The sequence below is a fragment of the Nannobrachium achirus genome, assembly GCF_963921795.1.
Source record: "Nannobrachium achirus genome assembly, chromosome: 20".
NCBI classification, from domain to species: Eukaryota; Metazoa; Chordata; class Actinopteri; order Myctophiformes; family Myctophidae; genus Nannobrachium; species Nannobrachium achirus.
This window is the reverse complement of record NC_137827.1, coordinates 3,384,440-3,528,618: the sequence shown is the minus strand read 5'-3', so window position 1 is coordinate 3,528,618 and position 144,179 is coordinate 3,384,440. Positions and strand designations below refer to the sequence as shown.

At 46.1% G+C, this 144,179-nt stretch overlaps 12 protein-coding genes across 12 annotated transcripts; 4 read left to right on the top strand and 8 right to left on the bottom strand.

Moving 5' to 3' along the window:
- Window positions 1-49,554: 49,554 nt before the first annotated feature.
- LOC308305501 (arginase, non-hepatic 1-like) lies at window positions 49,555-50,595 on the bottom strand (the record flags this gene model as incomplete). The annotated part of the gene is made up of 1 exon (XM_080750298.1): window positions 49,555-50,595. The coding sequence occupies one exon, from the start codon at window positions 50,593-50,595 to the stop codon at window positions 49,555-49,557; it is 1,041 nt and encodes a 346-aa protein (XP_080606424.1).
- Window positions 50,596-57,231: 6,636 nt separating this feature from the next.
- Window positions 57,232-63,280, bottom strand: LOC308305312 (E3 ubiquitin-protein ligase TRIM21-like; the record flags this gene model as incomplete). The annotated part of the gene is made up of 2 exons (XM_080750088.1): window positions 57,232-58,401; window positions 62,780-63,280. The coding sequence occupies 2 exons, from the start codon at window positions 63,278-63,280 to the stop codon at window positions 57,232-57,234; spliced, it is 1,671 nt and encodes a 556-aa protein (XP_080606214.1).
- Window positions 63,281-71,397: 8,117 nt separating this feature from the next.
- Window positions 71,398-72,513, bottom strand: LOC308305499 (kelch domain-containing protein 3-like; the record flags this gene model as incomplete). Its single annotated transcript, XM_080750295.1, has 1 exon — window positions 71,398-72,513. One exon carries the CDS (start codon window positions 72,511-72,513, stop codon window positions 71,398-71,400), a length of 1,116 nt encoding a protein of 371 aa, XP_080606421.1.
- Window positions 72,514-80,630: 8,117 nt separating this feature from the next.
- LOC308305498 (proteasome assembly chaperone 3-like) lies at window positions 80,631-81,014 on the top strand (the record flags this gene model as incomplete). The annotated part of the gene is made up of 1 exon (XM_080750294.1): window positions 80,631-81,014. The coding sequence occupies one exon, from the start codon at window positions 80,631-80,633 to the stop codon at window positions 81,012-81,014; it is 384 nt and encodes a 127-aa protein (XP_080606420.1).
- An 18,600-nt stretch (window positions 81,015-99,614) lies between these two features.
- LOC308305497 (IST1 homolog) lies at window positions 99,615-100,655 on the bottom strand (the record flags this gene model as incomplete). Its single annotated transcript, XM_080750293.1, has 1 exon — window positions 99,615-100,655. One exon carries the CDS (start codon window positions 100,653-100,655, stop codon window positions 99,615-99,617), a length of 1,041 nt encoding a protein of 346 aa, XP_080606419.1.
- Window positions 100,656-104,859: 4,204 nt separating this feature from the next.
- On the bottom strand, window positions 104,860-105,510 carry LOC308305496 (SOSS complex subunit B2-like; the record flags this gene model as incomplete). Its single annotated transcript, XM_080750292.1, has 1 exon — window positions 104,860-105,510. One exon carries the CDS (start codon window positions 105,508-105,510, stop codon window positions 104,860-104,862), a length of 651 nt encoding a protein of 216 aa, XP_080606418.1.
- A 522-nt stretch (window positions 105,511-106,032) lies between these two features.
- Window positions 106,033-106,344, top strand: LOC308305495 (SH3 domain-binding glutamic acid-rich-like protein 3; the record flags this gene model as incomplete). Its single annotated transcript, XM_080750291.1, has 1 exon — window positions 106,033-106,344. One exon carries the CDS (start codon window positions 106,033-106,035, stop codon window positions 106,342-106,344), a length of 312 nt encoding a protein of 103 aa, XP_080606417.1.
- Window positions 106,345-112,415: 6,071 nt separating this feature from the next.
- On the bottom strand, window positions 112,416-112,850 carry LOC308305494 (large ribosomal subunit protein mL54-like; the record flags this gene model as incomplete). The annotated part of the gene is made up of 1 exon (XM_080750290.1): window positions 112,416-112,850. The coding sequence occupies one exon, from the start codon at window positions 112,848-112,850 to the stop codon at window positions 112,416-112,418; it is 435 nt and encodes a 144-aa protein (XP_080606416.1).
- A 309-nt stretch (window positions 112,851-113,159) lies between these two features.
- On the top strand, window positions 113,160-114,500 carry LOC308305688 (dihydrolipoyllysine-residue succinyltransferase component of 2-oxoglutarate dehydrogenase complex, mitochondrial-like; the record flags this gene model as incomplete). Its single annotated transcript, XM_080750529.1, has 1 exon — window positions 113,160-114,500. The coding sequence occupies one exon, from the start codon at window positions 113,160-113,162 to the stop codon at window positions 114,498-114,500; it is 1,341 nt and encodes a 446-aa protein (XP_080606655.1).
- Window positions 114,501-121,167: 6,667 nt separating this feature from the next.
- Window positions 121,168-123,297, top strand: LOC308305493 (ATP-dependent RNA helicase DDX3Y-like; the record flags this gene model as incomplete). The annotated part of the gene is made up of 1 exon (XM_080750289.1): window positions 121,168-123,297. The coding sequence occupies one exon, from the start codon at window positions 121,168-121,170 to the stop codon at window positions 123,295-123,297; it is 2,130 nt and encodes a 709-aa protein (XP_080606415.1).
- Window positions 123,298-130,870: 7,573 nt separating this feature from the next.
- On the bottom strand, window positions 130,871-132,172 carry LOC308305492 (choline/ethanolaminephosphotransferase 1-like; the record flags this gene model as incomplete). Its single annotated transcript, XM_080750288.1, has 1 exon — window positions 130,871-132,172. One exon carries the CDS (start codon window positions 132,170-132,172, stop codon window positions 130,871-130,873), a length of 1,302 nt encoding a protein of 433 aa, XP_080606414.1.
- Window positions 132,173-134,898: 2,726 nt separating this feature from the next.
- On the bottom strand, window positions 134,899-136,212 carry LOC308305586 (BRO1 domain-containing protein BROX-like; the record flags this gene model as incomplete). The annotated part of the gene is made up of 1 exon (XM_080750403.1): window positions 134,899-136,212. The coding sequence occupies one exon, from the start codon at window positions 136,210-136,212 to the stop codon at window positions 134,899-134,901; it is 1,314 nt and encodes a 437-aa protein (XP_080606529.1).
- Window positions 136,213-144,179: the final 7,967 nt, after the last annotated feature.

The window sequence follows — 144,179 nt, the reverse complement described above, 5'->3', positions numbered from 1 at the left end:
CAAAGAGGTTTGGTGTAGAGGGGGAAAAGAGCAGACTAAGTACAGAGTGAAAGGTCAAGTTTATTAAGTATTGACGGTTCAAGTGGTTAAATATCTGAAAACACAAATTGACATGAATCCAAAATACACTGATGATTGTGATACTATATGGAATCTATGAACAGGTTGTGGGGGTCCCTGCTTCATCTCTCTCTCAACTAGGGGGTCCTTGGCCAGAAAACGTTGAAGACCCCTGCTGTAAATGGAATGCATGAAGGAATGCAGGAGGGTTGAAATCCTTCCGCCATGCCTCTGCACACGCACGCACGCACGCACGCACACACACACACACACACACACACACACACACACACACACACACACACACACACACACACACACACACACACACACACACACAGAGGCTGCGTCGTGACACCAGATCAAAGGGTTGGTCTTGAAACGTCTGCGGCGTTGGGAGACATTTTAATCAATATTTCCTTTTCATCTGAGTGCACGTGCACTTTGAGACGCTGAGCGTGTGTGTGTGTGTGTGTGTGTGTGTGTGCGTGCCCTGATCTGCTGTTCACTTGACAAATCCTTAGTTTCCTCAACCAATTCCTTTCTTTCTGTTCCTCTTTCATTTCATTTATTTTCCTCTCTCTCTCTCTCTCTCTCTCTCTCTAACTCTCTCTCTGTCAGACGCGCGCGTGCGCACACACACACACACACACACACACACACACACACACACACACACACACACACATATGTGTACACACACATTCACTGAGTGCCGTGCTATTAGCTTGTAGATCTGAATAATCTTTGAATATATATTATTCTTCTGGACAAAGTTGATATGTTAAATGGGACAGATCCATGTTGATGACATGACTCTAGACATACTATGTACCGCTTTGTGTGATTTTAGGGCAAAATCTGTAGGAGCAGAAAATGCACAATTTTTCAAAAATAGCAGATCTACAAGCTCACAGCGTGGCACTCAGCCTGTATATCTGCTATTGTTTTAATAGTTAAAGCATGAAATAATGGTTAAAGTGGTTCAAATCTAAAGTGACACAGATTAGTGTTCAGATCTAAATGGATTAACAGTTGCTCTCTCATCCACAGTGACTTACAGTATGACGGAGGAGGAGCAGAGAAGACACCAGTAAGACTCTCTAATCGGGAGATAGCGACCGTTAGGTGGCATACACAAACTTTAGAAGGCAATGGTAGCCAATCAGGAGGGAATATGGGAAATGGGACAGATCCATGTTGATGACATGACTTTAGACATACTGTGTACCGCTTTGCGTGATTTTAGGGCAAAATCTGTAGGAGCAGTGTCCAAAAATGTGTTTTGCAAGAATGGGCCTGATGGTGGCGCTAGAAGGGGGCCATGTGAGAAATGATGGAGGGTGGGGGTTGTGGTTTGGCAGCCAAGGAGTGTGTGTGTGCAAAGTTTGGCATGGATCGGGGCAACAGTGGCGGAGATATGAGTAGGGGAAAAGTGTGATGTGACTGACTGACTGACAGCCGGTGGACGTTTTGATAGTAACTGCGACCTAACAGTAAATATTGTTACTGTCAGAGACCCTGTATTGCATGTATCAGCTTTATGTTAGCATCTTTTTCTCCCTGTAAATGTGATACTACAGCAACACACAGCAAACGTAGCCGATCTGCAAGCAAAGCCACATGTGCGCTGTTCGGCAAGTTTGAGCTTAAATGTTTCGGCCAAGACATGGTTATAAAGAGAAAACAGGTAAATAAAAATGAAGGGGAACCTTTCCCAACATTGTTGGATGAAATGGTTACTGGTTTTGACAATCCTTCCTGGCTGTGAATGAAGAATACATGAATGAATTCTCAAACAATACTAGGTGAAGATTCAAGGTCGCTGCGCTCCACTGAATAACCATAGCAGAGAGAGCCTTCTAAATACATATCGATAGCCGACTAGTAAAGATAATAGCTTTCAACACTTGACAATTGCTCTCTCTCTCTCTCTCTCTCTCTCTCTCTCTCTCTCTCTCTCTCTCTCTCTCTCTCTCTCTCTCTGTGTATGTAGCCACTTTTCCTCAGCGTTTTGCCATAGCAATGTTTATTTATTTATTTATTTGTTTATTTGACAGGGACAGTACTCATTGATCGACATGTCAGTTTTCACTTCTATGTAAATGAGCCAGAGATAGCCATAGGCTAATTTTCATCTGTAGTCCCTGAGCAGGCTGTACAAAAGTAGTAAAAGGCTATCTATACAAAACATACAATACATACAATACAGTACAATACAAAACAATACAGTAAAACATTTAGGGGACATAACCATGGCAAGTTGAGTGACTCCAGTGACTGATGGAGCAGATAATAATAATAATAATTACAGCAGGATGAGTGACTCCAATGACAGATGGAGCAGATAGCCACTCATGATCGCAAGCTTGACCCGCTTCAAGCCACCTCCCACGGTTGAAGCCGACAATAGTAAAATAGCAGTAAATAGTAATAGAAAATAGTAATTAGTAAATAGTAAGTATGTGTGTGAGTGTAGCCTGTATTACATCACCAATTACATCGTAGACTTATATCCTAGTCTGAAGACGTTATGCAAGCACGACCACTGCTCACTTCACATTGGGTGTGATTTTTTTCACCCATTGCCAGTTGCCAAAGCTGTAATCCTGGGCTCTGCTCTCCCTCTGCCAACCTGGGGAGAGCCCCGAGCTGCATGCGCTCACTGAGCCCCGTCCCGGACCCCCTGTCGAAGACCCCTGGTCTGGCTGTTCTCGAGGTACGCTAGAGATACAGTATATACCTACTCTTCATTCATAGATACATTTATAATAGAAGGGCACCAGGCCACTTAGGAACGATGCCGAAAGTCATGAATTATTTTGAAACTTTATTGTAAATTATTTGAAAACTTTGGTTACTTTGTAGATTTTGATTATTATTATTATTATTAATTTTTATCCCACGATTTTGCAACCCAATTTCACCCAGTGCCAATTGCCTATGTAATCCTGGGCTCTGCTCTCCCTCTGCCGCACCTGGGGAGACAACGGACTGACCTCATGCTTCCTTCAATGCATGAGTAGTCCAAGTTGTTTCTTTTCACCTGACAGGGGGGATTTCCCCGGGATGGACTTAACGCGTGGAAGGAACACGTTATTCCAACCAGTTCCTTTCCCCTCCATCAGGCGCCCCGGCTGGCCAGGGGGAGGCATTATTGAGACCAGGATTACTGCATGTTTTTGTGAGGGTATCTACCCTAGGAGACACAGGGAGAACATGCAAACTCCACACAGAAAGGCCCTATCGCCGACCCCACCTAGGGTATGGGCACTGATGGCGCGGAGGGAGAAACACGCCCCCAGCACCCACAGCGTCCCCCGGCGGGAATCGAACCCAGGACCTTCTAGCTGTGAGGCGAAGCGCTAACCACTGCGCCACCGATTTTGATTATTATTACAAAACCTAATAACCACTCCATCCTCATATACTGTAAATACTTTGGCTCTTCTGTTTCCATACAGCAGACTATGTTAACACATCTAGAATGGGACTTTAACCATTATTTTATCCCTTAACTATTGAAAAATAGCAGATTTACAAGCTCACAGCGCGGCACCGGGTGCCGCACTGCAATCTTTATCGTGGAATCCTTCACACATTTTCTTGAAAATATATTTTTCAATATTTTTGTAACTCAAATAATTTGCTTCTGGGTGGTCCCTGGAACAACATCATTTCAGATGGTTTGAGAACTGATCCAGAAGAAGGACTCAGAAGACATTTATCTAATTGGGTCAAAAATATTCAAAGACTTGCAAAAAATGTTTAAGATTTAAAATAAATAGCAGATCTACAAGCTCGCTCTGCTATTTTCCAATCGTTATAGCATAAAATAATGGTTAAAGTGGTTAAAAAATTGAAAGCGACAAAGGCACATTCCTGGCCTTAATGTGTTAATGGTGTCTTGACTTACAGTAATTGTCTTGTTGCAGCGTTCACATCCCATATTAACCTCTCTCACCCCTCTCCCCATGCCATCCATTCACCATTAATCATTTCACTGATTATGTGTTATAGACCGACACACTGTACATCTAATGACGTTCTATGGAGCCAACACACACTGGCTACGCATGTTGAGGAGCGACAACCTTTTTAAACCAGCTTATCTTCTCCTCATTAATGCTCATTTATTACAAGATGCTCCCATTCCGGTCCTCTCACTCTGTGGGCGCTTTTTGACCGGCAAAAAACGGGTTCTGTTTCTTTCTCCCGCCTATGGGATGAACCAGAGGTTATTTCTCCTGCCGATGGGATGAACCAGAGGTGAGCTTTTCCACAAGAACAGAAGTTGGTTTGGAACGGGAACCACAAAATCCTTGGTTCCTCTGGTTCAGTCTGGTTCAATCTGGTGGAAACACAAGCCGGTTCACAAGAACAAACCAATGTTCCAAGAAAGTTGGTTGGCACTGGTTCTTGAACCAAGGTTTTTTTTTTTAATGGAAAAGTTCCCTGAGTGTCTCAGAGGAGGGCTGTGGACAGTTCAAAAACCTGTCTACTCACTCTGTGTCTCAGAGGAGGGCTGTGGACAGTTCAGAAACCTGTCTACTCACTCTGTGTCTCAGAGGAGGGCTGTGGACAGTTCAGAAACCTGTCCACTCACTCTGTGTCTCAGAGGAGGACTGTGGACAGTTCAGAAACCTGTCTACTCACTCTGTGTCTCAGAGGAAGGTTGTGGACAGTTCAGAAACCTGTCTACTCACTCTGTGTCTCAGAGGAAGGTTGTGGACAGTTCAGAAACCTGTCCACTCACTCTGTGTCTCAGAGGAGGACTGTGGACAGTTCAGAAACCTGTCTACTCACTCTGTGTCTCAGAGGAAGGTTGTGGACAGTTCAGAAACCTGTCTACTCACTCTGTGTCTCAGAGGAGGGCTGTGGACAGTTCAGAAACCTGTCTACTCACTCTGTGTCTCAGAGGAGGGCTGTGGACAGTTCAAAAACCTGTCTACTCACTCTGTGTCTCAGAGGAGGGCTGTGGACAGTTCAGAAACCTGTCCACTCACTCTGTGTCTCAGAGGAGGACTGTGGACAGTTCAGAAACCTGTCTACTCACTCTGTGTCTCAGAGGAAGGTTGTGGACAGTTCAGAAACCTGTCCACTCACTCTGTGTCTCAGAGGAGGGCTGTGGACAGTTCAGAAACCTGTCCACTCACTCTGTGTCTCAGAGGAGGACTGTGGACAGTTCAGAAACCTGTCTACTCACTCTGTGTCTCAGAGGAGGTCTGTGGACAGTTCAGAAACCTGTCTACTCACTCTGTGTCTCAGAGGAGGACTGTGGACAGTTCAGAAACCTGTCTACTCACTCTGTGGACAGTTCAGAAACCTGTCCACTCACTCTGTGTCTCAGAGGAGGACTGTGGACAGTTCAGAAACCTGTCTACTCACTCTGTGGACAGTTCAGAAACCTGTCTACTCACTCTGTGTCTCAGAGGAGGGCTGTGGACAGTTCAGAAACCTGTCCACTCACTCTGTGTCTCAGAGGAGGACTGTGGACAGTTCAGAAACCTGTCTACTCACTCTGTGTCTCAGAGGAGGTCTGTGGACAGTTCAGAAACCTGTCTACTCACTCTGTGTCTCAGAGGAGGGCTGTGGACAGTTCAGAAACCTGTCTACTCACTCTGTGGACAGTTCAGAAACCGGTCTACTCACTCTGTGGACAGTTCAGAAACCTGTCTACTCACTCTGTGTCTCAGAGGAAGGTTGTGGACAGTTCAGAAACCTGTCCACTCACTCTGTGTCTCAGAGGAGGGCTGTGGACAGTTCAGAAACCTGTCTACTCACTCTGTGTCTCAGAGGAGGGCTGTGGACAGTTCAGAAACCTGTCTACTCACTCTGTGGACAGTTCAGAAACCTGTCTACTCACTCTGTGGACAGTTCAGAAACCTGTCTACTCACTCTGTGTCTCAGAGGAAGGTTGTGGACAGTTCAGAAACCTGTCCACTCACTCTGTGTCTCAGAGGAGGGCTGTGGACAGTTCAGAAACCTGTCTACTCACTCTGTGTCTCAGAGGAGGGCTGTGGACAGTTCAGAAACCTGTCTACTCACTCTGTGTCTCAGAGGAGGGCTGTGGACAGTTCAGAAACCTGTCCACTCACTCTGTGTCTCAGAGGAGGGCTGTGGACAGTTCAGAAACCTGTCCACTCACTCTGTGTCTCAGAGGAGGGCTGTGGACAGTTCAGAAACCTGTCTACTCACTCTGTGTCTCAGAGGAGGGCTGTGGACAGTTCAGAAACCTGTCCACTCACTCTGTGTCTCAGAGGAGGGCTGTGGACAGTTCAGAAACCTGTCTACTCACTCTGTGTCTCAGAGGAGGGCTGTGGACAGTTCAGAAACCTGTCTACTCACTCTGTGTCTCAGAGGAGGGCCGTGGACAGTTCAGAAACCTGTCTCCTCACTCTGTGTCTCAGAGGAGGGCCGTGGACAGTTCAGAAACCTGTCTACTCTGTACAGTGTCTTCAAAGATGTTCTCTTTAAAGACATTAATACAATGGAAAAACACTTGTAAAACTTGTAAACACATGGAAATACACAGTCACATATTGAATTAAAAAAATCACACACAGTGTGAAGTGAGCGGTGCTTTTTGGCCAATGTGACCCTGAGCGTACAACACACTTTGAGTGCTTTGTGCCAAGATGTAGGCCAGATGTAGGCCAGATGTAGGACTGATGTAGGCCAGATGTAGGCCAGATGTAGTACAGATGTAGGCCAGATGTAGGCCAGATGTAGGACTGATGTAGGCCAGATGTAGTACAGATGTAGGCCAGATGTAGGCCAGATGTAGGACTGATGTAGGACAGATGTAGGACTGATGTAGGCCAGATGTAGGACAGATGTGTAGACCAGATGTAGGCCAGATGTAGGACTGATGTAGGCCATGATTTGTGTCCCGGACAAAGCCAGATGTTGGAGCTTAGCTTCTACCAGGAGGTCCGTGGTCTAATGCAGTTGTTCTCAACCTGTGGCTCGGGACCCCCAGGGTGGTCCCCACATGATTATAAGAGTTAGGTGACAATTTAAGGATTTTTAAATACCTCAAGAAAGAAAGAAAGAAAGAAAGAAAGATTACTATTAATTAGGGCTGGGATGCGATTAAAATTTTTAATCTAATTAATTACAGAATCTGTGATTAATTAATCGCAATTAATCGCATTTTAATCGCACATCAATATTTGACCTGAGAAGCATTTTTTTTCAAGTAAAACACATTTTGTTGTACGAGTGAATCAACAAGTGAGTTTTTTAAATCTAAATTTCGCATCCACTGGGCCAAGCAAAGCGCTCTGATGGGCTACTACTCCCTTTGCGTTTGTTTTCTCTTCTTGGTTGGTGCATCGCTATGATCGGTATGCCCGAAACTGAAGGTTATGTGGTGCAAAAACTAAGTGCGATTAAAATGCGTTAATTTTTTTTATCGCGTTAATTTTCTGTAATTAATTAATCGCAATTAATCAGTTAAAGTCCCAGCCTTACTATTAATGCATCAACAGTAATCAACACACTACATTATAAAGACATTCATTGTCAAATAATCTATACGTCCCAAATTTTGAAAATAGCAAATCCACAAGCTCACGTGCGATCTTGTTGATCTGCTATTTACACCATATTAAACTACTGTAAATGTAATGCCTCAACTCCCACAATTCTCAGTACTTGTCAAGGTCGGTTGGGTCCCAGAACAATAGAAAAATGTGCAATGCTACAGATAAAATACTGTGCGAAAAAAACAACAACAAATAAGTCTTTAATCTGATTTAAAAAATGGCCAGGGAAGATGCAGTCTTCACACTCATGGGCAGGGTGTTCCAAAGGTTCGGTGCGGCGACCGAGAAAGCACGATGGGAGCGTTTCGCTGTTACTACTTGTCATCTGTTCGACACCCAACTCTAACCCTAACCCTAAACCTAACCTCCGTGTGGTGAGTCGCTAACCCTCCCGACGCTCCTTTGTCGAAATGACGGTCTTTCGAAAGAGCGAGATTTCCCCTAGCACGATCATCCTTTTAGCTTTAGGTTTGTGCGTGGGACCTTTAAAAGCACCTGGTCAGCTGATCCGAGTCGCCTGGTGGAATCAGGGGGAACCAAACGGAACCCGTCGGTCCTTCTACGGGACGGCCGGGTGCAGGCGGGTCCAGATCCACAGCATGTCGTCGGGGGAAACCCCGTGGGAGGTGACCAGGCGGCGGTACCCGTCCGGGGACCAGGGCACCAGCTGTTTGTTGAACTGGCGCGCCAGGGACGCCAGGCACATGCCCACGTAGACGTCCTCGAAGCGGAAGTGCGGCACGCTCCCAGAGGCGCCGTAGATCGCCGCCAGCTCTCCGGAGAACACGTAGTCGCCGGAGACGTAGTCGGGGTACGCGCGGCCCGGGTACTCCTCTCTGGACACGGACCACTTGCTGTTGTATCGTTTGGGCACGGGGCCCCTCTCCACGTGGCCCGTGATGTAGTTCTTGCTCTGCGCGGGCGGCAGCCGCAGCAGCTTGTCGACGAGGCGCTCAGTGTTGACGAACACGTCGCTGTCGGTCTTCATGACGAAGCGGGCGCGCGGGCAGCGCCGCGCCGCCCAGTTCAGGCCCATCAGCGTCTTCAGGGTGAGGTTGTTGTAAGTGTCCACGAAGTCCTGCTGGACGATGTCGCCGTGGACCCGGCTCTCCAGCGCCAGGCTCCTCTGCTGCTGCGCGCGGCCCGGCTCGCCCTTCCTCGTCGTGCCCAGCAGGAACAAGTGGACGATACTCTGCCCGGCCGGCAGCCGCGGGTTGCTCTCGTGCGCCCACGTGCGCCGTATGGCGTCACGTCGGTCCACCTGGTGGGCCTCCACGGTTATGAGCAGCACCAGGAATGGCGGCGCCGCTTCCCCCCCCGACGGGCATTTGTCCGTCGGGTCGATGATGTAAGGGAACGGCCCGGGGGGCGGCCCGCCGCCCGAGTGGCCCTCCTCTCCTCCTTGGTTGACTTTGTCTTCACCATCTTCTGTTTGGTTGACTTTGTTTTCACCTTCTCTTCCTTGGTTGACTTTGTCTACATCTTCTACATCTTTGTCTCTACTCTCCACTCCTTGGATAACTTTGTCTCTACTCTCTACTCCTTGGATAACTTTGTCTCCACCCTCTTCTCTTTGGCTGCCGCCAGCTGCAGCCAGAGAGTTCTCCGGACCTGCCGCCCCCATCACCCCGCTTCGGCCTCCGCGGTCCACGGGATGCTCTTCTCTCGGGAGGCCGAGTGGCGACGACGCCCCCCGCCAGACTTCGTAGGCCACGACGACGGCGAGCACCGCCAGGAGCGAGAGGAGAAGCGTCAGTGCGGCGGCGAGCGTACGGGGGCGAGGCGGTCTTCTCCAGCGCATGGCGGCTGGACCGCAGATCATGCTGTCGCGGATTGATTCCCTGACCCCATTCCTCAAAAAGTGGCTTGTCTTCAAGCAGCTGCAGCTTACTGAGCGATCTATCGAGATACGTTTTAAAAAGATGCTCAGAATCTCTGAGATTCTTAACAAGGGTGTCTTGTCATCTTGATGATGTCACTATCAGTCGACCATATTTGGGCTGCAACTAGTTATTATATTGATAATTAGTTAGTGTGGTTGCTCATTTCAATTCAATTCAATTCAATTCAATTTTATTAGTGTCAAATCATAACAAGTTATCTCAAGACACTTTACAAAGGCTAAAGAGCCGTGAGAGAGAGAGAGAGGGGGGGGGGGGGGGGGGGGGGAGGCATAAAGGGGGGAGGGAGGGAGAGACAAGGGAAAGGTAGGGAGGGGTGGGGGGCAGGAGGGGGGGTAATAATACATTTCATTTGTAGCACACTTTCTATTTGTGACAAATCTCAAAGTGCTACATTCAAAGGGTCAGAAAAACAAAGCTAAAAACATTGAAACGGACCAAAGAAACCTGTATAAGGTAACCTTAGAACAGTGCACAGTTTCACACCTTTATTAAATACAAATCAGAAAGACATTAAAAGGACACAGTGATCACCCATTTAAAACTTTAGATCAGTGCGCAGTTGCATGTTACATATAAATCAGAGAAGCATTATGAGAAGAAGCTATAGGCAACCAGACTATTGTTCCAGTCTGGTTGGAAGTTTCCTGTAAACTTTTATTTCACAGAGAGTAAACCTGTTTCCAGTTAACTGTTCTGTAACCCCGAAAGTCCATTGAGTTCAATTGTCTTTTTCTGTCCTTTTTCTGATTGGCCAATAATACCCAATCAGACAGTGTTGGCTAGCGATAATATTTTCTCGTCTTTGACATATACGTCATGTAGTTTAGTCATAATCACCACTGTTGCTGCATGGGAAACAGAGCATGAATAATCTACACCAGGGGTCTTCAACAGGGGGTCCGGGACCCCTAGGGGGTCCTCAGAGACAGGGTTCCTCCAAATCTTTCTGTGATAGAAACTCTCCATTTTTATATTAACCACTTGAACCAAAAATAGCAGATCTACAAGCTCACAACATCTCGCGCTGTGAGACGTTGTGAGCTTGTAGATCGGCTATTTTCGGCAAAAAGCTTTGGTGTAGAGGGGAAAAAGAGCAGACTAAGTACGGAGTGAAAGGTCAAGTTTATTAAGTATTGATGGTTCAAGTGGTTAAATATCTGAAAACACAAATTGACATGAATCCAAAATACACTGATGATTGTGCTGTCAAACAATGAAACTACAGTATGTGGAATCTATGAAAAGGTTTGAGCCTGCTTCATCTCTCTCTCAACTAAGGGGTCCCTGCTTCATCTCTCTCTCAACTAAGGGGTCCCTGCTTCATCTCTCTCTCAACTAAGGGGTCCCTGCTTCATCTCTCTCTCAACTAAGGGGTCCTTGGCCTGAAAACGTTGAAGACCCCTGGTCTACACAGTGAAGCAGCTGTTTCCACCCACACAGCACCGTGTTTGACCCGGAGCGGTGAATAACATGAACACAAACAACCTGGCATTGTTGAAGTAACCTCAGCTAACAGGTCAAGGATATAGAGTGGCCAGCAATCCCCATGTGCTCACGTGTGTGTGTGTGTGTGTGTGTGTGTGTGTGTGTGTGTGTGTGTGTGTGTGTGTGTGTGTGTGTGTGTGTGTGTGTGTGTGTGTGTGTGTGTGTGTGTGTGTGTGTGTGTGTGTGTGTGTGTGTGTGTGTGTGTGTGTGTGTGTGTGTGTGTGCGCGTGCGTGCGTGCGTGCGTGCCTTCGTATGTGAGAGTGGATATGCACTGCTTTAAAGGACAATTTAGTTTTTTCACAACAAGGGTTCATATTTTAGATTGTAATTAGAGAAAAGAAAAAGTGAGCGTTAAAATGTTTTCATTTGCTTCGTTCTATTGTTTTATCGCGTTTACCATGCTAAAATGTGGGGCATGCTTACGCATGGGGGCATGCGTACGCGTACAAGTGGCTAAATATTTATTTTTAGACCCAATAAGCCAGCCAGTTTCTTTATTGCTATTTACAGTAACACTTCTCGTCCCCATAAGTCACATCCAACCATGAAAGGTTGCGTTGTATCTTGGGAATGGGCTTATTCTGTGTAAAATGACATATTTAACCACTTGTACGCATGCCCCCAGCCACTGAAATCTCTAAAGCAATAGAAAGAAGTAAATGAAATAATTTTAACACATCTTTTATATTCTTTAATTACAATCTAAAATATGAACCCTTTTTGTAAAAAAGTAAAGTTGTCCTTTAATGGGATAGGTCTACATACTGTACATCTGCTACTGTAACTGTAGAAATGTCTTGTTAGGGTTCATAGGCTACGAACAGGAACAGCAGAGGATGAAAACTTTAATTTCCTCTTTCAAATTTTCATTCATAACATTTTGAATAGTGAAAATGGCTAGTCTACAAGCTCACAACGCATCGCAATGTGACACATTGTGAGCAATCTTGTACTTGTTGTAATATACGTCTCAAAATCAAATATTGCACGTTTTCCCCCGCTACGTTTAATGTTAACTCTTTTACTGCTTTGGACGTTCCCGTTCGCCCCAATTTTTAATGCGGCACGTTGCCAATACGGCTCGTTCTTTTTACCTCGTCTGATCACTGTAAGCTGATGTGGGGTCGCGCCGCCGTGTACAGTAAAAACTTCTCCCGTAACGCTGCTCTCAAAAATCCACCGCACGTTAGCAATAATGGAGTCCCAAATCACTTCCTGGCCCTTTTCTGTGGATCTGTTCTAGAAAATGCATTTCTATGCTCTCATAAGGCTGCCTTCTGCCGCCAGTTTGGCTAAAGTACACGCTGCAAGCTTGCATATCTGCTGTTTTTGAAAAATTATCATTTTGATACACAAAATAGTTTAAGAACTACAGATTTAGAAAGCATTGTTAGAACCAACCTCAGGTCTTAAGGGTTAAGCTGCTACACTTCGGCTATTTGAAAACAGTGCAGATCTACAAGTCACAAAAGGTGCCACAGCAATGCATTGCGTGCATGGAGATCTGCTATTGTTTTGACAGATTGGGTTTTGAAAACTTCAGAAAAAACATACAGTAAAGTATGAAATACAACATTCTTTCAGCATCATACATGGGTTTACTTTTGTTAATTTAAAGGAGCTATAGTCAACTTTTTCTTGAAAAACGGATGCTAAAATAAAAATAATGTTTCGAAAATATTTTATAAAAAAATAAGTTTCATATGTGTTTCTATTCAAAAATTACCACAAAAAGCGTAAAATAATGATAAAATAATCATTTTGGCCATTGTCAGACCGACACTAGTCTAATTGTTAGACTAGAATGTAAACAAATTGTCGGCCCGACAATGGCCAAAATGATTATTTTATCATTATTTTCAAGAAAAAGTTGACTAATAGCTCCTTTAAGTATGTAGGCCTACAAGTTTAAGTAGGCCTATGTGATATGTGAACATTTTGTACTTTTAGGTAAGCACAACTTGTCTGTGGTATTGTTACTTTTACTCAAGTAAAAAATTTAATAAAATGAAATAAAAATCTTCTTCCACAACTTTGATTGATTGAAGACTTTATTAGAAGTTTGCATAGGAAAAGGTACAGTTTCATGACGGTACAGTTCACTGGTACAAGGTCTACTAAAAGGAGATCCATGAAAAGACTAAGCTTATTTCCACTGGAAACCATTGAAGTATCTCATATAACATTGAATGACAAACAAATAGAACACAGTACTATGCAGTAGATATTTTAGAAAAACAAAAAAGAAGACAGTAAGTCTAAAACAAACAGTATATACAAGGAAGGGGCAGGGGAGGGTAGGGTTGGGCTAGGTTCATTTTTTACCAGTTGCGAACGGCTGCTGCCTGTAAGTGGTTTTTCAGGGCAATTTTAAAGGATGCTAGTGATCCACACTCCTGTATGGTCTTCGGTAAGGCTTTCCACATTTTGGTGGTAGGCTATAGCAGAAAAAAGAGTTTGACCCTTTGTTGGTTTTGACTCTGGGTTGAAAGTGATCTGTGGCGCTGCCTCTGGTGTTGTAATTATGGACATCCTTAATGTTTATAAAGTATTTTGACAGGTACTTGGGTATCATACCCTGACATGTCCTCGGCCGCGCGGATCCTTACCTCAACCTCTTCTTCCATTCTCACCGCCGAAACTTTGCTGAAAGTTCTGTGAGTTCGGACACACTAAGGATAGATTTTTATTTTTTTTGGTATCAGAATAGAATGACGTCGGGACGTGGCCAGGGGCCCTTGGTTTTCAGACTCCACCTAAACCCTTAGCACTACAGAAAAAAACAATGACCATACATGAAGCTAGTTAGCATTTATTTTTGTTTTTAGGTTTTTAGAACTTTGATTATATTGTGTTTTTTCTAGATAGATATCCATTTGCATTTGTTATATTGTTGATGATGTTCTGACATATTATCTTGTTATTATAGTAATGTATTATCTGCTTATTGTAAGTCGCTTTGGATTAAAAGCGTCTGCTAAATGCCTAAACTGTAAACTGTTCTCAGGGGCCCCTGGGGGAACTGGGCCGCGTGGTCATTGACAATTTACTCAAATTAAATGTTTAAGTTAATTAAATATCAAATGTGTGGGCCCCTCCTCTGTTGTCTACAGGTGCTTTCTTGGCCCACAGTTGACGATCAGGGCTTCAAATCCGAGCTGGGTAGTGCGCGTCGGGAGGGAGGGCCTAAAAAATAGGCTACCATCAGCTCCCAGCACTTTCAATTAAAATTAAAATTAAAATGAAATCACCTCACAACTATCAGTACGACCTTAAACCCAGAACCTCGTGGTAGAAAGACTGAAGCCCCTTCTCCACTACAGGGCCGAATCAGACCTAGAACCAGAACTTTCCACAACCAAGAAAGTTCATATATATATATATATATATACATATATATATATCAGAGATTCCGTTAGCCGGTATTTACCGGCCATTGGCCGGTTAAATGTTTCATTGGCCGGTAATTATAAAGTCCACCGGCCACCGTGGCCGGCTGGGAAAATGCCTCTTAGGCTATTTTATCATTTAATCTTATTATTCACATAATTATTTGTCTAAAGTAGTAAAGCTACAACCATTAAAACCTATCATAATTTTAAATTTGTATCATGTTCTGTCTTCTGTGAGTCTGACGACAGCGGAGCTGCTGCTTCATGCTGCGCTGAGACGTGGGACTTTCGCGAACGAATCAAGTCTTTTGAACGGCTCTTTGAAATGAACGGTTCACAGTAGGGAGCCGTTCCTGAACAGTGGTGGGAAAAGCACGCTAGTCTTTTGAACGGCTCTTTGAAAGGAACGGATCCCAGACATCCGGCTCACTTCAAATAGCCATAAATCCCATCTCTATGTTACGTGCATTGGAAATATAGGAGCTTCAAGCTCACAACAAGTCAAAACGCGCATCGCTGTGAGCTTGTATGTCTGCTATTTTAGACACGCACACGGCCTTACGGAGAAGCACACATCACGTTTCACAGCTCCGTCAAGTTGATAGCCTTACATTAATGCGCTAGTGTTATAATCAGAACAGAACTGGGGTTCTAGACCAAGCTGGACCCAGAGTAGACGATAATGAAAAAGGGACCCGAACTCTGTGGAATCGTGGATATTATAATGACTTTCTGATTGCATGGATGTGAACCCATCGTGGTCAAAGCAACAGAGGCAAGTTAGTAGGCTAACCTTCCTTGCACCAACATAACATTAACAAAACAAAACAAATGTTGTGTGTTTGCATATAAAGGTTTCATGAGACGGTGAAGCCAAAATCATATAGAATACAATTAACTTATTAATTTGTAGGCCACGTAGTCTACTGTGTGGCAGGGCGCGCAAACGGTTCGCTTGTGTTGCGCGCCCACTTTAACCTATTCACTTCTTTATACTACTACATAACATAAGTAGTAAGGATATTATTTTGTTAACTCAGGAACAGATTGCAATTGCATCTGTGATAAAGAGCAATTAAGGAAGCCCAGCGCTAACATAAAATGGGGTAATTATTATGTGCACCATGCACATACAGTATCTCATCTGCAAACACGTGTGACGTTCAATATAATATGGCCGATAAATTAATTGATTGGCCGGTAAACTATAATCCTGCCGGCCACGGTGGCCGGCCCCAAAAATGCCTAGCGGAAACCCTGATATATATATATATACATATATATATATATATATATATATATATATATATATATATATATATATATATACATATATGTATATATATATATATATATATATATATATGTTACAGTACGTTTGGGTAACTCAGTAAGACTGTGGTAAGAGCGCTCGTTTTGTAGTTCACCACACCCCCCTACCACATGATCAATTCACTTTGATAGTGACTAATAATCAACACACCTGTGTAGTTCTGCATAATCACCACTGGATGGCGACAACACAGCCATTCACTGTGGAGTCGGTGACGTCACTCGTCTGCGACCCGCAACAGTGTAGACGGTGACGTCATTCGTTTGCGACTCTTTCTTTATTTACTAGCCTAGCCTAGCCTAGCCTAGCCTAGCCTAGCTTAGCCATTAGCTCCATTGTAGTCACTTGGACAGGGCGTTTATCGTGGGCTTGCCCAGGCCTTACGGCCTGGGCATAATTATAACGATTGCATTCACCACGGCTTCGTAACTCGCGCGGCGCTCCGCCGGCCGCGCGGCCCTGGGCCGCTCTTCGCGGCCACTCGCGCCTGCGGCGCTCGGGGGCGAAGAGCAGGACCAAGGTCCGCTGGCCTTCGCGCCGCTTGCAATGTCGTGGACAATAATAATTACAGTCGGACGTTGGACAACTGGGATTTTCCCTTGTTTACCTACTAGCCTAGCTCGGCTGTGTTTAGCCATTAGCTTTAACGTGTAGAATCTCGGTGAAGAACATATTTACTATTCTGTACCCCAGTTTATGTAACTTGACGGCGCTGAGTTGGCTCATGCGACCGTCACAACGACTCATGGTCGCCTGAGACACCGCGCCATGACTAATAAACACCGAGGCTTATTGAAGGCCGGATACTCGGCCGGGTAGCCGCTGACATAAGTCTCACGTCAATGTATTCCCCCCTATGATTCCCCCCCACCCCACACACACGAATGGAAAGATCACAACATAACATTATATTTCAAATTACGTTTGAAATCCATTTCAACCACTTTGAACTGAGAATAGGCAGTTACTTCTAGTTAGCGTAGCTACATATATTTTGTTAGCAGTAGAGATTTTCCCCACATATGAATTTATTGTAACCTATAATATAATAATTGAACAGTTTCATGAAATTTGAAAATATTTATTTCTGCGAATAGCTTTGTTATGGTGCTTGACCATTTTTTCACATAAACAATGAACACAATTCTCCTTTTTTATAGATAAACTGAAAATGTCTTGAGCCCATAACACCACTGGGAGGAGACAGGTGAAAGAAAACAAAGGGAACCCCATATCTTAATTATGACAGACAAATCAGCATAGTACTATAAAGAACTTATATCAAGTTCATGTCAAAGCAGCACGTTTTTTCTGTCAAGTAATTCATACAGGTCATCAACTAACATTCAAATAATTCATTTATTTAATCAAATTCATAAATTCTTGGAGGATATGACCTACTCCATAAATAATAATCCACAATAAATAATCCATATTGTAAACAAAATAAAAAAATAAATATTCATAAATACATTGACAAAGCTGCTATAACAAATAAATAATAATCCATATAGTAAACATAAAAAAATAAATATTCATAAATTCATTGACAATGCTGCTATAACCTACTTATTAGCGCAGGAGGCTGAGTCATGGCATTTACTGTTGCACAGAAGCCCCTTTGACTTGCAGTTGCACCTATTTGTGGTGCAACAATTTGTCTGCCTACAATTGCATCTCTGAAAACCTTGTCCATTGCTACTCGACAGGGCAGTGGCTGCTTGACGTAAAGACACAACTTTGTCTGTGGGCACATCTTCAATGTTTATAAAAGACTCTGTACACGGCTCAAATTGGTTGCGGCTATATAGCTGTTTCAGGACCCCATTTTTTGTGCCCAATCTATAGAAACCATCTTCAGAGACGTTGAGAACAACAGCTAACAGATTGCGTGCATCATTCTTGGCACGGTCCACATCGGGAACTGGGACCCGAACAGACTGACCATGGTCAGCTGGTTTGAAGCGTTTCACCGACATGTTCATCATCCTCTCGGCTTGCTGCTCCTGGCTCCGTTTGGCTGCAGCCCGGTGCTCTTTTTGTTTTTGAGCCACACAACAGAGAGTGCACACAACAGCTCCACAGCCCTCCTCATCATCCCTGGGAACACTGCAGGGCTGAAAATAATAAAATGACAAGGAAAAATAAAACACACCTTTGTGTTATTTCAATGTGCTGTTATGTATGTCTGTGAAAAAGTAATGCACTAAAATAGGTACAATAAAGCAGGATTTCCCAAACGTTTGTCTCAGGGCACCCCATAAATATTTTTTTAATCCGAGGCACCCCTACATTATAATTTTCACTCCCAGCACCTTATATTTATAGCATATCGTTGTTGTCGGGTGGAAACCTTGTATGTCCAGAACCGTTTTGTATTTATCATCTATAAAATGTACTAAACTAGTGAAAACAGCCGATCTACAAACACATAACGCATCGCGAGGCATTGTGTGCTTGTAGATCGGCTGTTTTCACTAGTTTTTTGAGACAGTCTTGTATGATGAAGCAGGGCTTTGCTTTACCAAAAGACGTACACATTTGAAACTTGCCCGACAGTGACAGTATTTTAGTGATTATGTTGCATGGAAAACGTTGAGATAATAGCCATTTTGGTTAGAACTGACTGAAAACAACTTTGTACTTCAAGTTTAAAATTATACTAAATATTTTTTCAAGCGTCCAAATAAATTCCAAATATTATCAAATGGTTTTGCGGCACCCCTGGACTGCCGTCACGGCACCCCAGGGTGCCCCGTCACCCACTTTGAAAACCCCTGCAATAAAGGGTGCCATGGCATTGGTCCGAAGGTTCATTAGTCCGAATTTGTTAAGAATACTATGCCTAACTCTAACCCTAACCTTAACCTCAGTAACCCTAACTAAATTCGGACTAATGAACCTTCCTACTAATGAACCTTCAGACTTATGCGCAGTCCCCCAATAAAGACAGATTACACTGACCTGGCCACAGGTGACACACACGAGTCCCCCAGAGGTCCCCTGCTGACAGCTCACATAGCAGAGAGAGCACACAACAGCTCCACAGCCCTCCTCATCATCCCTGGGAACACTGCAGGGCTGAAAAGCATGACATACCTATAATAAAATGACAAGGAAAAATAAAACACACCTTTGTGTTATTTCGATGTGCTGTTATGTATGTCTGTGAAAAAGTAATGCACTAAAATAGGTACAATAAAGCAGGATTTCCCAAACTTTTTTTTGTCTCAGGGCACCCCATAAATATTTTTTTAATCCGAGGCACCCCTACATTATAATTTTCACAACCAGCACCTTATATTTATAGCATATCGTCGTTGTCAGGTGGAAACCTTGTATGTCCAGAACCGTTTTGTATTTATCATCTATAAAATGTACTTAACTAGTGAAAACAGCCGATCTACAAGCACACAACACCTCGCATGGCGAGGAATTGTGTGCTTGTAGATCGTCTGTTTTCACTACTTTTTTTGAGACAGTCTTGTATGATGAAGCAGGGCTTTGCTTTACCAAAAGACGTACACATTTGAAACTTGCCCGACAGTGACGATATTTTAGTGATTATGTTGCGAGGAAAACGTTGAGATAATAGCCATTTGGTTAGAACTGACTGAAAACAACTTTGTACTTCAAGTTTAAAATGAACCTTCGGACTTATAAGACCGATTACACTGACCTGGCCACAGGTGGCACACACAAGTCCTCCAGAGGTTGCCTGCTGACAGCTCACACATGCCAAGCTAGGGTCTTGATTTTCTTCATCCTCAGCTTTGGCAAAAACCTCCATGAGCTCCTCCTCTGTGGTTAGCCTAGACGTCACCTCTTTAAAACCTCCATGAGCTCCTCCTCTGTGGTTAGCCTAGACGTCACCTCTTTAAAACCTCCATGAGCTCCTCCTCTGTGGTTAGCCTAGACGTCACCTCTTTAAAACCTCCATGAGCTCCTCCTCTGTGGTTAGCCTAGACGTCACCTCTTTAAAACCTCCATGAGCTCCTCCTCTGTGGTTAGCCTAGACGTCACCTCTTTCGGTAGGCCCTCCAGTCCCAATGTATTGGGCCTCCCATACATGGCCTCATATGGACTCCTTCCAATACCTGAGTGGAATATAATAATAATAATACACTTTATTTGTGGTGCCATGGCATTAGTCCAACAATTTATTGTTCCTACATCCCATTAGTCCAAATCTGGTGAATGTTAACCTGGTGAAAATACCATGCCTAAACCTAACCTCAGTAAAACTATGCCTAAACCTGACCCAAACCCTAACCTCAGTAAAACTATGCCTAAACCTGACCCAAACCCCAACCTCAGTAAAACTAACCCTAAACCTAACCCAAACCTCAGTAAAACTGTGCCTAAACCTAACCCAAACCTTAACCTCAGTAAAACTATGCCTAACCCTAACATCAGTAAAACTATGCCTAAACCTAAACCAACCTCAGTAAAACTATGCCTAAACCTAACCAAATTAGGACTAATGATATTTAAGACTATAATGGGATGTAGCACTTATGAAATGCAGCTCAAACTGCTTTACAGAGCAGAAATGAAGCACAAGTGCTTAACAGAAAAAAGTACACGATTAACAAAGCAGAAAAGAAAAGTAAAAACATAAAACATTAAAGCTATACCTGAATGGAACCTTCGGTTCTTCGCATACTGAACGAAGCACAGCCCGTCGACCCGCTTCGGTGTGTTGTTGTCTCGTTGCCACATGAATAAGATGTCTTCGATGTCACGGTTGGCCCGTTCGACAGAGCCCTGGCTCTGTGAGTGCCGTGGCTTTCCATGAACCAACTTGCAGTCGGGCCACATAGCAATAAGCCGTTTAATGACACTGTTTGCAAACTCACGGCCATTGTCACTTTGTAAAATAGCCGGTGCTCCTTTGTCACAGAAGATGTGGAGTAGGTGGTCAGCCACCTCTACTGCCGTCTTGGTTTTTAGAGGTCGGAGACAGACAAACTTTGTTAAGTGATCTTGATAAACCAAGATAAACCTGTACTCCCTGTCGGCTTTGCTCTGCATATCAATTAAATCAACTTGACAGCGCGAGTTCATGTTGTCGGAAATAATAGGTTTGACGACAAGACCCTTTTTCACCTTTTTGTGTTTGAGTTGACATGTCTCACACAGGCGCAGATAGATGCCAATGCTCCTCACTGTGACATTATAAAACGACCGACGCAGCTCCTTGTGCAAGATATCACGACCAGCGTGACCAATTCTGACATGGGCTTCGTGTATAATTTCAAACAATTCCTCTTTTGCCACGAGCACAGTGTCCATTCCTTTCCTGGCAATCTTCTTTACACCTCCAACGTCTCTTAAATAGTACTTGGTTTTCAGACGATAGTCCTTCCGACATGTCATCTTCCCCCCGTCATTTTGTCTCTCGAGCGCTGACACTATTTCCTTGTGCGTTTCGCTAGTCAAAAATACAGCGTTGCTATTAACAGTTTGGCCAACCTCGTCTGTGTCCAGCCTCTGGTAGAAAAGGTCTCTTTTTACGTTAAAATCCATTTTGAATTGAAGCAGACAAGCTGTGCGTTCTATAGCAGCCGCAGCGTTCCATGCACCCCCTGCTAGCTACTAATGGTGTTGTTGTTATCAGGTGCGGGGGGAGGCGGGAGGATGGGCGACATCAAAGCCCTGCTCCGCCCCGCGCCGCAAAACGAGCGCTCCTGTTCTCTGTTTTCCTGAGACGCAAAAAAACCGTGACATATATATATACATATATGTATATATATATATATATATATATATAGTTTTTGCCTAGAAACACAAACTTGCTTTGATTCTTTAATTCCTGCCCTTTCTTAGTCAATTTCCTCCTGGGCCCTTCTTTATTTATCCCTACTAACTACAACACTACATGTTCTTCTTTATTTATCCCTACTAACTACAACACTACATGTTCTTCTTTATTTATCCCTACTAACTACAACACTACATGTTCTTCTTTATTTATCCCTACTAACTACAACACTACATGTTTAGGGCAGTGGTCCTCAAACCATTTCATTGATTGAATATTTTATTAGACAAAATGTAGTACAGTACAAGTACAGTTAAACACCCTGCCTAAAAGGAACATCCCAAATAAGTCCTTTTACGGTCTTGTGTACATCGGAAGTCTTTGGTATTCAATTGATGGACATAACAAATAGCAAACAAAAAAAAAGAAAAGAAAAAAAAAAAGACAAATCATCACAGTTATTATTAAAAACCCTAGGGTAGGGGAAGGACAGATACTTTTTCTTTCTTAATTTTTATCCCACGGTTTTGCAACCCATTTTCACCCAGTGCCAATTGCCTATGTAATCCAGGGCTCTGCTCTCCCTCTGCCGCGCCTGGGGAGACAACGGACTGACCTCATGCTTCCTTCTATGCATGAGTAGTCCAAGTTGTTTCTTTTCACCTGACAGGGGGGATTTCCCCGGGATGGACGTAGCGCGTGGAAGGAACACGTTATTCCAACCAGTTCCTTTCCCCTCCATCAGAGGCTGGCCAGGGGGAGGCATTATTGAGACCAGGATTACTGCAGGACAGATACTGATGTCTGAAGCTAAGTAGCCCTTCCCTCTGACTAGTAGACTACAGCATGTTTCTTAGAAGAATTGACATCAAAAGTCCAGTTCCCATGCTGATATGTTCAAAATTAAAACAGCATAATGACAAATAAACATTGCTTTTCTATTCAATAACAGTTGTACTAATCAATTGGTATTGATGTCATTTAGTTTACAGATGAGCAGGTCACACAAAATATGCCAAATCATTGACCATAACACTAAATATATTCCCATACATTTTCTAGTTTACCTTCCCCCTTTTTTTCTTTTCTCACGTACCCCCTGCAGTACCACAGGGGTACAGTACACGTACCCCCATTTGAGAAACACTGATTTGGGGAATCGTTGTGTTTCACAGCGCGGCACTCTGTGCAGCGCAGTGAGCTTGTATATCTGCTATTTTTTTCAATAGCCTAAAGCAGTGTTTCTCAACCACTGTGCCTGGGGACCTTTGGTGTGCCCCTGAGAAGGGTCAAGTGTGCCCCTTGAAACTGCTTGAAAGCCAGTATTGTATTAATAATTTTAAAGATTATTTAAACTAGTGAAAACAGCCGATCTACAAGCACACAACGCCTCACGGTGCGAGGCGTTCTGTGCTTGTAGATCTGCTGTTTTCACTACTGGTGTGCGACAGCCTTGTATGATGAAGCAGGGCTTTACTTTGCCAAGAAGAAACGTACAAATGTGAAACTTGGAGATACGAGGTTTCTTCCCGACAGTGACGATATTTACACCCCATATTATGTTGGTGTGCCCATGGATTCTTGGGACATGAAAAGTGAGCCCATGCGGAAAAAAGGTTGAGGAACACTGGCCTAAAGTATACAATATTTAAAGAGGTGGTGCCATGATTTTCCCCCCCTCTAAAACATGATTATCTACTATTATGATTATACTAGGAGGAAGATCTTTTCCAAAAAAGTGTACAGAAAGAGTTAAAATTATGTTTTTATGTGGCCACACCCACCAGTTAATTGGTATGCGTGGTTGTCATGGTGGGTGGTGACCCAGCTGAAGTTAGCCACACCCACATATGTTCAGTGAATGGTAATTAGGGGAGGGGTTGATTCTGTGATGTAATAAGTATGTGTGTTTTTGGACCGGCACGTTTGACCCCACAAGGTGGCAGCCTACAGCTAAAACCCAAATAGAAAGGCAATACATAATTGCTCATAACAACCACACCAGGGGGTCTAATGAAGTACTGTCAACCTCCTAGACACATGAAACCCAGAAAAAGTACAAAATTATGGCACCGCCTCTTTAAGGCCCCTCCACCTTGTGTCCCTAATAACTCAGTCCCACTCCCCCCCCCCCCCCCTTGTGACACCCCTGGGCGAGAGGGAACGTAAGGTGTCTAACGGTGGCTCTCCAGGGCGACGCCGATCTTCCCCGGTAGCAGCCTCAGGTGCCCTGGACGGGGGGAGGGAACGTAAGGTGTCTAACGGTGGCTCTCCAGGGTCACCCCGACCTTCCCCGGTAACAGCCTCAGGTGCCCGCGGCGGGCGTCACTGTAGAACAGCGGGTACAGCCTCTGGGTGGAGGTGATGTGGGTGAAGGCGTGCAGCAGAGCGTTGGAGTCACAGTCGTAGAAGGACAGCCTCCCCCCGGCCCGGTCCAGATGCACCCTGACCCTCTGGACCTCCGTCACCGCCAGGTACCGAGACCCCTGCGTGGGGAGGGCAGGGAGGCGGGTTTTAACATGAGGTTTTACACTGTGGTGGGAAAACTACTCACATATTTTATTTAGTAAAAGTATCAATGCTGCAACACTGAAATACTCTGTAAAGCCTCTATCAGAGTCCAGGGTGAAGAGCTATTCACTTCACCGCGGTGTAGTTTTCTAGCTATCACCTAAAAATACATAACAAAGCCTAGGTGATAGCTAGGAAACTACAACGCAGTGATGTGAATAGCTCTTCACCCTGGACTCTGATAGAGGCCAGGGTGAGGTTTTCTTTTGGCAAAAACGCTCCATTCTCATTGAAATGCATTGGCGGATTCCACTCTAGGTATTTTGGTGTGAGGGCACCCTTACAAGTACAATCCTGGAATTCAAAACATACTTGAGTAAAAATGTGAAAGTGTTGGCATCAAAATGTACCTAAAGTACCAAAAGTGAAAAGTACAAAATGTGTGAAAATAGCAGATCTACAAGCTCACAACGCGTTCGCAAACAATGGGCTCAATTTGGGATACCAAAAATCTAAAACTTAGCACAAAGTGCACAAAATGTATGATTTTTGACCAGTTCCTCCCCAGCTATGATGAAAAAACTTTCAACCCCAACATCTTAGAAAGGAATCCTCTTCTAACGGAAGGCACAAGACTGAAGGGGATGGTTGGGGGAGTTTCATCGACGCCCTAAGTAAGTTCTTATGGGAATTTAAAGACCTAAGTAAAGTCAGTGACGGTGTACCTGTGAGGAGGAGTGGGCCATGTACTTCCTGCCGTAGCGCATGATCTCCCAGAAGCCCCCCTCGCTGTCGCCCGTCCTGGCGTAGGACTCGGCCAGGACGCCCAGAACCCAGCGCTCACAGTCCCCGGTGTCCACGTCCCAGCTCTGTGTCCCCGAGGACAGGCCCTCCTCCTCTGTGTCCGCGACGTCCCCTCCGGGTGTCCCCGAAGGCAGGGCCAGGGAGCCCAGCACGTTGGGCCAGTCCCGCTGCCTCCTCCTCGGCCCGTCGCCCGGAGCGGACCGGTACCCCTTAGCTGTGTATCGACAGGAAGAATCAATGGCATCATTTTAGTTCAGCGGTCCTCAACCTTTTCAAGGTTCAAGGTTCAAGGTTGTACTTTATTGTTACATCTTTTGTACAGGTACATAAGAGTAAAACTTATTTTTGTTCGGCTTCCTTCAGACAATGCAGTGGTAGGCCCGCGACCCCCAAATAATCATATTTTAACTTTTGTAGAACACGGTTCGGTTCTATCTGCCCACAATTTCTGCCCTAAATATTTGTCAATTTGGCCAGTGTTTAATTTGTCATTTTAACTCTTTTACTGCCACAGAATTGAACAAAAAGCTCAATCCACTGCCAGCTAAATTGAGAATTGTCGCTCATCTTTGAAGGCCTACTGGAGAAATTTGGTTTCGACTATAAAGACAACAATTATATGGCAACGAAGAATAGAATGTCTACTTTGCAACAGAAAAAGATTTCGAGTTTTTATCTTGTTCTGTTCATTAGCTAGAAGCTGCAGAATGTGGCCTAAAAACAGCTCTTTGAGAACATAAAGCTGAGAAAAATGCATTTTTGTGAAGAATACATTTTCAGGCAGAAATCTCTCTTTAGCCTTTTATTGTTGGCTTCAGTAACATCACACCTATGATCAGTGGTTGTTTACAAACAAATTCAAAAAAATAAAAACAAGAAAAAGTGTCTTTTTACACACTTTTAGTGTGTAAGAGAAGTAAGAGCAGTAGTAAGAGCAGTGCAGAACATTGACACAGTGACATGAGCTTCAGCCTGAATCCTGCTTCAGCTTTCAGGGTTCTCTTTATCTCACTGTGACACTACTGTGACACTACATGTCTACAGTACAGAGTGTATATGTGTGTGTGCGTGCGTGCGTGCGTGTGTGCGTGCGTGCGTGTGTGTCATTCAGCCTGCACAGGGCCTGGGGCTCCATTCTGTTTCACTCCAGCCAGGCTCCTCCGGAAGGGCTCCACCGGGTCTGCTGAACTCGTACACGAGCCCATGGTCGATCTGTAAATTATACAAATACATAATTACTATAAAATACATGAAAAATAGTACACCTTCAAGCTCACAACGCGTCACAGCAGAATGCGTGGAGGTTGGGGGCCTACTATTTTCATCAAAAGGCCGTTTTAGAAATGTCAACCCCTGCCTCTCTAACATTCTATGCACTTCCTGCTTACCACACAAATATATATATATATATATATATATATATATATATATATATATATATATATAGTAATTATGTAAAAACAGCATTCATGGTCTGGAGAGGGCACTTTTTACAGATGGATAAAAGGGCAGGGGCTCAAGCCCCCTTTGATGTCTATGTGAGCATGTGCATGGTGCTAAGTCTGATTTACAGAAAAAAGTTTGTTTTTCCACGATGTGGAAATGAAGAAGTAGGCTCATCATCATCGTCGACTCATCATCTAAAATCATAGCCAGGAAAATATCAAATAGTTTATATCTAAACAAATCAATTTACAATTTTGACATTTAGCAAATGACTTACAATAAGTTCATATATAACATAAAATGCAGTTATAGTAAATAGTTACCATGCATTTACTGTCACAGTGAAATTCCCTTTATACCCTGTATACCTATATAAACTAGACCAGGTCAACCTGGTTGTGCCAGACCCCCTGTCTGTCATCATCATTTATGACATCATGCCTTTTGTAGGCATGTCATCATCATGTCATCATCATATATACCCTTTATATAGAAAACCAGGACAGACAGACAGACCGACATTTGCTTATGTAGGCCTACCCATTTCATGGGTCTGGCAAATGTCACAATGCAACATAGCTCTGTTTACACAAAGCTGTACTCCCTCCAACTGTATATGTTCCCCATTTTCAACAGTTTTTGCCAGACCCATGAAATGGGTAGGCCTACATAAGCAAATGTCGGTCTGTCTGTCCGGGTTTTCTATATAAAGGGTATATATGATGATGACATGATGATGACATGCCTACAAAAGGCATGATGTCATAAATGATGATGACAGACAGGGGGTCTGGCACAACCAGGTTGACCTGGTCTAGTTATTTGTAACACTTGCTTTGGCAATGTAAACGTATGTTTTCTCATGCCAATAAAGCTCCTTTGAATTGAACTGAAAAGCTACATCATCAGCTACTGATGATGATGATGATGACGATAAAAAGAAACCTCTCCCTCTCTCTCACACACACACGCATCGTACGCACGCACACACAAACTAAGCCAATAAATCCTAAATTCCCATCAAATAATCCTAGTAGGCTGTGCAGTGCACGTACACTACACGCGGTACGTGCACGCGCGTGATAGGAACTCCACGTGTGTCCTGAGTAGCGACAAAAACAAACCAAGCACGTGGATCCTAACTGCTTGGATCAAGTTACTGATCCGGTCCGGATACGGAAACATTTCTTGCATGTATGTGTACGTGTAAATAGCCGGATGCAGTAGGCGGGCTCTAGACCGGATCCCAATGTCGGAGTGGCAACACGTCGCAATGGAAAACCGTTACCCTATCTCACTGATCACTGACCATCCCCCCATCCCAGGCTTCCAGTTCCACACGGATGCTCTGTTATCACACAGTATACAACTATATACAGTATACAACTATACAATACATACATGCACTGGATTGGAAGTCTTACTTTGGACAGTAGAATCGTGGCCTCTGTTCTCCGAGGGGTCTCTACGCGGAAGCCATTCTTCATTGGCCAAATCGCCCAGTTCGTCTGTCTCTTCGCGGCGGTGGCGGCGGTACATGGGTCTCTGCTGCTGCGGCGATGTGAGCCCCCGGGCGGGGGGATCCATCCTACACGGGGGTCGAGCTCCGTCGGGATCGGTTTCCACAATATCACGAGGCTCTTGATCCACTTCTGGACCCCGGTTCTTCGCGACTGGCACCATCTTCAATCTTTTTATCTTCAATACCAACGGCTACAGTGATCTTTTTCTCTTCTTCATCATCATCATCATCATGATCATCATCACGACCACCACCACCATTCGTGGGCGCTGCCTGGTCCTGAGTCACCAACGCGGGTAGGTTTGTAATCCTAATTCTAACAAAGTTTGTTTCTATCCGTGGATCTGCTCTGCTGCTGGCTGCTGCTCCGGCCAGGGGGGGAGGGTCGCACTTCGGCGGAATGATACCAGCAAGTTGAGGCTGAGTTGGCCTAATACATCTCAATATTCTAGTACTGCTAAATACTACTACCTACTACAATTACTATACTACTAATACTATAAAACAACTGATTTCCGACAAAATGATCGCTTTTACCAACGTTTCTCTCTCTCTTTCTCTACTAACAGCCCGATGCATAAAACAATATAGTCCCTCAATGCTGCTAGCAGCTAGCAGTGGCGTCAGTTCAGAACAAGCTAAGGTATGGCAACATGACTGGTGTCTGGTGAAGACACCAGTCATGTTGCCATACCTTAGCAACAGGCACGATGAAAAGTACATTTTTATTATTTCCCCCTGTCAACGTATGGCAGCTGCATACCCCTGCCATACCCAATTGACGCCCCTGGCAGTGGCAGCTAGGCAGGCGCAGAGTCGCTCTGGGCAGGCGGAGCCAGGACAGTCTGTTTACTTTTTTTTTTAATGAACGGTTTCCGGCTGTCCTCAAAACGACACCACGACCAATTATGCATTCAAAAGTTGCGCAAGGACGTCTTTTATCATAATCCATAAAAAACATCAAACGAACGAACGGCCGTATTGGCCCTACTCGACCTCAAGAATTGGGGCGAACAGGAACGTTCAAAGCAGTATAAGAGTTAAGAGGTATTTAAATTGTCACTTTAGAAATGTGGTTTGTTTACTGTTGAGTGAGAAAGCAATGTTGCACATTAAGTTAACCATCTGGGGGACCCAGGTGCCATGACAATAGTTAAAGACAAAACATGCTCACATATGTGGCAGTACAGCAGAGTTACACCAATGTCTAACGTTTCAAATGACTATACTGCCCCACAGAGCCAAAAAGCCGTAACTACGTTTTTGGGCACACTAACTTATTTGTGTGTCAAATTTGCCTTTGTGATTTTGGGGGGGGGGGGGGGGGGGGGGGGGAACAACCGTACTTCAAGAACAGATATACAATCAGTGTAATATAACAATCTACGCTGATGTCTCATTTGGCTGACCATTTGGAAATGTTTTCAGTCAAATATGTTTGTAGTTACTGCACCCTGGCTTTGCTCTGATCAGCAAAATCATGTAAATAGGCAGCACAGAGTACAGTAAAGAGCAAGGTACACCAAAGAAAGGGAACGAAGCATATATACATATTGTGTCAAAAAACTGTCAATGCTCATAAGTGAATCAGCCATATAATAACCAGTAAGACTCCCTAATCGGGAGATAAGCGACCACTGGTCGCTTATCTCCACAAATAGGGCTTATTTCCAAAATCTTCCTGATCCATGTTGATGACATGAGTGTAGACATACTGTGTAGTGATTTTCGTGATTTTAGGGCAAAATCTGTAGGAGCAGTGTCCAAAAATGTGTTTTTAAAAATCGGCCTGAAGGTGGCGCTATATGGGACAGATTCATGTTGATGGGATGAGTGTAGACATACTGTGTACCGATTTGTGTGATTTTAGGGCAAAAATTTTAGGAGCAGTGTCCAAAAATGTGTTTTACAAGAATGGGCCTCATGGTGGCGCTACAAGAGGGCCATGTGAGAAATGAGGGGTGGGGTCTCCGCGTTGCCTTGGCGGACGAATAGGTACCGGCCCCGGCTCTCCCGGACGCTCCTAGCCCGAGTTACGGCATTTTATGTGAGCTGCAGTGGAGGGGGTCCTCCACTGGGGGCGTCACCACTTTTGCATCCATTCTGGAGCACCAGGAGTGGGTGGTCCCCAGGAATTCCCTGTGAGCAGCCCCGTTGGGGTGGTCATTTGGTCATTTTTGCACATTTGGTCATTTTTTACACCTGGGGGTCCCCCAGGGACCTGGGGGTCCCTGGAGCTCCGGGGATCCTTGGAGGTTGTAGTTTGGCAGGTAAGGAGTGTGTGTGCAAAATTTGGCATGGATGGGGGCAACGGTTGTGGAGATATGAGCAGGGCAAAAGTGTGACGTGTGACGTGTGACTGACAGACAGACAGACGGACAGCCCGTGGAGGTTTTGGATGTAAATGCGACCTACGGTCGCAATAATAATAAAGCAAATAGCAATACTTAAGCACAACTTATCAATGCAGTGCCAAACAAAAGTGTCCATAACAGTCAATGCTAGTCAGTGCTACAAGTATCTCACCGCCATGTCAAACACAAGCTTGGATATTCTAATTCAAGGATCTTCAACAGGGTGTCCGGGACCCCTAGGGGGTCCTCAGAGTTACTACAGGGGGTCCTCCGAATCTTTGTGTGATAGAAGCTTTGTTTCTCCTTTTTGAGCGGTGGTAAACCGCTCCATAGAGTGGCTGTGCGTGTGTCTGTAGCCTTTTTCCTCAGCGTTTTGCCATAGCAAAATGTGTGTACGTAGCATCATGTTTGTCTAGTGATGTTATATGTCGTGTGTCTGTAGCCTTTTTCCTCAGCGTTTTGCCATAGCAAAACGTGTGTGTGTAGCATAGCCTGTACATCCTAGACTCAAATCCTAGCATGACCACCGCTCACTTCACATTGGGTGTGATTTTTTTATATTAATAACCACTTGAACCCTAGCGTCCATATTCGGAGAACTTTAGCCAAAAATAGCGCTGCGAGGCGTTGTGAGCTTGTAGATCGGCTATGGTGTAGAGGGAAAAAAAGACTAGACCAAGTACAGAGTGAAATTTCAAGTTACGGTTCAAGTGGTTAAATGTCTGAAAACACAAATTGACATGAATCCAAAATACTCTGATGATTGTGCTGTCAAACGATGAAACTATATGGAATCTATGAAAAGGTTGTGGGGGTCCCTGCTTCATCTGTCTCTCAGCTAATATAAGGGGTCCTTGGCCTGAAAACATTGAAGACCCCTATTCTAGGGTTAGAATCCTAAAAGTCCTTTTCTACCACTTTTTGTGGTCACGTGTTCAGATACTGGATTCTGATTGGCTTAAAACAGTGGTAAATCAGTCAACAACCTTGAGTTGGCTCATGGACCCCGTCACCCCGCCCACTGTTGTGTTGCAGTTGTAACATTTCCAAGATCAATGCGCCTCCCAAACAACCTGCACCTTTTCAGGAAGTGTGTCAATAACTGTGAATTTTTTTTTTTTTTTGGCGAGTGAATGTGGCTGCAATCATTGTTGTTTATGGGACTATATGCTGTGGCGGAAGTATATGTGTATTCTGAAACAATGAATGATTGTAACTAAAGATCCTTGCAAGTTACAACTGTGTTTTCTTTCATTTATATGGTAGAAGTGGTAGAAAAGCAATTTAACATTCGAGGGTCGTGGGTTGTTGGCTGATTTACCACTGTTTCAGGGTTGGGGCACCAGGCGAAGACCGACAACCCACAGCCAACAAACAACCCACTCCCTCTCATGGTAAATGGCTTACCATTTACCATTTACATCCTATTCTCTCTGGATCAGGGCCTGCATGCATGCTAGGGGTGGGCAATATAATCGATATGGCAATACATCGCGATAGTTTATTTGCCAATACTGTATCGATACTTCAGGCAGTAGTATCGCGATACTTTGAGGAAAATAAAATATGTTCCCATGCATAGGAAACTGGTAGAAGTCCAGTCCTGACACTCCACTGCCTCTACATGTCACTTAACTATAGTAGCTAAATCCCCTTCCCATGGTTCAGTGAGTGAGGTCTCTCGAGAAAATGGCTGTGAACGACAAAACAACAACATTAGAGCAGCGTCTTCAGCTTTTAAAGCTGATATATCGCAATAGTATCGCAAGAGTATCGTATCGCAAAGATTCGCAATATATCGTGATACTATTGCATCGTGACCCATGGTATCGTGATATGTATTGCATCGCGAAATTCTTGCCAATATCCACCCCTGCATGCTCTGAAAAAGTGTGGAGGTTGAGGTTTTGACTCACCGATCACAGTGAGATCCGGGGACACGAGGACCCCCGGGCCGGCGGTGTTAGGGTCCAGGACCACGGGACTGTAGGTGACCACGCCCTTCATGCCCAGCCACGCGCTGAAGGCCAGGTTGCCCAGGTGAGAGGCCACGTCCAGCAGCGCTGCGGCGGGGGCCGCAAGGGGGTCCTGGGGGTCCTGGGAGTCCTGGGGGTCCTGGGGGTCCTGGGAGTCCTGGGGGTCCTGGGGGTCCTGGGGGGCCACACGCATCAGCACAGTTTACATGTTTTAGCATACACATAATAGCTATTATCATCTTATTTAGCCCTAGAATTATTGAATGCTTTAATTATTGAAAATAGCAGGTATACAAGCATAGTAAAGTGGCTTTTTTCAGTGGCACAAATGAGGAGAAAATCCGTCCGAGAATCTGAGAAAATTTGAGAATCCGAGAAAATCTGAGAAAATCTGTCTACTTTATATGTCCAGTGATACACTCTCGGGGGATCTAATGTAGAAGCAGTAAACGGGACGTTTGCGAGATTTGCCATGAGTCGCCAGTTATCACCAGCACTGGCAGCGCATGCATGCATACGCCACAGCAGCCAGCCACACACAGCACAGTCACACACACACACACACACACACACACACACACACACACACACACACACACACACGCTCAACTGTCAAGTTGTGCAACAGCGCAGCGGTGCAGCCATAGAGTTATGAGCGTGCAGTTTACACAGTCACAGAGACTTCATGATACTGCGCTGCGCTTGCCTACCGGGTTATAAAAGCCCGACCCATAGCCCGTCATATACGTGGACATTTTAGCCCGGCGCAGCCCGCGCCACGCCGACACGTCGGGTCCCGTCGGGTCCCGTCGGGTCCCGTCGGGCTCGTGCTGAATTTCTAAGCTCTAGTCATGGCACCCCAGGGTGCCATGGCAAACACTTTGGGAACCCCTGTTGTTTGTTCTGTACCTGCAGCGTAACAGCGCCCCCCGCAGGCAGCTTGTACTTGCACAGGAAGGAGGCGGGGTCGTCGTCTCTCAGCTGCTCGTCTACGGCTCGGATGGCGTCCGAGAGGGCGGCCATGTCGACGCTAAGCCCCGCCCTCTTCTCCTTCACCCAGCAGAGGGGGAAAAAAAACATTCTTTACTTGAGTAAAAGTAGCAACAGGCTTCTGCAAAGTAGATCTACTCTTACAATACAAGTAGAAGTCACGTATTAAAGAATTGACTTGAGCAAAAGTACAAAAGTATGCAAAATGCATTTAAAGGACAACTTTGTTTTTTTACAACAAGGGTTCATATTTTAGATTGTAATTAGAGAAAAGAAAAAGTGAGTGTTAAAATGTTTTCATTTGCTTCGTTCTATTGTTTTATCGCGTTTACCGTGCTAAAATGTGGGGCATGCGTACGCATGGGGGAATGCGTACAAGTGGCTAAATATGTATTTTAGACACAATAAGCCAGCAGTTTATTTATTGCTATTTACAGTAACACTTCTAGCCCCCATAAGTCACATCCAACCATGAAAGGTTGTGTTGTGTGTTGGGAATGGGCTTATTCTGTGTAAAATGACATATTTAGCCACTTGTACGCATGCCCCCAACCACTGAAATAAGAATCTCTAAAACAATAGAAAGAAGTAAATTAAATCATTTTAACACTCATCTTTTATATTATTTAATTACAATCTAAAATATGAACCCTTGTTGTAAAAAACTAAAGATGTCATTTAAAGTAGCTACCAAAAGTAGAAAGTACTACAGAATGCAGAATGTCCCAATCCAAGTTTTCAAATGTAAAGACATCTTTTGAAAATAGCAGATCCACAAGCACACAATATAAGCACACACATAATGTTGGGACCCCCCTGGGTGTCCCGACCCACAGGTTGAGAACCACTGCTATATAGCATTCGTAACCTGACTCCACCAGATGGTGGCAGTAGTGTGTGTATACTGCATATACCGCCCTACTTTTACCATCTGGGCTTGCTTCGGGCAGACCCCATGTAAGGGGCGTGCCATTTTTTCAAATTCTTTAGCAGGTGATTGGATGGGGCCGTCTGTCTATCACAGTCTGGGAGTGCCAACTCCAACCACTCATATTGGCCTGTCTGCATGACGTTACACCCAGAATCCGCCTCCTGGGTTTCCACGTGGTCTGCAGTCAGACTCTATTGGCTCAGAGCCGCTCAGAGCCCGCCCGTAGCTGCCGCTGATTCGTCCGGTCTGGGACTTTACGAGTGATAGCAACTCTCCCCGAGCAGTCTCAGATGGTAAAGTAGGGCGGTATACGCACTGCTGCCACCATCTGGTGGAGTCAGGTTATAGCATTTGTAGACTGTGGAACAGTTGTCTGGCTACACCAGACCACACCACCATACCTTCATGTCCCGGCTCTTGGTCGCCGCCTCCTCCCTCAGCGCGGCGACCCTCGCCCTCTCCTCCCGACGCAGGAACCCGAAGAGCGCGTCGGTCCTCTGGCGCACGCCGGCCTCCGCCTCCCGCAGCGCGGCGTGGCGTCTCGCCAGCAGCTGGGCGTCGCCCCTGGCCTCGTCGTAAACCTCCGCTCTCCTCCTCAGCGGCTCCAGCGAGTCGCGGAGCTCCTCTCTGAGACGTCGCGCCACTTCCTCCACCGCTCTGAACCTGTTTGGTTTTGGTTTGGTTTGTTTTGTTTGTAGTTTATAAAGGTAGATCATGAGCACATCAGGGATCAACATCCATGAAATAATGATTGGTAATGTCTGTCAGCTAGGGCATAACAATATAGTAACTGCATCAAAATATCGTTTTTAACTTAAAAAATCTAAGTATATCGAAATGAAAACAGCTCAAATCGTACTGTATCTTTGATTTTTGTATCGTATCGAATCGGCAGTGCAAAGAATCGATTGTATCGATACTACCTATACTTGTCCATTATATTTAGCATTTTAAGAAGAAAAGATTAAAAGGAGGGGTTTAATTACTTTTCCTTTCCATATAGCTACACTGGTCTATCGATAAATGTGTGTAATCTCTGGGTTCATGTCAAGGTGCAGGTTTGTCAATATACAATGTCCATGTATTTGGCAGATAATCACTGTGTTTACTTATTTATATCCATAATAATACATGTTTCCCTTAAAAACCTGCACTATCCACACCTTTCACACAGATTTAATTTCTCTGCTAAATACTATATCAATTTTAAATCATTGAATCGAATCGTATCGCCATGAATGAACCAATACTGTCCATGTATCGTATCATCAACCATGTATCGTGATATGTATCGAATCACTATTAAAATGTATCGTTACACCCCTTACTGTCAGCGTATCTTCCCAGTGAAACAGACCTGTGTTCTTTATGTTGGTCAGCGCCACGGCACGCCAAACACGCCATCTGCTGGTGGTCCAGACACGCCACACATGCCATCTGCTGGTGTTCCAGACACGCCACACACGCCATCTGCTGGTGTTCCAGACACGCCACACACGCCATCTGCTGGTGGTCCAGACACGCCAAACACGCCATCTGCTGGTGGTCCAGACACGCCAAACACGCCATCTGCTGGTGGTCCAGACACGCCACACACGCCATCTGCTGGTGGTCCAGACACGCCAAACACGCCATCTCCTGGTGGTCCAGACACGCCACACACGCCATCTGCTGGTGGTCCAGACACGCCACACATGCCATCTCCTGGTGGTCCAGACAGAAGAGGCTGATCTTCTGGCCGTGCAGCGGGCACATCAGGACCTCGGCTCTCGCCGGGGAAGCGGCTGGGGAGTTCTCACACATCGTGGGCTTTGCTGCCCAGCGTTCCTCCTGACAGGCTTTGCAGACGCCGTGGCGACACGAGGAGGACGGCGGGACGGGGGGTGTGGGGAGCTGGCGGCGGCGGCACGCCGGACAGCGGAGCTCCCGTTCCGGGCGGGTCGGACGGGAGGAGGAGGAAGCCATTTTTTGTCTGACCCGGTAGCACCGCCTCTTCCTGGGCTGTTCACTGAGGATGAGAGGAGACTGGGAGTTCAGTGATAGAATTATGAGTACAGTTGCAGTCCATCTGGGTTCATGATCAGTGTAGCAGTAATAGTAGTTGTACTGGTGGTCGTAGCCAGTGGGGGGAGAAGCACTCAGATGTGTTGATTACTGTACAAGTGTAGGCTATACGGTATGTGCGTTGGCTCTCGCCAACGTGCCTGGCACTTTGGCTGACTGGTCAGCGCGCATACCTGGCAAATCGGGGTCCCGGGTTCGCCTCGCGGCCGTGACGCTACATTGGTGGCAGCGGTACAGAGGGGAAGTATTCATCCCCGGCGGCGGTGTAGGCCTGTCCGGCTAGTAGTCGACGACTGTTCCCCCCTGAGTTGCGTTTGAACCCCCCGGTTTCAAAGTCGATCTTAGATCCTGGCCGGCGCGCGTGGTCGCGCTTCCAGGTAGAGGGGACGACTGTAGGCTATACGGTATGTGCGTTGGCTCTCGCCAACGTGCCTGGCACTTTGGCTGACTGGTCAGCGCGCATACCTGGCAAATCGGGGTCCCGGGTTCGCCTCCCGGCCGTGACGCTACACAAGTAGCATTAATTACTACCACAACATACAACTATTGTGTTGTAGTACTCAGGTCAGTGACTCGTCTCCAGTCAGAATTTTCATCTTGTGCAAAATAATAGCAGGAACTGTGAACTGTTCAAGATGTTAAAGAGCAATACATTTAACTTATATTATTATTCAAAGAAAAGGATAAATACCTACGGACCACAAGGTCTCGGTTTAAGGCCAGATTAGATCAGATTCCTGGCCAGATCATTTGCTACATACTGTATGCCACTTCCTTCCCTATACCCTCTCTCAGGGTCGTGCACCAAATTCTGGGCCCTGGGTAGTGCATGGGTACAAGGACTCACTGTGGGGCCCCTGTGCTTTAACTATTGAAAAATAGCAGATATACAAGCTCACAGCTTGTAGATCTGCTATTTTAGGAAGGAATCTTGAAAATCATTGAATATTTCAAATCCTTCTAAGGTTTTTTGAAAAAAATAATATATATATATATATATATATATATATATATATATATATATATATATATATATATATACATATATATATATATATATATACATATATATATATATGTATATATATATGTATATATATGTATATATATATGTTTCTATGTCAGTGGTGCTAAAACCTTTTCATGTGTATTTGGCCACAGACCCCCATCTCAAAATATTTAGTTCCAGGGACCCCCCCCCCAGAAGCAAAATTTGAGTTACAAACATTTGCTTTGAAAACAGTATATTCAAATATATTTGAATACAGTATATTCAAAGATCTGCACACATTTTCACGACGTTTCAAAAATAGCAGATCTACAAGCTCGCAGCGCGGCACTCTGTGCCAGGTTTAGCTTGTTAAGTGACACATTTAGGCATGTATTCATAGACTTGGTTGCTTGTTTCTCTCGCATATAATCTGGCAACACTGGTCCTAGCGGTGTTGCCAGGTCTTGCTTGTTAAGCGATACGTTTGGTTATGTATTCATAGACCTGGTTGCTTGTTTCCCTCACATATAATCTGGCAACACTGGTCTAGAGCAGCAGTGTTCCTGTTCTGTTCCTGAAACACAGAATAACATGTTGAATTTGTTCAAATCAGACATGTTGTAATCTGTAGCCTTGATACCAGACTGTCATATATTGATCATTTTAGCATGGCTTTAATTACAACTGATTAAAAACTCAGGACAATGGATAAACAGTAATCAGGATTATGATGTTGTTTGGACGTGGCTGACTGTTGGGGAGACTGAATCTGATGGTGAGTTTATGACTAATCTTTCATAAACAGTATTTCCTGCCTGGCCGCCGTGCCAATTCATGTTGTTATCATTTAACTCTCCTACTGCCAGATTATTTATTTATTTATTGGGTCTGGTGCCATCAAAAAGCGGCTTACCTTTGCGACGTTATAGCAGATAGACAGACATTTTTTTTTTTTTTTTTTTTTTTATTGTGCAATAGTGCACTTTGGTCTGCCAGGCAGCAGAGGGCGGCGTCATGCAAGAATGAATGTGAATTTGCCTGTTATGTGTTGAAGAAGAAGAAGACCAGTCACTGGCCACAGAGCCTTACAGCCAGAGGAAATCAACAAGGAAGTGAATTGTTCTCCGTTGATCTAACGCATAATGGATTTTTTACACCATCACCGCGGAAAATGTGTTTACAGTAAACGGCCGCGCGACCCCTCATCAGCTTACAGTCATCAGACGAACGAACCGAACGAGCGCCGTATTGGCATCGAGGTTCTGTAAAAAATGGGGCGAACGTTAACGTTCAAAGCGTGGGGAGAGTTAAGATGAGATATGGCTGCCATTGGTTGCTATGATGAGGGTTCAGAATCAGAAGCAAGGCTGGCCTGTGTTGTTTGTTGTGATTTGATTTGATGACATGAGTGGCTATAGCTGTCTGTCTGTCTGTCTGTCTGTCTGTCTGTCTGTCTGTCTGTCTGTCTGTCTGTCTGTCTGTCTGTCTGTCTGTGCATCACCTGTATGTTTTGCTATGATTTCTCAATCATAGCATAGCCGCAAATCGGTTGAATCTAGGGTTGCAATACCTCCCATAGGCAGCCAATGCATCAAAACAGTTTATTTTTTTGCTATCTGATTGTATTAAACGTCAAACTCGCCAATATTGGGGCTGTAGGGAAAGCTTGGAGTATCCTCTTTCTATCTGCAAAGTGTTTGTTTCATAAAAACCCAATGTAGACATGTTATGAGTTATATCTGTCAATAAATCCGAGAAGACATGTTTTTTTTTGTTTGTGTTGAACTTCGGAAGCACTCGTCTTCTATAAAGCCATGTCCCGCTGCCTCCTGCATTAGGCTATGTCTATGTGACATTTAGAACCAGCTGGTACACAGGACCACTGAGTGACTTCCCACGAGCGCTTCCAAACTCCAGCACTTAGAAAAAATAATCACCTGAACTGAATTTCTTGATAGAAAGTAGCTCATAACATATAGGCTAGGTTTTTATGAAACAAACACTTTGCAGACAGAAAGAGGATACTCCAAGCTTTCCATACAGCCCCAATATCTAGAGTGAATGGCAAATTGAGTCAAAGTGATTGGCAAAGTGACTTAAACATCGTTTAATGCAATCAGATAGGACTTTTCTGTTTGGTGTATGGGCTGTCAAGGCAAGAAAGTAGTTTTTTTTTTTTTGCCACTCACTAGGCTATGATGATGATGTCACTCGCATACCCTCTATTGGTGAGTTTGATGCTGTTTAATACAATCAAATAGCAATAGCAATAGCTCCTTTCGTTCCTGTATTTACCTTTTTTTATATTTTTATATTTTATATTGGTAAATACAGTTCCTTGCTTGTAGATTGGGTCTCTCTGATACGCATCGCTACCACTGTCTGGTCTCGGACGAATACAGCGTCGCTCAGATGTTGTTGAGATGCTTTAAAGATACCCAGAACTGCACTAGGAGAGCGCGGAAACGTGTGCGAAGCGCCGCAAATCGGCGATGCCGTTAAGTATCATTAATTTATCTGTGAAAATTTAGTTGCTTTTTCCAAACTGTATCTTGCTTCCTTATTACGTCACATGTCCCGCCTCCCCACGGCGTCTTTTGGCTAGCTGGTAGTGTCAGCCTGTCTCTGATAGATCAGAGGCAGGAACGTAGCCAACCACACCGCGGGGAGGCGGGATATGGAAGCGAGATACAGTTTGGAAAAAAGCTACTAAATTTTCACAGATAAATTAATGATACTTAACGGCATCGCCGATTTGCGGCGCTTCGCACACGTTTCCGCGCTCTGCTAGTGCAGTTCTGGGTATCTTTAAAGAATCTCAACAACATCTGAGCGACGCTGTATTCGTCCGAGACCAGACAGTGGTAGCGATGCGTATCAGAGAGAGTGAACTAAGGAGCAAGGGACCCCATAATCACCGACGTCAAAATATAAAAAGAGGTGATTTTGGGGTCCTCAGAGGGGCTATGGCAGCCTATGGGAGGAATTGCAACCCTAGATTCAAAACGATTTAAACGATGTTGCAATTTGCGGTTAATCATAGCCTATCGATTTCTCATGTACAGTTACAAAGGCAGAGTGCAGTAAACTACGTTCAAGAATTTCACCAAAAAATGGGTTTAAAAGTGTTACAGCTGATCAGCCAAATGAGATAAAGGCATAAAAGTGATATTACACTGATTGTATATCTGTTCTTGAGCTAATTGTTCATCCCCCAATATCATGAAGGCTAATTTGACCTTTGGGCGACACAAATAAGTCGGTGTGTCCGAAAACGTAGTTACTGCACTCTGCCTTTGTAGGGCAGAGTAGCCTATCAATGCTTGTTGGCCCCGCAGTCAACCATGTGGGCGTGTGAATTATTTTTAAAAAGGGTCAGTGGCGACCTCTTAAGGCTCGTCACACTTGCTGTTACAGCAAAGATTGCGAAAGCAATCTGCAATCTGCGTTCAACCGAGTCAGAATCGCGGCAAGACGCCCTACAGCCTGTCTCACCCAGTGGTGTCAGTTCAGCAAAAGCTGGGGTATGGCAAAGATGGGAGTCCTCATGGAAAAGAGGCATTACATTTTGTATAACACGGTTCTATTGTGAAAATAGCAGATCTACTTGCTCACAGCATGTAGATCGGCTATTTTCACGATGTCTGAAAAAAAAATATATAGTTTTGTCAGTTTTTTACACAGGTTTATTTCCCCCCCTACATGCTCACAACGCCTCGCAGCGCGAGGCGTTGTGAGCATGTAGATCTGCTATTTTCACAATAGAACCGTGTTATCCAAAATGTAATGCCTCTTTTCCATGAGGACTCCCATCTTTGCCATACCCTAGCTTTGGCTGAGCTGATGCCACTGCGTTTAACCACTTTAACCCTATCTACAAACTCACAACGTGTCTCATTGCTCGTGAGAAACACTTATTTTTGGAACATGTAAAAACAACACAAATCTCGTACGGGGGTTTCCTGACACAACATGTTTTCTTATGGCGTTCCACAAGAAGAAAATAAACCAGTAAGACTCCCTAATCGGGAGATAAGCGACCGTCAGGCCGCAGTTTTGCTATGATTTCTCAATCATAGCATAGCCGCAAATCGGTTGAATCTAGGGTTGCAATACCTCCCATAGGCAGCCAATCCATCAAAACAGTTTATTTTTTTGCTATCTGATTGTATTAAACGTCAAACTCGCCAATATTGGGGCTGTAGGGAAAGCTTGGAGTATCCTCTTTCTATCTGCAAAGTGTTTGTTTCATAAAAACCCAATGTAGACATGTTATGAGTTATATCTGTCAATAAATCCGAGAAGACATGTTTTTTTTTGTTTGTGTTGAACTTCGGAAGCACTCGTCTTCTATAAAGCCATGTCCCGCTGCCTCCTGCATTAGGCTATGTCTATGTGACATTTAGAACCAGCTGGTACACAGGACCACTGAGTGACTTCCCACGAGCGCTTCCAAACTCCAGCACTTAGAAAAAATAATCACCTGAACTGAATTTCTTGATAGAAAGTAGCTCATAACATATAGGCTAGGTTTTTATGAAACAAACACTTTGCAGACAGAAAGAGGATACTCCAAGCTTTCCATACAGCCCCAATTTCTAGAGTGAATGGCAAATTGAGTCAAAGTGATTGGCAAAGTGACTTAAACATCGTTTAATGCAATCAGATAGGACTTTTCTGTTTGGTGTATGGGCTGTCAAGGCAAGAAAGTAGTTTTTTTTTTTTTTGCCACTCACTAGGCTATGATGATGATGTCACTCGCATACCCTCTATTGGTGAGTTTGATGCTGTTTAATACAATCAAATAGCAATAGCAATAGCTCCTTTCGTTCCTGTATTTACCTTTTTTTATATTTTTATATTTTATATTGGTAAATACAGTTCCTTGCTTGTAGATTGGGTCTCTCTGATACGCAGCGCTACCACTGTCTGGTCTCGGACGAATACAGCGTCGCTCAGATGTTGTTGAGATGCTTTAAAGATACCCAGAACTGCACTAGGAGAGCGCGGAAACGTGTGCGAAGCGCCGCAAATCGGCGATGCCGTTAAGTATCATTAATTTATCTGTGAAAATTTAGTTGCTTTTTCCAAACTGTATCTTGCTTCCTTATTACGTCACATGTCCCGCCTCCCCACGGCGTCTTTTGGCTAGCTGGTGTCAGCCTGTCTCTGATAGATCAGAGGCAGGAACGTAGCCAACCACACCGCGGGGAGGCGGGATATGGAAGCGAGATACAGTTTGGAAAAAAGCTACTAAATTTTCACAGATAAATTAATGATACTTAAAGGAGCTATGGTCAACTTTTTCTTGAAAAACGGATGCTAAAATAAAAATAATGTTTCGAAAGTATTTTATAAAAAAATAAGCTTCATATATGTGTTTCAATTAAAAAATGACCACAAAAAGCGTAAAATAATGGTAAAATAATCATTTTGGCCATTGTCAGACCGACACTTTGTTTACATTCTAGTCTATAGACTAGGATGTAAACAAAGTGTCGGCCCTACAATGAAAAAGTTGACTATAGCTCCTTTAACGGCATCGCCGATTTGCGGCGCTTCGCACACGTTTCCGCGCTCTGCTAGTGCAGTTCTGGGTATCTTTAAAGAATCTCAACAACATCTGAGCGACGCTGTATTCGTCCGAGACCAGACAGTGGTAGCGATGCGTATCAGAGAGAGTGAACTAAGGAGCAAGGGACCCCATAATCACCGACGTCAAAATATAAAAAGAGGTGATTTTGGGGTCCTGAGAGGGGCTATGGCAGCCTATGGGAGGAATTGCAACCCTAGATTCAAAACGATTTAAACGATGTTGCAATTTGCGGTTAATCATAGCCTATCGATTTCTCATGTACAGTTACAAAGGCAGAGTGCAGTAAACTACGTTCAAGAATTTCACCAAAAAATGGGTTTAAAAGTGTTACAGCTGATCAGCCAAATGAGATAAAGGCATAAAAGTGATATTACACTGATTGTATATCTGTTCTTGAGCTAATTGTTCATCCCCCAATATCATGAAGGCTAATTTGACCTTTGGGTGACACAAATAAGTCGGTGTGTCCGAAAACGTAATTACTGCACTCTGCCTTTGTAGGGCAGAGTAGCCTATCAATGCTTGTTGGCCCCGCAGTCAACCATGTGGGCGTGTGAATTATTTTTAAACGGGGTCAGTGGCGACCTCTTAAGGCTCGTCACACTTGCTGTTACAGCAAAGATTGCGAAAGCAATCTGCAATCTGCGTTCAACCGAGTCAGAATCGCGGCAAGACACCCTACAGCCTGTCTCACCCAGTGGCGTCAGTTCAGCAAAAGCTGGGGTATGGCAAAGATGGGAGTCATCATGGAAAAGAGGCATTACATTTTGTATAACACGGTTCTATTGTGAAAATAGCAGGTCTACATGCTCACAGCATGTAGATCGGCTATTTTCACGATGTCTGAAAAAAAAATATATAGTTTTGTCAGTTTTTTACACAGGTTTATTTCCCCCCCTACATGCTCACAACGCCTCGCAGCGCGAGGCGTTGTGAGCATGTAGATCTGCTATTTTCACAATAGAACCGTGTTATCCAAAATGTAATGCCTCTTTTCCATGAGGACTCCCATCTTTGCCATACCCTAGCTTTGGCTGAACTGATGCCACTGCGTTTAACCACTTTAACCCTATCTACAAACTCACAACGTGTCTCATTGCTCGTGAGAAACACTTATTTTTGGAACATGTAAAAACAACACAAATCTCGTACGGGGGTTTCCTGACACAACATGTTTTCTTATGGCGTTCCACAAGAAGAAAATAAACCAGTAAGACTCCCTAATCGGGAGATAAGCGACCGTCAGGCCGCAGCGTGAAAAAAAAAAGTGTTTGTGTTTTGTGGCCTGATGGTGGCGCTATATGGGAGAGATCAATGTTGATGACATGAGTGTAGACATACTGTATACCGATTTGCGTGATTTTAGGGCAAAATCTGTAGGAGTAGTGTCAAACAAATGTGTTTTAAAAAATCAGCATGAAGGTGGCGCTAAATGGGACAGATCCATGTTGATGAGATGAGTGTAGAGCAAGTGTGTACAGATTTGCGTAACTCTAGCGCAAAATCTGTAGGAGCAGTGTCCAAAAATGTGTTTTGCAAGAATCGGCCTCATGGTGGCGCTAGAAGAGGGTCATGTGAGAATTGATGGGTTTGTGGTTTGGCAGGCAAGGAGTGTGTGTGCAAAATTTGGCATGGATCGGGGCAACGGTGGCAGAGATATGAGCAGGGCAAAAGTGTGACGTGTGATGTGTGACTGACTGACTGACTGACTGACTGACGGACTGACTGACGGACAGCTGGTCAATAAACATCGATTTGGGGGTCCTTGACATGTCAAAAGGTTGAGAACCACTGGTTTACTGCAGTGGTTCTCAACCTATTCAGGCCGAGACCCCCACAATAATTTTAACAGGGGACCCCCCACCCTGACGAGCAATAAGAGTTGAGGAATTACGTTTTGTACAGTATAACACAGTAGTTTTATTGTGAAAATAGAAGAGGCATTGTGAGCATGTAGGTATTTTAAAAATACTTGCTTCTAATATTTGACAATTTGGTCAATGTTCAATTTGTCAACTAGGTATTAAAAAGTCCTTAAATTGTCACACAAACTTGGTTGGTTTGTTTACTGTTGAGAGAGAAAACAATGTTGCAAAGGACAACTTTGTTTTTGTTTTTTTACAACAAGGGTTCATATTTCAGATGGTCATTAGAGAAAAGCAAAGATGAATATAAAATATACTAAAATGGCTAAAACAATAGAAAGCAGTAAATGAAAACATTTTAACACTCATCTTTTCTTTTATCCAATTACAATCTAAAATTTGAACCCTTGTAAAACAAAACTATGTTGTCCTTTTAAGTTAATCATCTGGGGACCCTCCAAAATAATCTGGGGACCCCCTGGGGGTCCTCCTCCTGACCCACAGGTTGCTTTAAACCTACCTTTAACTGGGAACAGTGGGGTGGATCCGCGGGCACAGAAGAGCCCGACGCGTTGGGTCTGAGGAGGTTAGATTTCTCTGATCCGACGTGTTGGGTCTGAGAACGTTGGGTTTCTCTGATCCGATGAGTTGGGTCTGAGGATGTTGGGTTTCTCTGATCCGATGAGTTGAGTCTGAGGAGGTTGGGTTTCTCTGATCCGACGTGTTGGGTCTGAGAACGTTGGGTTTCTCTGATCCGATGAGTTGGGTCTGAGGAGGTTGGGTTTCTCTGATCCGACGTGTTGGGTCTGAGAACGTTGGGTTTCTCTGATCCGATGAGTTGGGTCTGAGGAGGTTGGGTTTCTCTGATCCGATGAGTTGGGTCTGAGGACGCTGGGTTTCTCTGAAGCTTGGGTTCTGGTAGAAGTAGTGTGATGATCATAGGCGATTTTAAGGGGTTTCTATGGGTCGCCAGGAGGTGCAAAAAGTGTCTGTTATTTAGCTCTGGTGGCGAATTTGGTGGTGAACTACTCCTAAAGACTCTCTCTTAAATGTATTTTACACACAAGTTGTTGCAAAAATAAGTAAATAAATCATACAGATATATGCTCATGGTGTCTAGAAAAAGCACAGTGTATATTGTATTACAATTTAGGTAAAAAATAAACCTTCCAAACCCATTAAAACAACAGGATAAACCGTACAAAATCAGAAAATGTTTGCACGCGCGCGCAAGTGTGCGTGCGTGCGTGAGGAACCCAGCCTTGCACCCCCTGCTAGAAGAGGCTAGAATCGATGACCTACCTCAGACTGAGACAGACTGACAGGAATGAGTTATTGTAGAAGACAGACAGACAGACAGGCAGGCAGACAGACAGGCAGGCAGGCAGGCAGGCAGGCAGGCAGGCAGGCAGGCAGGCAGACAGACAGACAGACAGACAGACAGACAGACAGACAGACAGACAGACAGAGCTGTTTTGCACATAGAGGTCCGATCAAAGAGACTTTGATTGGCATTTCTGCTGAATGAAGGAGGGGTCAGGGGGGGGGGGGGGGGGGGGGGCTGAGTGGGACTGAGTTACCAGGGCCCAAGGTGGAGGGGCCTTACTTATTCTATAGTTTAGCTGTTGAAAAAATAGCAGATCTAGTAGATCTGCTATTTTTGAAAATCTTTGAATATATATATTTGTTTTACAGTATAAGTTTACACTGCATTGCTGTTGTATAAGGCAGGGACGTGCTGGGCCCCTGATTCAGCCCGGGAAAAAGAGTTGTAGAGGCCCTCATTGCGCGCTATAGAGAGAGATCTCTCTCTATAGCGCTGCTGCTACTCAAAGATCTGCCATTTCAGATCATCACAAGTGACAAGCCTGTGGGCCAATTACTGTACATGAGTTATATTTCGTCGTCGTCGGGTGGAAACCTTGTATGTCCAAAACCGTTTGTTTTGTATTTATCATTTTAAAAATTATTTAGTGAAAACAGCCGATCTACAAGCACACAACGCCTCGCGGGGTGCGAGGCGTTGTGATCTGCTGTTTTCACTACTTTTGTGCGACGGCCTTGTACGATGAAGCAGGGCTTTGCTTTGCGAAAAAATGTACAAATTTGAAACTTGTAGATACGAGGCTTCTGTCCCGCTTTTCCCAATGGCCAGCACGTCCCTGGTATAAGGACACTACTACTCACTATTAAGCCAGACCCTACGTCATTGGCTGACGTGGCAGTCAGCTGATCATTTGCCAACTACTTAACGTATAACATAATTCCAGGTCTTAATGGGTTAATGAATGTTGATATCAGAACCTTTTTTCTATGTTTTCAACAAATCCGTGCACACTAATGACCATCTCTACTATTCACTGTTTTAGGTTGTAACTAAAGTTTTTAATTTTAATACTCTATTTGCTATTTTATAAAGATTTGAATACATTTTATACACATTCTGCATGATGAGCACTTTAATTAAATGTTGATGATACCAATAGGTTTGTACTTTTACTTTCAAGTACATTTTGAATTCCAGACGTTGACTTGAAACAGAGTATTTCTGTATTGATACTTGATACTTGATACTTTGATACTTTTCCCCAGGCCAAAAATCCACTCGTCCGAGACAGTTCGCCCTCCTGGCCCCCAAGCTGTGGAATAAACTCCCTGTCGCACTTAGAACAACAGACTCACTCGCTACCTTTCGCCGTGGACTGAAGACTCACCTTTTCAGACTCCACCTAAACCCTTAGCACTACTGAAACACTCAATGACCATACATGAAGCTAGTTAGCATTTTTTGTAGGTTTTTAGAATCCTTTTCTTTACTGATTATATAGTTTTTTAGATTGATATTCATATGCATTTGCTATATTGTTGTTGATATTCTGACATGTTATCTTGTTTATTATAGTGATGTATTACTCTGCTTTTTTGTAAGTCGCTTTGGATAAAAGCGTCTGCTAAATGCCTAAACTGTTTACTCTAGATCAGGGGTCTTCAACGTTTTCAGGCCAAGGACCCCTTAATTGAGAGAGAGATGAAGCAGGGACCCCCACAACCTTTTCATAGATTCCATAGTTTCATTGTTTTGACAGCACGATCGATCATCTGTGTATTTTGGATTCATGTCAATTTGTGTTTTCAGTGTGTTTTTTAACCACTTGAATCGCCAAGACTTAATAAAGTTGACATTTCATTCTGTACTTAGTCTGCGCTTTTTCCCCCTCTACACCAAAGCTCTTTGCCAAAAATAGACGATTTACAAGCTCACAACGCCTTGTAGATCTGCTATTTTTGGCTAAAGTTCTCAGAATAAGGACACTAGGGTTCAAGTGGTTTATATAAGAAAAAGGAGAAGAAAAAAGTTTCTATCACACAAAGATTTGGAGGACCCCCTGTAGTAAATCTGAGGACCCCCTAGGGGTCCCGGACCCCCTGTTGAAGACCCCTGCTCTAGATAAAACATGTGAGTAGCTTTGACAACAGTGATTAAGTGGATAATGAGGAGGACATTGGTGAGATAAGGTCATCATAGCCGTGTGCCTTAATCAGACCAGTCCTCTGTCCACAGCTGCTGCTGCTGAGTTAATCAGCAACATTGTTGATTTCCACAGCAACTTTGTGTTTTGTTTAGTTCAGGCCAGGGGTCCTCAACGTTTACAGGCCAAGGACGTCGAGGTCCAAATATCGCTGCACAATATGTCGTGTACGGTAATTACCGTAGGAGCTCGCGGGGGCTGTGAGGAGAGCATGGAAAGGTCTTGAAAGATACATAACGTATCTCTCCGGCCAAAATGTCTAGACATCGAATATAATACGACTGCATATTTTGAGGATGTGTTTTATAGAATAGAATATCGTGTTATATTCGGTATAATACGGTATCTTTCAGGACCTTTCCATGCTCTCCTCACAGCCCCCGCGAGCTCCTACGGTAATTACCGTACACGACATATTGCGCAGCAAAATTTGGACCTCGGCTCATTTCACCTCCCGTTTGGCAAAGTCGGATGGCTTTGGCGTTGAACTTATCGGGTGCGTGTGCGTTGTTCCCGCGAACATCGGCATGGATGACGGGCCACATGAGATCTTTAGTGTGGAAGTTTAATCCAAACAGCAACTGAAGCTACAGCTGCCTATGGTTCCTGTTTACAAGTCGCATCTGAATGACGAAACGGGCCGCTGAGCTTGATGGGAAATGTAGTGTTTTTTATACCCCAGCAGTATGCAGTATGGACTGTATTCTATTCTGATACACATTATGAGGAGCTGATTTTATCCCCATAGTATATGAAAAATCCCTTTTATGTCCATATATGGAGATCCTCCTGATGCCAGGGGAACCAAATCCCTTTTATGACCATATATGGAGATATGGAGATCCCTGTTTGGCCAGGGGAAACAAATCCCTTTTATGCCCATATATGGAGATCCCTATGTGTCCATTGGATCTCCCTATATGTGTCCGGTAGTCGGTAGAGCTCTCGCCTTTGTACCGCAAGGTCATGGGTTCGATTCCGGCCACCGCCAACTCGGCGTATGAGTAGCACGGCTTGGCAAGTCGTGCGGCAAGTACTGGGAGCTGATGGTAGGTGTGGCGCTCCACCTCAGCAGTCCATCTCCCAGGGGTCTAGTGCATTGTAACGGGGACAGACTCCCGCGTGTTACCGGCCGATACCGACAATAAGCCACTCCCGACCTACTTTGGATCTCCCTATGTGTGCACTGGATAATAGGGATATGCTTATTCCCCATAATAGCTCAGGGGTAGAGAAGGGGTAGAGAAACCGTTATTAGAGCACGAAGGGTTCCCAGTTCGAATCCGGGCTCCCCCTGAGTTAATGTCGAAGGGTCCTTGAGCAAGACTCTGAACCCCTAATTGCTCCCGGTGAGCAGGTTGGTGCCTTGCATGGTTTCCTCCGCCACCGGTGTATGAATGTGTGCGACGCGAATGGGTGAATGTAATGCACAATCTCTGTAAAGCGCTTTGGATAAAAGCGCTATATAAATGCACCATTTACCATTTACCATTTATAATCAGCTTGTCGCCCTCTCGTTTGTCCAAAGGCGGACGCGATGACGTCCACGGCCAGCTTGGCGGTGGCCTCCCCAGCCCCCCCTCCCCCCAGCGCCGGGTTGACCTCCATCAGGTCCATGACGGCCAGCCGACCCGTCCTGTGGACCTCCTCGGCCACGTAGATCCCCTCCCGGTAGCTCAGGCCGCCGCTCACCGGCGTCCCCGTGGCGGGCGCCACAGACGGGTCGAAGGCGTCGATGTCGAAGCTCAGGTGGATCGACGTACGCCTCTCCCACTTGCTCCCGGACAGCAGGTGATGGAGAGCCCTCTCCATGACGCGTTCCATGCCGAGGAGGTCCACGTCGCGCATGGTGAAGGTCAGCACGTCGAGGCTCTCCAGGAGCCTGCGCTCGGCGGGGTCCACGTCCCGCAGGCCCACGTAGACCAGGTCCCTGGAGGACAGGCAGGGCCACACCGACTGGAAGCCGGGGACGACGGCGGACGTCTGCTCCCGCAGCTCCCGGAGCAGGAACGCCACCGACTGGCCGTGGAGGTTCCCGGAGGGCGACGTCTCCGGCGTGTTCACGTCGGCGTGGGCGTCGACCCAGAGGACGCCCAGGCCGGGGCGGCACAGCGCGTGGCCGCACACCGAGCCCACGGACATGCTGTGGTCGCCGCCGAGCACCACGCAGCGGTATCCGCGGCCGACGGCATTTCGGACGGCGTCCGAGACGCGGCGGTTGGCCTCGGCGACGGCGCGAGGGAAGAGCGCTTTCCTGAAGGGCTCGTCCGTTGTCGTCGGGGGCTTGTCGTTGACGGCGTCGCCGAAGTCGCAGACGCGGTGCCCCAGCGCCGAGAGCCTCTCGATCAGACCCGCGTCTCTGATGGCTTTGGGTCCGCGTTCCACGCCCGCCCTTCCCTGGCCTTTGGAGAACGGAGCGCCGACTATCGACACTCCTTGGCAGACCGACTGCCAACCTCGTTGTTGGCAGTGGCTGTGTTTGAGTGGCGTTCTCAGTAGATGAAGCAGTGATCGTCTCAGAGCCATTCTTCTCGGACAGATCTAAATGGTTGTGGTGGCTGTTCGCGCTAATAGATAGACTGCGACCCCTTTCTATATGGGGCTCTTAAGCTGTGACATCATTTTGTAGTCAGACCCCCAAGCAGATTTATTGTCAATATGGGCAGTGCTGTGTCCCTCGCTATTTCAACAGATCTGAGACAAAAATAACGACTACAGTATAATTCTACCACTTTCCTGTCAACAGCAAAGAGAAGAAAAATGTGTTTATAGTAAAAAGATTCGCGGGCGTTGGTGCCTCTTGGGACCAGAAGTTCACCTACGCCTACAAAATGATGTCAGACTTAAGAGCCCCATAGTGTTTGGCTTGATGCCCGTGTCATTCCACTGATGTCACAATGACTCAGCCATATTCGTACATATATATGGACTGAGTTTCACGTCAACATAATAATTGTGACCATAGGTCACAGTTTAGTATCAGAACCGTCACATCTTGTCCGTGGCAGTGCGGGTAACGCTTGTCTTTTTTTGTTGATTGACTCTCACGCTCTGACATCACTGTGATGCCAGGGGAACCAAATCCCTTTTATGACCATATATGGAGTTCCTTATTGGAGCTGACTCCATCACCTAGATCTCCATAAATGAAATTTAAAAAAAATGCCTCTCGACGTAACACATTTTGGCACATCCAGATGTGCCAATTTCCCCCACAATGCACCTGGATTCTGTTCTTCCGCGTGCTTCAAACCGCCACTGAGCAACTTGCATTGAAATGAATAGCTGGGGACGGGGCAGTCCGTTCTCTATATTAGGGCATTAACGACTATATAAGGGAATTATCGCTTTGCGAGGCGTTGTGAGCATGTAGATCTGCTATTTTCACAATAGAACCATGTTACACCAAATGTAATGTAGCACTGTAATATTGGATCATTCCGTTCTTGACAATAAGCAAGAATATATGTGTTTTTAAAGCGTTTTGTGAGTAAAACGTTGCTTCTGGGTGGTCCCTGGAATGAAATATTTTGAGATGGGGGTCCGTGGCCAAATACATATCATGCTGGGGGTCCTTGACATGAAAAGGTTTGAGCACCACTCACATAGAAACATGAGTATTTCAGAAACCTGTTTAGGATATAGGATCGGGTAAAAAAAAAGTCTTACACAATTTTTCACAATTTAAAATAACATTTGCAGATCTACAGTGAGCTTGTAGATCTGCAATGTTTCACTATGTAAAGCGAAGAATAATGGTTAAAGAGGTGGTGCCATTATTCCCCCCCCCCCCCCCCCCCCTCTAAAACATGATTATCAGGTATTATGATTATACTAGGAGGAAGATTTTTTCCAAAAAAGTATACAGAAAGAGTTAAAATTGGGTTTTCTTGTGGCCACACCCCCAGTTCATTAAGTATGCATGGATGTCATGGTGGGTGGTGACCCAGCTGAAGTTAGCCACACCCCACAGTGTTGGGTGAATGGTAATTAGGGGAGAAGTTGATACACACGTATGTGTGTTTTTTAACTGACACTTTTGACCACAAGGTGGCAGCCTCCAAGAGAAAACAAACAAATACCAAGAGAATACATAATTGCTTATAAAAACCACACCAGGGGGTCTAATGAAGTACTTTCAACCTCCTAGACACATGAAAAACAGAAAAAGTACAAAACTATGGCACCACCTCTTTAAAGTAATACTGTGCAATAATGCCCAGTCTATTTCCCGGTCGCTGTGGGCGCTGAGGGCGTGTTCCTCCCTCCACATCATCAGCGCCCACACCCTAGGTGGGGTTGGCGATAGGGCCTTTCAGTGTGGAGTTTGCATGTTCTCCCCGTGTCTCCTAGGGTAGATACCCTCACAAAAACATGCAGTAATCCTGGTCTCTATACTGCCTCCCCCTGGCCAGCCGGGGCGCCTGATGGAGGGGAAAGGCACTGGTTGGAATAACCTGTTCCTTCCACGCGCTACGTCCAACCCGGGGAATTCCCCACTGTCAGGTGAAAAGAAACAACTTGGACTACTCATGCATTGAAGGAAGCATGAGGTCAGTCCGTTGTCTCCCCAGGCGTGGCAGAGGGAGAGCAGAGCCCAGGATTACATAGGCAATTGGCACTGGGTGAAAAATGGGTTACAAAATCGTGGGATAAAAATTATAAGAATAATTTCCGGTCTAAATGTGATAAACCTCAAGCCACAATAGTTTGGGAACCGCTTATTTTATGAACACGCATTTTGAATAGTGTACACATACGTAAAAAAAAAACTTATTTTATGATCACGCATTTTGAATAGTGTACACACACGTAAAAAACATGAACACGAGAGCAATGTTGTCCACTGCTGCATGTACTCCTGGCCAGAGTATTAATTTAGCCCAGGGGTACAGGGGGTCCAGGTCCATCAACAGGGGGTCCGGGACCCCTAGGGGATACCTGAGGAGAACTTTAGCCAAAAATAGCAGATCTACAAGCTTGTAGATCCTCCCCCTTAGTGGTGCGTGCGTGCGTGCGTGCGTGCGTGCGTGCGTGCGTGCGTGCGTGCGTGCGTGCGAGAGAGAGAGAGAGGGAGAGAGAGAGAGAGAGAGAGAGAGAGAGAGAGAGAGAGAGAACTCGAATGCAGCATCTTAAAGAATTGCCTTCTCTGCCCTCTCTGTGTCAAGCATCAAAAATAGCCCACCTCCAAGCTCACAACGCGTCGCAGCGTTGTGAGCTTGGAGGTCTGCTATTTTCAATATTTTTCACCAAAAGGCCCTTTTAGAAATGTCAGCTCCTGCCTCTGTAACATTCTCTGCACGTCCCACTCACGCACGCAAGCACGCACGAGGGGCGCAGCCAGAACAGAGAAATAGGCTGGCCCTGGCAACTTCAGGGTGGTCACAGGTGGGGACGTGCGCACAAGTGAGATTTCTGGATTATTTCAGTTGCAATCTCTCAAATGTGTACGTTTCTTCGCAAAGTAAAGCCCTGCTTCATCATCCAAGGCTGTCACATAACAATGAAAACAGCTTTTAGGTCAATGGGAAGGCGTTGTGTGCTTGTGAAAACAAGCACACAACCCCTCGCACCGCGAGGCGTTGTGTGCTTGTAGATCGGCTGTTTTCACTAGTTTAAATAATTTTTAATACAATATTGGCTTTCAAGCAGTTTCAAGGGGCACACTTGACCCTTCTCAGGGGCACAACAAAGGTCCCCAGGCACAGTGGTTGAGAAACACTGTTCTAAAGTATGCTACTTTTGAAGCTGTAATGCAGGGGCGGGCAACTTTGATGATTGAGACTAGGGCCACATTTTATGTTGTTACTGTTGAGCAAAAAAAACATCTCCAGTAATTGTAGCAAAAACAGCCAATCCACAAGCTTTGTAGATCGCATTATCTTTTGTCCTTTTCTTTTTTATTGGAATCCTGAAATGTAACATTTTGATTTAATTTCAACTGCATTTAGTTATAGCCTACTTATGTTAACGTTATAAACTTAAATCCACACTGGACTAACATTTTAATACTACTATGGGCTACAAGCAGTGTTGGGCAAATTACTTAAAAAAGGTAATTAGTTATAGTTACTAGTTACTTCTCCAAAAAGGTAACTGAGTTAGTAACAAATTAGTAAGTAAATATAAGTATTTTTTTAAGTAAATTAGAGTAAAAAAAATCGATTCAGACAGATTACAGTATTTTCTGCCTTTCATTCTTTTCAAGGAAAAAAATACCTTATATTGCTTTTTTGATGCCTTCCATTATTATTCTCAAGGGAGAAAAAAATACCTCATGTCATTTTGCTTCACGTGTGGACACAGAGAGGAGGGGAGATCTGTCGCAAATAAAACTAAACTAAACAAAGGTTTAGGCAGTTATACATCGACATTTAATCTCTGCATAAGGATTTAAGGATGCTAGCTAATGATTCCAAGAAGAGCTGTTATCAACAATCACAGAGTATTTTGTTGGGACTGGAAATTACTTAATGAGCTTCTGGTGTGGATTCTTGCAACTCCGTGAGTCATTTATTTATTTATTTTTGCAAGACCGACACACGGGGGCTTTCTCTCTCTCTCTTTCTCTGCACCCTTTCTCTGCACCCTCTCTCTCTCTCTCTCTCTCTCTCTCGACACACGACACGGGGGCTTTCTCTCTCTCTTTCTCTGCACCCTCTCTCTCTCTCTCTCTCTCTATCTCTGCACCCTCTCTCTCTCTCTCTCTCTCTCTCTCTCTCTCTCTCTCTCGACACATGACACGGGGGCTTTCTCTCTCTCTTTCTCTGCACCCTCTCTCTCTCTCTCTCTTTCTCTGCACCCTCTCTCTCTCTCTCTCTCTCTCGACACACGACACGGGGGCTTTCTCTCTCTCTTTCTCTGCACCCTCTCTCTCTCTCTCTCTTTCTCTGCACCCTCTCTCTCTCTCTCTCTCTCTCTCTCTCTCTCTCTCTCTCTCAACCATCGTGACAGCTGGGGACGCTTGTAACGGAGCACATTTCATTGTCAGTAACGGTAGCGGCGTTGTAGCGATGGAAATTGTAATTAATTAGATTACCCGTTACTGAAAAAAATAGCGGCGTTATGTAACGCTGTTTATTTAAACGCCGTTATACCCAACACTGGCTACAAGTAGTCATTCAACTACCACACTAGGCTAACGCGGACCAGTTTGTGTAGGCTGGGCGGGCGCGGCGAGTCTCACCGCAAGTTTCCGACCAATAGCATGTGTTCTCCTCCCCCTCCCCCCTCTGCTGCTCTGCTCAGTGCAGAGAACGCTGCTGCGTCATGACGTCAACACATTCGGTGTGACGTTCTCTGCACTCTGATTGGTTAGGGAAATTCTACACTTCCTCCAACAGTGATCATAACACGATTGCCCAGGCTTCATTTTCTTCCGATCGCCAAATGAAGCCTGGGTTTCCAAGGCTATTCAACTACTAATATAGACTGAAGTAATTAAAGTGGGTCATGTTCGCATGTTTGGAATTGTAACAGCTGAAATCAATAATATATCAGAGTTCTGATATTAACCTGCGGGCCGCATTAACACTGCAAGACCGAAATTAATTTCTACTTGCCAAAACATTTTATTTTATTTTTTTTAAATCTGATGGTGTTGTAGGAGTCCTAATCACAGGAAAATGTAATGTTTTTGTAAGCCCCCCCCCCCCCCCCCTGAGCCGCCGGTTGCCCATGCATGCTGTCGTGTGACGCTGTAGAGCAGTGTTTCTCAACCACTGTGCCTGGGGACCTTTGGTGTGCCCCTGAGAAGGGTCAAGTGTGCCCCTTGAAACTGCTTGAAAGCCAGTATTGTATTTATCATTTTAAAAAATTATTTAAACTAGAGAAAGCAGCCAATGTACAAGCACGGGCGCGGTGCGAGGCGTTGTGTGCTTGTAGATTTGCTGTTTTCACTACTGCTGTGCGACAGCCTTGTATGATGAAGCAGGGCTTTACTTTGAGAAGAAACGTACACATTTGAAACTTGGGAGATACAAGGTTTCTTCCCGACAGTGACGATATTTACACCCCCGTATTATGTTGGTGTGCCCATGGATTCTTGAGACATGAAAAGTGTGCCCATGCAGAAGAAAGGTTGAGAAACACTGCACTAGTTTATGGCTCTACAATTACACAACTGGTGCTACCCACTGATGCAATGTAGCCCAAATGTAACAACAAGTAGTTTAACAAGATATGTATGTGCACACACACATTGACTACATTCTAAGAATTTATTTATTAAAATTCAAGGAGTGCACAGACGTGCAAATTAATTACAATATCACTGAATTCCTTCGGCTGTAATTGATAACATGCAGTTAAGAGTAGCCAACATAATACAAAAACATCAGAATCAGTCTCTCAAACAGAGAATATATACAAACGTAAAACTTGATTCAGTTCAGTTGAAAACTGTGCCATAATATGTGCCTGTTTAAGTTCTTGTGTTTCAATACAATACATTATGTTAGGGCCTCAAACACACATTTAAAGCACATGCTTTATGCTTGCCCTGGGGGGAGGCAGTGACAATTAATTCCCTATGTAAGTCACATGGTTTTGAAGAAGCAAGCTGCTTTAAGCTGCCCTTAGGGCAAGAAGCAGCCATGAAGAAAGTTGCTTCTTCTAAACCATATGACTTCCATAGGGAATGAATTGGAACTGCTTTACCACCCGCCTCCCCCCAGGGCAAGTGTAAAGCATGTGCTTTAAATGTGTGTCTGAGGCCTTAGGGACAACAGTTAATAGAAAGTGAAATTGCTTTTCTTAACCACCATCTTACTTATGGGGTGCCTAATTAACACAGGTCCATTCAATAGTTTCCCCAGACTTTTTATGCCCTTTATTATTGCTGCAATATACTTTTGTTGTTTCATTTCTCTGTTATAGTGTCCATATTGTTTATGACATGTCTATTAATGTTTCATTTGTAATAGATGCATAGAGTCCACATCGACGCCATTTTATTTTCCTTTTCCTGGAGAATGTCACTATTCAAGCACCTGGAGGGATTTCAAGCACTTTTTTACCGATTCTTTGTGTATCATATTCATGCTCAACAAACAAACTGATAATGGCTTGATTTGAGGTGCCAGCTGGCTAAAAAACTAAATCCCCAACATTCTCATTTGTTGTCTTAAAATGACCCGTTTTCATGTCAAGCTGAGGATTCGTCTAATCTGTGTGATTGACAGGAGAGATGATCAGAGGGGTAGAGTTTGCACCATCATAATTAGGATGAGGACTGAAGTATGGGTAGAGTTTCTCAGTGAAGGTGCAGCCAGTGAAAGAGTAGAGATGAACTCTGGCCTCCACATCATAAAAGGAGACCAGACCCTCCTCATAATCCACAAACACTCCCACTTTCTGGAGCTCCTCTCTTACTGGGAGGAGGACATCAGGGCCAGCAGCCGCCCAGTACCCATTCACATTCTTCAACCATATGGACCAGTAACCGTTGTTGGGGCTCAGCGTGACGAATACTTTCCTGTTGATGGACTCTCTGGCCACTCCTAAACTCCAGTCAGTCTTCCCTTTAACCTGAACCTCATAGTAAAACCTTCCTGAAGAGAAGCCTTGTTTTCCCAAGACACAGACACACGAAGAGAATCTCTCTTTGTTTCCTGGTAGATTCCTGTTGATGCCGCCATCCTTCACTTGTTTTCCGTCCTCAGACAGGATGAGTTTGCGCTGTGCTGTGAGAGGGTCCAGAGTCACTTCCACTGCATATTGCTGGACCCTCCTCAGCTCAACATCACGCAGCTTCCTCTCCATCTCTTGACTGATTGTCTTCTTCAGCTGAGCAACCACTTTCCTCAAAGTCCCCACATATGAGTTCCATTGTCCTGTCCAGTCCTGTTTCCAGTCCTTTTTCGAGTCCTTTGACCAGTCCTTGATGGGTGGAGGGGTGTTGATGGATGTGAAGTTCTGTAGGAGGTGGAGGTGGTCTTCAGTGTGTGAGAACTGTTTCAGCTCAGAGCTTTTCTTCTCTAACTGAGTGATTTCCTGATGAAGCTCTTTGATGAAGCCTTCAGCCTGTTTCTCTGTTGTTTTCTGCTTCTCTTCAATTAAACCAATGACTTCAGCCTGGCTTCTCTCAATACAGCTGATCAGAGCAGTGAAGACCTGCACACTCTCTACTATCTCTCTGTCTGCATGCTTCTTACTGAGCTCTACTGAGTGTTGGACCTTCTGAATCTTCACGTGTCTCTTCTGGATCATCTCCTGAACTTCAGCCTCTGTCTTCCCCAGCTCAGCCTTCCTACCTTCACATTCTTCTTTCAGAGATACAATGTGATGTGACCTGTGGTCTGACTCAGTGCAGAACTGACAAACACACACGTGGTCAGTGTGACGGTTCCCTCATTAGGAGGATATACTGTAGGCCTGTAGGCCGTAGGGTTTGATATATTGGTCACTCCTTGGTTATAGTTATTTGCTTTGTATTCATTTGTTGTTTTCCTTCCCATATGACTGGGGAGCAGCATCGTTAAGACTGATTGGTGTGCACCTGGGCCCGGTCCACACCTATAAAAGCCTGCTTCCCCAGTCCTCTCCCAGCTCTCCTCACTCCAGCTCCTCTCCCACCATTCCCCTTATTTGTTATTTCTGTTAGCACATGCAACACTCACACACTACATCTCTCACTCATCCATACATGCATTTCACTACTGACTTGACTGACTTCCACACCTCACTCTTCATTTTGGTATGTTTTCTTAACTTTGATTATTTAAATAAATTGTTTAAACTTTGTTTTGACTGCGTCTCCCCCAGTTTTTGTTATGTTCCATGTAAACCCTAGACCAGGAACATAACAAGTGGGGGCTCTCGCCGGTAATTTTTGACTTTTTATGCAGTGAGTTTGGAGAATCAAGTGATTCTCCCTTCTGCATTTGTTTGGTAGTGCTGCGCCGCAATGGTAGAGTCAATTGGCTAAATTCTGCAATAGTAGAGTCAATTGGCTAATTTGGGCGTCGGTTAATGGCTCGTTGGCGCTGTGGTTTTGTGAAAGCAGTGTCTTCAATTGGGAATCATTCCGGGGGTTCCTTTGTCCTGTTTGATCAACAGTCTGGTGAGTACAGAAAGCGCTGCTATGCTTTTTGGTCTGGACTTTAAGTTTGGGGAGATGCAGTTAACTTTTTGGGTTGAATTTAATTTGAGTTTCATTGGTTAAGTTGCATTAAGTATTTGGTTGAGTTTGGTGGGGAGGTTTTTCCTGGTTTATTGTGCTGCTAAAGTGAAAGTTAAAGAGTTTCCTGGCTGGTTTTAATTCATTTTTCATACAAGTGTCCCTGTGAGGTGCGTTTTTTATTTTTCAGCTACTGGGGTTAAAATAATGCAAGTCGTTTAGGCCCGGGTGGTTTAGGTGCACGGGGCGGCTGGAGATTGCGGGTGCGTACCGGTGTGTGCGTACCCCGTCTCGGGAGCGCAGCCAGGTGGTGTACGCAGGTCGCCAGCTAGTGGTTGCCTTTCCTACCCCTGGGTTAAGCTAGGCCTTTGCGGTGGCCTTCATGTGCATAAATACCCACCGTTAACCAGCACATCCAGTCGGGTGGAGTTAGCGGGGTGGTTTAAATAGTGGGGCACTTGTATTTTGTTTTGTTTGCCAGCGGGGGAATCTGTTAAAGCGCACGTGAGCCAGGATGGTTACAGTAGATGAATTTGTAGATTCTCCTTCTGAGGAACTGTTAAGTCAGTGCACCAAAGACCAATTACTTAAAATAGCAGAAAACTATAACATTGAAATTGGGCCAGTTGACAAGAGATTAAAGGAGACTTTATTTCAAGTGTTGAGAGAGAATTTATTTGAGAAAGATGTTCCTGTTCATGAGGGACTACTGTCTACTCCAACAAAGTCAGTGGTCACAGCGGTGGCGCCGCCGTTTGTGATGCCTGTAGTGTCACCAGGTTTGAATTTCGAACAACAAAAAGAGTTAATTTTGTTGCAAGCTAAATTACAAGCAGATCAGGAAAAGGTGAGGCTAGACACACAGTGTGCTCAAGAAAGAGTGAGACTAGAAACTCAGTATGCAATTGAAAAAATGAAACATGATACTGAACAAGCTAAAATACAGGTTGAGCAGAACAAGTTAGATTTGATAAGGGATGGTAAGATGGAACCTGCTGCACAAGTATCTCCTAGACCTGCAGATCAGTCCGAGGGGTCGTTTGACATAAATGGAAATCTCCGTCTGGTGCCCAAGTTTTCAGAACGGGATCCAGAGAAATTTTTTGTAATGTTTGAGCGGGTGGCTGACCTGCGTAAATGGCCTGATTCGGCGCGCACACTGCTGTTACAGTGCGTCTTAACCGGCAGGGCGCAAGAGGTTTTTTCGGCAATGAGTGTGGCTGACAGTCAAAAATATTCCCGTGTTAAAGCAACGGTGCTTAAAGCCTACGAGCTCGTCCCCGAGGCATACCGCCAGCGGTTCAGGTTTTCTAAGAAACATGACAAGCAGTGTCATTTGGAATTTGCACGTGATTTAACTACGTCTTTTAACCGCTGGTGCAACGCCTCGGAGGTAACAGAGCTTGAAGAGTTGTGTGACTTGATGATTTTGGAGCAGTTTAAAAATTCTGTTCCTGCTCGAGTGGCGACGTATATTAATGAGCAGAAAGCGCGCACTGCTGCAGACGCGGCAGCGCTCGCTGATGATTTTGTCCTGACGCACCGTGAAGAGTTTAATGCGGGAGGTGGCAATCATGCTGCCAATGAGTCACATGGCCGATATGATAAACCTCATCCTGTCGAAGCTAAAAGTAACAGCAGTGGTAATGTGCGTGAGTCGGAAAAGGTCTGCAATCATTGTCATAGGAGGGGCCACTGGAGATCAGATTGTTTTAAGTTGAACGGTTACCCAAAGACTGACAATTTTAATGCAGGTGATCGGCAACCAAAAGGGGCTGGCATGTCCGCTCCAGTTCATCCGGTGTCCACTTGTGTTACACCACATTTCGGTCAAAATAAAGATGCAGTAGTTGCAGCAGTAGATTCTTACCGTCCATTTATCATGAAGGGTTCTGTCTCTTTGGTGCAAGGTGGGGAAGAAGTGCCCGTAACTATTCTGAGAGACACAGGGGCTTTTGACTCATTTATTCAGGCTGGTGTTCTTCCTTTGACTAATGTTTCTGACACTGGTGACAAAGTGCATATCCGGGGCATAGACATGAACATACTGTTGGTTCCCTTGCATAAAGTGATGCTTAAATGTGAATTGTTCCAGGGAGAAGCAAAGCTTGCTGTGCGCCCAGCACTGCCGGTTCCAGGGGTGACGGTCATCCTGGGTAACGACCTGGTTGGTGCTCGGGTGTGGGCAGAGGGTCCACCACCGGCAATGGTGACATCCGTTCCCCTGGTGACGGGGGAAGCGAATAAAAGTGACCGTGACTGTCCAAAGGTCAAAGTATCTGAGAAGTTTCAAAGTATCAAAACTGACAAGCCTAAAGAAAAGTTGGCATTAGTTCAGGATAAGATAAAACCGGTGTCTGGCGTTAAAGCTGAGTGCCGGGTCTTTAGTCCAGGAGACCAGGTCCTGGCTTTACTTCCATTGGTTACTTCACCATTTCATAGAATTTCAAAGTTTTCTGGTCCACACAAGGTGGTGAAAAAGGTCTCAGAGCAAAGTTACATGATCTCAACACCCAATCGTCAGAATTCCACCCAACTGTGCAATGTAAATTTGCTCAAGAAATATTGTCACTAAACCCAGTTATTTTCCACTCTCCAGATTCTCCATTTAGGCTCAGTGGGTCCTTCTTTTGTCCTGTCATCATCCCAAGGTCTTCATTGATCAGTTGCTGGGGTGATGGCCTGCAGGGGGGGTTAGCCATTGGAGGAGCAAGTGGTTGGGTTTGGTAATACAGTGCTGGTGTTCATTTGGGATTCTGTTTTTTATACGTTATTATTACTACTTACCAGTGTCATGTTAAAGATTTAAATGGGGTTATATAGCACCTCTAATTCTAGAGTTTGGAGACCCAAAAATGTTTGCATGACCTGTGTTATTCTTTTACCCTAAGATGTCTCCTGGGTTTTCTCCATTTTAGGCCATCATGTTTGTCATCTCTTAAAAGTGCTCCTGTGTACAAAGGCTGCTGAGGTGGTGGGCAGGATGGTGTGGCGGGGTGGAGTTAAAAGTGGATATAGGGGATAAATAGTACAGGTAGTATGTATACAACATTTAAAGTACAATATTCAAAGTAACAGGGTGTCCGGTGATCCCCTTGGGACCCCGTCTTTATGGGGGGGGGTGTGACGGTTCCCTCATTAGGAGGATATACTGTAGGCCTGTAGGCCGTAGGGTTTGATATATTGGTCACTCCTTGGTTATAGTTATTTGCTTTGTATTCATTTGTTGTTTTCCTTCCCATATGACTGGGGAGCAGCATCGTTAAGACTGATTGGTGTGCACCTGGGCCCGGTCCACACCTATAAAAGCCTGCTTCCCCAGTCCTCTCCCAGCTCTCCTCACTCCAGCTCCTCTCCCACCATTCCCCTTATTTGTTATTTCTGTTAGTACATGCAACACTCACACACTACATCTCTCACTCATCCATACATGCATTTCACTACTGACTTGACTGACTTCCACACCTCACTCTTCATTTTGGTATGTTTTCTTAACTTTGATTATTTAAATAAATTGTTTAAACTTTGTTTTGACTGCGTCTCCCCCAGTTTTTGTTATGTTCCATGTAAACCCTAGACCAGGAACATAACATCAGTCTTACAGAACAGCTCCAGAGGTCGCTCATGTTTCTTACACATAACGTCTTCCAGGTTCTTCACGGGGTCGATTAGTTTGTGTCGCCTTAAAGCCGCGATTCTCTGATGAGGCTCCAGGTGAGTCTGGCAGTAGGAGACCAGACACACCAGGCAGGACTTCAAGGCTTTGAGCTTGGTCTCGGTACAGACGTCACAGGACACTTCATCTGGTGTGGCAGGTTCTTGGTTTGTGTTGGAACTTTGTTTCAGCTGCTTCAACTGCCTGAACTGATCAGCCATCTCAGAGAGGACTTTATTGACGGAGAACTGTGGCCTCGTCTGGAAGGTTTCTTTACACAGTGGACACTGACACGCGTCAGCGCCGTCCCAGTGCTGTGAGATGCAGGTGTTGCAGTAGTTGTGTCCACAGGGAGTGGTGATAGGATCGGTGAACACATCCAGACAGATGGAACACAGGAACTGCACTTCAGACAGCAGACTGCTGGCAGACGCCATTTCTGCACTGAGAATCAAAGTGAACATATTTGATTAGATAGGCCTATATTTAAAAAAAGAAAAACAATCACTTGAAGGATAAAAGACAATTGACAGTAAAATATTATGGGCTCTATTTTGATTGTCTTAAGTACTAGCTCTTGTCTTATGCCTTAACTATACTGTCTCCGACCACCAAACTTTTCATCGGAAAGGTCCAGTTCAACTACAAATTACATCGCTCGCATCCTCTGAAAAGCATTACCCTGAGTTTGGAAAGCTGCACGTCGGAAAGTCGGAACTCTCGAAATTTTTGCATGGACAGACCTTTAAGTTAAGGCATAAGAGCTGGCATTTAAGACAATCAAAATGCAGCCCTTAGGCCCTCTGTCATAAAACTATTGAAACAAATAAAAGTCATGAAAATGAAAAATGAAGTAATACATGCAAATAAAATACAAATACCTTACATCCTTTTGTTCAAATAATAGACAAAAAAAAAAAAAAAAAACTGTAGACACGCCTTACACTAAACAGGACTGTTTATTTTGAGTGATTCATTCACGTTAATCATTAATCATGACATAGCATGTGTGGGTCTGTGTATTAAAAGCATTTGCATTCTTTGATGTCTAATAGTGCACGTGCCGGCACACATAGACATCAGTAAAAGTAAAAAGTGGTGGTATTTAATTATCTCTGGCCTCGCTGGTTTGTTCGAAACACTTCCTCTATTGGCACAAATGTGTCTCCATTTTGGGTTAATGATAAACTTGACATTAATGATTCATCACCAGGTTGGAGGTAGAGAGTGTAGTGGTTCTGACAAAACCTGTCACTTCCGTTTCAAATGGTATCCTTTGATTGGCTGCTGACGTTTGGACTTTGATCAGAAATGTCACGTGCACCGCGCAGGCGCACACTTCTGTTTTCTGTGTGTCTGACCGTGCGACCGGGCATCGTGCTCAGACAGATGGCGTCAGTTCAGCAAAAGCTAGGGTATGGCAAAGATGGGAGTCCTCATGGAAAAGAGGCATTACATTTTGTATAACACGGTTCTATTGTGAAAATAGCAGGTCTACATGCTCACAACGCCTCGCGCTGCGAGGCGTTGTGAGCATGTAGATCGGCTATTTTCACGATGTCTGAAAAAAAAAATATATAGTTTTGTCAGTTTTTTAGCATGTAGATCGGCTATTTTCACGATGTCTGAAAAAAAAAATATATAGTTTTGTCAGTTTTTTACACGGGTTTCTACGGTTTCTTGAGCTGGATATGGCAGCCTGGAACGGTTGTTCACAATTAACAACAAAAAATGCGTTGCACCTGTGCAGCTGACCTTCGGAACCTGGGAATATACCATTCTGTCAAGATGGGGAGGATAAAAGCGTGGAGAATATAATTATAATACCTTGTTAAAGTGACCATTGTTACATTTTGCATTTGTAGTTATTTTGATGTAATTTAACATAACCAGCACAGATAGACAAAGAGACATCCATGGATTTATATTTAAAAGTAACTTTTATTCTCCCCCCCTGGACCCAGGGTATGGCAGCTGCATACCCCTGCCATACCCAATTGACGCCCCTATGCTCAGACACGTGGTGGGAAGTAGGGATGGGACGATAAGCGATATTATCGTTTATCGTGATAAAAAACTGCCACGATAATCGTACCTTGGAGATTTAATTTATCGCCATATTGTCCTCCGTCATGCACTGGGATCAATTCACTTTTTTATTTGCCGAGCTGCATATCCGGTACCACTTAAACCCTCTATTGGTAAAAGGTACTTAGAAATGTCTTTGCCAAAAAATTGCCGATTTACAAGCTCACAGCGCTTCGCTTTGCGACGCGTTGTGAGCTTGTAGATCTGCTATTTTTTGGCAAACGTTCCGCCCCAGGATAATGGATTTTGATTATCGTGATATTATCGTAAATCGCGATTTCTTTTGACACAATAATCGGGATATAACATTTTCATATCGTCCCATCCCTGGTGGGAAGTTCAGAAATCCATAGTCTCGTGACATCATCGCTTGACAGATTTTTTTTAAACAATATTTTTGAAAAAAATATGTTTGATTTATATTTATATTGATTTAGCCTCGCTTTAAAGTTGTAGTTCACCCCCAAAATATTTTTTTTTCTATTGATTACTCACCCCACGGAGACTTGAGTTCAATAATGTCTTTTTTGTATTTGTTGCATTCCTAAGATTATAGTAAATGTACCCCCATTGATTCCGGATGGGGACCCAAATGGATTTGGGTCCCCAACCGGAATCAATGGGGGTACATTTCTTGCAATCACATTTTTGTCTTAGGACTGCAACAAAAAACCCAGAATATTATTGAACTCAAGTCTCCACGGCATGAGTAATCAATTGGAAAAAAAAAGTCATTTTGGGGGTGAACTACTCCTTTAACATTGCAACTTTTCAGGAATAGAAAGCATGCATTTTCTATTAGCTTGGATTCCCCATCGATGATGTCACAAGACTATGGATTTCTGAACTTCCCACAGCTCTCCTAAGAGACTTGGACCCAGTAGATTTTTTTTTTTTTTTGCAATTTTATTATGAACATTAGTGAGGACATATGAAGATAGGTTGAAACGTGGTGAAGTAATCCTTTAAGTAAATGTAAATGTACTTAGTTAGGCCTACTTTACACCACTGCTTTTTTATAAACCCTGCACTGGTGTGAACTCTGCTATCCACGTGACTCAGAGCTGGATTAAAGGAGTAGTTCACCCCAAAATGACTTTTTTTCTATTGATTACTCATGCCATGGAGACTAGAGTTCAATAATATGTTTTATTTTTTGTCACATTCCTAAGACATAAATGTGATAACAATACATTTACCCCCATTCATTTCGGATGGGGACCCGTTTCGAAACGGGTCACCATCCGGAATCAATGGGGGTAAATTTACTAAAATCAAATTTTTGTCTTAAGGTGCCTCCACACCGAAAATACAACAGGAGACTTGTTCAAACTGTTCACAGACTGCAAAGAACTGCAAAGAACTGCAAAAAACTAAGCACATTGAATTTTCCAGCCGACTGTATGCCGACTGTAATTACTGTACAGTTTTGCGCATGCGCACTGTGTTGCCATATCGGCTCGTTACAAGCGACTTTGATCCTGTTTTCCTATAATGTTGCTAGTTGTGGGTTACTTGTTTGGGCATGTTTCTGAATTGTAGTTGCTTATTTGGCCTTGCTTTCAACATTCTTTTCGAAAATAGCTAATGTAATAGAGCTCAATAGGTGAAACTGGACGCTTCTTTAGGCCTTGTTTTCATAGACCTGGTCGCTTGTTTAACTCACAGAATCTGGCAACCGGGGAGCACAAGCGGAGATGCTTCCTGTCCGGTGATTTCTTCTCCTCACAACAAAACAACACACATCACTATTAATAGCGTTGCCTTGGAGTTGATTAGTATAGGAAATTGAGAGTTGAGATTGTGAATATGCTATTTTATGCTATGTGCAACGGGAAAATGTCTCTGGCTTATTTAGGCTTGATTTTGCTGCAGCAGTAGCAAACTAATGGTCCATTACAACTCGCTACAATTCACCGACGTCGAGGGGCGACTCAACAAAACTGAGCAAGTCCAGTCTTCCAGTTTACCGTCGATAGCGTTCCCGACCCGCTGCCGAAAACCTACAGATGAGCTCCCGTTCGGCAACAGACGCTTTCCGCCGCTATCCGCCGCCGATTCGGCCACGAATCTGTTTGGTTAAAAGTGGCCTTAAGGAATGTGACAAAAACCAAAAAACATTATTGAACTCTACTCTCAATGGCATGAGTAATCAATAGAAAAAAAGTCATTTTGGGGTGAACTACTCCTTTAACGCCTCAGAGGGCCCCTGGGCACTGAAGCACCAAGGGGCCCCCGTGTGCGCGCAAAATGTTTTGTAGACATATGTAGGGATGTAGGTCCAATATAAAATCTGCAGCAGCAGTTGGCTCAGCACGGCCCGGTGGAGTTTTAATCAGTTGACTTGACTTTCATGAAATATTGTACAATCAGCACTTTTCAGCAGCATTCTCACAGCATTTGTTTCAGGGGGTGGTGGACATCATTTACTTCATTCTGAAATATATATATTAAAAAAATCAAACCTCGGTTCGAAGTGAAGCGGTGAATCTTAGTATAGAATTGTCTGGAGAGCCGGTATGACAGCCGGTATAATAGGTTTTAAAAAATATATATAAAAAATCCTGCTTGCTGGTCTCTTAGTTGTTTGTCAACTGCATCCTATAATTATTTCAGTTTCTGTTATCTTTGTGGCAATGTGGCCTACTACATTTTTCAACTTCTGCTAGATTTTCAATGTATTTACTCTTGTCTGCCTTAATGCTCCTTTTTACCATTCTGTATATTCTTATCGTGCCTTTGCTTTTGCTCTTATGCGGCTATTTGTCATTGCTGCAATAGGTGAGACCTATTGCATGTACAAGACAGATAAAACCTGAAGGCCAAATTATCATGTGAAGCTTGACCAATCCTCAAAGTATCCATTCATCTGACCGGGAGAGACACCGCACACATATTCTGGACGTACAGGACAGATAAAGCCTATTCATTCTGAACTGAAATGACCATATATGGACATGGGACACACATTTTGCTTTTTGAAAAAGCCTATTCATTCTGGACTGATATTTTGCACGTACGGGACAGGAAAAACCTGTTCATTCTGGCCTGGAGTGACCATATATGGACATGAGGTGACATACATTGTGTTTTTGAAAAACCCTGTTCATTCTGGACTGAGATCACCATATATGGTAATTAAACGGACATTCTGTTTTTGAAAAAGCCTGTTCATTCTGGACTAAAATCACCATATATGGGCGTGATACACACAAAGCCACTCATTGGAAGCGGTTTTCACCGCTTCAAAAAGGGCCCTTGATGCCCAGGGGCCCCTGGGCACTTGCCCAAAGTGGTAGATCCGGGACTGTGACTTACAACCATTTATCAAACTATGTTATTTATCTTTATAGTCATAGTTATGTTACTCGGGGGCAACATAGCTCAGGGGTAGAGAAACCGTTATTAGAGCACGAAGGGTTCCCAGTTCGAATCCGGGCTCCCCCTGAGTTAATGTCGAAGAGTCCTTGGGCAAGACTCTGAACCCCTAGTTGCTCCCGGTGAGCAGGTTGGTGCCTTGCATGGTTTCCTCCGCCACCGGTGTATGAATGTGTGTGAATGGGTGAATGTAATGCACAATCTATGTAAAGCGCCTTGGATAAAAGCGCTATATAAATGCACCAGCCAAGGTTCAAAACGAGCAACGTCGACACCAAATACTTAAAGTGCAGGTGCCATGATTTTCCCCTCTATAACAGTGGTTCTCAACCTGTGGGTCGGGACCCCCAGGGGGGTCCCCAAAATATTTTGGGGGGTCCCCAGATGATTATTAACCTAATGTGCAACATTGTTTTCTCACTCAACAGTAAACAAACGAACATAACGTTTAACTGTATAGAGGGTATCTATCTGCACATTTCTAAAGTGACAATTTAAGGACTTTTTAATACCTATAAAATGACAAATTAAACATTGGCCAAATTGTCAAATATTAGAGGCAGAAAACGCAAGGCGTTGTGAGCATGTAGATCGGCTATTTTCACAACAGAACCGTGTCATACAAAATGTAATGCCTCAACTCTTAGTGCTCGTCAGGGTGGGGGGGGGGGGGTCCCCAGTTAAAATGTGATTATTTGGGGGGTCGTGGCCTGAAAAGGTTGAGAACCACTGCTCTATAAAACATGAGTATCTATTATTATGATTATACTAGGAGGAAGGTTGGGTGAATGGTAATTAGGGGAGGGGTTGATTCGATGATGTAATAAGTATGGGTGTTTTTGGAACGGCACGTCTCTGACCCAGCAGGTGGCATCCTCCAGCTAAAAAAACAAATAAAAAGGGAATGCATAATTTCTCATAACAACCACACCAGGGGGTCTAATGAAGTACTGTCAACCTCCTAGACACATGAAAACCAGAAAAAGTACAAAACTATGGCATCACCTCTTTAAGCCCTTTCCCAATTGGGAGGTGGTACCCTTCAAAGAAGGGTAGGGTGTTGCACGTGTGCATGTAGGACACACGTTTTGCTGGTGAATTGGGACAGTACTGCTTAGTGTGGAGATGAGCTGAGGGCTTGGGACAGTATACTGCTTAGTGTGGAGATGAGCTGAGGGCTTGGGACAGTATACTGCTTAGTGTGGAGATGAGCTGAGGGCTTGGGACAGTATACTGCTTAGTGTGGAGATGAGCTGAGGGCTTGGGACAGTATACTGCTTAGTGTGGAGATGAGCTGAGGGCTTGGGACAGTACTGCTTAGTGCGGAGATGAGCTGAGGGCTTGGGACAGTATACTGCTTAGTGTGGAGATGAGCTGAGGGCTTGGGACAGTATACTGCTTAGTGTGGAGATGAGCTGAGGGCTTGGGACAGTACTGCTTAGTGTGGAGATGAGCTGAGGGCTTGGGACAGTACTGCTTAGTGTGGAGATGAGCTGAGGGCTTGGGACAGTATACTGCTTAGTGTGGAGATGAACTGAGGGCTTGGGACAGTACTGCTTAGTGTGGAGATGAGCTGAGGGCTTGGGACAGTATACTGCTTAGTGTGGAGATGAACTGAGGGCTTGGGACAGTATACTGCTTAGTGTGGAGATGAACTGAGGGCTTGGGACAGTATACTGCTTAGTGTGGAGATGAGCTGAGGGCTTGGGACAGTACTGCTTAGTGTGGAGATGAGCTGAGGGCTTGGGACAGTACTGCTTAGTGTGGAGATGAACTGAGGGCTTGGGACAGTATACTGCTTAGTGTGGAGATGAACTGAGGGCTTGGGACAGTATACTGCTTAGTGTGGAGATGAACTGAGGGCTTGGGACAGTGTACTGCTTAGTGCGGAGATGAGCTGATGGCTTGGGACAGTACTGCTTAGTGTGGAGATGAGCTGAGGGCTTGGGACAGTATACTGCTTAGTGCGGAGATCAGCTGAGGGCTTGCAAATGGAAAAAAACAAAGCCGAACGGCGGCCATTGCCATTTTCTCCGCTGTCAAACGTATTTCTTTGTGGCACAGAATTTACTTTAAGGATATTTTAGGATATAGTGTTTCATTGTTTGAATTTCATCTGTGTGGTCAATTCACCACGGCAGAGCCTATTTTTTGTCTTTAATCCTCGCCATTTGTAGATACCTTCGTACTCTCATATGCCTCAGTCTCCATAGACTTCCATGTAATTCATAGTGCACGGATCATGCACACCCATGCCTAGATCATGCACCACGTGTGTGTACATTGCTCACAGCTTTCAAACAAAAAAAATCCGAATGGAAATCCATTCAGGCATTCATGAACAAACAAAGATGGCTGCCATGTTTGAAAGATGGGGTTGCTATGGGGGTTAAACATGCAATTTCGCGATTGCTATCATGCCTACTACAATTTTTGGGGTCAAAATATTTTTTTTGAAAAAAATAAAAATGGAAATTCTCTGGACTATCGGGCCTGGCAGGGAATGAGTTAAGTACGTAAGGCATTAAGGTAAATGTATGAGTACGGATGAGCTCCGTGCTCACCATGCTCATACACATAAACACGCGTGTCATGTTTGGACCGCTCACTTCGAACGGGCGCAATTTTATTTATTTTGTATTCATTTATTAGTTCTGTTTTTCATTTGTGTTTTTGAAGCGGTGAAAGCCGCTTCCAAGGAGTGGCTTTGTGTGTCCCGTACCTGTCCCGTGCATCCCTGCGCTGTGATTGGTTAGTCCCGTACATGTCCCGTACATGTTTTTTTTTTAGGATTCCCATAGATTCTCAAGGAGTGAGAATGTCTGTTCCGTACATGTCCCGTGCATCCAGAATTGAGGATTGGTCAAGCTTCACATGACAATTTGGCCCTCCAGACAAAATCATTCATTCGTTCAGAATTCATAAAAATATAGAACTAAAGCACATAGAAAGTATAGATCTAGAACACAGAATGTATGGATCTAGAACACAGATTTCATAGCTCTAGAACACATAGAATGAAAATTCACCGCTTCACTTTGAACCGAGGTTTGATTTTTCTTTAACAGGCTGTGGTTTCCTCTTGTTTTCAGAGGGTCCGTCGTCGTTTTGCTTTTCTTTCCATCGGTCCTCCTTCCGGTTCCTCCGGTTCTTCCGGTCCTCTCGCTGCCAGTTCCCATCTGATGTTGTGCGGGAGTCCTGCCTGCTCCAGACCGTAGCGGATCACCGCCAGCTTGCAGACGGTGTTGAGACGAGGACGGATCTCCAACATGTGCAGGTGCCTGGACAGGAGTTCTCCCCCGCTGAGGACCACGCCGTGGCCCACCGTGCAACAGCGCGTGCGCATCGGAGACGGCCCTTTCCCCCGGGGCTTGATCCTCTTCCAGGACAGGCCTTCCGGGTTGAACTTCCAAAGATCCGACTTGAAGACCCACGTGTCGTTGAAGCGGCCGGCGGCTTGAACGCCGCCAAACACGTACAGCTCTCCGTCGTAGGCAAAGGCCGAATGGTCCCAGCGGTTCGGCGGGCGAGTCTGATGAGCATGAGGCGTGCACGGCTGCCATCTGTCAGTCTCGGTGTCAAACACCCTGATGGTGTTGTAGGAGAACTCGGAGTCCCGGCCCCCGAACACAAACATCTTTGTCCCGATGACGGTGGCAGAGTGAGATGATGTGGCGTGAGGCCGAGTGCCTGTGGTTTTAATCAAAGTCCAGACCATTGAGCTTGTGTCCAACTTGTAGAAATCAGGGCATACGTTCTCATCCTCTTGATCCTCGTAATCTTCGCATCCTCCAAAGACATACATGTCCTTCCCCAAGGCGCAAGCCGAGTGTTTCCACCTCCCGCCTGGAACAGCCCCGGAAACCCGAGTCGCGATCCATCGGTGGGTATCGACATTAAAAGCGTAGAGGACGTTGTTGCAAACCTCATCATCGTTTATTCCCCCCCAGATGTAGACGTGTTGACAGATCAGCACAGCCGTGTGGCTTTCAAGAAAGACGGCAACCTGACGTGTTTCCTTCAGCGGGGGCATCTTCTTCCAGCACAAAGTCACCGTGTTGAAGACAATCACGCGCATTTGATTCCTGTTGAAAACCTCCCCTCCAAAACAGTACAGCTCATGTCCCACGGCAACGGCGACGCGATCAGAGTGCGGATCGTCATCAGGGAGGCGGTCCTTGAGCTGAAAGGTCCACATCGACATTTTACACACCTGCACCGACTGTTGTGTCAAAGTGGATTAATTGAGAGTCGCTCTTTAAAAGAATGGGCTCCACGCACGTCTAACCTGTGGGGAGATATTCAGCACAAGTGAGTCTCGACGCGTTCATCCATCAATGCACCGCTAAACGTGTGTGTTACCACTAATGTTGGTTACAGCGTCACAAACATCGTGGAACGCTCGGCCAATCCGTGAAGCCGATGCGCTACTGTTCTCCCTAATATGGTGGCTACAGTCCTACACCCGGAGGCTTAACTCGGAGGGCGACTGACCAAACCGTCTCACATTAAGGGGTGTGTTTCTCTTAAGACCCCTTGATGGAACGAGACCAACGGCCATTGGGGAGAACTGAAAAACCTTGTACGGCTGAGTGACCCGAACGCGGGTCTGATGAGGAGGCAACGATTCTAGGCTTCCCTGATAGGTCAGTCAGACCCACAGCTTGACTGATTGGCTGGGCTTCACATAACGTTTGTGCCAAGGCTTTGCATGGCATTGCATTAATGAATTCCTTACCAGGAAATCTCTGTGTCTAACGTTTCAAATTCAATATCCCTAGGAGAATTTTTGACAGCTGCTGAAAGTTGACATTATTATACAGTAAATAATTTAAAAAAAGAATACACCAAAATTGCAAGTGCACGAAAAACACTCCTTGGGCTAAAACAGCCATAGACACTTTCCCAGGCGGGGTCCATAGACTAAAAATCAAACCTCGGTTCGTGAAGTGAAGCGGTGAATTTGTATTCTATGTGTATCAAACCTCGGTTCGTGAAGTGAAGCGGTGAATTTGTATTCTATGTGTTCTAGATCTATACTTTCTATGTGCTTTAGTTCTAGTTCTGAATGAATTAACGATTTTGTCTGGAGAGCCAAATTGTCATGTGAAGCTTGGCCAATCCTCAATTCTTCATTCTGGACATGCACGGGACAGACAAAACTAACCAATCACAGTGCAGGGATGCACGGGACAGGTACGGGACACACAAAGCCACACCTTGGAAGCTGCTTTCACCACTTCAAAAAATATAGACGGTGGGAACCCATTGGTTTCTATGCTGCGAAAAATGTTTTCCCTTATGGGTGTCGCCATCATGGTACCCATTACAACCCAAATAATGCTATTGGCTGCCAACGGTCACATGCAACCGCAGGGATACAAAGGACATTGTCTTGAGCTGGCCAAGGAGGAATGATCACAAGCCCCTCCTACAGCATACCCTGCTTTAAAGGAGTAGTTCACCCCCAAAATTACTTTTTTTCTATTGATTACTCAGGCCATGGAGAGTAGAGTTCAATAATATTTTTTGGTTTTTGTCACTTGAGTAAATTTACCCCCATTGATTCCGGATGGTGACCCGTTTCGAAACGGGTCACCATCCGGCATGCGCGCAGGGGGTAGGGGGGGACGGGGGGGATTAACACCTCCACTTTTTTTGGGTGGGGGGGATATCCCCTCTAGTGTTCAGGTCCAAGAAAAAGCCGCAAATATGATCGATTATACTGTACGTGTACACACTGAGTAGTTCTCATTTTAAGGCGTATTACTGCCCTCTAGAGGCACAGTCCCACCAGTGCAGTGCAGTCAGCTCAGCTCAGCTGTTCTGAATGAGTTTAATTAATGCAACGCGATAGTGACAAGCAGGCAGGCAGTGGCAGAAGGAGACCGTCATTGCAGGTGCTGGACCTGCTGCTGGTGTGTGTAGGCTAGTCTCACATCATTCTCAGTCAAAATGAAACGGTCAAAAAACCCAAAAACGATAACGTCGTTCTTTAAATCAAGCAACAATGTAAGTACCTTTGAACAGATGCATAATGGAAATGCAATTTCGTTTGTCAACACATTTTAAGTTACGTTTCCTCTTGTTACTGTGGGGGGGATACAGTAACAAGAAAAAAAATGCCTTGAAATCTGCGTAAAACAACTGTGTAATTCAGCTCAAGTGGAGGGGATATGTCCCCCCCTCCTCGGGGCAAAAGTGGGGGGGATATCACCAAAAGTGGGGGGGATACCCCAAAATTTTTCGCGCGCGCTATGCGCGCGCACATACCTCCCAGATGTGTCCCCTTCACTTTTAAAATGCCTCCTGCGCCCCTGCCATCCGGAATCAATGGGGGTAAATTTATTGTTATCACATTTTAGTCTTAGGAATGTGACAAAAACCAAAAAATATTATTGAACTCTACTCTCCATGGCCTGAGTAATCAATAGAAAAAAAAGTCATTTTGGGGGTGAACTACTCCTTTAACATCAATTATAACATAATAACTTGGACCATGTTTTCACATAACGCATATTATGGTGATTGAAACGAGGCTTTAAACTAGCGACAGGAACCATAAAGTACTTATGAAAACGTTTGTTAAGGTAAGAAAATCAAGTTGGGGGGAATGAATGGAACCCTATGGAGAAACCAGAACCGCGCAACTAGCAGCCAATCTAGCAGCCAATCATAGGAACTTTTAGTTCCGTGTTGGCTTCATTTTAACTCTTTTTGCGCCGATCCCGAACTAGTTCGGCTTTATTTCGGCCTTTTGATCTTCCGGGGTGCGGATCCCGAACTAGTTCGGCTTTTTATATAACATTATTTAAACACCCAGAGGCCTTACCGAAGCACCGGGCAAAATTTTCGAGCCGGCCGCCGGCCACGATTTGTTTACATCGGCCCGCGAGAGCGTCGCGCCGCCGATATTTGCCGTCCACTCCAATGCAATCCAGGATCTTTGGAGCTCATTTTCTCTGTTCTATGCCTTTCTATGAGGGGCGCAAGGTTTAATCACGGCTAAATCGCCGAAAATTGGGCTTCTAAAATGAGTGGTAGCCAAACTTCGAGCTAACTTTCATCCTGTTCCTGTTCATGACACCAAGGAAAGTGTTCAGGCGCGTTATGGCTGCGCACGGCTTGTGCATATACAGCGTATGTCTATGGTGGATTCTCTGGCCACTGGGCGCCCTCTAGTGGAGATTCCGGGCACTGGATGAGTTAAATGCGGACTACTGGCCCCCAGGTGGGGTCACATGACAGGCGGGGGGGGGGGGGGGGGGGGAATGATCGGACATCCAGAGGGAGTGGGACTACGTCAGGGGTCCTCAACAGGGGGTCCTCCAAATCTGTGTGACAGACTTTTTTTTCTCCTCTTTTATATTAACCACTTGAACTTTAGCCAAAAATAGCAGATCTACAAGCTCACAACGCCTCGCGCTGCCGATCTACAAGGCGTTGTGAGCTTGTAGATCGGCTATCTTCGGGAAAAAGAGGTTTGGTTTAGAGGGGGGGAAAAAGACCAGACTAAGTACAGAGTGAAAGGTCAAGTTTATTAAGTATTGACGGCTCAAGTGGTTAAATATCTGAAAACACACATTGACATGAATCCAAAATACACTGATGATTGTGCCGTCAAACAATGAAACTATATGGAATCCCTGCTTCATCTCTCTCTCTCAACTAAGGGGTCCTTGGCCTGAAAACGCTGAAGACCCCTGGACTACGTAAACAGTCCCACGCTGGGCTCTCGTAGGAGTGGCGCCGGAGGGGCCTGGAGCGGAGGACCGTCGTCCACTTCCAGGTCGGCTCTGATCAGGTCCGCTCCGTCGTCGGCGTCGACGTGCATGTCCTCTCCGATGTCCGCTTCGGCGTCCACTCTGATGTCCTCCCGAAAGTCCGCTCCGAAGCCCATGTCCACTCCGATGTCCGCTCCGATGCCGATGTCCTCTCTAATGTCCACTCCGATATCCGCTCCGATGCCGATGTCCTCGCTAACGTCCTCTCCGACGTCCACATCGAGCGTCCCGAAAACGCGCTCGCCTGCCGACTCGTCCAGATCCGGCCTCCTCCTCTGCGCCGCGACCTCCGCTCGCCCTGCACTCGGATCGTCGCGCGCCGCCGCGGACGACGTCGTCGTCGCCACCATGCCTTTGAGGACGTCTTTCATCTGCCGTACGGCGTCCAGGGAGGAGTCCTTGAGCGACAGGCCCAGCAGAACGGGCCTGGTGTCGCCCCCCGTCGCCTCCCGGGGGGACGCCACCGCAGACGCCGCCAGGTGTTTGGCAACGACGTGGGTCAGCGCCTCGTCCTTCCCCAGCAGGACCCTGGTGGAGAACACGGGGGAGACGGCGGCGTCGTTGGCCCGGGACTCGGGCGCCACCGATACCAACGTCCCCACCTTGCCGTACTGCGTGAGCACCGCGAACACGTAATTGCTGAATTCGGTGCAAACGATCTGCGTCGGGATTCCGTTGATGGTTTTCTCAGCCTGCTGCGTTCTAATCAGCGATCGGTTCAGAGACATGGCGATGTTTGGAAGAGGTGGAACAAAAAAGCAAATTAGGATGCTTTAAGTACCCAGAGTGGACACTAGGTTGCTTATCTCAGCCAATCGCGTGTGAGGTCAGAACATAATAACCATATATGGCTTTGCCATAAAACAAGGGTCTTCAACAGAGGGTCCGGGGACCCCTAAGGGGTCCTCAGAGTTACTACAGGGGGTCCTCCAAATCCTTTTGTGGTAGAAACCTTTTTCTCCTTTTTGAAGCGGTGAAAACCGCTTCCAATGAGTGGCTTTGTGTGTCCCACGCCCATATATGGTCATTTCAGTCCAGAATGAACAGTTTTTTTCAAAAACAAAATGTCTTTAACCTCATGTCCATATATGGTAATTTCAGTCCAGAATGAACAGGTTTTATCTGTCCCGTACGTCCAGAATATGTGTGTAGTGTCCGTCCCGGTCTGATGATTGGATACTTTGAGGATTGGTCAAGCTTCACATGACAATTCGGCCCTCCAGATAAAATCATTCATTCATTCAGAATATAAAGAATGTATAGATCACAGAGTTCATAACCCGAGAACACATAGAATAAAAGTTCACCGCTTCACTTCGAACCGAGGTTTGATTTTTTATATTAACCACTTGAATTCTAGCAACCATATTCTGAGAACTTTAGCCAAAAATAGCAGATATACAACGCCTCGCAGCGCGAGGCGTTGTGAGCTTGTAGATCGGCTATTTTCGGCAAAGATGGTTGGCGCGGAGGGGAAAAAGAGCAGACTAAGTACAGAGTGAAAGGTCAAATTATGTATTGACGATGCAAGTTGTTAAATATGTATCTGAAAACACAAATTGACATGAATCCAAAATACACTGAGGATTGTGCTGTCAAAGGATGACACTATGAACAGGTTGTGGGGGTCCCCGCTTCATCTCTCTCTCTCTAAAGGGTCCTTGGCCTGAAAACGCTGAAGACCCCTAGTTTAGCAGATGCCCTTATCCAGTTTGACTTACTATAAGCTAGGTAAACACAAGCCATTGAATGTAGAGACCAGTGTTGTACCCGAACGCGTTCAAAGAACGATCGTTCATGAACACGTTCATATTTTGGGCGAACGTGAACTGAACGTAATTGTTTTCGCTTGATGAACGATATTGTCGAACGCGGTCATTCTGACGCCCGTGAACGACGTTCGTCGGCGTTCGTCGGCCGTTCATGCGGCGGTCCGCGCCTCCGCGGTAGTCTGTCCTCTCCTCTCTCTTTTCATTCTGCTCCAATAGCACGCACTGCACGCAGCTCCTCGTGAACTAGTTCATTTTAGAAGTTCTGAACTTGAACTTGAACTAGTTCGTTTTTAAAGTGAACTTTCCCAACACTGGTAGAGACTGTGTAGTGCCACAGTAAAATAGCAAGTTGCCATGCCGTCTTACCAATTGAATTGTTCAAGTCAATGGGGAAAATGTATTCACAAATACATTAATGGCCATATATGGAGATCTCTGTCAGTTCCCATCCCTTTTATGCCCATATCTTGGAATGCCCATAGATGGACATAATGTGGCAGTCTCATGTGGTCTATGACGTCAGACATCTATGATGTCAGTCATCTCCATATTTGGTTTAAAGTCATTTTTATTTTTGCTTTTTACCATTCAAGTCAATGGAGAAAATGAATTTACGGATAAATGTATATGTCACGGTTAGATAGAAGAAACAGTCAGATCGAGAAACGGAGCACTCGTCGTGCGGCGCGGGGCGGAACAAGCGGTCGCTTTGAGCCACAACAACGTAGCGTCGGCAGGAATGATAGCGCCTCACCCCACGGAGGTTAGGGTTAGGGTTAGGCATAGTTTTACTGAGGTTAAGGTTAGGGTTAGAGTAAGGCATAGTAAGCTAATGGCTAAACACTGCCGAGCTAGGCTAGTAAATAAAGAAAGAGAGTCGCAAACGAGTGACGTCAGCGCCTACACTAGTGAATGGCTGTTGTCGCCATCTGGTGGTGATTGGTGTGTGGTGAACGACAAAACAAGCGCTCTTACCACGATCTGACTGAGTTACCCAAACTGACTGTAACATATATAAATTAAACTACCGGTATACAGTATAGGCCTATCTCTTAGCAACTAAATTCTTATGACATTCAGGGTGGCTTGCACCAAGAGGGATTAAATAAATCTTAGTTTAGGGTTAATCATGGTTTTGTTGATCTAGGATTTATTTTAAATCGAGGTGTGTTGCACCACTTAAATTTAAGCATTGCTTAACAAATCGGTGTTTAAATCCTTAACCTGTGATTAAATCCTTAAACTGCGATTATTTCATGGATTAAATGTCCTCCATCTTGGATTTGCGATGTCACACTGGAATAAACTATTCTCTTGAGCCTAATATCATTAACGTTACTTTTTTATTTACTTCGGGGAGAATGTGGGCAGGCCTATCACCTTCTATGTTAAGAAGAGCGCCTGCAGCCAAAAAATACTTAATTTTATAACGCTCCGTCATACGACGTTGGCGCTTGCTACAGCGCGGTGCGGCGCGGCGATGCGATGCGCGGCTATCCTCCTGTGAGGGAAGCAAAGAAATACACCACAGTGTGATAGTTTTGTCAATTATGAAGCGATTTCGAAAATTAAAACGTCTCCATATTGGTTGGGAAGTCCACTTCCATGACAACTGACTGTAGGCCTATTATGTCCCCGTAAATATTTAAATGTTCGCTATTTTAAAATAGCCGATGTACAAGGATGTATTGAAGACAACAATATGATGAAATGTTTGTTTTCAGCTGTGAAACGCTGTCCGCAGCTTACAGTTGCAAGCCTGCAGGGCAGGGCTTGCTGTGAGGCTTCCCTCACAGGAGGGGGACCCCCATTCATGTCAATGGCATGTTTGCATTTAAACCACCTCTACAGCAGGTTTAAAATTAATCCCTTACTGATGTTTAAATCAAAGTTTAAAGTAGTGGTGCAACAGGATTAACAGTAATCCAGGTTTACAGTGAAAATTCAAACCAAGATTAAAAGGATGGTTTAAAACTAAACCTGATTAATGAAAACTAGGTTTAAGGTTTGGTGCAAGCTGATTAAAAGATAAACCTTGATTTAAACCAGTTTAAGGCTTAAACCGTGTTGGTGCAAGCCGCCCTCAGTCGACTAAACCTAGAATTGCACTCTATCGAGGTGCCAAGTTGCACCTTGTGTGCCAGCAGAGTGTGCCATGAGGTGTGCCCTGCTGGCCTCATTAATGAAGACATTACCAGGAAGGCTCTTTTATACCAAACTCTGCTGACATCACCGGTGGCATCACCAGGAATGCTGGTCCCTCATTGGCTGTTAATGATGACGTTGCCAGAGACGCCGGTCCCTGATTGGGCTATACGGTCTTCAACAAGAGGAGACACCGACGACTCAAATATATGACTAAATCTAAAGTACATTTTGCCCCAAAAACTATGACTAAAACTAAAGGTCAAAATCAACACACTGTTGTCAACAGGGGCGTCACACCAAATTCTGGGCCCTGGGTACAAGGATTCACTGCGGGCCCCCCCATGTTAACTATTGATTTCCTACCCCTTGTGACGCCCCTGGTGGTCAACCTTCACCCTGACTGGATATTAATATTTCCCATCACCACACGTAATGCATACGTAATCCATACGTCACAGTTACATCACAGCTCTGAGACCAGTCTGGGTTCTTATAGCGTAGTCCACTGGTCAGCCTCATTTGCTTTGAGATTATGAATTCACAAGTGTGAGAGATACACGCAGAAAGAAACACGCTCGTTAGGCTCGTTTTGACCAGTTTTTTCCCCCCACAACGCTATGAATCCCAAAGTTCTTCTCATCAGATCAAAATCGCAGGAGAGGAAAATCAACGACAACTCCACGCAGTTTGTGTGCAACGAATTCGACGACTACATATTCATAGTCATCACGCAGAATGCTAAGATCGGGACGCTGGTGTCGGTCAAGCCTGTGCTCAAGAGCGACGGCACGCCCTCGCCGTGGTTCATTCACGACGTGCTGCTGGGAAAAGAGGACCCCAAGGCGGTCGAGATTGCAAAGGACATGGCGCAGTTTGCGGTGCGAGAGGCCGGCAAGATTCCAGTCCTGTTGGGACTGTCACTGAAGGACACCGCCAAAGAGTCCATAGAAATACTGAAAGGTCATCTCAAAAGTCTGCTCAATTCATGGCTGAAGAAATGACAGAGAGCCCGTCATACCGCATGGGCTTCTAATGTCCTTGCCACTAAGTTCCCTGTCCGATGTCCGGCCACGCCAGAACCACGTTAGTTTGTTTTATATTGATCTCTTTTAGAACGTATATATAATCTCCGGGGTAGAGCCTCTGCTCCTTCACTTGGAAAGGAGCCAGTTTAGGTGTGGTTCGGGCATCTTTAGTACGGATGCCTCCCGAGCGTCTCCCTAGGGAGGTCCTCGATGCGCGTCCCACTGGGAGGCCGACCGAGGGCCAGATGGGAGGGATTACGTCTCCACACTGGCCTGGGAACACCTCAGGATCCCCCAGGAGAAGGCTGCTAAGGAGAGGCAAGTCTGGGGCTCTCTGCTGGAACTGTTGCCACCACGACCAATTCCTGGATATTGAAGATGGATGGATGGACTTTATAATCCCGCTGTGGACATTATACTTCAGCTTCACCCCAGCTGATGAGATGGTTACGAGTGAAGCGCACTCAGGGAGGAGGGGAGAAAAGTAAGGGGCCGTTTTGGGACACCTACGCAGAGGATGCAGGATGTGAATGTCTGATGACCAAGACGTGTTGATGATGCTGGTAATGAATTGTGGAGTAATGCACCGGTCTGGAGGGTTGAGAACCGGCGGTTGGTTTCACGGAAGTGAAACTAGTTTTAGCACCCTCATCTGGAGAGAGAGGAGAAGAGCACTACAGGTGTGATGTGTTCGGGTTAGCATTGGTTGAGTTAGACACGTGATTTAGTAAGAAGATAGTAGACGGAGCTTCCGATTAACGTTCTTATCAACGTACGTGACGAAGGCAGAGGGATATTTGGACAGCTAGAGGAGAGGGAGGGGGTGTACGGATGAAGAGGACCGAATCCTAACAAAATACAAAGAGGACTTAGCCGTCGAGTGAATTGAAAGTAGGAGAATATGAATATGTTTAACAGAGCGATTTTCTCTGAACTTTAGCAACGGTTATTTTTTCCAATGACATAGTTAATGACGGCCATATCCGTTTTTTTGTTTTTGTTTCGAAATGCCTTCGGGTTGTATTAGGTCTTGCAAGTCTTTTGTGATAAGAAGTTAGGGAGTCTGTTATGTTTCCCTAGTCCCGTGTTCTCTCGAACCGTAAACCTAACCTTACCCTCCAGCCCTGCCTCCCTTGCTAGACTGATGGAACGCCATGCTTGAGATGATTGAACGATGATTGAAAGATTCTTCCAACAAACTTGATCGTGCTCGTGTTTTTGTGCTCGTTTTGACCCAACATTTTATTTGCTTTTTCCGAAGCAGTGACCCATCTCTTCCCGCCATAATCTGAAAACCCACCTCTTCTGACTCCACCTCCAAGTCAGCCCGTAGCACTAGACCTATGACCACCGCAATGTTTTTGTTCTACTCGCTCTTGGTTTTTTTCTTGACCACCATTCTTGACAGCAATGCTAGGTTGCTTGTTTACCTTGTATATCTTATTAATTTCAATGCACAGATTGTTAGTATAGCGGTTGCTATATGCAACCAGACTATTGTTCTAGGTCTGAGAACCTTTTCATTCAACCTTTTTGAGTGGCTGTGCGTGTGTCTGTAGCCACTTTTCCTCAGCGTTTTGCCATAGCAATGTGTTTTCCTCAGCATTTTGCCATAGCAATATGTGTGTGTGCATAGCCATATTACATCATATTACATCACCAATTATCTGTAGCCACTTTTCCTCAGCGTTTTGCCATAGCAATATGTGTGTGTGTAGCCATATTAATTACATCACCAATTACATCCTAGACCTATCTGTAGCCACTTTTCCTCAGTTTTGCCATAGCAATGAGTTTTCCTCAGCGTTTTGCCATAGCAATGTGCGTGTGTGTGTGTGTAGCCTGTATTACATCACCAATTACCAATTGAAGATGTTATGCAAGCACGACCACTGCTCACTTCACATTGGGTGTGATTTTTTTCCTTTAAACTTCACGTCACCTAAAGTGGTAGAATCTCGATATTTCAAAACCTATGTATTTATGTCAGTGGTGCTCAAACTTTTTTCATGTGTAGGAACCCCAAAATTATATGTATTTGGCCACGGACCCCCATCTCAAAGTATTTAGTTCCAGGGACCCCCAGAAGCAAACCTATCTCTGGAACCGAGAGGGCGTGGTGCCTGGCGTCGAGCTGTTTGGATGGGCAGTCGTCCAGAACCGCCGTTATAGGCATTCTAGTCCGACTTTTTGCTAAGCGCTCCTACATGAATGAATGAATGAATGACCGTCATTTATACAGCACACAAATGCAGTGCTTTACAGAGGAGATACACAGTGAAAAAAGTAAGTGAGCTCTACAGTAGCAGAGAAAACACAAATCAATAAAAGAGAATAAATTAAAAAATACCAATCTATAACAGAGAATACAGAAGAACAAAAGAACAGTAAAATCAGGGATTCCTATAAGTGACCAAAGGCCTGTCTGAAAAGGTGTGTTTTCAGATGCCTCTTAAATGAAGCCTCTGAGGGGGGGCGTTTTTAGGTCCAGGGGAGGGCAGGGGACCTCAAGGAGGTGCTTATCTGCGGATCTGAGTGAGCGAGTGGTAGGTTTGGGACGGATCATTTCTGTGATGAAGGGCTGGGCCATGAATTGCTCTTAAAAGTAAAAGTGGATCTGGTTGTGTCCCACGTGACCGCATCTGTCTCTCTAGGTCGTCCTCAGACGAGCCTTCCATCGTCGCTTCCAGTCATCCCGGTTCTCCGTACATCTGGCCAGCTCGTTGGTACTTTGTGCTCCTACATCTTTCTTGAGTACATCCACGTATGTTATTGTGGGATGTCCTCGTGACCGGTGCCCATGTGTTGGTTCCCACAGCACCAGTTTGCTGGCAGGAAGCTCCTGGTGTCTTTGGCAGTGTCTTGCTAGTCTCATTCTTCTGGCAGCAATTTTCTCGCTCACCCTTGGTATTCCCTCATACAGGCTCTTGTTGGTAACATGTGCACTCGTACTGCACGCAGCATTCTAGTATAGCACCTGTCAAGAGACGTATGTATGTCCCGCGCCATCCCACATTGGCCAAGATTCGCGGGACCCTTAATGAAACCAGTAAGACACCTAAGGGGCGAGGTCCTGCCATGTCTTGGCCATCTGGCGACGTAAATCGCACCAGTTACCCATATATGGAGACCCCTGGTACCCATACACAATATGGAGATACATGTATGGAGATATTGCTGCGAGACCCCAAACATGCTTACTCAGTTATTCGTCATGTGAAAGTCCTATGGCGTATATGACATCTGACATCATCATACATACAATCCCTTTTATGCCAATATATGCCCATATATGGAGATCCCTGTCTCCATATATATCTCCATAATTGCGACCGTCAGGGAGCAGTTTACTATGAAAACCTCCACCGGCCGTCCGTCCGTCGGTCGGTCACACGTCACACGTCACACCTTTGCCCTGCTCATATCTCCACATCAGTATATAGGGCTTGTTTGTTTATTGTATGACATCACGCCACATCATCAGCTGTGGACTCTGTGATGTCATCGTATCGCATCAGTATATAGGGCTTGTTTGTTTATTGTATGACATCACGCCACATCATCAGCTGTGGACTCTGTGATGTCATCGTATCTCCATATATGGCCATCTCCGTATATGGAGATATAAGTCGTCCATGCCCAAGTATGGGCTGGTGAGGTCAGACTTTGTGTGATGCGTAGGTTATCTCCATATATGGAGATTCAACATTCCAGGCAATGCTCTCTTCCCTGGTGAGAATTGCCCCTTTAACCTCCACCGGCCGTCCGTCGGTCGGTCGGTCACACGTCACACGTCACACCTTTGCCCTGCTCATATCTCCGCATCAGTATATAGGGCTTGTTTGTTTATTGCGACCGTCAGGGAGCAGTTTACTATGAAAACCTCCACCGGCCATCCGTCGGTCGGTCGGTCGGTCGGTCGGTCGGTCGGTCGGTCGGTCACACGTCACACGTCACACCTTTGCCCTGCTCATATCTCCGCATCAGTATATAGGGCTTGTTTGTTTATTGCGACCGTCAGGGAGCAGTTTACTATGAAAACCTCCACCGGCCGTCCGTCGGTCGGTCGGTCGGTCGGTCGGTCGGTCGGTCGGTCGGTCACACGTCACACGTCACACCTTTGCCCTGCTCATATCTCCGCATCAGTATATAGGGCTTGTTTGTTTATTGTATGACATCACGCCACATCATCAGCTGTGGACTCTGTGATGTCATCGTATCGCATCAGTATATAGGGCTTGTTTGTTTATTGTATGACATCACGCCACATCATCAGCTGTGGACTCTGTGATGTCATCGTATCTCCATATATGGCCATCTCCGTATATGGAGATATAAGTCGTCCATGCCCAAGTATGGGCTGGTGAGGTCAGACTTTGTGTGATGCGTAGGTTATCTCCATATATGGAGATTCAACATTCCAGGCAATGCTCTCTTCCCTGGTGAGAATTGCCCCTTTATATAGGGCTTGTTTGTGTATTGTATGACATCACGCCACATCATCAGCTGTGGACTCTGTGATGTCATCGTATCTCCATATATGGCCATCTCCGTATATGGAGATATAAGTCGTCCATGCCCAAGTATGGGCTGGTGAGGTCAGACTTTGTGTGATGCGTAGGTTATCTCCATATATGGAGATTCAACATTCCAGGTGTAACTATGGCTACCCGTATGACGTGAGAGGTGGAGGTTGTGATATTTGTGGAGATAAGCGACCAACGGTCGCTTATCTCCCGATTAGGGAGTCTTACTGGTTGTATGACATCACGCCACATCATCAGCTGTGGACTCTGTGATGTCATCGTATCGCATCAGTATATAGGGCTTGTTTGTTGCGACCGTCAGGGAGCAGTTTACTATGAAAACCTCCACCGGCCGTCCGTCGGTCGGTCGGTCGGTCGGTCGGTCGGTCGGTCGGTCACACGTCACACGTCACACCTTTGCCCTGCTCATATCTCCGCATCAGTATATAGGGCTTGTTTGTTTATTGTATGACATCACGCCACATCATCAGCTGTGGACTCTGTAATGTCATCGTATCGCATCAGTATATAGGGCTTGTTTGTTTATTGTACCAGTAAGACTCCCTAATCGGGAGATAAGCGACCGTTGGTCGCTTATCTCCACAAATAGGCCAAAAGTTTGTTTTACCAATTATTACACTCTATGTGAACATTTACATCAACAAATCCCAAGTACTATGCAGAACGACCCATTTCAAGTTTTTAATGTACAACAATATTTAGAAAATAGGTCTACAAGCTCACAATGCTACGCATTGTCCTCGTCCCTTATATTCCCATAGGTTATATGGAGATCTCAGTGTTTGTCAGTCCTTGTTCATTTATGCCCATATATGGACATCTCTATATCTACTGTAACAGTCCTTGTCCCTTTATGCCCGGAGATCTCTTAACTGTAAGTCCTTGTCCCTTTTATGCCCATATATGGATATTCCTGATGTCATCAGTATATGAACATATATGGGCTTTCTGATATGCCCATATATGGAGATCTCTTAACTGTAAGCCCTTGTCCCTTTTATGCCCATATATGGATATCCCTGATGTCATCCGTATATGCCCATATATGGGCTTTCTAATATGCCCATATATGGAGATCTCTGTATCTCCATATATGGGTATAAAAGGATACTTCAGGTCTGACATCAGGTTTGTTTATATTGGGTTGCTAGGTTTGACATCACAAACTCCATGGGCCATCTGACCTAGAAATCTATATTTGGGCATAGATGACTCATCGTGACCTCATCATGATTTCAATCGCTATAAAAGGACTCTCAGTGACATACACTCTCCACAGATAAAGCAGTCAACCAGCCTACCAGTCAACCCATTCTTTGATTACTTTGTACAACTAGATTAACTTTTCAATGGCATCCCCACTGGAATTGACCGAAATGTACGACAGACAATGCCGGTCTTATACCAGGAAAGAAGCATTTCTTCGACTCAGACCTTATCGCCAGGGTTGGCTTATAGCAGCTGTCGGTAGATAATGCCGGTCTTATATAAGGGTCATTTGTGTACGGTGTGATTTGCCATGGTTACTCATTGAAGTTGAATCTCCATATATGGAGATAACCTACGCATCACACTAAGTCTGACCTCACCAGCCCATATTTGGGCATGAGCAACTTATGTCTCCATATATGGAGATATGATGACATCACACAGTCCTCAGCCGATGATGTGGCGTGATGTCATACAATACACAAACGAGCCCAGATATGAGCAGGGCAAAGGTGTGACGTGTGACGTGTGACCGACCGACCGACCGACCGACCGACGGACGGACGGCCGGTGGAGGTTTTGATACTAAACTGCGACCTTACGGTCGCAATGACATCACGCCACATCATCAGCTGTGGACTCTGTGATGTCATCGTATCTCCATATATGGCCATCTCCGTATATGGAGATATAAGTCGTCCATGCCCAAGTATGGGCTGGTGAGGTCAGACTTTGTGTGATGCGTAGGTTATCTCCATATATGGAGATTCAACATTCCAGGCAATGCTCTCTTCCCTGGTGAGAATTGCCCCTTTATATAGGGCTTGTTTGTGTATTGTATGACATCACGCCACATCATCAGCTGTGGACTCTGTGATGTCATCGTATCTCCATATATGGCCATCTCCGTATATGGAGATATAAGTCGTCCATGCCCAAGTATGGGCTGGTGAGGTCAGACTTTGTGTGATGCGTAGGTTATCTCCATATATGGAGATTCAACATTCCAGGTGTAACTATGGCTACCCGTATGATGTGAGAGGTGGAGGTTGTGATATTTGTGGAGATAAGCGACCAACGGTCGCTTATCTCCCGATTAGGGAGTCTTACTGGTTTATTGTATGACATCACGCCACATCATCAGCTGTGGACTCTGTGATGTCATCGTATCTCCATATATGGCCATCTCCGTATATGGAGATATAAGTCGTCCATGCCCAAGTATGGGCTGGTGAGGTCAGACTTTGTGTGATGCGTAGGTTATCTCCATATATGGAGATTCAACATTCCAGGCAATGCTCTCTTCCCTGGTGAGAATTGCCCCTTTATATAGGGCTTGTTTGTGTATTGTATGACATCACGCCACATCATCAGCTGTGGACTCTGTGATGTCATCGTATCTCCATATATGGCCATCTCCGTATATGGAGATATAAGTCGTCCATGCCCAAGTATGGGCTGGTGAGGTCAGACTTTGTGTGATGCGTAGGTTATCTCCATATATGGAGATTCAACATTCCAGGTGTAACTATGGCTACCCGTATGACGTGAGAGGTGGAGGTTGTGATATTTGTGGAGATAAGCGACCAACGGTCGCTTATCTCCTGATTAGGGAGTCTTACTGGTTGTATGACATCACGCCACATCATCAGCTGTGGACTCTGTGATGTCATCGTATCGCATCAGTATATAGGGCTTGTTTGTTTATTGTATGACATCACGCCACATCATCAGCTGTGGACTCTGTGATGTCATCGTATCTCCATATATGGCCATCTCCGTATATGGAGATATAAGTCGTCCATGCCCAAGTATGGGCTGGTGAGGTCAGACTTTGTGTGATGCGTAGGTTATCTCCATATATGGAGATTCAACATTCCAGGCAATGCTCTCTTCCCTGGTGAGAATTGCCCCTTTATATAGGGCTTGTTTGTGTATTGTATGACATCACGCCACATCATCAGCTGTGGACTCTGTGATGTCATCGTATCTCCATATATGGCCATCTCCGTATATGGAGATATAAGTCGTCCATGCCCAAGTATGGGCTGGTGAGGTCAGACTTTGTGTGATGCGTAGGTTATCTCCATATATGGAGATTCAACATTCCAGGTGTAACTATGGCTACCCGTATGACGTGAGAGGTGGAGGTTGTGATATTTGTGGAGATAAGCGACCAACGGTCGCTTATCTCCTGATTAGGGAGTCTTACTGGTTGTATGACATCACGCCACATCATCAGCTGTGGACTCTGTGATGTCATCGTATCGCATCAGTATATAGGGCTTGTTTGTTTATTGTATGACATCACGCCACATCATCAGCTGTGGACTCTGTGATGTCATCGTATCTCCATATATGGCCATCTCCGTATATGGAGATATAAGTCGTCCATGCCCAAGTATGGGCTGGTGAGGTCAGACTTTGTGTGATGCGTAGGTTATCTCCATATATGGAGATTCAACATTCCAGGCAATGCTCTCTTCCCTGGTGAGAATTGCCCCTTTATATAGGGCTTGTTTGTGTATTGTATGACATCACGCCACATCATCAGCTGTGGACTCTGTGATGTCATCGTATCTCCATATATGGCCATCTCCGTATATGGAGATATAAGTCGTCCATGCCCAAGTATGGGCTGGTGAGGTCAGACTTTGTGTGATGCGTAGGTTATCTCCATATATGGAGATTCAACATTCCAGGTGTAACTATGGCTACCCGTATGACGTGAGAGGTGGAGGTTGTGATATTTGTGGAGATAAGCGACCAACGGTCGCTTATCTCCTGATTAGGGAGTCTTACTGGTTGTATGACATCACGCCACATCATCAGCTGTGGACTCTGTGATGTCATCGTATCGCATCAGTATATAGGGCTTGTTTGTTTATTGTATGACATCACGCCACATCATCAGCTGTGGACTCTGTGATGTCATCGTATCTCCATATATGGCCATCTCCGTATATGGAGATATAAGTCGTCCATGCCCAAGTATGGGCTGGTGAGGTCAGACTTTGTGTGATGCGTAGGTTATCTCCATATATGGAGATTCAACATTCCAGGCAATGCTCTCTTCCCTGGTGAGAATTGCCCCTTTATATAGGGCTTGTTTGTGTATTGTATGACATCACGCCACATCATCAGCTGTGGACTCTGTGATGTCATCGTATCTCCATATATGGCCATCTCCGTATATGGAGATATAAGTCGTCCATGCCCAAGTATGGGCTGGTGAGGTCAGACTTTGTGTGATGCGTAGGTTATCTCCATATATGGAGATTCAACATTCCAGGTGTAACTATGGCTACCCTGATGACGTGAGAGGTGGAGGTTGTGATATTTGTGGAGATAAGCGACCAACGGTCGCTTATCTCCCGATTAGGGAGTCTTACTGGTATGTATCTCACATACTGTATATCTCTGTGAGATACATGGATCTCCGGGTATCAGGGGTCTCCATATATGGACATAAAAGGGATTTGGTGCCCCTGGCATCAGAGGGATCTCCACATATGGGCATAAAAGGGATTTGGTTACCCTGACACAGTGATGTCAGAGAGTGACGTCAGAGCGTGAGAGTCGATCAACAAACAAGACAAGCGTTACCCGTACAGACAGATGCAATCAAGATGTGACCGTTCTGATAGTAAAATGCGACCTATGCTCACTTCACACTGGGTGTGATATTTTTATACTAGACGTGTGCTAGATTCTAGCACATGTCAATTCTTTAACCCATTTAGGCCTAGAATTATTGAATGCTTTAACCAGTGAAAAATAGCAGATATACAAGCTCACAGTGCGGCACCGAGTGCCGCGCTGCGAGCTTGTAGATCTGCTATTTTTGAAAAAGTCGTGAAAATGTGTGCAAATCTTTGAATATTATGTATTTTCAAAGCGAATGTTTGTAACTCAAATTTTGCTTCTGGGTGGTCCCTGGAACTAGATATTTTGAAATGGGGGTCCGTTGCCAAATAAATATCATTTTGGGGGTCCTTCACATGAAAAGGTTTGAGCACCACTGCCATAGTAGTCTCTCAAGAACAGACTAACTGAGCTCCAGTTAAGTGAAAAGGACCTTTTCTTTGACGATGGCTGGCCAGATTGCTGACATAGAAACATAGGTTTTTTCCAAAAATCTTAGAAGGATTCAAAAGACACTTATAGAATCGGGTCGAAATTCTAATTTTCACGATTTTTCAAAGATAGCAGATCTACAAGCTCGCAGCGCGGCACTCGGTGCCGCGCTGTGAGCTTGTATATCTGCTATTTTTTATATTTAAAGCATAAAATATTGCGTCATAATGTGTTCAGGCCTAAATGGGTCAATTTCACATGTCAACCTATGAATGTCTTCTATCAGCTAGGAGGCTTAAAGAATTCTCAATGCTCAATTTTGTGAGGGGGAAAAAAGTAGTAGTCCAATTACAGTGCCCTGAGGACCCCGGTCAACAGTAGTTAAAGTCATTCGTGGCACAATGACAATCCTTTGCAGCCGATCCACTAGCGAAAGGCTGTGGATTCTGCTCAGTAACACCGACAGTGTCTTCAAAACATCGAAACTAATGCTACCAGGGTGGCTGGTTCTACAGACAGGGATCTCCATATATGGACATGGGTTATTCTTAGTGCAGTTCTACTGACAGGGATCTCCATATATGGACATGGGTTATTCTTAGTGCAGTTCTACAGACAGGGATCTCCATATATGGGCATAAAAGGGATTAATGTGGCCCATGTGGCGTCCATATATGGGCATTCCCACATGAAGTCCTGTTAGGCGAGCCACACTAACAGAACCCCTTGTATGCCCATATATGGAGATCCTGTCTGTAGAACCAGCCATGATATACAGTATATATTGCATTCACAGATATGGGCTTAACATTGATGACATCAGGGATCTCCATATATGGGCATAAAGGATTCTGTTAGTGTGGTTCCCTTGACATCAAAGCGATGACATCAGGGATCTCCATATATGGGCAGGTCAGCCTCCATATATGGGCAGGATGACATCAGGGATCTCTATATATGGGTCTATACACCAGTAAGAAAAAGCGAGCTCGCCCTAACAATCTCCATATATGGGCATAAATGGGACAGAGTCACAGTGATGTCACAGTGATGTGGACATCAGGGATCTCCATATATGAGCATAAAAGGGATTTGGTTCCCCTGGTGTCCCAGGGATCTCCATATCTCCATATATGGGCATCTGGCATCATAGGGATCTCCATTCTCCATATATGGCAATAAAAGGGATTTGGTTCCCCTGACATCACAAATGTGATGGGAGAAACGTGGGTCATGGGCCGCATGTCGAGAAGTAGTCGAATCAGTTTGTTTTGGGTGTCAAGCCAGCGAGAACTTCATAAGCTATGTTGAGGTCTTTCAGCCCCATTTCTGTTGATAAATGCACCAACTACAGTAGGCTACTAAAATAGGGCGTAGCACATATTTCTCTAGTGGTACTGACATCACCTGCTGTCATCGACTGACCTACATATGTATATGCGTATATATGCCCAAATATGGAGATGATCAACAGTGCTGACATCATGCTGACATCATTGATGACGTGATGTCATGCCGGGTACTGTATTTAAACGGTGGGATAGTCAACACATTCTCATTACTAACCGACGAGTGGGCGGCATCTGAGTCCTTTTCCTTCACGACTGTGTGCATTTTAAGTCATGGCCAAAAGACGATACAAGCCCATTGTCAGGCGGAATCAGCCCTACGTAAAGAAGATCCCGTGTGACTTCGAGACCCAGGACGAGTGTCCGCGGCGACGGTGTCCCTTCATTCACGCCGGGAAGCCCCTGTCTGACGGCAGCGAGCAGCCCCAATCGGCTGACGACGACGACGACGAGTACGACAGCGAAACGGATCAGGACGGTTGCCGTCCGGAGCAGAAGGGCGATGTTCCCGCGTGCCGTCCTCCTACGCAGCGAGTCGATCTTCCCGTCGCGGTGCTGAGGCTGAAGAGGCTGGAGGACAAAGGAGGGGGACCCGTGCCTCCGGCGGCTCCAGAAGAGGTGGAGCAGACCTCCTCCGGTGCTACCGGTGAGGCCCGGTTGACCTCCGCAGGTCAGAAGAACCCCACCACCACCACAACCTCGGTGGAGACGGGCACCTCCGTCAACAGCCTGACGGAAGAGCCTGCAGCCCAGCAGAAGCCAGCAACCTCCACCCTGAAGGAGTCGGGCAGGAGCAGCACCACCAACACCACCACCAGCCCCCCGAGAGGAGAAAAGCGGCAGAGACTCGATCAGGAAGAGGATGACCTTGGGTCAGGCACCACCACCACCACCACCTTGGTGCCAACAACCCCCACCCTGACGGAGTCAGGCACCACCACCAGCCCCCCGAGAGAAGAAAAACGGCGGCGGATCGATCAGGGAGAGGAGGACGAGGAGGAGAACCTCGGAACACTGTTGGAATCCTTCCTGGAAGCACAACTCGGAACGTTCTTCGGCCAATGCCGGAGGAGAGGGGGCGACGTGGACGCCTTCATCGAAGCCGAGGCCTCGAAAGCCGTTGCGTCTCACAACGCTCACCGTCGGAAGATGGACGATGTGGAAGCTGTCATCGACGCCGTGGTCAAAGGAGCTTGTTGAAGAGGCGTTGAAGTCAAGACAGTTATCTCCATATCTCCATATATGGGCATAAACAGGATTTGTTCCCCTCGCATCACAGGGATCTCATATATGACATCAGGATCTCCATATATGGACATAAAAGGGATTTGGTTCCCTGGCATCACAGGGATCTCCATATATGGGCATAAAAGGAACAGAGTAATGTGGACATCAGGGATCTCCATATATGGGCATAAAAGGGATTTTATTCCCCTGGCATCCCAGGGATCCCCATATCTCCATATATGGGCATAAAGGGCATTTGTTCCCCTGCCATCCCAGGGATCTCCATATCTCCATATATGGGCATAAAGGGCATTTGTTCCCCTGGCATCACAGGGAGCTCCATATATGGCAACAAAAGGGATTTGGTTCCCCTGACATCACAGTGATCTCAGAGCGTGAGAGTCAATCAATAAAAAAAAAACAAGTGTTACCCATGTGCCAGTTCTGATAGTAATTTACGATATACTATATATTTAATTAAAGCTAATCTGATAGGGAACTGTCGTCTAATAAAGGCGAAGTGAAGCTCATCGTGGTGAGCATCACCTTGGATAAAGGCTCTCTATAAATGAACCGTTTATGTGCATATCTCCCTGTTTGGGCCGTTCTGTCCCTGACATCAGCCTCTATGACACCAGTCTCGTGTGACATAGTGAGGGTCTATAGATTCCTGCCGTGTACGTCCTTACCTCCATATATGGAGTTCCAGATGAGCTTATCTCCTGGAGTTCCATCTCCAGATATGGAGTTCCAGATGAGCTTATCTCCTGGAGTTCCATCTCCATATATGGAGTTCCAGACAGATGCGCTTATCTCCATACATGGAGATGAGCGCATCTGTCTGGAACTCCGTATATGGTGTTGCAGATGTGCAGTTGGATGGGCCTTGTGGCAAAAAAGGTATCTAAAACGTCTCTGAATAATTTAATATTCATATAGTTTTATATTAACTGTACACAACATGTAAGCATATTGGGGAACACAGCTTAGAACCTTGCCCGAGTACTGAGCAGTATATGTGCAAAGGTTGGAGTGTTTAGATTATTACTGAGGTTAGGGTTTGGGTTAGAGTTAGACATAATTTTACTGAGGTTAGGATTAGGGTTTGGGTTAGAGTTAGACATAGTTTTACTGAGGTTAGGATTAGGGTTTGGGTTAGAGTTAGGCATAGTTTTACTGAGGTTAGGATTAGGGTTAGGGTTAGAGTTAGGCATAGTTTTACTGAGGTTAGGATTAGGGTTAGGGTTAGAGTTAGGCATAGTTTTACTGAGGTTAGGATTAGGGTTAGGGTTAGAGTTAGGCATAGTTTTACTGAGGTTAGGATTAGGGTTAGGGTTAGAGTTAGGCATAGTTTTACTGAGGTTAGGATTAGGGTTAGAGTTAGGCATAGTTTTACTGAGGTTAGGGTTAGGGTTAGAGTTAGGCATAGTTTTACTGAGGTTAGGATTAGGGTTAGGGTTAGAGTTAGACATAGTTTTACTGAGGTTAGGATTAGGATTAGGGTTTGGGTTAGAGTTAGACATAGTTTTACTGAGGTTAGGATTAGGGTTTGGGTTAGAGTTAGGCATAGTTGCCAGACCCATGAAATGGGTAGGCCTACATAAGCAAATGTCTGTCCGGGTTTTCTATATAAAGGGTATATATGATGATGACATGATGATGACATGCCTACAAAAGGCATGATGTCATAAATGATGATGACAGACAGGGGGTCTGGCACAACGAGGTTGACCTGGTCTAGTTTTACTGAGGTTAGGATTAGGATTAGGGTTTGGGTTTGAGTTAGACATAGTTTTACTGAGGTTAGGATTAGGGTTTGGGTTAGAGTTAGACATAGTTTTACTGAGGTTAGGATTAGGGTTTGGGTTTGAGTTAGACATAGTTTTACTGAGGTTAGGATTAGGGTTTGGGTTAGAGTTAGACATAGTTTTACTGAGGTTAGGATTAGGGTTTGGGTTAGAGTTAGACATAGTTTTACTGAGGTTAGGATTAGGGTTTGGGTTAGAGTTAGACATAGTTTTACTGAGGTTAGGATTAGGGTTTGGGTTAGAGTTTGGTGGTCGATCCAAAGGGTGTTCGACCTAATAACATGTTACCCTGAGGAAACGAGTCAAACTAAATCTAATGTCTCAACTCCAACAATCCAAGTGCTTGTCAGGGTGGGGGGTCCCCAGTTCAAATATGATTATTTCAGGGGTCCCCAGTCCAGTGTGACGTATGTACCCATATATGGAGATCTCTGTATCTCTCAGTCCTCGTCCCCTTTTATGGGCAGATATTGGTTGGATCGTTTGTTCTACTGAAAAATGATGTTTGTCTCCCATAAAAGGGGATAACGACTGAGAGACACACAGATCTCCATATATGGGCACATATGTGATTTACATCACAATGACACGCATGGACTTATAGTGGGAGCGTTTCAGGCAAAAATCGTGCACTTTATGAAAGAAGCATGAAATTTGGCACACAGTTAGAACATGCCATATGGAAAATTTTTGGCTATAGGGGCATCGCAGATTTGTCTTGGGAAACTTGTGGGAGCCAATCAAAGTTGGGCTCTCATAGACTTTACTATAGAGTAAAATAATACAAAAAATAAATATGCTTTAAGTAGCACGTGAGGGGTCAAACTAGGTGTTTTTCGGGATTCTGAATCCAATGCAAGCATTTGTTTTGCACGAAAAACATTCCTTTCCGGGAAACAGCCACCACAAAACTGTTGAAAAGTGATGACTCATCACTAAACCATACTTTTATCACTTATATGGGGTCCGTTTTTAGCCCAAGGAATGGTTTTCCTGCAAAATAAATGTTTGCATTGGATTCAGAATCCCGAAAAACACCTAGTTTGACCCCTCACATGCTACTTAAAGCATATTTATTTTTTGTATTATTTTACTCTATAGTAAAGTCTATGAGAGCCCAACTTTGATTGGCTCCCACAAGTTTCCCAAGACAAATCTGCGATGCCCCTATAGCCAAAAATTTTCCATATGGCATGTTCTAACTGTGTGCCAAATTTCATGCTTCTTTCATAAAGTGCACGATTCCATCAAAATACTGCCCGAAACGCCTGCACTATTAGTCCTACTAATGCCATCAGGGATCTCAATATATGGGCATAAAAGGGACAAGGACTGACAGATACTGACTAACAGGCACAGACTTTCACCTACAGAAATGACCGTTTATGGTCAGATCTACGATCATATGGTGGACATCACCATACGAAGGTATTTGTTTGGGAACGGTGTGCGGATCTAATTTTCTTCTTTCCAGGAGCATTTATTGTCACCTTGACCTTGTGACACACAGTCAGCACGTGTCACAAGAGACCAGTGTTAATTTTGGCAGGACATTTTTTATTTAGTTTTAGTTGCAGTCTTTTGAATGAAATACGATTTAGTTTTAGTCATATTTTACTCATCTGAAATGCTTTAGTTTTAGTCGACTAAATATCATAATATTTTTGTCGACCAAATGTACAGTTGATTTTGTTGATTTTTCGGCGGGCCTTGATGGTGTCGTAATGGCTGATTTTTACACACTTGTTTGCACTCTGAAAATAGCCGATCTACAAGCTCACCGCGACGCGTTGTGAGCATGTAGATCTGCTATGACTCACGGGCTCGCCACGCTAATGACAGATATCCTGGCAAGTTAGTCATCATCTGAATGCAGTGGTTGAAGAATTAACTATAAGCATGTATGGATGAAGGCTGGCTGGTCTACTGTATGAGTTTTTTGATCGAAGACCATTAGAAGTTTGCATAGGTCAACTAAAAGGAGATCCTAGTAAGCTTTTGGCTTATACCTTTATGTGTCTCATATAACATTGAATGACAGACGGATAGAACACAGTACTATGCAGTAGATATCGTCAAACAAAAAACAAAAAAAACTAAAAGATAAGAAAAAACTGTACAAAAAATATATAGATACATAACAAAAGAAGGGTCAGGCTAAGGCTAGGCTAGGTTTATTTTTACCAGTTACGAGCAGCTGCTTTTTTTTTTTTTTAAAGGATTGTAGGGATTTGCACTCCTTTAAGGCCTTCGGTAAGGTGTTCCACATTCTGTTGGTATAGCAGGAGAACAAGTTTGACCCTTTGTTTGAATTGACTCTGGGTTGGACGTGATCTGAGGGGGTGGTTCTAACTCCGATCTCCCCAGTGGTAAAAATAAATCCACAGCGTGAAGATGGTGCCACTGGGGGCACAGGTGGAGCCGAGCGTCAGCTTTTCATCATTAACTCCAGCATAGTGTACAGTAGCTAACGTATAGCCTGGGTTTAGAGACCTCGCGGTCCATGACCAGATTTAATCAGCAGAGCCGCGGCTCTCGAAAATGCTCTCTTATAGCTGGGTCTGATGCAGATCGGCAGTCTTATCTGAATAACTGTTAAGCAGTTTAAATGGGTGAATTCTGCTGCCGTTGACGATCCTCACCGGCATTTAAAGGGTTAAAATCGTGGTGCCGTTGATGGTGAGCACCGTAGAAAATACACTTGGCAGGGCGCAGCCATGTTTTTTTTTCTGGGCCTTCTGAAAAGCATTAAACCTGAATTACAGTTTGTAAAGCTGCACGTCACAAAGTCTGAACTGTCAGACGAAAGGTTGGGTGGTCGGAGACAGTACGGACAGGTCTTTAAGTTAAGGCATAAGACCTGATATTTAAGACAATCAAAATACAGCCCAGATGGTTTTTCGTCTGCCGATTTTGTGGGCTTCAGAAAATGTAAATAAAACCCTACATTGACAAAGGGCAAGCCTCCTAGCCTCTTGGCTTAAAACAAGCTTGCTTTAAAGGTGGGGTGCCATGATTTGTTCCCCCCAAAATAACATGATGATTAGGTATTATGATTATACTAGGAGGAAGATGTTTTCCCAAAAATTATTTAAAATTATGTTATTATGGTGACCCAGCTGAAGTTGGCCACGCCCACAGTGTTGGGTGGGTGGTAAAGGGGGCTCCGCCTCTCGTCCCTTTGAGGAAGCAGAAGCCTCTGAACTGGCCACTTAATAAATCGTGTTCTTTTTGGGCTGGGAAAGACACTGGGAAGATTAAAAATCAAACCTCGGTTCGAATTGAAGCGGTGGACAGATAAAACTTCTATTCTGAATGTATTTGGAGAGCTGGTATGACAGTTGGTATAATAGGTTTAAAAAATAAAATAGATTAAAACACATACATTAAAAGAATTTGTAATTAAATAAATACATAAATAAATATAAAGTGTTTAAATAAGACAGATAAACCCTGAAGGCCAAATTATCATGTGAAGCTTGACCAATCCTCAAAGTATCCATTCATCTGACCGGGAGGGACACCGCACACATATTCTAGATGTACAGGACATATAAAGCCTATTCATTCTGAACTGAAATGACCATATATGGACATGGGACACACATTTTGCTTTTTGAAAAAGCCTATTCATTCTGGACTGATATTTTACATGTACGGGACAGGAAAAACCTGTTAATTCTGGCCTGGAGTGACCATATATGGACATAAGGTAACGGACATTCTGTTTTTGAAAAACCCTGTTCATTCTGGACTGAGATCACCATATATGGTAATTAAACGGACATTCTGTTTTTGAAAAAGCCTGTTCATTCTGGACTGAAATGACCATATATGGGCGTGATACACACAAAGCCATTCATTGGAAGCGGTTTCCACCGCTTCAAAAAACAAGAAAAAACAGAAACATTTGAATTTTATGGCAGAGGTCTTCCACGTTTTCAGGCCAAGGACCCCTTAGTCGAGAGAGAGATGATCGAAGCAGGGACCCCCACAACTCACTCATTGATTCCATATAGTTTCATTGTTTGACAGCACAATCATCAGTGTATTTTGTATTCATGTCAATTTGTGTTTTCAGATATTTAACCACTTGAGCCGTCATTACCTAATAAACTTGACCTTTCACTCTGTATTTAGTCTGCTCTTTTTCCCCTCTACACAAAACCTATTTGCCGAAAATAGCCGATCTACAAGCTGAACTTGTAGATCTTCAATCTTTGGCTACAGTTCTCAGAATATAGGACACTAGGGTTCAAGTTGTTAATATAAAAGGATTGGAAGATTTGGAGGACCCCCCGTAGTAACTCCGAGGACCCCCTAGGAGGGGTCCCGGACCCCCTGTCGAAGACCCCCGTTTTATGGTGTAGTCCCTTTAAGCGCTTCGAACCGTCGCGTCAAGTCGTCAAAGTCTATATCGTCGGAGGAGGAGTTGGTGCTGCCGCCGTTGGATATGCTGAGGGAGGCCATGCCGGCGGGCAGCGTGTCGGGAACGGAGGGCAGCTCGGGCAGACCGTCGGCATCGTACTGAGAGGGCAGGCCTCCCCCTCCTCCCCCTCCCCCTCCTCCCCCTGGCGCAGAGGGCTGGAGGTCCATCAGGCTGTCCAGGGCGCCAGCGGGCTCTGCTGCTGCTGCTCCTCTGGGAGCAGGGTAGTTGAACGCCATCGGCACGGGCATCTGCATGGGCATCAGCATGGTGTCAGGAGGAGTGGTGAAACCTCCTCCGCCTCCCCTCTTGTCAGCGGCCGCCACGTCCACCAGGTCCTTCACCTCGCAGGTGCAGACGGGAGGCAGCGCCAGGCCCTCCTCCGAGCCGTCGTCCTCCTCGGGCGGCACGTAGGGCACGTCGTAGTTCTTGGCGATCTCCGCCAGGTAGCTCTCCACCAGCGCCCGGGGCGGGGCCTCCGCACTCAGCTTGCGCACCAGCCGCTCGCTGACGGCCGCCGCGCCGCAGCCGCCGGCGGGCGCCGCCTGGTTGTTGCTGTTGGCGCGGCACAGCCGGCCGAACTCCCGGCCGTACTTGGCGCACAGCTGGTCCGACACCACCTTGAGCTCGGACACCTCGGCCTGCAGGCGCGGCGCGGCCCACACCAGCGTGGACACGGCCTCGCGCAGCCCCGGGTCCAGCTCCTTGCCCTGGGCCGTCACCAGGCCGAAGCGCGCCAGCAACAGGTCGCAGAACAGCTCCAGGATCTCCATGGCCTCCACCAGGTAGTCGTCGCGGATGATGTGCTCCACGCGGATGCGCGCGCGCTCCTCCTTCCCCGACGACAGGTAGTCGGCGATGTCCCGCCGCGCCTTCTGGGCCAGCTCCGTCTTCTTCTTCTCCAGGAGCTTGAGGCGGTTGATGACCAGCCGCAGGTTCACCTTCAGCCTCTCGGCCCGGAAGTCACCTCCCATGATGGGTCAAGCAGTCTTTGGCCCGGGTAGTTTAAAACTTCTCTGTTCTCTGTGGTTTGAGATGGTCAAACACTCTTTGCCTGCGTAGTTTCAAATTCTTTTGACGTTCTTTGTGGTGTGTCCGTGGATTTGCCTCTTAATGTGGTTTGCTCTTGTAGGCGAGGGTAGGAAGGTGAAGGTTTGATCATTCTACATAATAAGGTTTTAACTGATCATTCTGTATCTCTCAGGATACGTCCCCTAGCACGGTGTTGTGGTCTGTTTTTAAGCTGTGCTGTCCTCAAGATGATGTCATCTATGCTCAAATATGGAGATCCGGGTCAGGCAGGATTCATCCTGGGCAGGCCAGGCCGGACCGGACCGGACCGGACCGGACCCCGAGTCTCCTTTGTTTTCTGGTACATTTTAAAGTCAAAATGCATAGAAAGTGATTAGACCACTAATTCCCATTTGATGAAATTACCCCAATTTACACTGTGCCATCTTCAGCATCGTTTTAACTGGTGTACAAATGGAACCAAATGGACCTGTGAGGGTCCAAAGTCAGTGGGAGGGCCCAATCAGCTTGAAAACCTTGCCTAAATTTGGAGCCTATTAATAGCTGGCGCTTTACATACACCAGCAGAGCGTGCAAGTACTGATGTCTGTTTCCCCATGTCTGTTGTCCGGACGACGGTAGAAAGACGAGGCCTTTAGCCAATGAGGGAGCAGCGTTCCTGGTGACGTCACCACCAACAAGTGCAACCTGATATAAATAACAAGGCACAAGTTGGCACCTCAACAGAGCAGAGTGCCAACTCGCTGGCACCTCGACAGAGTGCCAACTCGCTGGCACATCAACAGAGTGCCAACTTGCCCACCCTCATACATACAGACAGCACCGATCGCAGTACTTGCTCACTCTGCTGGCGCACCAGTAGACCATATTTGGTCATGAATGCACAAGGTGCGAGTTGGCACCTCAACAGAGCGCAGTAGTGCTGATCCCGCGATGTCGCGCAAAATACACTTTATACAGTAAAGCTGGAGTGGGCTCACCTTCGGTCCATCGCACGTCCACGTGCACGCAAAGTGCTCATGTCCCATAGAGAACAATGGATATTGACATCTTTAAAGCCCATTTACTCGAAAAAAGACTTTTGATGCCAATGCTGGCATGTTTACTCGATAAAATAGCAAAAGCATGGAGGCATCCATTTTGGATCTTTGTTTACGCTCTGGACCGGAACTAGTCACGGTTGAATCTTGAACATCGTCAAATGGGAATTGTGAGCTCGATCTACTTCCGGCCTTCAAAATAAGAGAGTGGCCGCGAACCGGACAAAATGCTGGCAACTTAACCCTTTCATGTCCGGGCACAAATGAGGTATTATATATTGTGACGTCAAGTTGTGATGTAAAGTGAAGCAACCACACTTACAACTCTGGGAAATTGCAAGTGTGGTTGCACTGCGAGTGGTGAGCGATCCCTGGGAAGTGAATTCCGTCTTATATTATACCATTCATTATTGGGTTGCTGTAGGCACCACACATTGTTCTAGCCCAGCATACTTTTTAATGTTCTGGATAACACTTAGCCAATCAGGAAGCAGCATTCTCTGTGATGTCACCATTATAGAGTAAGTCCATTGAGTTCAATGGGGGAGTGGTGCTAGCTTGAGTAACCCGAGTCCGCCAGATGGTGGCAGCAGTGAGTACCAACCTACTTTTACCATCTGGATTCGCTTGGGTAAAACCGATGTAAGGGGCGGGCCATCTTCTCAAGTTCTTTAGCAGGTGATTGGATGGGGCCGTCTGTCTATCACAGTCTGGGAGTGCCAACTCCAACAACTCATAATGGCCTGTCTGCATGCAGGGGCGTCACACCAAATTCTGGGCCCTGGGTACAAGAATTCACTGCGGGCCCCCCATGCATGAATGTTAACTATTGAAAAATAGCAGGTCTACAAGCTCACAGCGCGGCACCGAGTGCCGCGCTGCAAGCTTGTAGATCTGCTATTTTTGAAAAATTGTGAAAAAGTGTGCAAGAAACCCATGTTTCCATGTCAGTGATGCTCAAACTTTTTCATGTGAAGGACCCCCAAAATGATATGTATTTGGCCAAGGACCCCCATCTCAAAATATTTAGTTCCAGGGACCACCCAGAAGCAAAATTTGAGTTACAAATGTCCGCTTAAAAAATACATATTCAAAGATTTGCACACCTTTTCACGACTTTTCAAAAATAGCAGATCTACAAGCTCGCAGCGCGGCACTCGCTGTGAGCTTGTATATCTGCTATTTTTTCAATAGCTAAAGTTACTAGGGCCCCTCCACCTTGGGCCCTGGTAACTCAGTCCCACTTTCCTACCCCTTGTGACGCCCCTGTCTGCATGACGTTACACCCAGAATCCGCCTCCTGGGTTTCTGTTGGCTCAGAGCCGCTCAGAGCCCAGTCAGAGCCCACCCGTAGCTGCCGCTGATTGGTCCGGACTGGGACTTTACGGCATTATCCACTCTCTTTGAACAGTCCCAGATGTTTGCGCAGGGCGGTACGCACTGCTGCCATCATCTGGCGGAGTCAGGTTAAATAAATAGGCAACCACACTCGCAATTTCCAGTTACATCTTTTCTAGTTGCGGCCGTCAGGTCGCAAGTTACTATGAAACGCTCCAGCGGCTCTGTCCCTCCATCAGTCAGTCTGTCCGTCACGTCACACTTTTGGCCCTACTCTTATCTCTGGCACCTGGCAAACCACAACCTCCCCCCCCCCCAGATTTCTCACATCCCCCTCTTCTAGCACCACCATGAGGGTGCTTTTTTGCAGACAACATTATTGTGTATAGATGCGACCTGACGGTCGCTTATCTCCCGATTAGGGAGTCTTGCCGATTCTTTCGTGCAAAAGGTTAACAAAAAGCAGGTTCACCGACCCAGAACAATAGTCTGTTGCCTAATAGGGCATCGCAGTTTAAGCCCCGCCCCGTCCTCACTCTCGTCCCGGAAGCGTTTTCCCCATGCATTTCATCCATAGACATTTCATAAAGTATTTATTTAAACGTCTTTTAAGCCTCGGAAAAAGCCACCCCGGCTTGTGAGGAATCATGACAATAAACGCTATTTTTTGCATGCAACGATTAATTAGAAAGCTGAAAAAAGGGCAAGGTACAACACTGTGTACATCATTTGTGTCAAAACTGCAGAAACTACAATCCACAAAGCATTGCGAATGACATTTATTTCCTGAAACATATCCCATAAACCACACTCAGTTCAGTCATCCAGGCCAGCATATGGCCTGACATGTAGTGATTTTCATCTCTGAGGCCGCTCTTATCTTCATCTTTAAAATAGCGCATAGTATTTGTAAAAGAAAGACACGCTCACAGAGTTAACATGAAGTACATTAATCGGCCGGGCCCGACAGGGGGCAGTAGCTATTTCCGAGGTAGCCGCGAGCTCAACCAATCACAGACGTCAATGTGACCGGATGTACATTCTTAGCCGCATGGATAATGCAGTTCTTCTCCGTGCAATCTTTATTAAAACACGTTTTTACTAAAACTAGAGTGATTGCATACACACGGGGGTTCTACAGGAGCATATAGAACCATTTTACAACCACAAGCCTACTGGTAAGTGTAAGTTGAATTGGTACGATTGTATGGCTGATAATGAAATCCCCTATGGTGTAAATGAATGGGCAGTTTACTTCCGACACCTCAATGCGATGCCCTATGCTATAGGGCCTATAGCAGCCACGCTAATAACCATTGGATCTGTATTTACCCACTGGTGTACTCTTCCAGTCACTTCTTTCCATTCAAAGAGGGTGCGTGCTCACACACACACACACACACACACACACACACACACACACACACACACACACACACACACATATGTTTGATTCATAATCAGATTACAGTAGCCGATATTGACATTGACTTCCATTATAACATTAAAGTGAAACAGTTCAAAAAACTAATAGTATATACAGTATATCTTGTGGAAGATTACAGGCAGTTTGGATCGGTTTGGTTTGCAAGGTTAGCGAAAGACAGACAGACCTTCCTGTTTGTCACTGTGACGATGCAAACTGGAAATGTGGTAAGGGTCCTTTTGGGACATTTTGCACGCTCTCTGAGGTAGATGAAAGCAGCATGCTCTCAAAAAGAGAGGTCTGTGGTGGAAATTAAAAAAGAAAAAGCTTGCGATCCTAATATTATCTCTTGGCACGCCGCGGGTCCTTGCCGGAGTTAATGGTAACGCCGCCGGCTCCGCTATTAGTGTTCAGCGGCGGTGCTGCGTTGTTGCGACCGCCCTGTCGCCCCGCGCCCCCGAAGGTGGCAGCGCCCAGTTGTTTGTTGGCAAAGGTACCCGTGTTGTTGGTGCCCGCGTTGTTCTGATGAGGCGGGTGGTGGTGGTGCCCCCCTCCTCCGCCCCCCCTCTGGTTCTGTTGTTTGGCGGACTGTTTGTTCTGGTGCTGCTGGTTGTCCAGCGCCAGCAGCTCGGGGTTGGCCTCGCTGAAGTTGGGCTCCTCGGAGAAGAGCATGCAGAAGTCTCCGGTGCGCTGAAGCTCGCCGTTGCGGCCCGTGTACAGCGTGAGGCAGCCGCGGTACGTCGCCGAGTAGCCGTTGACCAGCCGCAGGATGTCGCCCAGCCGCAGGTGGCTGCCGATCTCGTCCCACACGGAGATGAGCATGCTGCCGCTACGGTCGGCCACCTTGAAGCAGCGCACCGTGTTGCCGTCCTTGGTCTTGGTCTCGCGCTGGACCTCCAGCACCACGAAGACCATGTTCAGCTTGTTCAGGGTGGGCTTCACGTCCTTGATCAGCAGCATTGCGGGGGCCTCGCTGTTCGGCGGATTTGACATCGTTTAACGGTATGGGAACACAATAGGGCGGTTGTAATGCGGTCAGCCGTCCCTGCTGCTTGTTCTTCTTCGTCTCCTCTCGTTAATGCTCCTCCTGTCCTTCGTGGCCTGATTTTAATCATAATGATTATGACGTCACAAATGTGTGACCACATGTCATCACGTTACACATAAACCCCCGTCGGCGACCTCGGAAGCCGGAGTTTTTGCTCAGTGCTAGAGAAAGAGAGAGACACACGAGGGGACGCATCATAGCCTATCTCCAAGAGCTTACAGTCACATCAAACCATCTCAAGACCTTTAGCTAGATCCCAGAGCCCTCCTTCCACACGAGTCGGGATATCTGGCCTTAACACCCCGGATATCCCTACGTAGTCAAACAGGGATCCTCAGATCCGTTATCCACAGTCATCAGGGGTTGACATCTCGGTTAAAGTTCATACCGGACACCACTGCGGCAGGCGGGTCCTAATCCTGGACAACCCGTCCCTCTCTGAGTAGTATTTCTACATGGTCTTCGCGATGCATCGCGGGTACGATGCCCAGGAGGACGACATGGTGATCAAGATCTACTACACGTCGGTGGCGGGCTCCAGGGAGGTGAAGTCGCAGCAGGACGAGCTCCTGCGCTTCTTCGAGGCCAAGAACATCGCGCACGAGCTGGTGGACGTCTCGGTGGACGAGCGGGTCCGCGACCGCATGCGCGCCAAGGCGGAGAACCCGCGCGCCGTCCCCCCGCAGCTGTTCAACGGGGACAAGTACCTGGGGAACTACGCCATGTTCTCTGAGGCCGTGGAGGACGGCCGCGTCATGCAGTTCCTGAAGCTGGCGTGAGTGGAGAAACGTCGCTGTTTCTACCTGTCATTATTTTCGACTAAGGGTTAGGGCTAGGTTTTAGGGTTAGGTTCAGGCATAGTTTTACTGAGGTTAGGGCTAGGTTTTAGGGTTAGGTTTAGGCATAGTTTTACTGAGGTTAGGGTTTGGGTTAGGTTTAGGCATAGTGGTTAGCATTCACCAGCGTCGGCAGGTTAGCATTTCACCAGGTTAACATTCACCCCCATCGAACACATGTTATGCCGAAATGTCGACACGCTCCCGGCTCGAGTAAGCCTTTCCCCAGCCATGAGGCCGATAGGGCGGAGCCATGAGGCATTTGGGCGGAGCCATGTGGCCCATAGGGCGGAGCCATGAGGCCCATAGGGCGGAGGCTTATATCCTGTTTCCTTAGTGTGGGGCAGCCTGAAAAATGGGACCCAGTGCCTCCCTGCTTGGCACTCAGCATCAAGGGTTGGATGTCGAGTGCCAAGCAGGGCCCCATTTCCAGAGTCTTTGGTATGACCCGGCCGGGGATCGACCTCCTACCTCCCGGTCTCAGGGTGGACACTCTGACCACACGGCCACCACTGAGCTGGTATATGAGTGTTGATTTTGACAGCAGGTTTTTTAATTAACTTTTATTTCAACTTTTTTTCGTCCGTTTTTGAACAATAAAATTACATTTTAGTTTTAGTCACATTTGAATCATCATTAAATATTTTATTGTTTACGGTTAGTTGACTAAATATAATACGATTTTAGCATGATATGATCGTATGATTGGCCGGTCAGTTTGTGGGTTTATAGGCGTACATACAGTAAGTACAGTACATACAGTAAGTACAGGTGTAATTATTTTGTTTGTAGATAAGATAGAGCGGGGAGAGGAAAGAAGGCAACGCGAGGTAGAACCTGGAGTAGGACACACAAACACACACACACACACACACACACACACACACACACACACACACACACACACACACACACACACACACACACACACGGTGGGTGAAGCGGCCAGCCTGCGGAGCGCAGCACAGAGGTAGGGCCGTAGGGTTGTCGGTTCAAGCTTCATGGGGACAGTGGGACGAGAGGGATTCACGCTCAGGCACGGGTGTGATTTTTTTAATGAATTGAATACATATGACCAAAAAGGAAACCCCCAGGACTCTTTTTTGTTGTTGTCCTTTTAGCCTTAACGTCTTACTGAACCACATGCTGTTTTACATCCATCCATGTTCAACCGCTTATCCAGAATCGGGTCGCGGGGGTAACAGTTCCAACTGAGACTTCCAGATTTCCTTATCCTGAGCAACTTCCTCCACTCCCTCAGGGAGTTTGGAGATATAATCCTTCCATCTGGTCTTTGGTCTGCCACGGGGTCTCCTCCCAGTGGGACATGCATCGAGGACCTTCCTAGGAAGGCGCTCGGGGGGGCATCCATACTAGATGCCCGAACCACCTAAGCTGACTCCTTTCCAAGTGTAGGAGCAGCGGTTCTACTCCAAGTCTCACATTTCTAATTAATTAAAGTATTCAATGAATCCAGAATGTCCCCACACACATGGTGGACTCAGATACCTGGACATTGTATATATAGCTTGTCGGTTCCTTTTTGACAAAGTCATTGTAGTATTAATAGTAGTAGTAGTAGTAGTAGTAGTAGTAGTAGTAGTAGTAGTAGTAATTGTTGTTTAATAATGGTGAAAACTGGTACAATGTGGTATTGAATGTCTGCCACTTCTGTCAGGACTCAGGGTCACCCAGCTGCAAAGTGCTGCAGGAGCAGAGCTGTGAACAGAGCACGCGTTTACAATAGTTTTAAAAGTGGTCAATTAATTTAAAGGAGTAGTTCACCCCCAAAACGACTTACTCATGCCATGGAGTTCAATAATATCTTTTTGCATTTTTGTCGCATTCCTAACAAATTGATTATAGTAAATTAGGTCCCCATCCGGAATCAATGGGGCTACATTTATTGTAATCTGTTTTTGTCTTAAAAATAAAAATAAAAAAGAGAATGGCATGAGTAATCAATATATGGACATATTGTGTCATCTGTTTCATCGTGACCTCGCCCTTAGGGCGTCTTATTAATGCGGTTGCCAGCAGGGCAACCAGACTATTGTTCTAGTCTGGCCATTATTTTATTACGGTCAACTTTTAGCCAATCAGGAAGCAGCATTCTCGGTGACGTCACCAGTATAGAGTAAGTCCATTGAGTTCAATGGGGGAGTGTGCTGGCTTGAGGATTGGTCAAACTTCACATGATAATCTGGCTATCCAGACAATAACGGTAAATAGGCAACCACATTCACAATTTCCAAATGGCCGCGCACTACTGTTATTTAATATATAAAAATCAAACCTCGGTTCGAAGTGAAGCGGTGAATTCGTATTCTACTGTATGTGTTCTAGAGCTATACATTCTGTGATCTGTACTTTCTATGTGCTTTAGTTCTAGTTCTGAATGAATGAATGAATGATTTTGTCTGGAGAGCCAAATTGTCATGTGAAGCTTGGCCAATACTCAATTCTTCATTCTGGACATGCATGGGACAGACAAAACTAACCAATCACAGCGCAGAGATGCACGGGACAGGTACGGGACACACAAAGCCACACCTTGGAAGCGGCTTTCACCGCTTAAAAAAGCAATATCCCGACTTTTATTGGGGAAAAGAACTCAATGCGTTAAAATATGATTATTTTGGGGGGTTGAGAACCAGTGCCCTGGATCTGTCCAAAGTGCGGCCCGGGGGCCAAATGCGGCCCGAGGACACATTTTATACGGCCTGCGGCTTCATTCCTAAATTGCAAAATTATTTTCAGAGAGTATAATTTGTCAGGATTGTTCCTCTTGTCTCATTCTGAAGCAGTCAAAGAAGGCTATTTTATTGTATTTTCTTTACCTTGCACTTCATGGTTACATTTGGTAATGCGAAATAAGTTGAGTTATTTGTGTTTTGTTCAGAGCAGACACCTGACATAAAACCACTGATATAAAATTTGAAGTTTGAAGTTAAGTTGTATCTACAATGAAGTGCTTAGGAAACAAGCTGTCAAGATAATAAATGATCCCTCTCACCCACTCCATAGGCAAACAGTCACCGTAATATTTTTAAAAATCCATTAATTCCAAATGCCATTAAGGCATTGAATGATGTCATGGCTCGTTGATCTGCCTGCTTTTCTTTCACATTATATGCCACTTTGTCCTTCTTGTTGCCTTAAAGATGCTTTGTGTGTAAGTGTTTGTTGCTGTTGTTGTTTATCTGTTGTTTTTTTTTTTTTCCTATAATTTTTATCCCACGATTTTGCAACCCATTTTTTCACCCAGTGCCAATTGCCTATGTAATCCTGGGCTCTGCTCTCCCTCTGCCACGCCTGGGGAGACAACGGACTGACCTCATGCTTCCTTCAATGCATGAGTAGTCCAAGTTGTTTCTTTTCACCTGACAGTGGGGATTTCCCTGGGATGGACGTAGCGCGTGGAAGGAACACGTTATTCCAACCAGTTCCTTTCCCCTCCATCAAGCGCCCCCGCTGGCCAGGGGGAAGCATTATTGAGACCAGGATTACTGCATGTTTTTGTGAGGGTATCAACCCTAGGAGACACGGGGAGAACATGCAAACTCCACACAGAAAGACCCTATCGCCGACCCCAACTAGGGTGTGGGCGCTGATGACGCGGAGGGAGAAACACGCCCCCAGCACCCACAGCGTCCCCCGGCGGGAATCGAACCCAGGACCTTCTAGCTGTGAGGCGAAGCGCTAACCACTGCGCCACCGTGCCCCCTTTTATCTGTTGTTTTTAATGTTGTCTGAATGTATATGAGACTAAAGACACATTTCCACATTGTGGACAATAAATGAAACTAACTAACTAACTAACTAACTCATGTACTGTATGTGACTTTGTTATGGTCCGACTGCAAGTACATTAGGTCAGGAGATGGAGTCGGCCCTTGGGTGTCTTAATATGTGTCCCAGCACGGCTGACGGCTAGTCATTGAATTTTTTTTTTTTCATTTTAATTTTCATTCCATTTGAAAGCTGGGAATCATAGCTACAAAATGATATATTGGTTGTGGAGATTGACCCAACAGTTTTGAAGATATGGCTTATAGAATGATGCCATGCTGAAATACTACTTTTGAGATATTCAAGTTCTAAATTTGGGAGGACCAACAGAATTATGTCCCGATCTCTCACATTAATTAAAAAAAGTCTTATTTACATGCTGAGTTAAGCTCTGGCGTTCAAGTGAAATGTAGCCTGATATTTATGACATGCTTTTGTGGCTTTATCACATTTTAGAAAAGAAATAAAATAAAAAAAAGTAATTTCAGCTGTGGTCTAAAGTAGTGGCTTCCGAAATGACTGCCCCAGTGTCGTGCTCAGTCACATATGTTCTAATATGTTCTAATATGTTCTAATATGTCTTAATATGTCTTATGTTCATGTTCTAATATGCCCCCTTGAAAAAAATAGTTTGAACACCCCTGGTTTATGTAGTCTGTTGAATCGCCAAATGTTCTCAGCACCTTTGACAGTTTTGTGTGAACCTTCTCATCTGTAAATTAAAAAATATATAAACCTCGGTTCGAAGTGAAGCGGTGAATTTTTGAGCGGTGGCAAACCGCTCCTATAAGTGGCTGTGCGTGTGTCTGTAGCCACTTTTCCGCAGCGTTTTGCCATAGCAATGTGTTTTCCTCAGCGTTTTGCCAAAGCAATATGTGTGTGTGGGTAGCCATATCACATCATATTACATCACCAATTATCTGTAGCCACTTTTCCTCAGCGTTTTGCCATAGCAATATGTGTGTGTGTGTGTGTGTGTGTGTGTGTGTGTAGCCATATTACATCACCAATTACATCCTAGACCTATCTGTAGCCACCTTTCCTCAGCGTTTTGCCGTCGCAATGTGTTTTCCTCAGCGTTTTGCCATAGCAATGTGCGCGTGTGTGTAGCCTGTATTACATCACCAATTACCAATTGAAGACGTTATGCAAGCACGACCGCCGCTCACTTCACATTGGGTGTGATTTTTATTCTGTGTTCTAGAGCTTTGAAATCTGTGTTCTAGATCTATACATTCTGTGTTCTAGATCTATACTTTCTCTATGTGCTTTAGTTCTATACGTTTATGAATTCTGAATGAATGAATGATTTTGTCTGGAGGGCCAAATTGTCATGTAAAGCTTGACCAATCCTCAATTCTGCATGCACGGGACATGTACGGGACAGACATTCTCACTCCTTGAGAATCTATGGGAATCCTCAAAAAAACAGGTACTCCTTGGAAGCGGCTTTCACCGCTTAAAAAAAAACTGTTAATGAATAGAAAGCAAAGTTTATTTGCCATTATGCTGTTTTATTTTGAACAAATCGGCATTGGAACTGGATTGGGAAATGTAAATTGTAAACGCAAAATGCTGTCGTCGGGACGGGGGAACTTGGCTTCAGAAGTCAGTGTAATAAGGGGTAGTTTGAGTAGCCTGGCGGGGCCCGACGTTATCTGTGTTCATTCCTTCCACAGTATAACGTCTGGCCTTTAGCCTATATATTGGCAGCTTGAAAAGTGGGCGGGAGTACTTGCCTTGACAGACAGACTCCTCTAACCAATCACCATCTCTCAGCCAGTCGGAAGAACGGCAAACAAACACGTCTTTTCGGCCGATAAACTCCACTAGCGCATCCTCCGTGTTGCTTTTTAATTGTTGTAATTGATTCCAACTCTGAAATAACTGCACTTATTGGTTGTTTTATGGTTAGAGCGTTAACTGTTACACTTTTTGCATCGCGAGGGCAGCCATTGTTGTTTTGAAAATGCTGCAGCTTGCAGCATGCATCTACGTCACCGTCTACACATGGACCAATCAGGGAAATCTTTTCACTTGTTGTCAGGAAGACTACGTTTGTTGTGCGGAAGCATAGTGCGGAAGCAGTCACTGATTGGCCCAAATCACAGAATAATCGGTATACTCGCTGCCAATCAACGGAAGTCCAGACGTTATACTGTGGAAGGAATGAACACAGATAACGTCGGGCCCCGCCAGGCTATAGTTTGAGCACCACCGCCCTAGATCTCGGTTCCTTTATGTAGTCTGTTGAATCGCCACATGTTCTCCTTCCTCAGAACCTTCCGGTACGTCCTGTCGTCTTCCTCCAGCTCTTCCTGCCTCTTCGGGGGTCCCAGGACCACCTGGAAGAGCCACGGCGGGTATTCCCCTGGGGGCTTCAACTGGGGGTCTTCTCCCAGCTTGAAGATGTTTACTCCCACGGCGTAGGAGGCCAGCCTCCTGGGATCTGTGCAAACCTCCGGGCCTTCCCTCTCTTCCTTGTCCGCCACCGCGCCCTTCCCCTTCTCACCTCTGGATGCGGCTTTCGCCGTCGCGTGTCCACGTGCCGCAGGGAACCCGTGTAAAACGCTGTTCCCGAGAAACCCCGTCGTCGAGTCGGTTGCGAGGCATTTTGCTCGCGCGGCCGTCTGAAATAAACGTCCGCACCCTGACATGAGCATTCAGCGTAGAGTTAGAAGTAAACAGACTAAGCACCAGCTCTGCGTCCTAAATGATAAAGATAGATCATGTGCAACTGGTGCAGCCGCCTGTTGCCATGGATACTGATGTTCTATGACGTCAGAGTACCTGGAAGGGCAGTCATGACATCACTATGATGACGTATTGATGAAACACCGACGAGTGTTTCAACCAATCAGCTTTGGGAGATTGCCCATATTAAGGCTTACAAGAGACACGCAGTTACGCAGAGCACTTTTCTCACAATACTTGGTCGCTGCCGCAGGCCGACAGCAACAGCAGTCATGTTATCACCTTTACGATGTCTTTATCGTACCTCCCTGTCAGCAGCTCGTCAGGGACATCATGTTCTGGCTCGACGGAGTGCGTCAAGTCTCTCTGCCTTCAACTGGGCGGTTGACAGGACCACAAAGTTACGTCCACTCCTGTCGTCGGCTAATAGGTCACGCCCACCCCTGTCTTCGGCTGATGTCTTCCCCGCCAGATATTTCAAAACATCAGCTGTTCTCAGGAGTGAAGTGATCACCGTCAAAGCCCCGGCGTTTCCCGAGTCCATCACGGAGGGCGACGTGAAGTGGCAGAAATCTGTGGGCGATTGGTTGGCCGAAGACGAGGTGGTGTGTGAAATCGAGACGGCCAAGACCACGATGCAAGTGGTCTCTCCTGCAGACGGTGTCCTGGAGGAGCTCTTTGTGGCCGATGGAGCGAGGGTGGAGGCCGGGATGCCCCTCTTCAAACTCCGGAGAGGAGCGGCGAGAGCAGCCACGCGACCTGCCCCGGATACTCCAGCCACCGAAGCCCCAGGCCTTCCTTCCCCTCCCACTCCCGTCCCTGCTGCCGTGCCGGTGCCGGCAGCAAGACCTGCCCGAGCCGAGCCTGCTCCCGCCGTCGTCAAGCCCAGTGCTGCGCCGGCTGGAGCCAGAACGGAGAGCAGGGTGAAGATGACCCGCATGAGGCTGAGAGTCGCCCAGAGGCTCAAGGAGGCCCAGAACACCTGCGCCATGCTGACCACCTTCAACGAGGTGGACGTGAGCAACGTCCAGGAGATGAGGAGCGTCCACAAGGACGCCTTCCTGAAGAAACACGGCGTCAAGCTGGGCTTCATGTCGGTGTTCGTGAAGGCCGCGGCGCACGCCCTGCGCGACCAGCCGGTCCTCAACGCCGCCATCGACGACACGACCAAAGAGATCGTGTACAGAGACTACGTAGACGTCAGCGTGGCCGTGGCGACGCCGAAGGGTCTCGTGGTGCCCGTGATCCGCCACGTGGAGACCATGAACCTGGCCGACATCGAGAGGACCCTCAGCGACCTGGGGGAAAAGGCCCGCCGGAACGAGCTGGCCGTCGAGGACATGGACGGCGGGACGTTCACCGTCAGCAACGGCGGGGTTTTCGGGTCCCTGTTCTCCACGCCCATCATCAACCCGCCGCAGTCGGCCATCCTGGGCATGCACGGCGTCTTCGACCGGCCCGTGGCCGTCCGCGGCAAGGTGGAGGTCCGTCCCATGATGTACGTGGCGCTGACCTACGACCACCGACTCGTCGACGGCAGAGAAGCCGTTACGTTCCTGCGCAAGATCAAAGCCGTGGTGGAAGACCCGCTTTTGCTGCTTCTGGACATGTGACGTCCCTGTCAATAAAACTGTTCTGTTCAAAATGTGATTATCACTTATCAATGTTTATCGATTAGCAAGGTCCATTATTTGTTCAATATTTGAGCAACAGACGTAGAATATTAATATCGTTGGATAGGATTTTGTCCACAATTCCATGCTGAATGGAATTGAGAGCGTAAAATGAAACCAAATGCACCCTTGCGGGTCCATTGTGGCTTTCAAGAGTTAAAGATCTATAAGGGTCCATGTGGTTATTCTCCATCGTTTAGCTTGGGGACCACCTCGAATCCCCTCAAGGACCACTTCTGGTCCCCGGACCACTGGTAGAAAACCACCGCATTAAGTCATGGGGTTTGTTTGATTGTCTCTGCAGCAGATTTGAACCAGAAAAAAACATGGTCGTGCTTGCATAACGTCTTCAGACTAGGATTTTAATCTAGGATGACAGACACAGACATACGACATGTGACATCACTAGACAAACATGATGCTACGTACACACATTTTGCTTTGGCAAAACGCTGAGGAAAAAGGCTACAGACACACGCACAGCCACGTATAGGAGCGGTCTACCACCGCTCAAAAACACCTAGTGTTCAGTGTGCAGTGCTATTTATGAATTAATTTCATTATGCGTGCCGCAAAGCTGCGTACAACAAACTTTGAGTGCTTTGTGCCAAGATGTAGGCCAGATGTAGGCCACGCTTCGCGTCTCGGACAAAGCCACATGTTGGACCTTAGCTCCTTCCAGGAGCACCACACAAAAAAGACGGCTACAAAATACATGGATGTCCGTCTGTATTATGACATCATATTGATCACGCACCAACTTGGCAGAGTTCAGTGATCTCCAAATATGGGCAAGTGAAACACTTGCCAATCAAGAGATTTGGGAGATCTCCATGTATGGCATAATGTGTTTCAAGCAATCATCTTGGTGAGACTTCAGGCATCTTCATATATGGATATATAGACATAAAAGGGAAACACACTTACTCTTGCCCTCAATGTATAGACACGATTATCGCATTGCACTGTAAGAGCTTGTTTTGAAATTACATCACAGCACCTTGCTACAAATTGAATCACGTAAACACAGAGACGATGATGCAGAAGGTTCCACGACGACTTTCGGCCGACGCCATTGTTAGACACCATCGTGTTTAACTGACTCCCCCCCTACTGCCCCCTGCTTGTAAACCTCCATAACCTTGATAACGCCAAGGCTTCGAAAAAATTCCCCTTTCCGCTCGGCTATGTCAGGTGGATCTCCAGAAACAGACCTGTATGGCGTCCTGGGATGCAGTCCATCCGACTCCCTACAACAACTCAAACGCAAATACCAGCAGATGGCGCTGCTTCACCATCCAGACCGCCGCCTGAGTGCAGCGGCGGCAGCAGGTTCTTCTCCAGAAGCAGCAGCGTCTGGCCCGGGGAGGTTTCTGGAAGCGCACGCAGCTTGGAAGGTCCTCAGGGACCACTGCGCCCGGGCAAGATACGACCGACTGAGGAGAGCCACGGCACTGCGACAACACAGACCAGTTTATGCCACGGTCTACGCGGAGGACATGACCTGGGACGAAGAGCACTCGGTCTACTCGTACGCCTGCCGCTGTGGAGGGGACTTCACGGTCACCGCAGAAGATCTAGGACTAGTGGAGCTAAAGAGACTCCTTACAGTCACCAGAGAAGATCTAGGACTAGTGGAGCCAAGGAGACACCTTACAGTCACCAGAGAAGATCTTGGACTAGTGGAGCCAAGGAGACAACTTACAGTCACTGGAGAAGATCTAGGACTAGTGGAAGAGGAAGAGGAGGAGACGATGGAGGAAGAGGGGGAGGACGGAGAGGGACTGGAGGAGAGAAAAGGAGAGGAAGGAGTGAGAAAACCGAGGGATGAGGAGGAAGAAGAAGAGGGGGAGTGTGGAGGTGTGGTGGTCTCTTGTGACACCTGCTCACTGTGTGTCAATGTCACAAGGTCGAGGTGACGGTGAATGCACCTGGAAAGAAGACGAGTAGATCCACACACCGTCTTAATGTTCCCAAGATAAATGTAATAACCAAGCGGTAAAAAAACGAAACAAAACAAAAAACAACATTTCTGCCTCCTCGAGACGAAGGCCGTAGAGGGCGGTTGTAGCTCAGGAGGTAGAGTGGGTTGGCCAATGATCCATGGGTCGGCGGTTCAAATCCCAGCTTCTCCTGTCTACATGTCGAAGTGTCCTTGGGCAAGACACTGAATCCCAAGTTGCTCCCGGTGAGCAGGTTGGTGCCTTGCATGGTTTCCACCGCCACCGGTGTATGAATGTGTGTGTGAATGGGTGAATGTAATGCACATTGTAGAGCGCTTTGGATAAAAGCGCTATATAAATGCACCATTTACAATTTACCATTTACGAAGGTGCAAACCGCTCCCATATTTCACTTTGTGTGTATTTTTACGGATCTCCATTTATGGAGATACGTGCTCATACACATAAAGTAACTGACGTCATGGACGTTTGCACCGCTCACTTTGCACAAGTAGTTTTGTTTTGGGATCTTTTTTATAAAAAAATCAAACCTCGGTTCGAAGTGAAGCGGTGAATTTTTATTCTGTGTGTTCTAGAGCTATGAACTCTGTGATCTATACATTCTGTGTTCTAGATCTATACTTTCTATGTACTTTAGTTCTATATTATTATGAATTCTGAATGAATGAATGGTTTTATCTGGAGGGCCAAATTGTCATGTGAAGCTTGACCAATCCTCAATTCTGCATGCGCGGGACATGTACGGGACAGACAAAGCCTCTTCATTCTGGACTGGAATGACCATATATGGACAGGTACGGGACACACAAAGCCACTCCATGGAAGCGGCTTTCACCGCTTCAAATAAATACCATCTTGCAAAGATGGTCAATAGATAGGCAGAGATAGGCAGGAGGTTTTATGACATTAGAATTATTGAGATATTATACCATTTTATATAATAATAGCCTATATTATGTAAATGGTAAGACAGATTTTATTTCCGTCTTAACATTTTAAGCCAGGGGTCTTCAACAGGGGGTCCAGGACCCCTAGGGGGTCCTCAGAGTTACTACAGGGGGTCCTCCAAATCTTCCAATCCTTTTTATATAACAACTTGAACCCTAGTGTCCATATTCTGAGAACTGTAGCCAAAAATTACAGATTTACAAGCTCTCAACAGCTCGCGCTGCAAGGCGCTGTGAGCTTAGAGATCGGCAATTTTCAGCAAATAGGTTTTGTGTAGAGGGGAAAAAGAGCAGACTAAATACAGAGTGAAAGGTGAAGTTTATTAGGTAATGATGGCTGAAGTGGTTAAATATCTGAAAACAAATTGACATGAATCCAAAATACACTGATTGATGATGCTGTCAAGCAATGAAACTATATGGAATCTACAGTATGAACAGGTTGTGGGGGTCCCTGCTTCATCTCTCTCTCAACTAAGGGGTCCTTGGCCTGAAAACGTTGAAGACTCCTGTTTTAAGCACTTTGTCTCTGTATGGCAGACTGAGGTTCTCGGTGCTCCCCTGAACCAGAAAGGTGCAATCCTGGGAAACTGCAAGTGTGGTTGCACTGATGCGAGCCGTGAGGAATCCTAACCTTGTTCCTTTGCAGTTCCTTACATTCACGTCACATTTTTTCACCCTAGGATCAGTGGCATAGCCACGGGTGGGCCTGACTAGGCCTAGGCCCACCCATTTCGTTTTTGTGCCCACACAAAAATAACTAAAACAAAGACACCACAGTTTGATTTGATCATAGTTTAGTCAATTATGAAGTGATTTTTGAAGCGGTGAAAGCCGCTTCCAAGGACTGGCAGAACACAGAATGTATAGATCTAGAACACATATGTCATAGCTCTAACACATAGAATAAGAATTCAACGCTTCACTTCGAACCGAGGTTTGATTTCTTTTAATTAAAACGTCTCCATATTGCTTGGGAAGTCCACTTCCATGACAAATGACTGTATTATGTCCCTCTAAATATTTAAATGTTTGCTATTTTAAAATAGCCGATGTACAAGCTCACATCTTTGCCCTGCACCCACATTGTGCCAGGCCTAGCAGGTAACTTTTATACTTGGTGTTTAAGTGCCAAGTCCATGTATGTTATCTTCATTATTTATACATCAAGTTCTCCTCAACGGTACAAAGGCAGGGACCTCAGCCAATGAGGATTAACGTTCTTGGTGACATCACTTCAGCCAATGATGGAGCAGCGAGCCCACACTGTTTCCGTAGGAACAGCATTTCTAGTTATTATTATGTAGATTAAACACCTCCAAGTAAAACTAGAAAGATGCAATTCTGAGAAATTGCGAGAGTGGTTGCTGTTTTTTGAATTTTCCCATTCAAGTCAATGAGGTTTTACTGCATAAAGCAGGGGGTCTTCAGCGTTTTCAGGCCAAGGACCCCTTGGTTGAGAGAGAGATGAAGCAGGGACCCCCACAACCTGTTCATAGATTCCATATAGCTTCATTGTTTGACAGCACAATCATCAGTGTATTTTGAATTCATGTCAATGTGTGTTTTCAGATATTTAACCACTTGAACCGTCAATACTTAATAAACTTTACCTTTCACTCTCGTGTACTTTCTCCTCTACACCTGCGAGGCGTTGTGAGCTTGTAGATCTGCTATTTTTGGCTAAAGTTCTCAGAATATGGACACTAGTGTTCAAGTGGTTAATAAGAAAGTGGAAAAAGATTTGGAGGACACCCTGTAGTAACTCTGAGGACACCCTGTTGAAGACCCCTGGCATACAGTCTTTTTCATTGATCTCCACAGACTTTTGGGGTGAACCATTTTCGGTGACGTCACCAACTTCACGGAGTAACTTTTAGCATTATCGGTGATGTCACCTTTACGCAGCTTCCTCATTGGCTAAAAGTTGTAACAGCACAATAATGTGTTGCCCTGTAGGCAACCACACTAATAAACTAAGAGACACTGCTCTACGAAACAGTGTGACTATATTCTACAGCGTGCTAACTGTCACGTGAAGCTCAACCAATACTCCAGCTAACACCACTCCCAGATGTTTTTTCTGCCAATTGCACCTCATTGGCTAAGGGCCCTGCCTTTGTACTGTCTGCGACTGAACTTGGTAAATAAATAATGAAGATAACATAGTGTTCTCGCCTTTCAGGCGAGCCCACAACTAAGAAATGCTTCTCCCTCGTTGGCTAAAGGCCACCTTGTACCGTCAGCCAGTTTTTTGAGGGGAACAACCTTAGTGTATAAAGATTCGGGAGAACATACTGGGCTGGGAGAACATACGCTTTCAGCATAGCGGAGAATAAAAGCACATACTGTTCTCCCCTTTCAGCGAGCCCAAAGATTTCATGTGGTGTTGTTATTTATATGTGACCGAGGCTGGAGAAAAGGTCCATATGTAGGCATTGCAGATCATGAAAGTACAGAATATAAGCTTTCAAATGACATGTCATTCATTGCAATCTGAATATATTTGAAGAAGATATGCTTATTTGAATGTAGTTAAACATTAAACCAAGAATCTGAGTAAAAGGCTCTCAAAGTTTGTCACACTACAGGCAGTCAGGTAAGGGGTGTGAACAATGGATTGTTAACTCCACCCCTCACCCATCCTAACCTATTGGTGGTGATCTGCAGCTGAAACCTGAGAACAACAACCACACAACAGCCAACTGAAACTGCAGATGCAAATGTTGGCTTTGACTTGTTAATGTTTGTCTCCACCCCCCAGAAGGGGGTAAGGAAACAACAACAAAAACACAGCTCTGTTTACAAACTAATTTAAGCTGTTTTATGATTCTAAAATGGATATCTCTTACAATGAGAAGGTTCACAAACATACACTCTTAGATAATATGGAAAAAAGGATAAACACCAAAAAATCCAAAATCAAACCTATTTTGTTAATTTGCTGGACTTTAATTATGGACCTTTTCTCCAGCCTCAGTCACATATCAGGTCGCACTTGTTGGTGGTGATGTCACCAAGAACGCTGCTCCCTCATTGGCTAAAGGACCTGCCTTTGTACTGTTGTTAATTTCTTTGAGGAGAGTAAACTGGACCTATAAGGTTCTCCTCATATAACATACTGATATAACATGCTGGTCCCACCTTTCAGCGAGTCCACAACTAGAACGATGCAGTTGGAAATTTCAAGTGTGGTTGCCGTTGACTCTAATGGGAAGCCAATCAGAGAGGGGGAAAATGATGACATCACAATATCAAGGTATTGTGATGTCTGATTGGCTGAATGGTTACATCAGATGATGAGGGAAAAAAATCAAGTTTCCTAAAGTATCGAGGGTTCAACTGGTTAAATGTCTGAAAATATTCAATTTCATCATCCTGGACCTCAGCTTAAGATCAATGTTTTGGATGGCCGAGTCAATGACACAACACGCGACTATATATGGGCCTATTGGCTATTTGTAAATAGCCGATAAGCTCACATGCACATTGTGATGCGTTGTGTGAGCTCTTAAAAAGGAAAACGCTGAAACGTTTGTGAAACATTTTTAACACCATATATGACCACGTGCCGACGTCATCGGCACGCGCACACAGCGACCTGTCCTATAAACAGGCAGAACACGCGTTGCAGGAGTTAATTGACGCTCTCCTCAGAGTGCTAACACCGTTAGTAGTTACCCAGAAGTTATGAGCATGGTCGACAAGCAGCAGCAGTTCGCTGCCCGGGACTTGAACTCGGGAGGCCCGGGGCCGGGCACGCGCTACATCCCGCCACACCTGAGGAACAGGGAGGCCTCCTCCAGGCTGGACTCGCCCGGGCGGGACGGAGGAGGAGGAGGGGGAGGAGGAGGAGGGCACGGCGGCCGCTCCAACGAAGGCCGCGGCGCCTACGGGGGCTACGGCGGCCGCGGGGCGCCGCCTTCTCGCAACGAAGCTGTGTGGGGAGGAGGAGGAGGAGGCGGCGGGGGAGGAGGTCCCTCCAGGGATAACGGCGCTGCCTTCAACGGCTTCGGGGGACGAAGCGACAGGGGAGGCAACAACAGGCCCGCCTTCGCCAGCGACCGCGGAGCGGGCAAAAGAGGCAAGTATGAGCGCTGGGGCTTCCCTGGCGGCGACGGCGGCGGCGGAAGAGGAGGAGGAGGTGGAGGTAATGGCGGCTGGGTGGACGACTCCTCCTCCTCCAGAGACGAGGAGCTCTGGTCCAAACAACTGCCGGCCAACGAGCGCCTGGAACAGGAGCTGTTCTCCGCCGGCAACACCGGCATCAACTTCGAGAAGTACGACGACATCCCGGTGGAGGCCACGGGCAACGAGGTGCCGGCGCACATCGAGAGCTTCCAGGACCTGGCGCTGGGCGAGATCCTCATGGGCAACATTGCGCACACGCGCTACACCCGGCCCACGCCCGTGCAGAAGCACGCCATCCCCATCATCAAGGCCAAGCGCGACCTGATGGCCTGCGCCCAGACGGGCTCGGGCAAGACAGCCGCCTTCCTGCTGCCCGTGCTGAGCCACATCTTCACAGAGGGGCCCGGGGAGGCGGCGCGGCGCCACCACCAGGAGAGCAGCGGCCGGTTCGGCCGGCGCGGCAAGCAGTACCCCGTCTCGCTGGTGCTGGCGCCCACGCGGGAGCTGGCGCGGCAGATCCACGAGGAGGCCCGCAAGTTCTCGTACCGCTCGCGCGTCAAGCCCTGCATGGTCTACGGCGGCGCCGACTTCCGCGAGCAGATCCGCGAGCTGGAGAAAGGCTGCCACCTGCTGGTGGCCACACCGGGCCGCCTGGTGGAGATGATGGAGCGGGGGAAGATCGGCCTGGACTACTGCAACTACCTGGTGCTGGACGAGGCCGACCGCATGCTGGACATGGGCTTCGAGCCGCAGATCCGCCGCATCGTGGAGCAGGACACCATGCCGGCCAAGGGCACCCGCCAGACCATGATGTTCAGCGCCACCTTCCCCAAGGAGATCCAGATCCTGGCGCGCGACTTCCTCGACGACTACGTCTTCCTGGCGGTGGGCCGCGTGGGCTCCACCTCGGAGAACATCACGCAGAAGGTGGAGTGGGTGGAGGAGGGCGACAAGCGCGACTTCCTCCTGGACCTGCTGAACGCCACGGACCCCGGCGCGCTGACGCTGGTCTTCGTGGAGACCAAGTCCAAGGCGGACACGCTGGAGAACTACCTGTTCTCGGAGGGCTACGCCTGCACCTCCATCCACGGCGACCGCTCGCAGAAGGACCGCGAGGACGCGCTGCACCAGTTCCGCACGGGCCAGTGCCCCATCCTGGTGGCCACGGCGGTGGCGGCGCGCGGCCTGGACATCTCCAACGTCAAGCACGTCATCAACTACGACCTGCCCTCGGACATCGAGGAGTACGTGCACCGCATCGGGCGCACGGGCCGCGTGGGCAACCTGGGCGCCGCCACCTCCTTCTTCAACGACAAGAACGGCAACATCACCAAGGACCTGCTGGACATCCTGCAGGAGGCCAAGCAGGAGGTGCCCGACTGGCTGGAGAAGCTGGCCTACGACTACCAGCACAAGTCCAACAGCCGCGGCGGCCGTAACAAGAGGTTCGGCGGCTTCGGCGCCCGGGACTACCGGCAGACGTCGTCCGGCGGCGGCGGCGGTCCCGGAGGCTTCGGCAGCGGCGGTTTCGGTGGCGGAGGAGGACGAGGCGTCGGCCGGAACACCGGAGGCCACGGAGGATTAGGAGGAGGAGGAGGAAGGCGCTTTGGCGGGAACTTCCACGACGGCGGCTACGGCGGGAACTACAGCAGCCACTCGGAGAACCAGGAGGACTGGTGGGGCGGCAGCAACTGAAAAGGAGGTGTGGATCGATCGGATCGGCGACGGGAGGAGGTGTCTGTCGATCGATCGATCGTTGATGGCTCGGCTCACACCTCGATGAAAGGAACGACCGTTTCGGCCGCGAGAAGTCGTGTGAATTTTCACAGGACACGTTGGATCATAATAGGACTACGACGATAACTAGTCGGCATAGGATTAGGTTGCTATGCTATGTAGCTTTTTAGTGACGCCACAGTAACTTTACCAACCTCCGGATCTCTGCCCTCGTCTTCTTCTTTACAAAAGCCAAGAAGTGCAGCGCGATGCAACTCGCGACCCACTGGGGAGCAGTGGTTCTCAAACCGTTGTTTTACCCCCATTGCTCACTGAGAATGTGCCGTAAGGGTCCATACATACACTCTCAAGGTTACAGACCAGGTTTCATCTGGAACTCCCTCGAACCCCGAGGGTCCCTGGAACCTCCCCACCTTGAGAACCGCTGCGACGGAGAACTCAGAGATCCGCACACACCGTTAGACGTTTGAGCATCGACGCTGACATGCCACCGTCTAACAGCAACCTCACGCTTTCATTGTAAAGAACAAGTACTACTTGTATATACTTTGTTCTTCTTGTCTTGGGGGAACCAACAACTACTACACAGTGCCAGTGAGGACAAAACATGGGGGCCCCGCCAATTAATGCCCAAGTTTCTCTCCAAGGGGCCCATCCATATCCGTTTCTTCCCTGGCACACCTGGGGTCTGTCTCGCGTCGCTGGCGTGGAACGCTCGGCGTCGGCCGCAGCTTCCGACGCACAGCGGCAGGAGTCGGTTGGGCTTGTCGTGCCGAGACAGCTTGTACACGACCCGAACTCTGTTTGGTTTTGAAGACGCATTTACCAGCTGGGAGGACAAACAGGGTTTAGGGAAGGGGACCAACAAACCGACTCCACAAAATACACCAGAAGCCAAGACCATCGATGGCGGATGGTTCTTGGTGTTTTGGGGGAAGCTAGCAAACCCCCAACCCATTACAAAACAACAACAGAAACATCGATTTGCTAAAACAGAAAAACAAAAACAAACAAAAAACATAAGACAAACGGAAAGACAGACTCCAACCCCGGTAGAGGAGGTTCTCCTCCAAGAAGTATGAAGCTGCGTGATGAAAACCGTGAAGTCACGGAAGCCGCAGAGCCCCCCAAACCCCCCCCCCCTTCTTTCAAACACAGGCATATCCTGACGGATTGGGACGGGTATCGTCAGGACATGCACATGTACAGTGGTTCCCAAGCATTTTAATTTCAAGGAACCCCCCCCCATAACAGACCTTGGAAGGGTCCACTTTGGAAGTTTGAACCCCCGTTCAAGGACCCCTGAGGGGGTCTCCCTGGACCCCACTTTGAGAACCACAGATGTACAAGATGTTCATACAGAAACAAGGGGGCTAAACAACCTAGTCCGGCTAGGAATCAGTGAGGCAAGACAGGATTTAATTTAATAATAGTTTAGTTGTTCATTCGTTTTTTTATTCCTATTTAGTTTTGACTCTAATCTTTTTCTTTTTTTCATTCGTTTTTATTCCTATTTAGTCTTTTTTTTTTAAACGGGTTTACTAGTACATTTTCTTTTTTTTTCAAGACTTGGTTATAGTTTCATTTTTATTTATCCGATTTATTCGATTTCGTTAGTTTTACTTTCTATAGTAATTTGGATGGACAAGATTCAACATCGCACAATCTTTTTCCTTTTTCCTTTTTTAATGAAGATTTTTACTTTAAACTTTTTTTTTCACCCACCCATACCCCCCCCCCCCCCCTCAGACAAACAAAAACAAATCTGATACGCCCATATTCAGTCATGATGACCACTAACATGCCATATATGGGCATGTCCCTAAGACTCAGACAGAACCACAAACAAACCCCAGACGTCCATTTATAGCCATGTCACTGTGATTCAAACTTAACAATGAACACATTCCAATAAGCCCATATTTAAGCATGTCACTATGATTCAAACTTAACAATGAACACATTCCAATAAGCCCATATTTAGGCATGTCACTATGATTCAAACTTAACAATGAACACATTCCAATAAGCCCATATTTAGGCATGTCACTATGATTCAAACTTAACAATGAACACATTCCAATAAGCCCATATTTAGGCATGTCACTATGACTCAGACTTAACCATGAACTAATCTGATATGCGCTATCATGTCACTTTGACTCATAACCACACACAAACTAGATACGGCCATACTGTATACAGACATGTCACAATGACTCAGACAAAAACAAACCAGATATGGCCATATATAGTCATTATGATCATAGTGACATGAGAGGCGAATGAGAGGTTACGGGTAGGAATGGAGCTTGTTAATTTGTATTAATAATGAGCACCTTATCGATCCTTCGTATTGAGCCCGAAATGGAGTGTTAATGACACATCTCAGTGGCGTCAGTTCAGAAAAAGCGAAGGTATGGCAACATGACTGGTGTCTTTTGCGCGTGCAAGATACCAGTCATGTTGCCATACAGTACCTTAGCAACAGGCATGATACATTTATTTTAAGAAGTACATTTCTATGGTTTCTTGGGCTGGATATGGCAGCCTGGAACGATTGTTCATCGTATTGCACCTGTGCAGCTGACCTGCGGAATCTGGGAATATACCATTTTGTCAGAATGGGGAGAATAGAATTATGATACCTTGTTAAAGGGACCATTTTGTAACATTTTGCATTTGTAGTTATTTTACTGTAATTTAACATAATAACCAGCATAGATAGACAAAGAGACATTCATGGATTTATATTTAAAAATAACTTTTATTCCCCCCCCCCCCCCCCCGGACCCAGGGTATGGCAGCTGCATACCCCTGCCATACCCAATTGACGCACGTCCCTGGCACATCTGTAGTTTATGGACATACAAGGTTTCCACCTGACAGAGACAACGAAGTGTCAGGACAGAATCTCCAAGGCGAGGCGGCGACGCGTTATTTTACATTTACACACTTCATAAAAAAACAACACACAAAAGGCGACTCAAGGGCATAAATAAGCATTTCAGAGTGTAAGAAGTGGCTTTTTTTTAAATAAATAAATGATAAGCATGAAAAGGAAGGATCAAATGAAATGAAATAAATATGAATGCGTAGCTTAGCAGAAATGTAGCACTTTAAGCATTACTTAAAAGTTTCATTGGGTACGATGTATTCAATGGAACGTTTCGTTGACAAACATCCACTATTTAACCTTGTGTACTCAGGGGTGTCACACCATTTTTCTGGGCCCTGGTACAAGGATTCACTGCGGCCCCCCATGAATGTTAACTATTGAAAAATAGCAGATATACAAATTGTGAAAAGTGTGCAAGAAACCTACGTTTCCATGTCAGTGGTGCTCAAACATTTTCATGTCAAGGACCCCCAAGATGATATGTATTTGGCACGGACCCCCCATCTCAAAATATTTAGTTCCAGGGACCCCCCCAGAAGCAAAATTTGAGTTACAAATGTTCGCTTAAAAAAATACACTATATTCAAAGATTTGCACACATTTTCACCACTTTTCAAAAATAGCAGATCTACAAGCTCGCAGCGCGGCACTCGGTGCCACGCTGTGAGCTTGTATATCTGCTATTTTTTAATAGCTAAAGTTACTAGGGCCCCTCCACCTTGGCGCTAGTAACTAAGTAACCCCCCCCCCCCCCCCCCCCCCCCCCTTGACACCCCTGTGTGTACTTGCTGCTGGAAGGCGATCTGCATTGGTGTGTGTGTGTGTGTGTGTGTGTGTGTGTGTGTGTGTGTGTGTGTTGTACGTGTGTGTGCGTGTGTGCGTGCGTGCGTGCGTGCGTGCGTGTGTGTGCGTTCTTGCGTGCAGAATTGTGTATATGGCCCATTTAGGCCTATAGAATTATGTATTGCTTTAACTATTGAAAGACAGCAGATCTACAAGCTCACAGCGCGGCACCTAGTGCTGTGCTGTGAGCTTGTAGATCTGCTATTTGAATGTATTTTACTAAAAGTGAACATTTGTAACTCAAATATTTGCTTCTGGGTGGTCCCTGGAACAACATATGTTGAGATGGGGGTCCATGGCCATAGAAGAAGGATTCAGAAGACAAATATAAATTATAAAAAATTATAAAAGAAGACTTGTACAAATGTTCTCCTTTAAGAACAGTTTTGTGGTATACTTTTACGGTCTGTGTGTGTGTGTGTGTGTGTGTGTGTGTGTGTGTGTGTGTGTGTGTGTGTGTGTGTGTGTGTGTGTGTGTGTGTGTGTGTGTGTGTGTGTGTGTGAGATCAATGATCCGTAAAGCAAAGTGCCTTTATTCATGCTGTTTTTACCTTTGTGTCCTCTAGGTGGAGGATTGCTCTAAGGCTCTAAGGGCCCTATTAAGAAGACGGTAATTAAGGGCCGTGCTAAGGAGTTGCCGACTGCCGACGATCGCATTTGACGCATGAATAACGATCAGCAGCTGATTATGTGATTTGCGATGATCGTAATTGTGCGCTCACCACGTGAAAAATTATTCATGGGTGTGTTTTCATGGAAACGTGTGAGGAAACCGATGGCATGACCGCTGTAGGTACATTCACCAATCAGAAGCTTGTCCGTCATTCCATTTAACTGGCATAAAACCAGAGGATGGGGGGGCTAATGCTTATTCACATATCACAGTGATATCATGCTTGTAAATATCTCACACTCAATAAGGTCTGTTTTATTAGAACCGACATTGTTTGCGTATAGAGAAAAAAAGGCGCGAGAGAGAGAGAGAGAGAGAGAGAGAGAGCGAGAGAGAGAGAGAGAGAAGGCTATATTAATATAATACTTTTTTTTTGTCACGTCCACATATCTATTTGTCTCTCTCATCTCATGCCAGCGTGTCAGTGTGACATAGGCTGGCCTTGTTGAGTGAACAATGGACGCATAGTGGCCTATTAATTAATAGGCTACGGAACGGCGGCCTCCTGCCAAAAAAAGGGAATCTGATGGAACCAGTAGCCTAATTAAACGAAATAAAACATATCCCACCTGATTTAGTTTGATATTGAGTACAGTAATAATAAATACATTTCAATTATTATTTAGAAATTTACATTTGTAAAATTAGACCAAAAATGACAGAGATAGGGCTGTTTAATTACTTAATTCAGCGCCTAGGTAATGGCAGCCAGACGGCTGCTGCATGTCCTTGAACTGTAGCACATAGGCCTACTGTACATGTGTGTGTCCGAAAAAAACATATTTAGACCTAAAAGCTGTCAACATGCCATGTATAGCCTATAGTGCTTCGAGAGCTTTTTTTTTTTCTTATTTGGCTAAATTGGCATGACGCATCGCGATCAGCGATCACGCATCTATAGGCCTATGAAGCAAAGCAAAACTGCAGATTGATTCCTCATAGATCGGGCAATTATGAAGCGATTTTAAAAATTTAAAGAGGTCCATCCATGCTCCTGTGAATGTGCTTTCCATGCCGACACCAGCCATCAGTATTCATGCACAAATTACAGCAATCCGCTCTTGCCAACCTATAATAATTAAATAAAAGAAATCGCCGAAGTCCCATATTAGCGTGATATCTTTCATGGGGAGCCATATGACTGGTACAGAAGAAGGAATGGATGTTTTGTTTTGTTTTAATCAGACCAGAATGAAGAAATGTGGCTGAATTATAGGGTAAATAGGCCTATATCTGCTGTTTCTTGTGAAGCAAGGCTGCCGCCCAGTCTCATGTGGGCATAAACATGTCATTTAAATTAGCGCATAAAAGGTGAAGAAAGCACGTCTAAGGATATGCGCTATTTGTTGCAGTTACTCGACCTACATAATTGCACTGGCCGCACAACGCAGGTTGATTTACATAGGTTACCTCCCCATGCCTTAAATATTCGTGCGGGCCCCGCACAACGCATTGATAAGACTTAGCTCTCACGTCTTAATTGCAAAACAACGCATATGAGGGTGTTGTCGCCACAATCATATGCGACCGGACTTAAATACTACACTAGCGCATAGAATACCACGTTCAAAATTGGGCCCTCTAGTGTTGGGGATGGAGGTGGGTTGCTTGTCGCATGCTGAACTTGACATGGTTCAGAGGCAGTGGAGATATTTAAAGGCGGAGTCCAATCGCCTGATTGGCTGGGCTGCATATTGGCTAGAAGAGCCCTTTGAGCTGAGAGTAACACTTGGATCTTTTTCATTGAACTTGCACTGACAGATACATTTCAATGAAGAAGGCTCACGTTGATACAAAATGATTTAGTGAATGAACGTATATGACAGCATGGGAAAAAGGAAGTGACGTGGGCTTAAAGCAGAGTGCGGTTTAGATCCTTTTTATTGAACTTACGCTAAAAGCTACATTTACACAGCATACATGGTTACATGCGTCATAATGTCTTTGGGAAGATGAGTCCATTGTTCTAGAGTGCATTGTCTTCTGAAACGTTGATTTGTGGACACAGACTACCATTAGGGATATAAGCTGTAATTGCTGAAGCACACTCTGAGCTCCTATTGGCTGTGCTTTAAATAGCCACAACTAAAAATAATAATAATAATTAAAAAATCCACCCAGTGTGAAGTGAGCGGTGTGATGTGTGTGTTTTCAACAAGCCCACGCAGTTTCTGCAGGAACCACTTTTCATCAAGTGTCCCGCAAAGCTTGGCCAACGTGACTCCTGGGCGTACAACAAACTTTGAGAAGACGTGGGCCAGATGAAGGCCAAGCTTCGTGTCTCTCGGCGCACAACGAACTTTGAGCGCCTTGTGCTGAGATCTTAGGCCACATGTACGCCAGATGTAGGCCAGATGTAGGCCAGATGCAGTCCGCGAAGCTTGGCCAATGTAACCCTGCGCGCGTACAACACACTTTGAGCGCTTTGTGCAAATATGCAGGCCAAGCTTGGCGATCCCGGAAAAAGCCATATGTTGGAGCTTAGCTCCTTCCAGGAGCACCGCTCAGAAAGTGCGTCCGTAGACAGGACCGGCAGTGTGCACAGAAGCCGTGGTGCTGATCGTTGGGTCGCTGCCCGTCTCCCTGTAACTCAGGGGTGGGCAACTTTGATGATGGCGAGGGCCACTATATTCCCACCTTCACTCCAGAGGGCCACAATGCATATTGCTATGTCCTACTTTGTCATTCTAGTATCGCATACAAAAATAGCAGGTCTACAAGCTCAGAACGCATCGCGCTGCGATGCGTTTTGAGCTTGTAGATCGGCTATTTTTGCTTCTATTGAATTGGAATACTGAATATGTTTTGTTATTTCTTAATTGGAATCCTGAAATGTAACATTTTGATTTAATTTCAAATGTTAACTTTGTGAACCTAAATAGAAATACATTGGACATAAAAAAATAATGTTAATACTACTATACTAGTCATTAAGCTGCTAATATTGACTGACAGAATTAAAGCAGGTCATGTTTGTAATTATAACAGCTGAAATCAATAACATATCAGTATTCCGGTATTAACCTGCGGGCCGCATTAAGTGAAGGTGGGGGGGCCGCCAGTTGCCCATGTACAGTATGCTGTAACTTTGCTGTAACTTAACCCAGAGTTTGACTTCATGAGCGTCTGGTCCAACGAGAAGCATGTGGATGCTCTCTGGGGGTCTGGTGGTCCCTGGTGGTCTGGTGGTCCCTGCGTAGGCTCCTGTCACCTAGCCGGGACGTGGAGGAGGAGGAGCCTGCAGCGTATTCAGAGCCTCCGCCAGTATTGGACGACGAGGCTGTGAAGGCGGCCGTGCCGGCGGGTTTGAGCTTGAAGACGGAGATCTCCAGGTGCGTGGCGATCTGGTGGCACAGGCCCACGCTCCAGCGCAGCAGGTCCAAGGCGGACAGCAGCAGCGCGGCCCACAGCACCAGGTGCTCGTCCACAAAGCTGTTGAAGTACTGGTTGAGGAAGAGCAGCCCGGGGCCCAGGAAGCAGGAGTCAGCCAGGTGCATCTCGCTCTTGGTGATGTGCGCCACCATCAGCTTGTTGGTGACCTTGGCCGAGACGAAGCCGAACGCCAGCACGTAGAGGCAGGGGTTCCGCTCGAAGAGCGCCGCCGTCGACTTCTTGTAGATGACGAAGGCCAGGGCGATGACGGCGCCGATGTGGAACAGCGGGCCCACCACGCTGCTGCCCGCGATGGTGGAGCGGTTCTTGCCCACGCCGCCCGCGAAGATCACCCGGAAGTAGCCGGTGACGGAGAAGATGGCGCCGGCCACCGTGAACAGCGCCGGCGCCATCTTGGCCGGCGCGCCGCCCAGCGCGGGCAGCGGGCGCTGCCAGAGGGCCGTGCCGCCGAAGGCGGCCAGCAGGTGCACCAGGATGATGAACATCTGCACCTCGGTGACGTCCACGATGCCCGCCCGCAGCGTGCCCAGCACGTAGGTCTGCCAGTGGGCGCAGTAGAACATGAACATGGCGGCGAAGCAGCAGAAGAACATCCAGTCGGGGTGCGTGCCCAGCTGCGCCGCCACGCACGTGCCCAGCACCAGGAAGACGGTGGAGAGCGCGTCGCAGCCGTGGTCGAAGAGCTCGCCCAGCGGGGTGCTGCTGCCCGTGCGCCGCGCCTGCTTGCCGTCGATGGCGTCCAGCGACTGGTAGAGGAAGAGGCCCACGGCGCACGCCAGGTGCACCCAGACGGGCGCCTGCTCGGTGGCCGTGGGGCAGTGGCACACCAGCACCAGCGTGGTGAGCGCGTTGACCGCCAGGCCCGCCACCGTGATGAGGTTGGGCGCCACCCAGCGGGGCAAGCGGCGCAGCAGCCACTCCCAGAAGTGCTGCATGACGGGCTCCAGGAGGGAGCGGCCGGCGCTCTTGTACGTGTGCTCCTCCAGCTTCTTGAGCTGCGTCAGCGAGAGAGGGTGGGACGGCATCGTCGTCTGGTGCCTCTCGTGACCCAGGGTTGCCTCGGGTTCAGGACAGGACCGGACCGGACTGGACTAGACTGCACGGGGCCCTCCTGACACAGCTGTTAGACACCTAACCTGCCTGCAACTGCAAAGGTCACAGAGACAGCTTGTAGACGCCTAGCGATCCTTCTATCTTTGGGATGGGGAACTACAGAGGTCCCAGAGACAGCTTGAAGATGCTTACGTATGGGTTTGGAAACTGTGTAGCTTGTCTTCCGGAGTTGTGGTTTTATTATGGGACGGTGACGATGGAGATGCTGCTAAGGACAAGCCTTTCTGTCCTTCCCCCGATGGGATCGATTATAAAGGTCTTGTTCTCTGACACTTTGAACGGGGAAGCTGATGACACAGTACTGAGAGAGCACTTGGCCCGGGGCAGCTTTTTGATTGGTGCAGGTCATGACGTCACGTTGATGACATCAGGGAGGAACACTGCCATATATGGTCTGTGGGCAGAAGTGTTACAATTATGTTTTTATGTGGCCACACCCACCTAGCCTGATTTCAGACTCTGCGCTGGAGCTTGAGTCTGAAGTTGTCCCTATTCTATTTGATTTAAAAGGGGAGGGGATTTAAAATTTGAAATTCCCAATCACAAGAGATCTGGTGGGAGGGGTTGTGTTTGACTTGTGTACACAAAACATTCCCCTCCCCCTGTATGACAGGCATCAAGTTGTTGTCTTTGATGTTTCATTGATTAGAGAGAAGCACTAACGAGCTAGTATTTACACTTGTATGGCTCATCAAGTTGTCTGGTGAAAACCCTGTAGGTCCAAAACCGTTTGTTTTGCATTTATCGTTTTAAAAATAATTTAAACTAGTGAAAACAGCTGATCTACAAGCACACAACGCCTCACACCGCGAGGCGTTGTGTGCTTGTAGATCGGCTGTTTTCATTACTTTTGTGCGACCGCCTTGCAGGCGCGAAGGCGCGCGATACATTTATTTTAAAGTTATACCATGTAACTTTTTTTATAAAACAAATCTTAAAATGGTCCTAACTGTTAAATCGCTAAAGTTTTAGAACCCCCACTCCGTTATTTTCAGCTTCAAAAGCCTTCTCTTTATATGTTTTCTATGAGCCGTGAGGGGGGGAGAATTTCGCGGCAAAATGACGTCATCATACTACCGGCCAATCACAGCGAGGGTTATACACTGCCGTCCAATCACAGCGCATCTTGGAGTGGGGTCGCTAGGGCGGCCATATTTGTAGTCTCCCGTGTGTCTGTATACTCGGTTGCACAGGGAGGCATGGGTGAAGGAGTGTATCTCCGGAATGGCTGAACGCACAGGAACCAGGGACCACTCAAAAGATAGATCTCGGCGAGGTGGAGGCAGACGCGGGGGTGTGAGAACCGAAAAACGGCCGAAAGACGCGGACGCGACCGAGGTTTGCTATAGAGCTACTGACCACAAGTTGAGCAACTTACACAGTATAGCTTTAAGAAGTACATTTTATTTTTTCCCCCATTTCTACGGTTTCTTGGGCTGGATATGTGCAGCTAAACTTGGCATGTTAGTAAACGTGCCACAATTAACAATAATGCATTGTGTGGAGAATATAATTATAATACCTTGTTAAAGTGACCATGTTGTGAAATTTTGCATTTGTAGTTATTTTACTGTAATTTAACAACATAATAACCAGCACAGATAGACAAAGAGACATTCTTGGATGTATATTTAAAAGTAACTTGTATTTCCCCCCCCTGGACCCAGGGTATGGCAGCTGCATACCCCTGCCATACCCAATTGACACCCCTGCGAAAGAACCTACAAATTTGAAACTTGGAGATACGAGGTTTCCGCTCGACAAAGACGATATACTGTAGACGTCTGGTAGCACCACCTATAATATAACTAAATGTAAAAAGACATGTGAAAAGATTGTTACAAATTAAAGGACGACTTATTTCATCATATCCTCCTCACTAATGCTTATTATAACACGGTATGAAGATGGAAGGTGGAACATGGCTGGAGTGGTCCTCAAACACACAAAAAAAGTTTTCCTTTCATGAAGGATGAATATTTCATTGAAAGAAAATGTATTCCTTCACTAAGAGTATATTCCTCTGGTTGTCAGCCTCGCGCCCGAGGACCACTAGGGGTCCTTTTGGTCGCATTTGTACCCTCTCGGGGGTCCTTCAATTTAAAATAAAAATAACACCCAGTGTGAAGTGAGCGGTGCTATTTATGAGTTCATTTCATTAGCGTGGCCAACGTGACCCTGGGAGACGCTTCTCTCGGGACGACCTCGATTCAGACTCAGAGTGGGGTCCAGGGACCCCCAAGGTTCGTTGGGGTGGGGTCTAAATTAATCGCGCGTTAAGTCTCCTTTCAATATTTCTGGGGGTGTTATGTCGTCTTTCTCTGGTGTTATTGGTGTTACCTCCATGATGTTTTCAAACATTTTCTTAAACTATATACACCCATAACAAGAATAGGCCGCTCGAATGACTTTGTCTGAGCTATTGTGTTTCTGTTATGTTTCCAATGGTACTACAGTTCAGTACAGCAGCGGCTACTTCCATTACTCGCCGTTCGGGAGCTGCCGTTCCAGACTCTATATAGCATTCGGAGATTGTGGAGACTAGGTCTAAATTGACCCTTAAAAAGTCCATTCGGTTCCAATCCGTGTATTGTCAGTCAGAGTTGAGGCGGGTCCTTGAAGTTTGAGAGCCACAGATTCAGGAGACCACGCAGCCCGTGTCCTTCTGAGGCTTCATGTCCGGCTCCTTGACGGGCTTCACCTCCTCCTCCTCCGGTTTGGCCGCCGTCTTGGCGCTCTTGTCGGGCCTGGCCCTCTTGGCGAGGTCGAAGGCGGCGAGGGCCTCGGCGGTACACAGCTCGCTGAGGCCCGGCAGCTGGAAGGCGACGGGCTCCGCCAGCCCGTAGCTGGCCTTCAGCTCCAGCCGCGGCTCCTCCGCGGGCACCTTGTGGAAGTAGATGAAGTCGTTCTCCCGCTGGCTCTTGGCCAACGCGTCGCCGATGATCCGCCCCAGCCTGAGGAAGAAGAGCTGCTCCGAGGGCTTGGCCGTGCTCCCGGGGCCCCTGGTCCTCCGGTAGTCCTTGCACAGGGCCTCGGCGCGGCCGTAGCACTGCTCCGCCTTCTGGAGGCACCGGATGGACTCGCCGCACTTGTCGGCGGCCAGCAGCGTCTGCGCGTGGTAGCAGAAGGCGTGCGCCGCGTAGAAGCTCCGCTTCAGCTGGAGGTACTTCCTCCACTTGCCGCCGCACTGCACGGGCTCCGGGGCGCCCAGCGCGCGCTCGGCCGTGCGGTAGAGCTCGGCCGTCTCCAGCGACAGCGCGGCCACCAGCGACGCCTCGTGCTTCAGCGCCACGGCCCGGGCGATGGTCACCTCCTGCGCCTCGGCGAGGCACTGCGCCTCGTAGGCGTCCAGGACCCGTGCCTCCAGGTCCCGGAGGAGGCCCCCCCCCTCCCCGCCGCCGACCGCCGGGGCGGCGACGGCGACGAGCCGGGGCACCTGAACGTCCCGGAGGTGCCGGAAGACGCCGGCGGCCACCCTCAGGCCGCGGTGGATGTCCTTGGCCTCCGCCTCGGTGACGTCCTCCTTGCCGGCGAGCCGCGAGGCCGACTTGGTGTACCACAGGGCCACGTTGAAGGCCATGGAGGCCAGCTCGAACACGGCGTCGCGCTGGGCGCCGGGCTTCGCCTCGCTGCCCTGCAACGTGTCCGTCCACGTGAACTTCTGCACGAACCTCATCTTGTTGTTCTCGGGCGGTTCCTCCGCGGCTCCGTCGTCCGGTTCCGGCTGCGCGACGACGATGAAGCCCTGCAGGAGAGAGAAGTAGGCGTCGGCGGCGGCCCTCACCAGCTCCGGGGTGCTGGCGGCGTCGCAGAACGCCTCCAGGAGCCGCGCCCGTGACGTCCGCAGCTCGTTGCAGATCCGGACGGCACCGCGGCTCGACGCCACGCCGTAGAGGTTGAAGGAGACCGGCGCTGTGGCCTTCAGAGGGTTCCTGTGGAACCAGTGGGCCATCCTTTGTCCTGTAGGGGGTGCTGTTTACCTAAAAGTGTCTCAGAAGACCCTGTACACAGGAAATGCCTTGTTTGGGCATTTTCCTGCTGAGAGCAGTTTTACTTACCTCACCTGATGACACGTGAAGGTGAGTTTCGGTGATGTCATCAGTGATGTCACTGATTCTTTACTGGTGTTAGCTTCTGATGCTATACCCCTAGAGTGCATCACCATTTTCTGTCTAGAAAAAATATTTCACTGCCTTTAGTGGAATGCCCCCACATCCTTTCATAGACATATTGAAAGTATTTTCATGACTTTTTAAAAATACTCAGTATTTCAGTTTAATTTGGTTAAGTGGTTTATAACATGATTTTGTGGTCTGACAAATTATAATACAATGTATTGCTTATTCACCTACTTCCTGTTCATTGGCCTACTCCCTGTGTGCAGGGTCTTTAACACCCAAGGGGCCAAACTCGTTCAGTAACGAGATAAGGCCACTAGGGGTCACTCTGCCAAAAGGAGTTATCTCGTTCCTCAACGAGACAACAAAGGGTTAACTGTACAGCTCTGCGCGCATGCTGTGTGCCCTGTGAATGACCCTAGTCCATACGTCACACCTTGGCTCGCAGAGAGAGAGAACATGGCGCGACTAGGCTGCATTGATTTCCATTCTAGGCTGAAACATAAAAAGGGCTTTATCTATGAATGAGGTGCAAAGAACGCCAGGGAAGCAGAGATCTGATTGTTTTCACGGCGACACTTTACCGCGATGGTCGGCCCCGGTTTGGATTTCAGTTTCGCGAGCGTTTGTAAACAAATGGATTAACTTCCTCAATCGTCAGTGGACACTCACGTGCACACGCACGAAGCTTCCGAGGCTCTTCAAAATAAAGCGTGAGTGAACGGCGGCAGCAGCAACAGCTAGAAATGTTAGAAACCTTGGCTTCCCATGTGTTAAGACAACAATGCTGTGTGGGGTTTGTGTTTAAATCAGGGCTTTGGAAAGTCCTTTTCTTTTCTCACCCGTGAAAGCAGTGTAGAAAGATGATCCCGCATTGTCTAACCCAGGGGTTTTCAAAGTGGGTGACGGGGCACCCTGGGGTGCCGCGACGGCAGTCAAGGGGTGCCGCGAGATCATTTGATAATATTTGGAATTTATTTGGACACTTGAAAAAATATTTAGTATCATTTTAAACTTGAAGTACAAACATATTTTCAGTCAGTTCTAACCAAGATGGCTATTATCTCAATGTTTTCCTCGCAACATAATCACTAGAATATTGTAACTGTCAGGCAGAAACCTGTCGCACAGAACTAGTGAAAACAGCAGATCTACAAGCACTCTGCTGTTTTCACTAGTGTAGTACATTTTATAGATGATAAATACAAAACGGACGGTTTTGGACATGCAAGGTTTCCACCCGACAACGACGACATGCTATAAATATAAGGTGCTGGGAGTGAAAATTATAATGTATGGGTGCCTCGGATGAAAATAATATTTATATAGGGGTGCCCTGAGACCAAAAAGTTTGAAAACCCCTGGTCTAACCCACATCGCCTGGGTTGGACATGTCTGCTCGATACGTTGGAGTGAGTCCATGTTGTTATGGTTATGACCCCGTTGACGGGAGCACTTAGAGCCCAGCCCAAGTCTGACATCATGACTCCATGTATGGTCACAGCTGACATGGAACTCCATATTTGGGCATGATTGACTGTACTTGATCGTGACCTCGTCATCCATGATGTTGTACCACACCTGGTCTGGGCTCAGAGTGTACAAACAGGGTCCGTTTGGTTCTGTTGTTTGAGCCGTGCTCCTGGGCTTCTGGGCTCTGAAGCGTAGCCGACATCTGGCCTACATCTGGTCTACATCTGGCCTACATCTGGCCTACATCTGGTCTATGGTTTTTGTTGTTTTTGGGTTGTCTTGGGTGACTTGTTGTTGTCTTGTTGTTGTGGGTTGATGTTTTTGTGTGTAATAAGGCTGAGAGTGCTCCTGGCACAAGCATTTCATTGTATGTCTGTACCTGTATGGATATGCATGTGACTAATAAACCTGAACCTGAACCTGTCTACATCTGGCCTACATTTGGTCTACATCTGGTCTACATCTGGTCTACATCTGGCCTACATCTGGTCTACATCTGGTCTACATCTGGCCTACATCTGGTCTACATCTGGTCTACATCTGGCCTACATTTGGTCTACATCTGGTCTACATCTGGCCTACATCTGGTCTACATCTGGCCTACATCTGGCCTACATCTGCTCTACATCTGGCCTACATTTGGTCTACATCTGGTCTACATCTGGTCTACATCTGGCCTACATCTGGCCTGCATCTGGCCTACATCTGGTCTACATCTGGCCTACATCTGCTCTACATCTGGCCTAGATCCGGTCTATATCTGGTCTACATCTGGCCTACATCTGTTCTACATCTGGTCTACATCTGTTCTACATCTATCTGGCCTAATTCTGGTCTACATCTGGTCTACATCTTGTCTACATTTTGTCTACATCTGGCCTACATCTGTTCTACATCTATTTGTTCTACATCTGGTCTACATCTGGTCTACATTTGGTCTACATCTGGCCTACATGTATCTGGCCTACATCTGTACACCACGTAGATGCACGTGCATGCATGCTCGGGTGTGTGTGTGTGTGTGTGTGCGTGCGTGCGTGCCTGCCTGCCTGCCTGCCTGCCTGCCTGCCTGCCTGCGTGCGTGCGTGCGTGCAACCAGCATCACAAGTACCAGGCCGTGTTTTTGTTTTCATTCCAACGCTTATGGTAAATAAGCTGCTACATGCAGAGCACCCCCCCCCCCCCCCCCCCCCCCCCCCACACACACACACACACACACACACACACCCATGCGAGGCTGCAGCTGGAAGTGAATTTACTTTCTAATTTAGGAGCTACCGAGGTATTTACATCTCTGGTAGAGTCAGAGAGATGGGGGGGGGGGAGAAACCATCTCTATACCGTGTAATTGTCCTTCTGGATAAAGTGCATAATTTCATCGCGGCACACACACACACACACACACGCACACACGCACACACACACGCACACACACACACACACACACACACACACACACACGCACACACGCACACACACACACACACACGCACACACACACACACACACACACATACAAACAAACAAGCGCGCGCACACACACACACACACACACACACACACACACACACACACACACACACACACGCACACTGTGTCATCAAAAGCTATCATCTCTGGACAAATAACTCTCATCTTTGTCCGACCGCATCAAGGGCATGGAGACATGTGCACGTTGACACACAAATGCACACGCACACACACTTTGCTTATGCTTAAAATTCTTCCGAGCAATACAAGTAGTCCAATTTGCACATCATGCAGTGTTTCTCAAGTGTGGTCAAGTGTGCCCCTTGTAACTGCTTGAAAGCCAGTATTGTATTTATCATTTTAAAAATGATTTAAACTAGTGAAAACAGCCGATTTACTAGCACAACGCCTGGCGTTGTGTGCTTGTAGATCGGCTGTTTTCACTACTGTTGTGCGACAGCCTTGTATGATGAAGCAGGGATTTGCACTACCAAAAGACGTTCCTCCCGCAAACGATTGGTCAATGGTCTGTTCTTGTCCCAGCTGGATTATGGGGACACCATTTATAGGTTTGCTTGTGCCTCCACTTTGGCCAAATTGGATCCCCTTTATCATGCAGCTCTGAGATTCATAACAAATTCGTCTTTCAGGACTCACCATTGCATGTATGCTGCAGTCGATTGGTCTTCATTGACATCTCGCAGGTTACAACATTGGCTGAATTCTGTATATAAAGCGTTACTTGGTTCCCTTTTACATTTCCTCCAAATTCGAACTGGTCAAGAATGGGCTAAATCTCAGCCTGGTTACGCTGTGCAGTACCTGCATTTACATCTGAGGGAGGCAAAAAAAGCCTCTCTTTTTTTGGCCCCTGGTCATGGAATGACCTTCAGTCCAGACTCAAATTGGCCATGCTAATTCCTTTGAGAAGTTTTAAGAGAATCACTCTAGACAGATCTACAAACACTTGCACTTGTTCAGACCTGTAATAGTTGCTCTGTAGATCTCTTCCTTTTTGGGTACATTTTGCACATTGTGCGTGTATTGCTACCTGAGAAATGTAAACTAGTTTTTCTTATTTAAATTGTGTAAATTAGTATTTTGGAGTTGTTCTTAGGTATTTGTTGTGTATCATGGATGTTCTATTGTTGTTGTTGATGTCTTGTATGTAAAGCAAGGATCGTGCAATTTTTATTTCTGCCTCTTGGCCAGGTCACACTCCTAAAAGAGATTATGTCTCAATGTTTTTATCTGGTTAAATAAATAATAATAAAATGTATCTTGCTGTTCTTATTTTTACTATTGTTGTTTCTTATTGTAATCTCAGCATCACTGAAAATGAGGGCCTGCCCTCAATGTATCCCCGAGAAAATAAATAAAGGTTGAATGAATGAATGGAATGAATGAATGAATGAATGAATGAATGAATGAATGAATGAATGAATGTTTTGGAAGTAAGACGAGCGGAGCAGATGAAGGCTGTCTTTAATTAATTATTCCCAACCCAGGAAGAAACAAAGAGGAAACATGTTGTTGACTTCCAACCCATTTAATGTGAAATATATGTTTACTGCTATGCTAGCATAGCCTTGCATCATTTCGATGCCCCAGGAAAGTGTGTCAATTTGTGATTTGTGAGCTTGTAGATCTGCTGTCAAACAATCTCTCTCTCTCTCTCTCTCTCTCTCTCTCTCTCTCTCTCTCTCTCTCTCCCCCCTCCCTTTTTGTGAAGTTAAAGTTGTAGGTATATTGTCAATTTGTAATCTGAGTAATGCCATTAGTTACACACTGTGTGTGAGTGATATTTTACTAGACAGTGATTTAGAGGTGTAGTTGCATGTTGTTCCCAACGGGGGGCGCACTCATACACTCTATATATTCAGTAAACTGCTTCCTGTTCTGTAATCGTCACTTCCTTCTTCCAGGTGGGTTTGTTTTGTTTGCAAGCTGTGAAAAAACGACTGCTATGACAAACAGACAGAATAACCATTTATTGGAGGTGTAAAGTAACTAAACCTGCATTAACTTTACTAGATTATTAGCTATGTTTACTTTATTGCAGTGATTGCAATCCTAACCTTATACTTTAACTTCTACTCCACTACATCTCTGAGACAAATATTCAACACATTGTGAGCTTGTAGATCGGCTGTTATCAAATAGTCTAAATGATGCGAAGGAGTGTAATGACGAAGCGAGTTCGGGGGAGTGTTCTGGAGGTTGCGTGCGCTCACGTGGTCGGGACCTGCGCGTCCCGCCCCCTATACAATATATAGGTAGACCTGCCTGTAGGTAAGGTATTGTTGCGCAAGCTACTGCTGCTGCTACGCATGGCTGTCTCGAGGGGCTACTGGTTGTTGTGCTGCTGACTTCTGCTTGGATCATGTCTTTCGCGTCTTTAGCCGCTGTCTACGCTAGGATCAAGGGATTCAAGGCAAGGTTGTATGGGAAAAACTTTGGGATTGTGGATTTGGGTAGACACTGCTGTGTTCTAGTACTGCTTCAACGTGTGTGGGTCTCCGCTAATGTTGCTAATTCCCAGCTGATTTCTGCAGTGCAGTGCTGCTGATCCTTGCGGCAGTTGTTGTCGTGGCTAGGCTAATTTAGTGTGTTTGTGCGGTTGTTGCTTAGCTAACTTAATTGTGCCTTTGTAGGCCATTGCTCTTCTTGGTTGCGCGTGTCAGTAAGCGGCATATTATAACTCTATGAATCTACCTAGCAGAGCTTTACGTCTTCACGGAGGAGGTTTACGGTAGCACATACTAAGCGCTGCGTGTGGGAAATGTAGTTCTCTATCATGCCAAGCCTCGGCGTTGTGCTAGAAGTAATAGTCGTATGAACTACACGTCGGGCCAGGAGGAAAGCTTTCGATTCAGGCTTCGTCGCAGCGTGCTTAATCTACTTAGTATCTGGGGCCTATATTGCTTCTGCCTCTCCTTGGGTTATGTGTATGTTTTGCACTGTCTGGCCCTCGCGGGATGAATGATTAAAACATTAATCGCCGCTCGCTATTATAACTCTATGGCCGCTCGTTTGAGAAGCTATAAAGGATGTCTGTCTGTGTGGGCTCCTGGGAGGAGGAACCCGCTAGCTCATAAGTGCCATAGTTTACGTGCGATCAATGTTTTGCTTCCGCTAACGCAAGTCGTGCCTGTCTGACCTGACGTCACCAGTTGAGTCGCTAGTGCATGCAGGGAAACGTAGTCTACTCTAAAGCTAACCATTCTCTTCAGTTTTCAGCATCCATCAGCTGCAGCTCATCAGCTTTTTTTTTCTTCGCATCGCAGGCTATTAGTTAAAGTTGATAAGTTCTAAGTTGTCAGTTGTGCTGCTATATTAAATGCTAAATAAATACGCCAATTGTTGCTGCTGCCGCAGTCGGATACTGTCATGTCTCCGTGGTTTCGGCGGAGGCTAGCTCTACTCAAGCTGCTAATGCTGCTGTTATGGCTGCTAATAATTACAACTGACGCTTCTGCTTGTAGGATGCTGACATCATGTTATCTGTGCAGTTCATGCTCAGTGCCACGTGTCTGATACTAACATTATTTGTATCATTACAGCTCCTGGCTAAAGCACTTCTGGTCCGCTGCAATCGTTACTGCTTCATGTTAAAGCTGCTACCAGTGTATCAGAAGTAAAAGTGATTTATTTTAAATGTCGTTTCAAACTAAGGTTATAGTATTGGGTCACACAGCCCACCCGCCTGCCCGCGAGCCCACCCGCCAGCCCGCCGTGTCGTGCTAGAAGCTCATGGGGCGCAGGCTCGTCTTCCGGAGGCGCAACACGCCGACGCCGCCATCATGCCGCAAAGGAACCTGGGAACTGCAGTTCCAGCACCAGTGGCGGGAACTCCATTCCTCTCACCAGCAACAGCTATCCTAGAAGCACTGCGGAGCCAGACTCTAGCAGGTAAATAGGAGCGCATTTGCTTGTTCGGTGCTGTTGGGGTTTCAGTCGCTTTAAGCTTGGAAACAATAGGTAGCCTTAGTAAATAGCAGCACATTAGCTTGGTTGGTATATTGGCTTGGCCGCTCTTGCATTGCTTGACTTAAAAGTCAAGATGTGGTTTTGTTGAGTTTCTTATATTACGCATCAGCAGACTCTGGAGCAGAACTAATTCACTTTTCCGTCCTTTATTTCCATGCTGAAACATCCGCCTGATGTCTGCCCCCGGCACCCATGACACGAGCCTGGTACGGCATAAAACCGAGAGAGCTGCGGCCTGCCCAACCAGCTGCCCACCTGCACGCCGCCCCCCACCCGGCTACCCGTCCACCCGCATAGCTCTCTCGCTGGACCGGGGCAGTGACAACAGCAGCGCTCCGGGTGCTGTCATCAACCAGGAAATCCTCTAGCCGCCGGGCATCGGCAGCTATGTCCGTTACGTCAGACTCGGCAATCTGAAATCCAGCACGCCCAGCTACCAATGAGCATCAAGCCATGCAACTCGGGACTGAGCGGCTGTGCTACTAGCTCAGGTTTCATAAGGTTACATTATGCCGTTCTGCTTCGGCGTGTACCCGATATGTTTGTGTGTTTATTTGCCGCTGCGCTTCACATGCCTAATATGCAAAGCAAGGTGTTTGCTGGGGTGTCTTTTTAGGTTAATGGCTGCCTCTCTGCTGCGCTTCACATGCATTTTAATATGCAAGCCAAGGTGTCTTTTAGGTTAGATGGGTAAGTTTAACAGTATAAACCAGTGTTATACGCAGTTGCTCCTGCTCAGTATAGCATCGCTAAAATGACACCTACCTTCATTGTTGGTTGGCTGTTGCTAATATTAATACACTTCAGTACTACTGTGTATTTCTATCGCGTTTGCCCATTCTAGTATAGCATAGCGCTCGAGTTCTAG